We start from the raw sequence: 144,179 nt of genomic DNA, 5'->3' as shown, positions 1-144,179 counted from the left end.
CCTGCACGGTCATCCGGGGCCAATAATAGAACTGTCGCAGCCGTCCCAGTGTCCTCGCGATTCCTCCATGCATTGCCACATCGCTGTCTTGAGCCTGTTGGATCAGTGTGCTCGTCAGGGCTTCCGGGATCCATAGCTTCCACGAAAACTCCTCTAATTCCGGCCGGCCAAATTGTGTGCGCTTAAACAGCAGTCCTTCCTCCACCTTCAGGTCTGGGAATTCATCCTCATCGCTCTGGACCGACTCAATTTTTCTTCGGTATTCTTCATCCTCGAATGCTGTGGTGTCGAACTCCAGGAAGTCGATAGCGTCCACGTCAAAGGGACGTGACAGCATATCGGCGACGATATTTTCCTTTCCTTTGCGGTGCTCGATTTCGAAGTCATAAGCCTGGAGAGCCAACGACCACCTGGCTAGCCTCCCATCCAGTGCTTTGAATCGCATGAGCCACTGCAAACTCGCGTGATCTGTTATCACCGTGAATGGCATCAGTTCTACGTATGCACGGAACTTCTCTATGGCTCTTACCGCCGCCAGACACTCCTTCTCTGGCACGCTATAGTTGAGCTGTGCCCCTCTTAGCTTCGCCGAAAAGAATGCGATCGGGTGCTCTGCTCCTTCATCATCCCTCTGGAAGAGAACTGCTCCAATCCCCACGTGGCTCGCATCACACTGGATGAAGAAGTGCTTCTTAAAGTCTGGGTGATGTAGCACGGGGGCACTGGTAAGTGCTTTTTTGAGCTCCTCGAACGATTTTCCTGCCTCCTCCGTCAGCTTAAATTGCCCTTTTCCTTTCAGACAGTCTGTCAGAGGAGCCGAGAGTGCCGAGAAATTTCGGATAAACCGCCGATACCAGCCAGCTGTCCCCAAAAATCTCCGGATTTGTCTCACGTTCCTTGGCATTGGTATTTGGGTGATCGCCTGTACTTTCTCCGGATCTGTCCTAAGTGCGCCGTCGCCTACGATGTACCCTAAATACTTTAAATATTTATAGCCGAATTTCGATTTTTTTCTTCCAATTGTCAGGTTTGCCTCCTTGAGACACTTGGCCACTTCCTCTAACAGGTGTATATGCTCCTCAAACGTCCGGGAAATAACTAGTAGATCGTCTAAGTATACAAAGACATGGCTTCGGAGTCGTTGTGGAATTACTCGATCCATCAACCGACACAGCCGTTGGGCTGCATTGCACAACCCGAAGGGCATCGATTTAAATTGATAGAGTGGTCTGCCCGGCACCGTGAATGCTGTGTACGTCCGACTTTCAGGCTCCAGCTCTATCTGCCAAAATGCGTGCTTTAAATCGATGCTGCTGATGTACACCGTATCCTCTACGCGGCTCAGAATTGACTCGATGCTCTGCAGCGGGTAAGCATCCTTCACGGTTAATTTGTTTAGTTTCCGCGCATCCAGACACAATCGGTTTTTTCCCGGCTTACGTACCAGCGTCACGCGGTTGCTCCACGGGCTCTCGCTGGTTTCGATGACTCCGAGGCGCAACATTTCGTCCACCTCGGCAAACAACAGCTCTTGCACCGCGGGAGACACCGGGTAGAATCGCTCCTTTACGGGTACGGCTCCCTCGATTAATTGAATTTCGTGCCTTTCGAGCGTCGTTCTTCCCAAACCATGTGTGTCGAATGCCCTGAAGTTGTTCTTCACCTGGTCCAGACGTGTCTGCTGCGTGTGCGTCAATTCGTGCGGTTCCGTTGGTCTACTCCTAGTCAGCACCTCAGCATCAATTTCGGCTAATTCCTTGTGTCGTTCTAGGCCTACTATATGCGGAGCCAGACCAAACTTCCGCCAGAAATCGACCCCTAGGTACAGCGGTTGTTTCAGCGAGGGACACAGGAACAACTCCATAGTCTGCTTCTGGCCTCCATACGTCATTACTGTCGACACATGTCCCAGTATTTTATGAGGAGTGCCGCCCGCTGTTTGTACTGAGAATTTCTTTATGTCTTGAAGTTTCAGCTCCAATTCTCCTATCAGTTCCAGGCCACCTTTCCCCAGAAGGCTCACCGATGCCCCTGTATCCAGTAGTCCCATCAGCGTCCTCGGGCCCAACTTCACTCGTGCGAATGGCCTGTCCTCCTGACGAATTGCCGAGTGGACTGCAGCACACACCTGGAGCCGCCTTCTCTTTCGCCCCTGAAACCTGTCCCGAGCCCGCTGTGCTCTGACTGCTCCCGTTCGGATACTCTCATCGAGTTCGTCCCCCATTATCCGATTCCTGGCCTGTTCGTACTGCCGCTGTCTTTCCTTTATCGGCTTGCGCTCGGACCATCTAGCTTCGGGTAATACCGCTTGGTTAACCTTATATATGGTAGTGTAAATATTCTTATTGCTACTTCTTTCCTTAGGGGTATCTAATTTAACGTTGGAGGGCCTATCTATTGGCTGCTTCGCGGCGACGTGGAACTCGACTCCTCCAATTGCGTCGTGCTCCTTTTCGCGTTTCCCGGCCGACATTTAGGACATTTAGGGAGGATGACCCCGGCCAGCCCGCACTTGTAGCAGAACAGGTTACTTACGGCCGACTCACACTCAAAATAGGTGTGACCCGGCTGAGCGCAATTCCAGCACTTCAGCTGGGCGCGGTCGCCTCCGGATTCCCTCGTCCTATGGACAGCATCCAATGCCTCGGTCTGTTCCTCCGGGTCGTGAGTGTTCGCATCCAATTCATGTACTTTGTGATCTTCCCTGCCCCTACTACCCCCATGGTCTGGACCGCTCCTTGTCCATCGCGTCGCCCGCAGTTTCTCGGCGTCCGCACACTCTTCTCGCAGCTTCTGGAGATTTGGTATCTGCATTGGATAAATCACCCTCGAAATTGCATCCCTAATATTGATCTTTATGAGCTTTATTAGATCATAATCCGAGAACGGATTCAGCAATCTCGACCTCAACACCAACATCTCCTGGATGTACTGGTCCGCCGACTCCCCGTGGCGTTGTCGGCGTTCCCTGAGCTCTTGCTCTCGCTCGAACTCTGTCCGACGAACTTGAAACTGCTGCTGGAGACCATATCTCAGATTCGGCCAGTCCGGCATTCCTACCGTCCGCAAATGCATCCAGTACCAATCCCTTGCGTGGCCACTGACCAATGTGTGAAAGGCTTTCAACACCTCCGCCCACGGTACCTGATACGACGTCTGTAGATGCTCCACCCGGAATATGAATTCCGCCACGGGCATCCCCTTTGGATCGCCATCGACGCTAAGTCCCCATCTTCGTATCTGCACTTGCTCCTGCCTAGCCTCTCCGAAACTCGGTCGATTCCTGTTAGGGTTTGCTCCTGCGCCCATCCCGTTGAACAGCCACTCCTCCACGGGTCTCTGATCGGCTTGGGTCCTCTGATCGGCCTCCAATGTTCGGTTGTCCACGAACAAGTGCGTTGGATGTGCTTGCTGGTTCCCGGGTGCTTCCTGTTGACCTCCTCCCAGACTGGTTGCATTTGATCCCCGATTCCTTCCATTCGCATCACTCGCCGTTCGCTCCGCTTTTAACGAACCCACCACAGCGTTGATCTCTCGCATGAACTCTAGCATGTCTGCTTGCATTGACGATCTCAGCGCTTCCATTTGCTGCCCGAGCGACGCTCGGTAGGTCTCCTGTGCTTGGGATAAGGCTGCGTTCACGGCTGAGCTTAACTCGGACGGTAACACCAGGTCCTTACGGGTTCGCTGTTGGCCTCCTACCGCTCCGGCTTCTGGGTCCTCCTGGTACAACCCCGCATGTAAGTTTTCCGCCACTTGCGACGGCCCTTCCAGCCTACTGCCGGCTTTACCGTCCTGGGACCGAGTCGTCGGCATGTTGTACGGCTGGTACCTGCGCTGTGCCTCTGGGCTACGCCTTGTCTTCCCCGACCCTTTAAAAATCTCCGGGTCACTCATCAACCAATTTTCCTAACGTACTCCTTTCCTTCGTCTATTCCCTATTTACTTAACTATCTTGGTGATAAATAAATTGGATTGTTTATTATCTGACTACCCTACTCCACTAAACACCTAGTTCCTGGCTAATTAATCCTCAATACCTTCAATCGTAAGGAGAAAACAAATAAATAAATAGTGCAATAAATAAATAAGCGAATAATTAATTCCATGTTTAGATAACCAAATAAATAAATTTAAATACATAAATCGGTTAATTTAAATCAATAAATTGATAAATCTAAATATCTAAATTGATTCAATCAAATAAATAAACACCTACATCTACAATTAATCGCCTAATTAAATGCAATACTAAATACCTAAATACTTCCTCTCCCAAACAAAAACTCTTTTTCCGATGACTTGCCTAATGGCTACTTCTAAAATTGCTTTTAAACAATGCTAGCGAGAATCGTCAGTCCTCAAAAAAAAATGATTTCCCTCTGGGTTTTCTTGCTTCGGCTTTCCAATAGTCTGCTAAATCACTAACAAAAAAAACATATAATTCTCAAACTGCTTCAGACAAAAATTCACCTTTAATTTGTTTGGTGGGACGAGAGACAACTGCATTAATTGTTTTGCAGGTGAGCGGACTCCCTTCTTTTCCCCTTGCTATTTACCTTCGCTTACTTTTTCTAAGTGCCAACTCCCTTCGCTGTTTCCTCCCTCAGATCACCGTGGATCCCCCAGAATCGGACAACGACGTTAATGCCTCTGGACATAACCCGGACCACGACTCGACAGATCCTCCGGCACCTCTTCCTCTTTTCAGATCCAGACAGCGAGCTCCACGAGTCGGACAACGAGGCTACTACCACCTGGTAATACCTGGACCACAACTCGGGACACACACTTCCTTCCCTTCTACCTCCGATACATAACTACCATGTCCATTTTCCTCTCTTCTACTCATCTCAGCGGCTACGACGGCTAGGATTTATTCCCGGCTCGCGGACCGGCTGAGTTTCGTTCTACCAGGGTTCCATTTTACACCGGGTCTTTAAGACTCGCGTTTAAAATCGATCCCTTCTATTACCATTGGGCGCCATTTGTTATGATCCGCCTCTTTGCCACCCTGGCCTATCGTTCCCAGCTAGCTCACGGGGAAGTCAGGGGTGTTTCCGACCCGATAAGCCAGGGGACGGATTGAACAAAACAAAAAAACATACAAAAAAAAACAAATCTAATTTATAGGACAGACTTGTCCTCGTTGGCACTTTCGTCAGCGGGGATAGTTGGTTTCGTTATCCCTAGCAGGGTCCCACCCTTCCATGAGCGCCACCTTTTGAATTCGCTCCCTTTTCATATTCACGGTCCCGCTCTTCTTCTCGCTCTCGTCCCACCCAACTACCGTTTTCTATTCACTCATGACTCTTTTCAAATTTTCATTTTTATATCCATTATATTTTCTTATTTAACTTGAACATTATTAATTAATAATCTAGGTTTATATAAAGGAAACAAATACTAACACAAAAATACTAACAACAAAATAAACCCTATTTCGGCCGAATGGGCAGCCCCCTTTGATAGAAGTTGTTGCTTTCTGATGCTTGCTGATGTTTACGTTTGATCGTGGTGTTTTTTTATATGATCGTGATATATTGTTTAATTGTGGGTCGGACGGGTGTAGATGTGCGAAATGTGGTGATGTTATGCGATGTGTTATGAATGAGGGTATACATGCGTGGGTTGGGTGTGATGTGGGTGGATGAAGGTGGGTGTGTGTGAATCGTGTGTGTGTATTTCTGCTTTGAAGTCCGGATTCTTTCCCCGGGGGGGCTGGTGTGTGGGGACAGAAACGTGTCTCCAGTCGGTGCTCCGCTGACGGTCCCTTGGTGCCGGTGCTCCGCTGACGGTTCTCGCATCAGTTTTCCGGCCTGGCCAGTACCGGGATGCTGCTGCCGATGTCCGCCGCTTCTGCTGATGTTGATGCCTGCCGCTGATGTCTTGGTGGGATCGTCGTCTCAAGGATCACCTATTTTGTTTCCTTTTTTTCTTTCAGGGCACGTGCGGCCTCCACTATTCTCCACCGGAAACTCTCTCTTTTTTTTTCTTCCTCGCCCCGTTTCCTTTTCTCCCACGCAACTCTGCCACTGCTTCCCAGGATCCACTATAGATGCCCTGTCTCTTTCTTCTCCAGCCCTGATACCTATCGGCTCTCTCCAAAACCGCCCATAACAAGTTTCCTGATTTCAACATGTATAAAAATAAAAATAAAATAATTGTAAGGCAACATATATTAACCCTAACCGATCGAGATATTATACTGCAATTAGTTTTATGCGGTATTATACTGCGATATGATACTGCGATAGGTTTTATGCGATATTATACTGCGATAAGTCTGAGGCGAGTTATTCGACGATTTAAAAAAAATAGAGAAAACAGTGAAATAAGTTAATAAGAGTAACCCAAGAACCGCGCCAAGATGGATAAAAAGATAGATTCAGAAATGCATAAATTGTCGTGTTTCGATGAGGACATAAAGGAACTCAATCTGTTCGAGCCTTATCAGGACATAGAGGAAGATATGTTCGAGCCGTCGCAATTGTCGTGTTTCGATGAGGACATAAATGAACTCAATCTGTTCGAGCCGTCGCAATTGTCGTGTTTCGATGAGGACATAAATGAACTCAATCTGTTCGAGCCGTATCAGGACAAAGAGGCAGAGGAACATCTGCCGTGTGGACCGCTGGACCGGCTGGTTAGTACATTGCCTATTGATGTTGACGACGACACTGAAGGTGAGTAGATTGTGGCAATTACATTGGAGCAGGTGAATCAGACTTTTCTTCCTCCAGGTATCGTCGGTAACGATGATCTGGTCAACGATATTGGTCGCCTTCAAGCGAGCAATGAATTGCACAAAGGTACAGGCCCCCGAAAATCTGGTAACGGACGCATTGGAAGAACTGAAAATGCAAGGAACCATAATGAATGGACGCATTAACATGACTGTAAATTTACAGAAATTAAGCGACTCAGAATTTTTCATTTACATGGATGAGTATCACATGCCGTGGTACCAATATGCAAAAAAAGTACCGGTACATAAATGGAAAATTCTTGCAGTCGCTGCAATCCCAATTAACGGGAATGAAATTCATTATTTGTATTTCCACATTTGTCCCGTTTCCAAAACATCTGCAGGAATGCGGTCAAGGAAGGACTCGATTTAGTATTGAGGGAGGTTGAGAGTGGGGGCATGTCAAGTCAACTGTAAGGGGAAAATTCCCCATATTGGGGATCTGCCCCACCTCAAAAAGGTTATCCTAAAAAATGATATACATGAGGATGTGTTGTTGTCAAATATGTATGTCAAGGAATACAGGAAAGAAAATTACAAGAGTACCTTTGATGCTACGAAGTCGGTAGACAACTTGCCCGACTACCTAATGTCTGATAAAGTTAAAGAAATCATTAAAAATGAAATAATGATCTTATTACGCGCTGTTGAAAAACATTTCGAATTTAGAAACGAACCACTATGTTTTAACAAGATGAACAGCAATACCTTCGAGGAACGTGGCAAGCATTTATCAACAATTTTTATAAACATAATGAAAGTATCGTTTAAAGAAGATTTCAACAGAAACCCAGTATATTATGCTACAACTGTAGTGTTCATGGCTCTCCAAATAATGGACCAAAAAATTAAATTATTAAATAAGACGTTAGAAAATATTTTGTAGTATGTAGTATAATTATATTAATTTTAATAATAATAAAAATAATAATGATAATAATTTGTTTTTTATTTTATTTATTTTATGTAGTATATATTATACATGTACTATACATAATTAATGTATTTTCAGCTGTAGAATGTAGAATATTTTCAGCCTGTACAAGATTTTCAGCTGTAGAATGTAGAATATTTCAGCCTGTACAAGATTTTCAGCTGTAGAAGCCTGTACAAGATTTTCAGCTGTAGAATGTAGAATATTTTCAGCCTGTACAAGATTTTCAGCTGTAGAATGTAGAATATTTCAGCCTGTACAAGATTTTCAGCTGTAGAAGCCTGTACAAGATTTTCAGCTGTTGAATGTAGAATATTTTCAGCCTGTACAAGATATGCAGCTGTAGAATGTAGAATATTTCAGCCTGTACAAGATTTTCAGCTGTAGAAGCCTGTACAAGATTTTTAGCTGTAGTGTTCAATTTTTGTTTGTTGTTTGATTGATTTTTGAATTGATTGTTATTGTTTGATTGATTTTGTTGTTCTGAAGGCTTGATCCACCGGTGACCAGGGACGCAGGATGGCTCTAAGCTATAGTATTTATTGTACGAGTAATAATCAACTAGCACAGCACTAGCATTTAACCCGTATTCAGAGCAGACTGTAAGTTTAAGTTAGTCTGAAATTGTTTTTATTAACATACGAATAATGAAATTGAACAAAACCCTTAATAATTTGTTGTCAGTAAGTAAGTAGTATATAATTGTTATATAGACAGTAAATATTGTATAAACGAATATCTTTACTGTATGTACCATTTTGTACCAGAGTAAATATTTTGTAATTGCAAATGTTAGATTTATGCATTCTTGAATTTTCATTTCTTTTTCTTTCCGTTATAATAGTTTTATTATTATACCCGATACTCAAAATGAGTATTGGGGTATATTAGATTTGTGGTAAAAGTGGATGTGTGTAACGTCCAGAAGGAATCGTTTCCGACCCCATAAAGTATATATATTCTTGATCAGCATCAATAGCCGAGTCGATTGAGCCCTGTCTGTCTGTCCGTCTGTCCGTCCGTCCGTCCGTCCGTCCGTCCGTCCGTCCCCTTCAGCGCCTAGTGCTCAAAGACTATAAGAGCTAGAGCAACGATGTTTTGGATCCAGACTTCTGTGATATGTCACTGATACAAAAATATTTCAAAACTTCGCCCCGCCCACTTCCGCCCCCACAAAGGACGAAAATCTGTGGCATCCACATTTTTAAAGATACGATAAAACCAAAAACGCAGAATCGGTGAGGATGACCATATCTTCTACAGTGCAAAATCTGAACCAGATCGTATAATGATTATAGCCAGAATCAAGAAAACAATTTCATTCTTTCTCGCTCTGTCTCTCTCTAACACACAGGTTTCATGGTCGGTTTTGTCAATTGCAAAATATGAGTTCAAGGATCTCAGTACCTATAAGAGCCAGAGCAACCAAATTTGGTATCCACACTCCTGTGATATCGGACCTTGACCGTTTCGTGTCCAAATTTCGCCACACCCCCTTCCGCCCCCGCAAAGGACGAAAATCTGGAGCATCCACAAATCTCAGAGAGACAAATCTCTGATAGATATGGTCGTTATCTATGATTCTGCGTTTTTAGTTTTCTCGAATGTGCAATATTGTGGATGCAACAGATTTTCGTTCTTTGTGGGGGCGGAAGGGGGTGGGGCGAAATTCTGAGATATACGTTTTATAGTGAGATCTAACAGAAGTGCGGATACCAAATTTGTTTACTCTAGCCTTAATAGTCTCTGAGATTTGTGGATGCCACAGATTTTCGTCCTTTGTGGGGGCGGAAGGCGGTGTGGCGAAATTTTGACACAAAACGGTCAAGGTCCGATATCACAGGAGTGTGGATACTAAATTTGGTTGCTCTAGCTCTAATTTATTTATTTATTTATTAAATTAACAAATTATCTGTTAATACTGGTACTTAGTTACTAAAGGCGGAAAAAGATAAGTTAAAAGTTAGCTAAATTTAAATGATTATAAATGTTGCATGCAATTAGTTTAAGAGACAGTTCAGGGGATAGGGTTTGACAGAGGGAGTTATAATTATGGCATAAAACCCTAAAAGGTTCATGATCAGCGTAATTAGACCTACATATGGGTAGACGGATAGGCCTAAAAGTACGGGTAGGTCTGGATGGAACGGCCAAGTCAATCTGACCCAAGAGAGTTTGGGAGTCAACAGTCCCAAGAAGGAGCTTGTGCACGAACATTACGCCATTGCATATTCTGCGATGGTGCAACGACGGCAGGTCAATAAGATTTTGCCTAGACCGGTAGGGTGGCAAGATTCTACCCGAGTCCCAGTTAAAGTTCCGAAGGGCAAAAATTAAAAATTGCTTTTGCACGGATTCAATAACAGCCTGCTGCTCTTTATACTGCGGGCTCCACACACAAGAACAATACTCCAATATAGGACGTACTAACGAGATGTACAGTTGTTTCGTAACGTACGGGTCGTCAAACTCCTTGGACCAACGCTTGATGAACGCTAAAACACCCTTAGCTTTATTTACAGTTGCAGCTATATGGGTGTTGAAACACATCTTATGATCAAAAAGGACTCCGAGGTCATTTGAACTCGAAATTCTCTCAAGGACATGATTTCCTAGAACATATGAGACAAAATGAGGAGCGCGACGATAAAATGTCATAAGTTTGCATTTGGAAAGGTTCAGAAAAAGAAGATTAGTTGAACACCACAATAGTAGTTCACTAAGATCAAGTTGAAGGCGTGTGTGCAAACACCAATCAGAGTAAGAAAGACAGATTTTGACATCATCAGCATACATTAGTGTAGTAGAGTATGTTATAACTTGAGGAAGGTCGTTCACAAATAAAATAAACAGAAGCGGGCCCAGATGACTTCCCTGTGGCACACCTGAAGTAACATTAACAGTATTTGACAACACGTTAGAAAACAAAACACGTTGAGTACGGTTAGAGAGATAGGACAAAATCCAATCTAGAAGATTCGTTGGGAACCCTAATAAAGAGAGCTTTTGAATAAGCAGAGCATGGTTCATAGAATCGAATGCCTTGCTGAAGTCCGTAAAAACTACATCCGTCTGCAAACCAATTTGAAAACCCCGGTGGATTAGGTTAGAAAACTCAAGAAGGTTAGTCGATGTTGAACGATGCAACAAAGATGTTGCAGTTGCCGGGTGACCAGGAACTCAAGAAACTTCGGGATGGCGGAAAGCTTTGCCATACCACGATAGTTTTCAATGTTTGATCTTGAACCTTTTTTGTGAAGCGGAATGATGTAGGATTCATTCCAAATTACTGGGAGACAAGACTGTTCCAAGGAGAGGTTGAAGAGAAAGGTCAAGGGTTTCAAAGGGACTGGGCACAGTGTTTTAAGATGCAACTTGGTACCTTATCTGGACCCGCAGAAAACGATATGTCCATAGATGACAAACCTTCCAGAACAACGCTTTCCTCCCTTTTTTGTCAATAAGTTTATTTTCAGTCGTTACATTTACGAATAACAGGCGACTTTTTCTACTCAAATCAAATATTAAAATTAAAAACGAAACAGTTATTGGTTGATGTCCTTCAGCTTCTCTGGATCAGTCTTCTCAAGCCAAATCAAATATTAAAATTAAAAAACGAAACAGTTATTTGTTGATGTCCTTCAGCTTCTCTGCATCCGTCTTGGCGGCCCACAAGCGGCACCCAATTTTTTTATAGTCATCGCTGCACATGACTATCGCCCTCAAATACTCGGCCGGCACCCCAGTTTCCTCTGATAGTCTTAACATGGTCACTTTTTATACCCGATACTCAAAATGAGTATATTAGATTTGTGGTAAAAGTGGATGTGTGTAACGTCCAGAAGGAATCGTTTCCGACCCCATAAAGTATATATATTCTTGATCAGCATCAACAGCCGAGTCGATTGAGCCATGTCTGTCTGTCCGTCTGTCCGTCCGTCCGTCTGTCCGTCTGTCCGTCTGTCCGTCCGTCCGTCTGTCCGTCCCCTTCAGCGCCTAGTGCTCAAAGACTAAGAGCTAGAGCAACGATGTTTTGGATCTAGACTTCTGTGATATGTCACTGATACAAAAATATTTCAAAACTTCGCCCCGCCCACTTCCGCCCCCACAAAAGACGAAAATCTGTGGCATCCACAATTTTAAAGATATGAGAAAAGCAAAAACGTAGAATTGTAGAGAATGACCATATCTTTAAGACTGCGGAATCTGAATTCGATCGTATTATTATTATAGCCAGCATCAAGAAAACAATTTCATTTTTTCTCGCTCTGTCTCTCTCTAACACACAGGTTTCATGGTCGGCTTTGCCAATTGCAAAATATGAGTTCAAGGATCTCAGAACCTATAGGAGCCAGAGCAACCAAATTTGGTATCCACACTCCTGTGATATCGGACCTTGACCGTTTAGTGTCCAAATTACGCCACACCCCCTGGGGCATCCACAAATCTCAGAGACTATTAAGGCTAGAGTAACCAAATTTGGTATCCGCACTTCTGTTAGATCTCACTATAAAACGTGTATCTCAGAATGTCGCCCCACCCCCCTTCCGCCCCACAAAGGACGAAAATCTGTTGCATCCACAATATTGCAGATTCGAGAAAACTAAACACGCAGAATCATAGATAATGACCATATCTATCAGACTGCTGAATCTGGATCAGATCGGATCATTTTTATACCCAAAAGGAACAAATCAATTTGCACTGGCTACGCAGCGCCCGACGTCACGCTCAGACTGATTTTCTGTAGAGGCGTCTGCCGGAGGAGAGCCATACTGACTTAGTATCGGGTATAACTGTAGAGTTGCGGTGTCCGCAGCAACTCACAACGTTCCCCCTCGTCTATGATTCTGCGTTTTAAGTTTATTATACCCGTTACTCAAAATGAGTATTGGGGTATATTAGATTTGTGGTAAAAGTGGATGTGTGTAACGTCCAGAAGGAATCGTTTCCGACCCCATAAAGTATATATATTCTTGATCAGCATCAACAGCCGAGTCGATTGAGCCATGTCCGTCTGTCCGTCCGTCCGTCTGTCCGTCCCCTTCAGCGCCTAGTGCTCAAAGACTAAGAGCTAGAGCAACTATGTTTTGGATCTAGACTTCTGTGATATGTCACTGCTACAAAAATATTTCAAAACTTCGCCCCGCCCACTTCCGCCCCCACAAAAGACGAAAATCTGTGGCATCCACAATTTTAAAGATACGATAAAACCAAAAACAAAAATCGTAGAGGATGACTATATGTTTTAGAGTGTAAAATCTCAACCAGATCGTATAATTATTATAGCCAGAATCAAGAAAACAATTTCATTCTTTCTCGCTCTGTCTCTCTCTAACACACAGGTTTCATGGTCGGCTTTGCCAATTGCAAAATATGAGTTCAAGGATCTCAAAACCTATAAGAGCCAGAGCAACCAAATTTGGTATCCACACTCCTGTTATATCGGACCTTGACCGTTTAGTGTCCAAATTACGCCACACCCCTTCCGCCCCCGCAAAGGACGAAAATCTGGGGCATCCACAAATCTCAGAGACTATTAAGGCTAGAGTAACCAAATTTGGTATCCGCACTTCTGTTAGATCTCACTATAAAACGTGTATCTCAGAATTTCGCCCCACCCCCCTTCCGCCCCACAAAGGACGAAAATCTGTTGCATCCACAATATTGCAGATTCGAGAAAACTAAAAACGCAGAATCATAGATAATGACCATATCTATCAGACTGCTGAATCTGGATCAGATCGGATCATTTTTATACCCAAAAGGAACAAATCAATTTGCACTGGCTACGCAGCGCCCGACGTCACGCTCAGACTGATTTTCTGTCTCTCTCGCACGCCCTCTTTGTCGTGTCGTTTAATATTAGCGGCGTCTGCCGGAGGAGAGCCATACTGACTAAGTATCGGGTATAACTAGAGTTGCGGTGTCCGCAGCAACTCACAACGTTCCCCCTCGTTTTTTCCTTAAAAACGGCAGCAATTTTTTGCATTGTCTTCGAATTCCTTGAAACCATACCTCTTATTGCTGTGTAATGTTGGTTCATTACGTGGTTTCCCAAGGTGCTCAACCTTCCAATCATTTTGCCGCATAGTTTGCACTTGCAATATCCTCAATATCCTGCACGGGGGGCGAAGCCTTAGGGGAAATCGGTGTTTTCAAATTGTCCTTTCCACTTTCAGTACTAAGAATGTCTTCAGTAAACATGTCTGGAGAATTAAGAAGTTATTATATGTATTTTTTTTAAATTTTACTTATTTACTTACTTAAGTCCGGATCCTCCCGAACCTCCTGCTCCTGCTTCTTTTCCACGTGGTGCACTGGCTCAGACGAATCATATATTTCATCAGAAATAGTACACTCCATATCATTGACTGTATGATCAGAAATCCTCCGTATCACCGTGCATATTGTCAATATCCTCAATATCGTGAGTTGTGGCCGACTCCTCCGTATGACCGATCATATTGTTGTCAATAGCCTCAATATCCTGAGTTGTGGCCGACTCCTCCGTATCACCGTGCATATTTTCAATATCCTCAATATCCTGAGTTGTGGCCGACTCCTCCGTATCACCGTTCATATTGTTGTTAATATCCTCAATATCCTGAGATTTCATCAGAACAGAAATATTCTGCACCGGAGTAACAGGCTCAGCATACTTCGCGTGCGTCGTCCCCGCTGAATGGAATACATTATTAGAAGAATATAATATAAATGTAACTAATTTACTTACCCTTACGTTGATGGTCCAGAAAAAAATTAATCACTACTGCTGCACTTATGTCGCAAACTTGGGCTCCACCGAACGACAACGTCATGTTGGCAATTTCCTGTGCTTTCGGGCTTTGCACTTTCCGGCCTTGCAGATGGTCCCAGTATATCCCGCATAATACATTAACGAGGGCACTGTCCACCCCGTCAATTCTTACACCTCCCAAATTAATGTACATCTTTGTCTTATTTTGTGTTCTTTATTTATGTTTTAAATAACGGGGCATGTAAATTAAATAACTGCGGTAGCGGATTGTGTTTTTAAAAAGTTTTTATTTTACTTCTAACTTCACTGATATAGATTTAAGTAGAGGGTCCCAAGGGATTCCGGCCAAGGGTTTGCGCGATCTTAATTTTTAGCTCGACTTTGCGGTGTCGCTTCTGGATCAAGACTCACTTGAACTTTCTGATCTTTGCATCGTTGATCCCTTTCGGGAATAGTTTTCTATAAACATTTCAATTGATTTCGCCATCCCGAGTATTGGATTTCGTCATCCAAAAAGAGAACTGTAAAATGCCTAAAGTGCAGGATCTGCAGAAAGCCGGGAGTGAGATTGTTTATGAGAAGCCGGGTGTGGGCAAACATTGGTTTTCCATTTAGGCGAGTGTCAAAGATTGCGATTGCGGCGGGAGCCCATGAGATTGTACATCTTAGAAATCAATTAGGCGGAGGCCCAAGATTGAAATTGTTTTCGTTTTGGAAAGCCAAAGATTGTTTACAACTCGTATAAGAGCTCAATAGAATTGGGTACGTTAACTCCCCCCATTCTTATATGTTTCGTCCCGATACATTTTGAAGTTCTGATAGAGCTCTAATTTCTTCTGACAGTATTTGAATGTTGCTTTCCACTATTTCTTCTTACGGTATTCTTATTGATTTAATAAGTACAAATTTGGTTAATTTATAGCCGAAGTAAAATAACATTATCAATATCAAAATGATTAAGAATAATGTTGTTAATGGTAAGGCCGTATTACCTAATGTTATAAGGGGATTTAAAATATTAACATTATCAAAAGAAAATTGCTTATCATTCGATTGTATATAATCAACTAATTCAAAATCGCTATATCTATGATGCGATATATATCTTAGAATTTTGCCCTTATCATTTATGTGGGTTATATTATTTATTACAATTGTGTTGTTGAATATAAGGAGATACGATCCTAACAAAGTAGTATTGTCTACGATATTTTTGCCTGAAACTAATATGGCACCATCCTGAATGATGTCTATTTCTTTGTTTTTTTCCTTTTTTTTAGTGCAGTTGGCTTTAAAGCCATTAAGTAAATTGGTGAAACAGGTCTTCTTTAAATTTATTTGTGCGTAATTGTTAAAAGTTTCACTTTTAAAATTATTCATTAAATAGTATTTCTCCTTACATTCACAAACTTTTTCACTTATAACTAACATTCCATCATTTTGTGAGATGGCTCTTGCATGGTAAAACTTGCAAATATCTTTAATTTGATGATATTTTATGTAAATGATTATTAAATCAGCATTTCGAATTATTTTAACCGTTGCAATGTCCAGCAGATCAGACAGTTATTTAAAATTTTTGTATTGAAAATGTTTACTTTTAAGAGGGTTATGGTATCAACTAAATTTAGTAGGTCAAAAGTTATTAATTTTAAACGATGCTTTCTCAGTATCGTTTCTTCATTGAAGATGACATTTTTTAATGAATTTGATAGCAATTCAATTTCTTTGAAAAATTTGGAATTTATTACAAATTGTTTATTATTATTTTCAGTTAATTCATTTACTTTATTTTGTATTTTCAAAAAGTCGTCATGATCAGGGCTGCCTGCTATCCATTTCCAAATGGTACCTAATTCATTTATTCCCCTTTCATTCCGATTTGGAACTAATTCTTAAATCATTAATTTTAATAGACTTAAGTCCATTGATATTTCCCACTCATCGTCTGAATTAATTGCTTTGTTGACATATTTGGATTCTTTATCAATTATCTCTCTATAAAAACTCAAATTAGTAATATGGAAAAGTTCAGCGTATGTTTCATAAGTGTAAACGTCTCTGTCGTCTTTGAGCAATAGATAGTCACTATGCGTATAGTCAATTACTTCCGAAGTCGTCAATATAACAAAAGTCAGTATTAGTATATTCGCATACATTTTCTGGAAAAAAAAATTTAATATTTGATGTTATCTTAATGTATAATTCTGTTTCTATTGTTGATTATAATTTTATTCGGTCGATTTTCCTTGACTACCTGCTTTTTGTATCGGGATTGAAGTTTATTTCTTTCCCCGAATTTCTTTTCATAAACTACTTCTCCTATTTTATAGTCTTTTTCTCTTCTATCTTTGTTATGTAGCTTAAGCATTTTGGTCAGAGCTTCCTTAAGTAATATTGGATTATGCTTGTGTTCTATTTTGTTATACAATATGTCATATGGCATTTGATTGGTCGTTGAATGTATCGTCAGGTTATATTTCAGTGCCGCCCTTATTATTATTTCTGAATAATCTGTTAGATTTAGTTCATCCTTGATGCACCGAGCTATTTCTGTTAGTGTGGAATGTACCCTTTCTACCTGACCATTTGAGGTGCTGTATATGGGATCAGCATAATAAATAGTTAAGTTACTTCTTTGTATGAATGATCTAAATTGTGCTGAAGTAAAGCTTGGTTCGTTGTCAGTCATTAAAGATGTTACTAACGGAAAGTGTTGCAAAATTTCCATTACCTTATTTTCAATGTTTAATTTACTTTGAATTTCCTTGACCACCAAGTATTTGGAATAAGAACCTATACAAGTTATGAATGTTAGGTTTTGGGCATAGTATATGTCTAAGTGTAATTGATCTCCTTCTTTTGCTGGAATGGGAGCTTCCCCAATTGGAATTTTTACAGGGTGTCTGTGATATTTGTTTTTGTTACAGATCTCACAATTTTTTATATATTCTTTTAATTTTTTGTGCAGGTTTGGCCAATAATACAGCTTAGTTATTTGCTTGTAATTTTCGTCTAGTCCTCTATGGGCTCTGCAATGTGTTTCTTCTATAATTATAGCTTTATCTTCTGAATTTACTACATCTTGGAGGAACTTTCTCGTGAAGAGAAATTTATTTATGAAGTTTTCCTTTAGCTTATTTTGGATAAGGTATAAATCTTCTAAAGTGCAGTGTATTCCTGTGGTTAAGTGAGGCTGAATAAATTCTTTTAAAATGATTAGCAGATTGTCTACCGTATCAAATTCAATAATATGTCGGGTATTTTCATAAACTCTTACTAACTCATGAACTGTGAATCTCCCTTGCGCTAATAGTAGCTGCTGTTTAAATTGGTTTAGAGGATTGCTAGTCTCTTGAATGACGTTTTCAAAACTACTCTCTGCTGAATGCTGAGTATTTATGTCTGATTTTGATTCTGTCTGGTCGACATCACTATCTGTCATATGATTTATTTTAATCCGAGATAAAGCGTCCGCTACTACGTTAGTTGAGCCTGGCTTATAAATGATTTTTAGTGTGAAACTTTCTATGAAGTAATACCAACGTTTCATTTCAACATTTGGATTTTTTTGCGACATTGCAAAGGACAAAGGTTGGTGATCTGTATGTATTTCAATTCCACTCACTCCGTATAAATAATTTCGCAAATTTTTTAATGCCCATACAATAGCTAATAATTCCTTTTTATTAGTAGCATATAACTGCTCGGTTTTACTTAAAGTTTTAGAAATAAATGTTATGGGATTCCCATCTTGCGACAAAACTGCACCTATTGCTATGTCCGATGCATCTGTGGTTAATGTGAATTTTTTATTGTAATCTGGTTGTACTAATTCAATATGTGCTATTAAACTGTCCTTTAAATTATTAAATGCTCCCATTGCCGGTTCATCCAGCTGTATTAATGTTTTCTTGGATGCCCTTCATGAAACTTTCCCATTTACTCCACTGAGATATTTTGTTAATGGTTTGGCAATTGTAGCATAATTTCGGACAAATTTTCTGTAATACCCTGTTAGTCCTAAGAAGCTACGTAGCTCTCTGATATTTTTAGGAATTGGATAGTTTTGTATTGTGGAGATTTTGTCTGGATCTGTTTTAATGATATTTTGGGAAACAATGTATCCCAGAAATTTGGTTTCCAATTGAAAGAATTTAGACTTTTCTAGGGAAATTTTCATGTTAGCGTTTTGCAATATCTGTATTATATGAATTAGATCTTTATAATGTTGTTCTATAGTTTTTGAAAATATTATTATATCGTCCATATAGACGTGACAAGTTTTCCCAACTTGTTCTCTAAGTATATCGTCCATTGCCCTTTGGAAAATTCTGGGAGCGTTCGTCAATCCCATAGGCATTCTTAGAAATTCATATTTGCCGTTATTTATGGAAAAAGATGTTTTTTCAATATCTGATTCCCTCATTAAAATCTGATAGAAACCTGACTCTAAGTCAATGGCCGAGAAATACTTTGCCTTACCTAAATTGGCAAGGATTACTGAAGGATCTTGCATAGGGTATCTATCCGGTATGGTGTTTTCATTAAGTTTCTTAAAGTCTATTACTAATCTATGTTTAGGAGTTCCGTCCTCATTTACTCCCTTCTTTGGTACTACTATTACCGGTGAATTATATGGGCTTTTACTAGGTCTGATTATACCTTCATCTAACATTTTACTTATTTCGTTATTAACGAAATCGTTAACCGAATAAGCGTATGGATACTGCTTGCCATATACCGGTCTATCATGTTCAGTGTTAATCTCTCCTTTTATATCCGTTCTGAACGGTAACTGTAAATTTATATTGGCATGGTCTTCTTCCATTTTACCATTTCTCTCTGAGATTTTCTAAATTGTCCTCTTTGTAGGTTATTGTGTTATACAATTTCATTTTTTTCAATTCAGAATTTGCATAATTTTGAATGTCGGATATTTCTACGACGGCGCGTTCAGGATTTTTGCATCCCAAACTTTTAAATTGTTCATTGTCGGATAATTCAACGACGGCGTGTTCAGGATTCTTTAATCCCAAACTATTCGAACTTTTAGTGTCGGATAATTCTACGACGGCGTGCTCAGGATATTTTAATCTCAAACTATTAAAACTTTGGATGTCGGATAATTCAACGACGGCGGGTTCAGGATATTTGAATCCCAAACTATTGACGGATAATTCTTCGTCGGCGTGCTCAGGATTTTTTGATCCCAAGCTATATAAACTTCCTTCTACCTTTACTGAATCACTTTTCATTTCTTTTTCTTCTTCAAAATATTTTTTTATTATATATTCCTTCAACGGAAGGATGGTTTTCCTTCTATAAAGGTTAATTTGTTTAAAGAAAGGACCTCGTCATATATTAGTTTCTCCTCATTGTCTTTATAACTTAAAGTCCCCTTTCCTGTATCAATAACAGCTCCGATTTTCTTTAATAGGTTAAATCCTATTAGTAAATCTGCCTCCATTCTATCTATTTCATAAAACACTTGTTTTGTGTTGAAAATAGTTATATTATGGAAATATTTAATTATTGAAAACCCATTCACTGTAGCAACTTTCTTATAAATTGATAATTCTTTTTTATTTTCGTAAATTCCCTTTTTTATATAACAGGAAGTTGCTCCCGTATCTATCAAAACTTTTAATTCTCTGTTTATTTTTTTATCTACTCTTTTTAAGTAGGGCAGACCTACTTCGGGGGCTGATCTAAAAAATGGTCCTCCTCAATGTTATTTATCCGCATTGCTTTATTAGCCGGTTGTTCCGACATTTCGTTTGGCTTTCGTTTCTGCGCCTGATTTTCGTTAGACTGATTATTCGGTACTACGTTTGCCCTAAAATGCTGAGCTTGGTTATAATTGTTATTATTTCTCCTATAATAACCGTTAGTATTCTCCCGATAATTTCTATTGTTATTATTTCCCCTGAATTGATTGCTGTTCTGTCGGTTCTTGATTTGTATCGATTCGTCTACATCCATTGGTTCTGGGGCCTGATTTTGTTGTCTATTACCCAAGAAATAGGGTTGTCCCCATGACATGTTATTCCTCTGAAGATCCTTTTTTTGGTCGAATGGTGAACTATTAGTGCTTGGTTGTCGTTGGTTGAATCTTAATGTATTGTAGTTATTATTCCCTGAATTTCTGGGGCCACTGAATTGGTAGGCAAATTGGGCCCGAATGTTATTTGATTGCAATTCCTGTACCTTGCCAAGGCATTCGGTAAATCTGGGGGATTCAATGAAAATAGGATTTCTGCAATGCCGCCGCTTAGGCCAGTGACAAAAATGCGTAAGGCATTGTCTCTAATTTTCTTATTTGATTCTTTCGTGATTTCACTGTCCTTTCCGTGAGTCATTATTGTCTTATTTATTAACAAGGTCATTTTCTTGTTAACCTCGTTATAGAAATCTATTATTGAAAGGTTCCCTTGTCGGAGAACGCTTAAATCCTGTTCTATTATGTAAATTGGTCTCTTGTCACTGTAAACAAAGTCAAGTCGTGAAAGTATGGCATCAAAATTTAAAACTGTCCCGTGGTTGGTCAGTGCGTCATGTGCTGGTCCTGTTATTTTGTTTCTCAAAATTGTTAAGGCAATATAATATTGCTTACTTCCTTTCTTATATAACTTCACTGCAGTTTCTGCAGCTTCCCTCCATCCTACGTATTGGTTTAAACCACCATTGAAAATTGGTAGGGATTCTATTACCTTTAATGTGGTGTCATCTTTTATTGTCTCGTCTATTGTTTCTGCCTGATAATCTGATACCTGATCGGATTTAGTTTCTATTTGTTGTTTTAAATTTACAATTTGCTCCTGTACTTGTGAAATTTGAAATGCTATCAATTGTTTGACCAGATCTGCAGTGAGATCGGTCCTTGTTTGTGAGTTAATCATTTTTACGTTTTCAAAATCTAAAGTTAGTTGATCCCCCTTAAATTTTTCTTATATGTTTGTTTTTATAATCTAATATAACCTAATTGAACTTATATATTTATTAATACAACTTTTGCTCACGAACTATCCGGTAGGGGTCGTCCTTCTTAGTTTGGCTGACAGATCTTCGAACGGGTCTTCCTTCTTGATTTGGCTGACAGGTCTTCGAACGGGTCTTCCTTCTTAAATTTCTTTGTTTAACTGGGTCTTCTGGGGGTCTTCCTTCTTTGGTTTAGCTGATAGTTTCACTTTCTTTGTGTTTTGGTTTGGTTGGTTTTGTTTAAAAACTTTGGTTGTTTTGGTTTTTTTTGTATTTTTGAATTGTCTTGATTAGCTTTTGTATTTATTTGTATTTTGTATTGTATTTGTATTTGTTATTGTATTGTATGTTGAATTTATTTTTGCACACCCTAAGCTCCGGTTTGTTTCCTTTTTATCTCACTTTTTCTTATCTTATATCTCACAGTCACTCCGCGTTTTTATATCTGAAGGATTTATTCCATTAATTAATTGTCCTTCGGGTTTCAACACGACGCAACACTTTTATTATTCGGTGCTTTTTATACAACGTCGCCCCACGTTGGGCGCCAATTAAATAACTGCGGTAGCGGATTGTGTTTTTAAAAAGTTTTTATTTTACTTCTAACTTCACTGATATAGATTTAAGTAGAGGGTCACAAAGGATTCCGGGCAAAGGGTTTGCGCGATCTTAATTTTTAGCTCGACTTTGCGGTGTCGCTTCTGGATCAAGACTCACTTGAACTTTCTGATCTTTGCATCGTTGATCCCTTTCGGGAATAGTTTTTCTATAAACATTTCAATTGATTTCGCCATCCCGAGTATTGGATTTCGTCATCCAAAGAGAGAACTGTAAAATGCCTAAAGTGCAGGATCTGCAGGAAGCCGGGAGTGAGATTGTTTATGAGAAGCCGGGTGTGGGCAAACATCGGTTTTCCATTTAGGCGAGTGTCAAAGATTGGGATTGCGGCGGGAGGCCATGAGATTGTACATCTTAGAAATCAATTAGGCGGAGGCCCATGATTGAAATTGTTTTCGTTTTGGAAAGCCAAAGATTGTTTACAACTCTTATAAGAGCTCAATAGAATTGGGTACGTTAACTTGTATGGTTTTGGTATTTACTCACCGATAGTATTATAAGAAATACCAATGTACTCGATATGCCAACACACATTTATTCGAATACGACGATCAAGAAGGAAGAACGTTTACAGATATTTTGTTGCTATACGATACGGACCGATAAATATCACATAATTCCGCGTCTAGTTTCCTGATTTCAACATGTATAAAAATAAAAATAAAATAATTGTAAGGCAACATATATTAACCCTAACCGATCGAGATATTATACTGCAATTAGTTTTATGCGATATTATACTGCGATAGGTTTTATGCGATATTATACTGCGATAAGTCTGAGGCGAGTTATTCGACGATCGACAAAAATAGAGAAAAGAGAGAAATAAGTTAATAAGAGTAACCCAAGAATCGCGCCAAGATGGATAAAAAGATAGATTCAGAAATGCATAAATTGTCGTGTTTCGATGAGGACATAAAGGAACTCAATCTGTTCGAGCCTTATCAGGACATAGAGGAAGATATGTTCGAGCCGTCACAATTGTCGTGTTTCGATGAGGACATAAATGAACTTAATCTGTTGGAGCCGTCGCAATTGTCGTGTTTCGATGAGGACATAAATGAACTCAATCTGTTCGAGCCGTATCAGGACAAAGAGGCAGAGGAACATCTGCCGTGTGGACCGCTGGACCGGCTGGTTAGTACATTGCCTATGGATGTTGACGACGACACTGAAGGTGAGTAGATTGTGGCAATTACATTGGAGCAGGTGAATCAGACTTTTCTTCCTCCAGGTATCGTCGGTAACGATGATCTGGTCAACGATATTGGTCGCCTTCAAGCGAGCAATGAATTGTACAAAGGTACAGGCCCCCGAAAATCTGGTAACGGACGCATTGGAAGAACTGAAAATGCAAGGAAACATAATGAATGGACGCATTAACATGACTGTAAATTTACAGAAACTAAGCGACTCAGAATTTTCCATTTACATGGATGAGTATCACATGCCGTGGTACCAATATGCAAAAAAAGTACCGGTACATAAATGGAAAATTCTTGCAGTCGCTGCAATCCCAATTAACGGGAATGAAATTCATTATTTGTATTTCCACATTTGTCCCGTTTCCAAAACATCTGCACTAGGCAGGAATGCGGTCAAGGAAGGACTCGATTTAGTATTGAGGGAGGTTGAGAGTGGGGGCTTGTCAAGTCAACTGTTGGCAGTTGGATCCGACCACTGCTTGGCAAATTTCATGCCGTGCAAAAGTGTAAGGGAAAAATTCCCCATATTGGGGATCTGCCCCACCTCAAAAAGGTTATCCTAAAAAATGATATACATGAGGATGTGTTGTTGTCAAATATGTATGTCTAGGAATACAGGAAAGAAAATTACAAGAGTACCTTTGAGGCTACGAAGTCGGTAGACAACTTGCCCGACTACCTAATGTCTGATAAAGTTAAAGCAATCATTAAAAATGAAATAATGAACTTATTACGCGCTGTTGAAAAACATTTCGAATTTAGAAACGAACCAATATGTTTTAACAACATGAACAGCAATACCTTCGAGGAACGTGGCAAGCATTTATCAACAATTTTTATAAACATAATGAAAGTATCGTTTAAAGAAGATTTCAACAGAAACCCAGTATATTATGCTACAACTGTAGTGTTCATGGCTCTCCTAATAATGGACCAAAAAATTAAATTATTAAATAAGACGTTAGAAAATATTTTGTAGTATGTAGTATAATTATATTAATTTTAATAATAATAAAAATAATAATGATAATAATTTGTTTTTTATTTTATTTATTTTATGTAGTATGTATTATACATGTACTATACATAATTAATGTATTTTCAGCTGTAGAATGTAGAATATTTTCAGCCTGTACAAGATTTTCAGCTGTAGAATGTTGAATATTTCAGCCTGTACAAGATTTTCAGCTGTAGAAGCCTGTAAAAGATTTTCAGCTGTAGAATGTAGAATATTTTCAGCCTGTACAAGATTTTCAGCTGTAGAATGTAGAATATTTCAGCCTGTACAAGATTTTCAGCTGTAGAAGCCTGTACAAGATTTTTAGCTGTAGTGTTCAATTTTTGTTTGTTGTTTGATTGATTTTTGAATTGATTGTTGTTGTTTGATTGATTTTGTTGTTCTGAAGGCTTGATCCACCGGTGACCAGGGACGCAGGATGGCTCTAAGCTATAGTATTTATTGTACGAGTAATAATCAACTAGCACAGCACTAGCATTTAACCCGTATTCAGAGCAGACTGTAAGTTTAAGTTAGTCTGAAATTGTTTTTATTAACATACGAATAATGAAATTGAACAAAACCCTTAATAATTTGTTGTCAGTAAGTAAGTAGTATATAATGGTTATATAGACAGTAAATATTGTATAAACGAATATCTTTACTGTATGTACCATTTTGTACCAGAGTAAATATTTTGTAATTGCAAATGTTAGATTTATGCATTCTTGAATTTTCATTTCTTTTTCTTTTAATTTTAATAGTTTTATTATCTTTAATTGGTTTTCTGTTTTCTGTTTTCGTTTTGCTTTTTTTTGCATTTGATATGATTTGGCTCAAAATGTGTGTGTTGTTTACGCACATATTATGGTTAATGGTTCTTAATCTTGTTCGTTACTCTTTTATTACCCTTTTTGTATATCTTTTGTTTTATAAATTAATCTTTAGCTAAGCTGAGGAGCGTAGCGTATCGGATCAAATCAATCAAAAGTTGATGGGTCTAAGGGGCTAGCTAACGAGGCAGTGAATGGCAATGGCAATGGAAATCCAAATGGAAATTTATGCAAATCATGCGGCAAAACTAAAAAAAAAACTAAACTAAAAACGCAGAATCATAGACGAGGGGGAACGTTGTGAGTTGCTGCGGACACCGCAACTCTACAGTTATACCCGATACTAAGTCAGTATGGCTCCCCTCCGGCAGACGCCTCTACAGAAAATCAGTCTGAGTGTGACCTCGGGCGCTGCGTAGCCACTGCAAATTTATTTGTTCCTTTTGGCTATAAAAATTATCTGATCTAAACCAGATTCAGCAATCTGATAGATATGGTCGTTATCTATGATTCTGCGTTTTTAGTTTTCTCGAATGTGTAATATTGTGGATGCAACAGATTTTCGTCCTCTGTGGGGGCGGAAGGGGGTGGGGCGAAATTCTGAGATATACGTTTTATAGTGAGATCTAACAGAAGTGCGGATACCAAATTTGGTTACTCTAGCCTTAATAGTCTCTGAGATTTGTGGATGCCACAGATTTTCGTCCTTTGTGGGGGCGGAAGGCGGTGTGGCGAAATTTTGACACAAAACGGTCAAGGTCCGATATCACAGGAGTGTGGATACCAAATTTGGTTGCTCTAGCTCTAATTTATTTATTTATTTATTAAATTAACAAATTATCTGTTAATAATGGTACTTAGTTACTAAAGGCGGAAAAAGATAAGTTAAAAGTTAGCTAAATTTAAATGATTATAAATATTGCATGCAATTAGTTTAAGAGACAGTTCAGGGGATAGGGTTTGACAGAGGGAGTTATAATTATGGCATAAAACCCTAAAAGGTTCATGATCAGCGTAATTAGACCTACATATGGGTAGACGGATAGGCCTAAAAGTACGGGTAGGTCTGGATGGAACGGCCAAGTCAATCTGACCCAAGACAGCTTGGGAGTCAACAGTCCCAAGAAGGAGCTTGTGCATGAACATTACGCCATTGCATATTCTGCGATGGTGCAACGACGGCAGGTCAATAAGATTTAGCCTAGACCGGTAGGGTGGCAAGATTCTACCCGAGTCCCAGTTAAAGTTCCGAAGGGCAAAAATTAAAAATTGCTTTTGCACGGATTCAATAACAGCCTGCTGCTCTTTATACTGCGGGCTCCACACACAAGAACAATACTCCAATAAAGGACGTACTAACGTCGTTTTTTAAGATGTAACGTACGGGTCGTCAAACTCCTTGGACCAACGCTTGATGAACGCTAAAACACCCTTAGCTTTATTTACAGTTGCAGCTATATGGGTGTTGAAACACATCTTATGATCAAAAAATGGAATATTTTGTTGAATAAAATAAAGATAAAAAAGAAATAGCAAGAGAGAAATAAGAAGCAAAGGAGGCGGAGGAGAATTGATTCAATAAAAAAAAAGGTACAGAGGAAGTGCACCAGACCACCGACTGTTTCGTCTACAATCAGGCCTGTTGCCTCGACGCCTATCCGGCTTCTGAATGCTGCGATGCCGAAATTAATAAATGCAGTTGCTGATTTACTATGTATATAACAAGGTCGAAATAATTATAGTCATAAAATCAAAATCAAAATCAACAGAAATAAAATGTAAAAACATTTTGTTTAGCTTTATAACATTGTAATTTAAAAAAAAAGCGCCGATAAGTTGCGCTTATCGCACAAAAATACCGATATTTTTTCGCAAGCCTGGAGGGATTTTTCATCGCAACACTGTCCATTTCATTACGTTTTATTTCTGACCTTCTTTGCTCAAACCTTATTTTAGGCACAATAAAATTAAATTAAGCATTTAAAGCTAGCTAATCTTCTAGAAAATTGATTCATCTATCGGATAAAATTATGTTTTGAGGACTGAAGGTCTTAGCTAATCTTAAGTCGAATTAAGTCAGCATGATTCGTGATTAAATATTTTTATAGAACTTTAGGTGAAAAATATCGTGGTCTTTTTTTATATAAAGATGAAGGACCTGCAAGAGTAAATATTATTTTTTGTCTAGTTCAAGTTATTATCAGTTTAAATAAAGGGGGTTTAAGTGGGCTAAGTACGTTTTTTATCAGACGGTCAGACTTCTGCTCTCTTCTGAAACGAAAAAATGAGTCGTTATTTGTTAATGGGCCTTAAAAACGGGTATGGACAACAAACAAAAACAGCCAAGGCAAATTGCAAGGTTCGTACGAACCTTACCTCGGCGTTGTTGACAAACAATATACCTTGAAGTCAAAAGGGTGACTTTATCCTTTTATCCCCTTTTTTCTTATTTTTATAAGCAAAAATTCCATGTAGGTAACAAAAGGGGTTGATGAATTATTCGTAAAATAATTTTAATGTGTCATATTGATAAATCGTTCACTCTTTCTTGCGACGAAAAATTGAGTCGTAATTTAAAATTGGCTATAAAAAAGGGTAAGGACAAGGGGCAAAAACAGCCAAGACAAATGCGAGGTTCGCGTGTGATGAAAATATTAAGCAAAAGTAGATTTCAGCTTGCATGCGGTTGCATTTTCAGGGCCGTTTTGCCTGCTGTTCATACCCTTTTTTTCTTCCATTATGTGTATATATATACTGAAAATATACTGAATGCGAGTACGCGTTGACAATAAATCGAAAACTATAGAGGTGCTACCGTTAAAATCGTTAAAAGTCAAACCCAAACACACAGACAACGCGAAGACCACGAAGCAAGTGGATAGTGGAGTAGGCAAAAGTGAAAGAGAAAATAGAGAGAACGCGAAACGTAACGCAACAAGGCAATAAACAGTGAGTAAAGCAACCGCTGAAACGACGTGCGACGCGTCGAAATGTGAGTTCCTGCGTGTTTGTGTGTGTGTGTGTGCATGTGTGTGTTGGTGCGCTGAAAGTGCAGCTGTCGCTTGAAACAAATAAAACCGCACAATTTCCATATAAAAAGACATTGCAAGACGCAGCTTGCCAGCAATATATCAATAAATCGGTAGTGCGAGAAAACAGCGAAAACCGAAGGCGAGGAGCAAGCGCGACAAGAAAAAATAAAATGCATGTAGAATAATTTTAACGCCCAAAAGTCTCCGGTCTGTCGGCGACGCTGACGCTGATGTCGATGCCAACGCCGACGCCGCTTGTTGAAACAAATGCATCGAAATACGTGCATTTCGGTGAAAATTGAGTTGAATTTGCACAAATGCAGTGCTGACAAAGTGAAACGAGAGAATAAAAAACAATATTAATGTGCAAAATATGCGGAAAACTGCTTTGAAATGTGGAGAGCGCAGAACAGCGGTACACAAAAGAAGGAAAGAGAGAAGGGAGAAAAGGAATGGAATGATGGCCGCTTATACCTGCTCTGCTTCGAAAAAGAAACCGAAACCAGCCACCAAAAATGTTTGCTGCCGGCTCTGCCGCTGCTCCTGCTGCACTCTTCGGAATGCAAACTGGTTAATGGTTCATTTCTAGACACAGCCGGCTTGAGCAACTGTGGCCATATTTTTTCTTCTTTTGCGCTCTTCCCTTTTGAAACTGTTCTCGCCGCCTCCGTTTTGTGCCGCTCTTCTAAGATAAAGAGCGCGCGTCTCGAGATAAATGCGAAAAATATTGTATCTCAATGGCCGCGGTGTTTCCGATGTGAAAATTAAACGAAACCGTATTCATTATTTTGTGTTTGTTCTGCTCAACAGAAAAGTGTGTATTAAAAAACCTCAATAGCACCCACATTACGACGAGAAAACTCAAACGACAAAACCATAGTTGAATTGAGTGAGAATACTATATATATATATATAGAGAGAGAAAGAGAGTAAATACACCGCTACAATGTCGGAAGAAGTAGATCGCAACGATCCCGAGCTGAAATACCTTTCGGTGGAACGGAACCAATACAATGATCCGGCCACACAGGCGGAATGGACACAGAAGCGCCTGGTCTGGGTGCCCCACGAGCATCAAGTGAGTTCTACTGAAGAACCCTTGCCCACATATTCCTCCTGCATATTCGCACATTCATTTCTCTGCTGAAATCATCAGCGTTAAAAGATGCCACAGTTCTTCAAGTTGGTCAAAAACCAAATCAATTTGCCGCTAAAAGGGTTTTGCACAACATTTTCCAATTTGCATATCGCAGCCACACTCTGACTCACTCACACCAAACAAAAGAGAACGAAAGAGCGGGAGAGCAGGGTCAGGGATCCAGCGAGAGCGAGGCAAAACAAGTTTGTAATCTCTGTCCCTGTATTAGTGTTGAGATATGTTCTGCATGTGTGTGTTTGTGTGTGTGTGTGAGTACTGCCTCTAGCTACCCTGCAGTACGGGTCATTAATGACTCAGCTGCTGACACGTCGATGACCGCGTCACTACCCCGATGACATAGTCGATGACCGGCCATACGCTGAGCTGATGACATTAACATGGAGATGTCCTAGGGCATAATCGATGACATTGCCATCGAGCATTGCCGAAAAATCATGACTTAATAAGCGATGATTTTTCACGATTTTTTGGCTTAAATCATCGCTTATTAAATGCATGATTTTTGCCTAAAGATCATGCACATAATAAGCGATGATTTTTACCTAAAAATCATGCATTTTATAGGTGATGATTTTTACCTAAATATCATGCACTTAATAAGTGATGATTTGTCACGTAAAATCATGCATTTAATATAAAAAGTAATACATTGTAATTGTTTATTTTTCCAATTATTTTTATTTATTATTATTCATTATTGTCTGCTTTGTATTTTTTTTCTCTTGAGGTCTTCTGAAAATGACTATTCTTAATGTTGTGAATAGCCTTCCGAATCACTTTTTCTGCTGGCTCGTCGGGTATTTTCATCTTCACCGCCGCTGAAATAATTTTTTATTATTTTATAATTTTTTTACCCTCAGAAATATACCAAAATATACCGCATTTTCAAAATATACCGTAAATATACTGACGAACTCAAGCTCTATAATCCATATTCCTCGTTTTTGATATTCCGTGGAATATTAATAGCTATCTATATCTCTCAGCCCTACCCACATAATTTTATACGATTTATGAATCAATTTTTTACTAACTGGCTTACTCTAAATACTTGCTTTTGCAGCAGAGACTAAATTTTTGCCTGGGATGACAAACTTTTTCTCAATTCTATAATATCCTTTCCTAGGGTATGCATTGTTGCTTGCATTTTTCCGCAACATGGAACGCGATTATTGCTTTCCGCCAATGAAAATTATGGCAGGAAACGGCTGCGACAGAATGTCAGGATGCGTCGTGTTAATATTCCCCAATAATTGGTAATATTCACCCTAAGTCGATGTCCAAATATAGTAATTTAAGAACATAATTTAAAAGTATGGAATGGGACTCATTGTTGTCAACCGGTTATTACCGATTCAAATAAATACTGAAATATACGTTTGACACATAATTTTATCCGACTAATGAATAAATTTTCTACTCGACTGGTTTATTTTAAATACTTGCTTTTATTTGATTTTGCCCAAAGGTCAAACAAATAAAACGTAAGAGATTATCTATATAATGTGTTTGTACAAAAATTGTGTGTACACACTTGCAACCATGGTCGATCTATCGGCCTAGCCCGCCAGATTCGAATCTATCCTTCTTCGTTCTAATCTGTGCGCCCAAAAGTACGCTGACCGCAATTGCCAAAACTATGCATCGTGGTATAGCCGCTCTATATAACGAATGACCCTTTTATATCTTTATTATCATATTGCTGATTTTGCATTGCTTTATATGAATATAAAACTTGATCAAAATGGAAAGACATGATGCGTGATGTGGATACATCTCATACATACATACTCATTCACTCATACACAAATAACATTTTGATTCTCATACTTTTCTTCCTGGAAGCAGAATGGTTAAAGTTCAAGTGTGACTAATTGAATGGACATTTTTCTTGTCTCCTTTTTTGCAGGGCTTCGTGGCCGCTAGTATTAAGCGGGAACATGGCGACGAGGTTGAGGTTGAACTGGCCGAGACCGGCAAGAGGGTCATGATTCTGCGCGACGATATACAAAAGATGAATCCGCCAAAATTCGACAAAGTCGAGGATATGGCCGATCTGACGTGCCTCAACGAGGCTTCCGTGCTGCACAACATTAAAGACAGATACTACTCTGGCTTGATCTATGTAAGTATTAAACTATATATTTCCTTCGTTACTCATAAACATAAAATTAACGCCCTGGAATTCAACGGATTCCCAGTCCAGATCAATGAAAACTTCATTCTTAGTGCGAGCGAAAAACGAAGCTCTGGATCGGATCTACTCATGTCTAGGTTAACCCCAACTTATTCCTTTGGTCTGCACGTTCACTCGGTTCTTGAAAATTTATATCTATACATTTCTGTCTAAAATGGGGTTCCTTCACGCCACATACATATGTACATACAAATTTGTGTTATAAGACTTGAAAGTTGCCGCTGTGCCAGCTGTTGGCAAGATGACGACGACGACAGCCACCATGATGCTAATAGTGATGATGATGACGACTTTAGAGTAAACAACAACAGCATAAATACATGTGTACATATGTACATATATATTTTCCATCCCAATAAGTCCCTAAGTTTTCTGGAATTATTGAAAAGCGAAACTCTGTCCTCAACCCAGCCCGAGTTCGTCTCTTTCTAAGTATTCGCCTGAAATCGAATCACTCGATTCCTAACTCTAGCCTGTTTTCCCTCTCAAACCCCCCGAACATCCGCTCTTAATTGTTATGCCAAAAGTGTTTTCTGTTCGAAAATTACAAATTTACCAAAATCAGAAAGCCAATTACTAATAGATTTCATGCAGTGCATTTAAATGGGAAGGAGGATATAAATTCATGTCTGCTTTTGTTGCTCGCCTCTCCCCCTACTTTTTATACCCGATACTCAAAATGAGTATGGGGGTATATTAGATTTGTGGTAAAAGTGGATGTGTGTAACGTCCAGAAGGAATTGATCAGCATCTATAGCCGAGTCGATTGAGCCCTGTCTGTCTGTCCGTCTGTCCGTCCCCTTCAGCGCCTAGTGCTCAAAGACTATAAGAGCTAGAGCAACGATGTTTTGGATCCAGACTTCTGTGATATGTCACTGCTACAAAAATATTTCAAAACTTCGCCCCGCCCACTTCCGCCCCCACAAAGGACGAAAATCTGTGGCATCCACATTTTTAAAGATACGATAAAACCAAAAACGCAGAATCGTAGAGGATGACTATATGTTTTAGAATGTAAGATCTCAACCAGATCGTATAATTATTATAGCCAGAATCAAGAAAACAATTTCATTCTTTCTCGCTCTGTCTCTCTCTAACACACAGGTTTCATGGTCGGTTTTCCCAATTGCAAAATATGAGTTCAAGGATCTCAGAACCTATAAGAGCCAGAGCAACCAAATTTGGTATCCACACTCCTGTGATATCGGACCTTGACCGTTTCGTGTCCAAATTTCGCCACACCCCCTTCCGCCCCCGCAAAGGACGAAAATCTGGGGCATCCACAAATCTCAGAGACTATTAAGGCTAGAGTAACCAAATTTGGTATCCGCACTTCTGTTATATCTCACTATAAAACGTATATCTCAGAATTTCGCCCCACCCCCTTCCGCCCCCACAAAGGACGAAAATCTGTTGCATCCACAATATTGCACATTCGAGAAAACTAAAAACGCAGAATCATAGATAATGACCATATCTATCAGATTGCTGAATCTGGATCAGATCAGATAATTTTTATAGCCAAAAGGAACAAATCAATTTGCACTGGCTTCGCAGCGCCCGACGTCACGCTCTGACTGATTTTCTGTCTCTCTCGCACGCACTCTTTGTCGTGTCGTTTAATATTAGCGGCGTCTGCCGGAGGAGAGCCATACTGACTTAGTATCGGGTATAACTGTAGAGTTGCGGTGTCCGCAGCAACTCACAACGTTCCCCCTCGTTCGTTATATAAATCATTGAATTAGCTGCCTCAATTGCATCTTCAATTAATATCGATTTATCTGATCACATAAATTACCCCCGAAAAATGAAAAAAAAGAACAGAAGATTGTCAGGCTTGCAACATTGTTGGGAAATGCTTAGCACGACTTAATTTCTTCCTCTTTTCTTAAATTGTTCCAGAAAAATAAATTAAAAATGCAGTAGGTCTCACACCCTCTCTTAAACTTTCTATGGATCATTAAGAGACAAAAATAAGATTCTTCTGTGGCTCAAGGCTGAGCTCTGGCAACATGTAGCTGGCGCATGTTGATAAACTGCTTGATTTGAGCGGGACCTGAACCGTGGGTGTTTCTCCTCTCTTTCTATGTAACTCTATTTGCCTTCTATTTCGCTGTCCATGGGGCAGCATCGTTTTTTATACCCGATACTCAAAATGAGTATTGGGGAATATTAGATTTGTGGTAAAAGTGGATGTGTGTAACGTCCAGAAGGAATCGTTTCCGACCCCACAAAGTATATATATTCTTGATCAGCATCAATAGCCGAGTCGATTGAGACCTGTTTGTCTTTCCGTCTGTCCGTCCGTCCGTCTGTCCGTCCCCTTCAGCGCCTAGTGCTCAAAGACTATAAGAGCTAAAGCAACGATGTTTTGGATCCAGTCTTCTGTGATATGTCACTGCTACAAAAATATTTCAAAACTTCGCCCCTCCCACTTCCGCCCCTACAAAGGACGAAAATCTGTGGCATCCACATTTTTAAAGATACGATAAAACCAAAAACGCAGAATCGTAGAGGATGACTATATGTTCTACAGTGTAAAATCTCAACCAGATCGTATAATTATTATAGCCAGAATCAAGAAAACAATTTCATTCTTTCTCGCTCTGTCTCTCTCTAACACACAGGTTTCATGGTCGGTTTTGCCAATTGCAAGATATGAGTTCAAGGATCTCAGAACCCATAAGAGCCACAGCAACCAAATTTGGTATCCACACTCCTGTGATATCGCACCTTGACCGTTTCGTGTCCAAATTTGGTTACTCTAGCCTTAATAGTCTCTGAGATTTGTGGATGCCTCAGATTTTCGTCCTTTGCGGGGGCGGAAAGGGGTGTGCCGAAATTTTGACACAAAATGGTCAAGGTCCGATATCACAGGAGTGTGGATACCAAATTTGGTTGCTCTGGCTCTTATAGGTTCGAAGATCCTTGAACTCATATTTTGCAATTGGCAAAACCGACCATGAAACCTGTGTGTTAGAGAGAGACAGAGCGAGAAAGAATGAAATTGTTTTCTTGATTCTGGCTATAATAATTATACGATCTGGTTCAGATTTTGCACACTAGAAGATATAGTCATCTTCTACGATTCTGCGTTTTTAGTTTTCTCGTATCGTCGAAATTGTGGATGCCACAGATTTTCGCCCTTTGTGGGGGCGGAAGTGGGCGGGGCAAAGTTTTGAAATATTCTTGTAGCAGTGACATATCACAGAAGTCTGGATCAAAAACATCGTTGCTCTCGCTCTTATAGTCTTTGAGCACTATGCGCTGAAGGGTACGGACAGACGGACGGACGGACAGACGGACAGACAGACATGGCTCAATCGACTCGGCTATTGATGCTGATCAAGAAGATATATACTTTATGGGGTCGGAAACGATTCCTTCTGGACGTTACACACATCCACTTTTACCACAAATCTAATATACCCCAATACTCATTTTGAGTATCGGGTATAATAATGACCATATCTATCAGGTTGCTGAATCTGGATCAGATCGGATCATTTTTATACCCAAAAGGAACAAATCAATTTGCACTGGCTACGCAGCGCCCGACGTCACGCTCAGACTGATTTTCTGTCTCTCTCGCACGCACTCTTTGTCGTGTCGTTTAATATTAGCGGCGTCTGCCGGAGGAGAGCCATACTGACTAAATATCGGGTATAACTGTAGAGTTGCGGTGTCCGCAGCAACTCACAACGTTCCCCCTCGTTTTTATTTGTTTTATTGTTTTCTAACAAATTATGTGACGCTTTTTTTTTTACATATTTTACGAGCTTGTCGCTGCTACTACTTATCTTACTCTGCCATCTTTCCAATTTTCGCTCTCTGTCTCTGTCCGTCTTTCTGCCTTGGGAGTTTTAATTTAATGCCCAAACGGTTGTTTCTACTTTTTGATGTGGGCGCGAACTGCTTTAAATTTGTTTAGATTGTTGTTGCTGTTTTTGCTGTTGTCGGGCCACGCTTCAGCGCACTTTCAGGCATTGTTGCTGCTAGAGGGTATTTCGACTTTGGCCAGACGTTTTCTGTCTATTCTGGAATAATGGAAACGTTGCCGTTGATTCGCTTTAAAAATTTACCCATAAGCGAATCGACGGGAGATGTAGTCCCAAATGGAAACACTCTAAGCTGTAGCTAATGGTGCTTTAATATTGAAGGGTATCAGAAACTTCAAACGTCAAAACTAGACTTAATTTCTTGTTTTTTTTTTTTGTTGCTGTCAGCGAGTTATTGTGTGCCCGCTTACAACTTACACAATCATTCCACGCACTTTGTTTCGCCTCTCTCTCTTCTCTCTTGCTGTCTTTTCCTCTTCGTTTTACACTGCCCCTATCTCTTTCGGGCGGACTGTCCCATTTAATTTGCTTGCCAATTGTTGCTGACGGGTTTTAGGCCGCTAACTTGTTGCATGGCCCCGAGTGCGCCAAAGAAAGAAAGAAGTAAAGAGAGCGGATAACACAGGGTGACACAGAAGAAGAGAGAGAGAGAGAAAGGGAAATACGGGGGAGGGTCGCTGTGTTGAACGGCATAATTATTATAGTTTGTTGACATATAATTTGATTTTTAAATTTAATTTAAATTAATTCGACTGGCAGCTGCTTCTGACTTTGTGACTGCCGGTAGCTTGTAGCTTAATTAATATGCGTCGGCCGGCAGGCAGGCAGAACAAAAATAATATTACACTTACACACACTTTTACATGGATACAGTATGCAAATCAAAGTGTCAACACCTCTGGTGCAACAACAGCAACAAATATGGCCAATTTGTTGGACATGAAAATTTTTGCAGCGAATTGATTTGGGCGGAGAAAATGTTGTGTCAGCAGCCCACCAGAGGGAGCAGTGGCAGTAGTGGCAGTGGCAGTGGCAGGGGCTAGGGCGGGAAAAATGGTGCACGAATGAAACTGACCAAAGACCTCCTATAGTCCAGCCCACCTCCTTCCTTCCCCCTCTTCGCCAATTAGTTGCAGCCGATTGAAAATCAAATTGGGTTTGAAATATTCCACAAAACATTAAAATTTTAATTTTCTTCATTTACAATGTTGTATACTCTTTCGTAGGGTATTGCAACCTCCATCAGCAGAGTGCATTGTATAGGAATCAAGCATAGAAAAATTTCCAACTGTAAGGTTATACATTCTTCATACCTTAGACACAGACAGCTGGTCCCAAGCTACCCAAAACCCTGGTTTAGGCCATAGAAAAGATCCCATTGCTAGGGTATTGAAAGCATCGGCCTGCTTTGATAACCCCCCTTTTACTGCATTTTCTTGCAATTAATTGATTTATGTCCATCGGGTGACTGGGTGCAATTGCTCGACGGCAACAGCATCGCGGGAAAAGCGAAGAAAATTACAATTTACATTTCGGGCCCATGCGTTGGCAGCTAAATATAATTGCACTTGACAGGGAGGATGACGTTGGTGCCTTGGCCACTTTTACAGGCTCCCCATATGAACATATTCACATATGTGTGTATTTATCTTTGCCCATTCCATATCCCTATTCGGAATCCATTCAGTTCTAACTATCTTTGAGATACGCTAATTGAAATGGCAAACTCAGGCGACGCCGAACCGAATCTTTTTTGGCATTTTAATATGGGAATTCTGTCACTTAATTTGCTTTGCAAGATTTTAATTTTTAGCCACGAGCGAGTGCAAATGTGCCACATGCTGAGGCAGAGACAGAGACAGACACCAGAGGTAGAGGTAGTGCAGAGGCGGCGGCTGTTGCGGAGTCTATGGCTACATGAGGCATGCATTTTGTGGCAAATTAATTATATTTCCCGCATATCAGCAGAACAATTTGTTCAAAAACTATTGGCACTAATAGTTTGCCCCTGCAACATGTGGGGGATGAATGGATGGGTGCCGGTAGGGGAAATGGGTGATGTGATGTGGATAGAGGTATAGGTAGAGGTGTCTTCGAGCACGTAATTAACATGAAAGACGCCGCCTTCTGCTTTTTGTTTGTTTGTTTATTTTTGCTGTTGCTGCTGCCCTTGTTTGCCTGAATGTGCCCCTCGATTTGCTGTGCTTGCAACACGTTCGATACACAAATAAAATGCTTGTGCCCACATAAGGCCTGAATGCGGAGACCAAAATGGTCCACACGCTAAATGCCTGACAAATCTGGTAAGAGACTAAATGTTTGGTTTTTTTATGTCTTCTGTCCCTCCTCTCTCTCACTCTGCATAGAGCTAGTACTAACCAACAACTAGTTGTAGTACTAATGGAACTGCTTGAAATTTCAAATGAATATCAAACTGCTTGAATATGCTCCTTCCAATCGATAGAGTGAGAGGCAACTAGCTTGAACACCATTCAACTGCTTGCTGTTCGAAGTGAATAGCTGCTTTTAATTTGAGCATCATACTAAGCCCGCTCTGCTTCTACCTCCTACCCTAGCTGGAGTGAGAGGGAGCTACTGTAAGGCAGTTCGAACTGTTGTCTTCTTTAAATGCTGAACTGCTTGTTGCAGAGAAAGCCCCCCAACTCACGTAAAAATAATAGTCCACCCAAAGCTGATTCTTGTATCTCTCTCTGCGGTGACTCGCCTTTGTCCCCTCTCACCTCATATAAATACCTCCCTCCATAATATAAGTAAATCTCGCTGTAATTTAATTGCCTCTGTGGCGCTGTTGCTACTTCCTTGAGATTTACATAAATTTCATGATTTTAACTTATCCGCTGACCATATAAGGCCCAACCCAAGATCGGGGCAGGCCACGCAGGCAGCTAGGCTCCATTGATTGATGATGGTCAATTCCTGCCTGCCTGAACCATTCATCAGGATAATGACTCAGTGCAGCAGCATACAAAGAGCTTGAAGTGCCGCAAAAGTGTGTGGAGACGCGATCCGAGCCCAGATCCGAAAGTAAACATTGCCGTCACGAGTGACGGCCACTTCTAAACGATTGCCAAAAAAAGCAAAGAAAAAAAAAACAGTTTTTTCTGCCATTTTTGGATGCCTGACAAGCACACATATGTACATCTATGGCTACTAAAGCAAGGTTACTGATTGTCGAGACGTGATTTTGTTATTTCTTCCAAGAGGCTCTTTAAACTATGGGTAGATACATATACATATATGTATGTATGAGTCAGTCGGGGCCCACTCTTCCCTGGCCTGTGCTCCTCCGCTCAAAGAGAGAGATTTTCGGCAGATTTACATTGAGACCCGTACTTTCCATTTCAATCTGTATCTGTCACACACGAATGGGTGTGTGTGGGTTGTCTACTCCCCCTTCCCTCGTAAAGTTTGTTGTTTTTTTTCTCCTTTCGCATTTAATGTTTGCTGGATATTTAAATGATACTCGTACAACAAATAGCAAAAAGCCGCAGCCGCAGTCACAGTTTTGTAGGCTGGTAGATACCAGCGGATACAGATACAACTATAGATACAGATATAGCAGCGGATACAGCTTGTGGGAAATACAGATACATGCGTTTGCTGTTTATGGTGCTGGCCAACTTTAAAGCACATGTCTTGCTTCAAGCCCATGTTGTATCTGTGTGTGTGTGCGTTAGAGTTTGGGCAACACTAAGCACTAACTAGGCCACTGAACATCAGTCGCCGCCACCTCGCCGGCTGCCTGCCGATTGCAGGGGCTGCCAGGGGCTGTTCGTCGTTAGTCCCCATGTTTACAGCTACAAAAACATACATATGCCATACTACACATGCCATACGATGCCATCGAAAATGAAGCCAAAACTTTGCTTTGTTTTCCACGTTCCTGAAGCCACTTTCAGCCTGCCAGATGATCCCGATCCCGATCGGTAAAGCTATCCATTCTTGTTATATTTCTCTCCTCTCTATATAATTTCTCTATGCAATAAGAAAAGAAGATGATTCTTAAATCAGACCCCAATACAAAGTGGGCTACAGTGCCAATCTTTTTTTGAGAGCATCAATCTTCTTATGAATATGAAAGTAGTAGAATTTCCCCTACAACCAAATGCCAAACACACTTGCGCCTAGATCATTAATTTTCAGACACGGGGGTTGCAGGTGTCTTGCCCCCTTGTTACTTATATTAATAATTCATTTTTTTTTTGTACTTTTCCAGACATATTCCGGTCTATTTTGCGTTGTGGTCAATCCGTACAAGAAACTCCCCATCTACACCGCAAAGATTATGGAACGGTATAAGGGTATAAAGCGACACGAAGTGCCACCGCATGTGTTTGCAATAACGGACAGTGCCTATAGAAACATGTTGGGTGGTAAGTACAGTACTCTCCTTATACACACATAAATATAGTACATACATATATGTATAACCAAAGACTATACAATACCAAGATGTTGCATGAGGAACAAATGCTTTTTATACCCGATACTCAAAATAAGTATTGGGGTATATTAGATTTGTGGTAAAAGTGGATGTGTGTAACGTCCAGAAGGAATCGTTTCCGACCCCATAAAGTATATATATTCTTGATCAGCATCAATAGCCGAGTCGATTGAGCCATGTCTGTCTGTCCGTCTGTCCGTCCCCTTCAGCGCCTAGTGCTCAAAGACTATAAGAGCGAGAGCAACGATGTTTTGGATCCAGACTTCTGTGATATGTCATTGCTACAAGAATATTTCAAAACTTTGCCCCGCCCACTTCCGCCCCCACAAAGGGCGAAAATCTGTGGCATCCACAATTTCGACGATGCGAGAAAACTAAAAACGCAGAATCGTAGAAGATGACTATATCTTCTAGAGTGTAAAATCTGAACCAGATCGTATAATTATTATAGCCAGAATCAAGAAAACAATTTCATTTTTTCTCGCTCTGTCTCTCTCTAACACACAGGTTTCATGGTCGGTTTTGCCAATTGCAAAATATGAGTTCAAGCATCTCAGAACCTATAAAAGCCAGATCAACCAAATTTGGTATCCACACTCCTGTGATATCGGACCTTGACCATTTTGTGTCAAAATTTCGCCACACCCCCTTCCACCCCCGCAAAGGACGAAAATCTGAGGCATCCACAAATCTCAGAGACTATTAAGGCTAGAGTAACCAAATTTGGTACACACACTCCTTTAAGATGTCACTATAAAACGTATATCTCAAAATTTCGCCCCACCCCCTTCCGCCCACACAAAGGACGAAAATCTGTTGCATCCACAATATTGCAGATTCGAGAAAACTAAAAACGCAGAATCATAGATAACGACCATATCTATCCGGTTGCTGAATCTGGATCAGATCAGATAATTTTTATAGCCAAAAGGAACAAATCAATTTGCACTGGCTACGCAGCGCCCGACGTCACGCTCAGACTGATTTTCTGTCTCTCTCGCACGCACTCTTTGTCGTGTCGTTCAATATTAGCAGCGTCTGCCGGAGGAGAGCCATACTGACTTAGTATCGGGTATAACTGTAGAGTTGCGGTGTCCGCAGCAACTCACAACGTTCCCCCTCGTTTTTTCTTGAAACATTTTTTCGAACATTTTAATTTCCATTTTCCATTTTTGTTTTGTCAGCAGCCAAATTTGTTGTTGTTGCGGTAATGAAGTGTGTCACTCGCTCCTCGTCCCACTCTGCCACTCTCTCCTCGTCCCACTCTGCCGCTCTCTCGCTCTTAAATCGTACTTACGTCTACCCTTCTCTCTCCCTCTCTCTGCAGATCGCGAAGACCAATCGATTTTGTGTACTGGCGAATCGGGTGCTGGCAAGACGGAGAACACCAAGAAGGTCATCCAATTTCTGGCCTATGTGGCAGCCTCCAAGCCCAAGGGCTCTGGTGCGGTAAGTACAAGAAGGAACACAACTCTCGTCGGCTCCAAAATAAGATAAATGACTCCAAGAACAGAAAAGAATGCAAAGTTGTATCTACACTGGGGGAAAATTCCAATCACATTCCATATTCGTAGATGATTCGTGGACTGATTCCAATGGGATGTTGCATCAGTTGAGAAAGGGTCGTACAAGGGTCCTCTCAAAATTGGAATTGGAATAATCCTAATCCTAAATCCCAAATCCTCATGAGGAATGTGTTCTAGCAGAAGTTTTTTCCCTCAGTGCATCATCAGTGGGAGAGATCCATACACATATGTATGTTCTGCCTCTACTCGTAGATACAGTTCCATTTTGGATTGGATATGTGTGCTTATAAAATGGTTATTAAACTCACATTAATGACACGCAAGCTGCTCCCAGCAATTGTTATTGTTTGCCATATTAATTAATAAGAGAGAACGTTCAAGGGAGATGCACGACTCGTATAGATATCTACGATACGTTCACTTACACTCACACGACTATATATGTATCTATTATGGTATGTATATAATTGCTGGAGTCGGCAAACTGTCTTTAATACACCCTCGCTCCTATGACTTCTTATGTGGGTGTTGTACTGCCTCAAATCAACTTACAATTTAAGAGTATTTCGTGTTGTGAGTGATTTTCATAGAGCCGGAAAACCAACGAAAAATATTTGAATAGAATATTTAAATGTTGGTTTAAGGAACTGGAAAGTGGAATTGGGAACAGAAGAGAACTTTTAAGCTCAGGAAAAGCCCAAATTGTATGACACTTAAGTGTTTCTTATAATATATACTTTGCTGGCACTTTTGTTGTTCAGGTTGGTTTAGATTAGATTAAAATTGCTTAGGATAGGTTGGATAGGTTAAGATTTCAGATAGAGTGCGTTGAATAACGATAGACCTGATGGTATTTATAGATACATATATGTACAGCTGCGCCGAAAAAAATAGCACCAGTGCACAGTGGGCCAGCGATCCCATTTTTTGACGTAAATTAAAATAATAAAGCTAGAGACTTCAAATTTTGTACACAAAATATTATCGACGTGTTTATATATATATCTTAATTTTAGACCGATCAGACCACGCCCACACCAAACGCCGATAAAAGAAAAGATTCGCTAATACTGATTTTTAACACGTAGTCCATTATGATAGAATATGTTATTAAAATTCTTAAAAATTTATATTTTTACACTTAAACTTAATACTTAGAGGGGGATGAATGTTGAAGTTTTTCAAAGTACAACGAATTTATTATTAATCTTCTTCTACATCTATTTCTATTGAAAATGAATTTTCATTATCGGAATCCGATTCGTCACTTTCACACATACCAGAATAAGTATCAGTTTCTAGGGAAGCATTATTGTTATAAAAAATATTTTCAAAACATGGTGTTTCTAAAAGTTCAATAACAGCTTTCGGCAATGGATCCTTTTTATTTCCACCCAATCTTTTTGTCAGATAGATGCTCGATACAAGAGGATCAGAGGAATCCATTGCTCTTTGGAAAACATCTGTCATATTGTTGCGTCGTGAATCCTTTCGAGCATGTAATCGTCTGTCACTCTTATAGTATTTATTGCGTGCTTCCGAAGCGTTTTCTCCAAGAACACCTACTGGCAGTACTGATGCTTCTATTATTTGGAAACCGTGAATTAAAACTTTATGAACTGTTGCCGACATCGGAAACCATGAGTACAAGGACATATATAGTGTAACTATTTCTTGACAATATTTTTTAAATAGTTTTGCATCAGTTGACAGCTGGCAGGAAATCGCAATTAAAATATTTTGAAAATATGTGATGAGAGACTCATCAAGACCTAAGATTTGAGCGAATAGCTTAGGTTTTGAAAAGGCTTTTCTTGCTGTGTTGCCGTCGTTGGTGTTTCCACTTCCATTTTCTTTAGGCTTGTCGACATGTAGAGCCATATTCCTCCACATCTTCTCCAGTATGAGATTTTTCTATAAGCAATTTTAAGAACAAACTCAAATAATCGAATCCATGCGTGAAGTTTACTCATGCCATATTGTAATGTTCCACGTCTAGGCTTAAATTTCGGTGGATCCATTAAATCTTTTGGACTTGCTCCACAGATGGGACATAATTGGCAAGATTTAGTTTCAGCCAAAAAGTTCAAAACTTTCCCGTCTAAAAGTGTCATATGCAGATTATATTTTACTGTTATGTTTCTTCCATTTATAAATGTGCAGACATATGAAGATAAATCTTTAATTTGATCGTCCAAATTTTTTTTTTCTTCGATAATATGGTCTTTAGTCTCTTTAACAAATTCAAGTTTGATTGGCCTACAAAATCGAATAGACTGAGGAGTACGATTTAGCCACAATATATTTCCAATATCATCCATTAATTTGAGAGGAACCATTGTTGTCGCGAAAAGGGATTGGTCAAGAACCATTGGATCGCTGACAAAAAAGTTTTTTCTCCGTGCTTATTTTGTATGCCTCAGTTCTTCGAAAATCCAACTCGAAAGTGCTGCGGCGTTTCGATTATTCTCAATGTAAATACTGAGCTGCTTTTCATAAGTGAACTCCACCTCACCTACAAATAAATTAAAAAGCGCACACCGGCGCAAAATGGCGCAAAAACAAGTTTTAGGATTATTTTATACACAGCTTGCACTACAATATTACATAATTACTTTCTCGCACAATTGCGCACAAAATTAGTTATTGACCATAAGAGACGGGCACATTGGTTAAGTATTCTCTACCTTTGGACGACACAAATTAATACACACAAAAACATATTCAAAAACATAAGCACAAATTTGTTTAATATAATAACTCTACATACCCTGGCCTTTCTTTTCCATTACTTTGATTTCAGTTTTTGAACTTAGTTTCAATTTGGTAAGCTCTCAAAGTAAACAAACAGTTTCCCGCGTTTTTTACTATCGATTGCAGCTTATCAAACAGCTGACTTTAAAACGTTGCAAAAAGGCCAAGGATGCATTAAAACAAAAAAGATTTTTGATTTTTTTTTAAATTTATGTATATACTAATTAAATGTTAAATTAAAATTAAGTTTCATTGACATGCATTTTTTTGAATTAACGTCGAAAAATGGGGTCGCTGGCCCACAGTGCAGTGGACTAATGTGTCTATATTGACGGATTTTGCTTAAGCAATGGTTCTAATGAACGTTATTAAGACTAATATATAAACTTTAAGGTATAATTTACGTATCCCAGAGCACTGGTGTGATTTGCAAACTCCAATTAAGCATATTTAAAAAAAAAAGAATTTTATCAGAAATTTGGGCACCAACAAAAATAGCACCAATTTACAAAGAAATCAAAAAACTATAAAATACAAAGAAACTTTTAACATTTTTTTGTAAAATATGTTACTTTAGTTGTATTTAAAGGTTGGCATTTTATTTTAAAACCTTTGGTAGCAACAACAGCAGCTCAACATATTGGCATTAAAACTCACCTAATTTTCGCATCTTTTCCTTGGGATATTGATCCACGAACCATGCAGGATTCTCCAAAGATCATTATTGTTCTTTGGTTCCGCATTAGCAATATATTTTTTAACTTGACCCAAAATATTAGCAATGGGGTTTAGGTCTGGAGACTGAACAGGCCAATCTATTGTACTAAGTGAATTGTGCTCGAACCACTTTCGAGCTTTCTTTCTAGTTCGTTTTGGGTAATTTTCCTGCTGGAAGACACAAAACAACTCTATTTCGTATTCTGCATAAAGCAGAATCCCTGTTTCTTTGATATTGACATAGACATGTTGATCCATAATGGGGTTGTGCCATGTATTGGATCACCTACTTAGTACGAAAATCATGCCCATACGATCTTGCTTGATCTTCTATGTCTAATGAATTTACATGTGAGTCAGGGGGTTGTATTCTGCATTCGGTAGTCGTTTCACACAAGAACAAGACCCTTTTACACCAAAAAATAAATTTTGGCCTTAGTCGGACCACAGGATGTTTCTCCATTTTCTTTGGCCCAACTTTAGTGCTATTTTGCATACCAAAGTTTTTTTGCCCTATGCCTTTCCGTGAGAAGTGGAATTTTCCTTGGACTACGAGTACCCATTTTACGTTCTTGTAAACAAGATCTAACTTTCCTGGTACTTGACGATTTTTTAGGATCCTTGCTTTAGCTCTGTGGCCGACTGAAATGGTTCCTCCTTGCTCTCACGAACCAGTAGTTTTAGCAGAAATGGGGATATCGCGGCCTTTCTTCCACGTGTTTCTTGTTGGAAACATATTTCAAAGAATTGCTAATCATTTCTTTTGAACAACCGACAATTTGCCACACCTTAGCATAGGTCCTGCCTTCTGAAATGAAAGTTTTGATCCTTTGGCTTTTTTCTTCACTTTAGTGTTTTCCAAGACCCATAACTACTAAAATTTTGTAACATTTTTGTCACAATCACCTAAAGCCACCGATTTTTAATTCAGTCTAGAACTTAAAATATCAAGAAGCTCAGAAAAGTAGAAGCTTTTACATAAAACAGTTACTGGTGCTATTTTTGTTGGTGCTCCATTTGGCTCCTCTTTCGCAAAATTGCCTAAAGTTATAAGAACCGTTAGAATTGAGAGAGTAAGCACACTTCTCTCAGAGAGGAGACATATAAAGCTACATTATATTGCAGTAAAGTCCAGCAAATGTTGGTCAGTGGTCTAGTTTTGAAGGAATAAAGACGGTCGTCCCTACTGGTGCTATTTTTTTCGGCGCCACTGTATATATAAACCTTAGAGCGGAACGATTATTTATTTATTTATTTATTAAATTAACAAATTATCTGTTAATAATGGTACTTAGATTAAAGGCGGAAAAAGATAAGTTAAAAGTTAGCTAAATTTAAATGATTATAAATATTGCATGCAATTAGTTTAAGAGATAGTTCAGGGGATAGGGTTTGACAGAGGGAGTTATAATTATGGCATAAAACCCTAAAAGGTTCATGATCAGCATAATTAGACCTACATATGGGTAGACGGATAGGCCTAAAAGTACGGGTAGGTCTGGATGGAACGGCCAAGTCAATCTGACCCAAGAGAGTTTGGGAGTCAACAGTCCCAAGAAGGAGCTTGTGCACGAACATTACGCCATTGCATATTCTGCGATGGTGCAACGACGGCAGGTCGATAAGATTTAGCCTAGACCGGTAGGGTGGCAAGATTCTACCCGAGTCCCAGTTAAAGTTCCGAAGGGCAAAAATTAAAAATTGCTTTTGCACGGATTCAATAACAGCCTGCTGCTCTTTATACTGCGGGCTCCACACACAAGAACAATACTCCAATATAGGACGTACTAACGAGATGTACAGTTGTTTCGTAACGGGTCGTCAAACTCCTTGGACCAACGCTTGATGAACGCTAAAACACCCTTAGCTTTATTTACAGTTGCAGCTATATGGGTGTTGAAACACATCTTATGATCAAAAAGGACTCCGAGGTCATTTGAACTCGAAATTCGCTCAAGGACATGATTTCCTAGAACATATGAGACAAAATGAGGAGCGCGACGGTAAAATGTCATAAGTTTGCATTTGGAAAGGTTCAGAAAAAGAAGATTAGTTGAACACCACAATAGTAGTTCACTTAGATCAAGTTGAAGGCGTGTGTGCAAATACCAATCAGAGTAAGAAAGACAGATTTTGACATCATCAGCATACATTAGTGTAGTAGAGTATGTTATAACTTGAGGAAGGTCGTTCACAAATAAAATAAACAGAAGCGGGCCCAGATGACTTCCCTGTGGCACACCTGAAGTAACATTAACAGTATTTGACAACACGTTAGAAAACAAAACACGTTGAGTACGGTTAGAGAGATAGGACAAAATCCAATCTAGAAGATTCGTTGGGAACCCTAATAAAGAGAGCTTTTGAATAAGCAGAGCATGGTTCACAGAATCGAATGCCTTGCTGGATTCCGTAAAAACTACATCCGTCTGCAAACCAATTTGAAAACCCCGGTGGATTAGGTTAGAAAACTCAAGAAGGTTGGTTAGTCGATGTTGAACGATGTCTGAAAAAACCGTGTTGCGACGGAGATATCAAGCTGCAACAAAGATGTTGCAGTTGCCGGGTGACCAGGAACTCAAGAAGCTTCGGGATGGCGGAAAGCTTTGCGATACCACGATAGTTTTCAATGTTTGATCTTGAACCTTTTTTGTGAAGCGGAATGATGTAGGACTCATTCCAAATTACTGGGAGACAAGACTGTTCCAAGGAGAGGTTGAAGAGAAAGGTCAAGGGCTTGCAAAGGGACTGGGCACAGTGTTTTAAGATGCAACTTGGTACCTTATCTGGACCCGCAGAAAACGATATGTCCATAGATGACAAACCTTACAGAACAACGCTTTCCTCGAAAAAGGGCAGAAAAATGCTGTTAGCTTGAGGTAGCTGGTACGGATACGGAGTGGATGCGTTGTAAATATGAGACGAGTACGTTGTTTGGAAAAAGTTAGCGAATAAATTTGCAATACCAACAGCAGAAGGTTCTGTTTTGTTCTGGTAATGAAGGGACGGAGGAAAAACGTTTGACTTGCGCTTAGAATTAACGAACGAATAGAATTTTTTAGGATCACTACGAAAGTTACTACTACATTGTGAAAGGTAATGATTATAACACTGACTATTGACGGCAAGGAACAGAGAGCGAGCGGAGGAGTATAGAGCTAAGGCCAACGTGGAGCCCGAGTTCTGGTACTTTTTATAGAGCCGGGATTTATTATTTTTTAAGTATGACAAATACTTGGAGAACCAGGGAGGCTTGGACGATACAGGTACAGTGATATCTGGCACAAACGTATTAAGGGCGGAGTAAATATAACTATAAAACGAGTTAACAGTTGCATCTATGTTCGGTAATGAATAAAGAAACGACCAATCAACACGCGAGAGATGTAGATCTAAATCAATAAAGTTTGTTTTGCGAAAACACTTTATGTGACAAGGAGCCATGGAACTGTCAGCACCTCCAGATTGTGTACACTCCAGTGATATCAACAAAGTTGGATGGTAAGGATCTTCAGGGAGAGATATTGGGCTTGCTCTAGATACAGTAGCAAGAGAACCATCGTTAACAAAAACGAGGTCAAGAAGTCTGTCCCTAATGTTTTTAACGGCATTAATTTGGACAAGGGAAATATCCGTTAGCCCATTGATAAAGTCATTATGGCAATTGGAAAACAACAAGTTAGCGTCATCACAAGGCAGCCAAGAAAGAAATGGGAGGTTAAAGTCCCCCATGACAATAATTCGATCATTGCACCCTAATGTAGAAACAACATTATTAGTTGCTGAAAGGTGGTGTAAGTAAAGCTCATCCTCAGACCCGGGAGGAATGTAAGAGCAGGTTAAATAGAAAAATGCGGAGCTAACACGAACTTTGACTGCAACAAATTCAATTCCATGAATGTTATTGAATGGGAATAACTCAGATGAGAAAACAGATTTAACTGCAATCAGAACCCCACCTGCAAAAGATGGGCGGTCCATTCTATAAATAGTGTAACTATCAATGAAAATTTCGTGATCATTGACAGAGGAGTTAAGCCAGGTTTCGGTAAACGCGATGGCATCGAAATCAAAGGACGCGCTATTAGTATGAATTTGACGCAATTTTCCCAGCAAACTGCGAACGTTCTGATAGTGCATGGAAAAATAGTACATCAGTTTTTTGGAGCATGTTCGGTAATTCTTGGATTCGAGTTCGAATCTTTGAGAAGGAACTCATGCACAATTGTATGCTCAGGCCATATTGACGGTTCTAGAGAACAGGATAGTAAAGAATCAGGGAGAAGAATTTTAAAGGATGATATGTTGCGCTTATGTTTAAATTTAGTCACAACTATATCAACAGGCGAAGTGTTAAGTTTAGCGGCAAGATGTTTTTAACATCCTCCGTTGTAGCCTCAGGAATAAGACGAGAAACAAATATTGCTTTCCGAGGGACCACTGCTTTAAGTTGAAGTCCCGAGCGAGATCGAGATGGTGGAGCCACTCCTAAAAGAGATCTCGGTACAAGGGCAGAGGAATTGGCAGCAATGGCTGTAGCAGGAATTGGAGTAGGAATTGGAGCAGGAATTGGAGCAGGAATTGGCAAGACGTCGTCAGCAACCAGCACACCCGCACTAGGAGCACTCACCGCGTCAGAAGTGACGGCCACAGAAACTGCAGGGATGGGATTGATGCTGTTGGGGAGTTGGGTGCTCGAAGGAAGCACATTGCTCGGTGTAAAGAACTCCGGAGCCACCGTTGGCGGATTTACAGACAACGGCTTGGCATGACTACACGGAAATGCTTCCGATGGATGAAGGTGGGAGGCAGGCGTACCAATCGGATTAGGTTGCAAGAGATTGGTATCATTATGCGGAATTTTCCGTCTAGGCGATTCGCTCAATAGTTTGAGCCCAAGAAACTGTGATTCAAGGGCAAGAAATTTCTCTTTGAGAGCCACAAATTGTTTCCGGACATCCAGAAACCCAGTTCGAGTCTGTCTCATAAACGTGCGCATTTCGGCCTCAATCTCCCGACAAGCCAGACATGACCAAGACAGGCCCATGCGTTTCGAGATCAGATCATTCAGCCGGCCAAAATTTCCACCACCAGCGCATTTTATGTGGGCAAAATTGTCGCACAGCCAGCAGCTAAGAAATGAATCACCAATGATAACACCACCGAATTCACATTTCTTTGCACTGCAAACAATTGCCATTATGGACAGTAGAAGAATCACTGTGCACGAATAAAAGAAGAACGGAGTGAGATAGCAGGTAAAGTAGGAGAGCAGACAGCAGAGCGAGCCAGACAATCAGCTGCAGCGGCAATAATTCAAAGCAGATGATCCAACGAAGTGCAGAAAACGAGCAGTAAACTCACCAAAGCAGAGACACAAAAGAAAAGTCCACAGAGAGGGAGAGTATAGGCAATCCAGAGAGAGTGATAGCAACAATGCGAGCAGCCCGCTTATGCTCACGAGAGAGTGTGGGCGATGCAAACGCTGATGCGCGAGAACAGTGCACACCGAAGAAGCGATAACGAAAAGCAGACTGGGCAAAAAAACAATAACAAATTGCCTGCACGAGTCCGATGTGTTACGTTGCAATATTGAATTTATATTAAACACTTGTTTACAAACAAAACACTGGTGGTTAACACAAGGTAGAATCAAATTAAAGAGATGCGATAATAAATCAAAACAAAGACACAACAATGTTGTATGATATTTAGGCAAAGGGCGGAGAATGCGGGAGCAAGAAAAAAACACAACCGGCTTAAGCAAGAGCTAGAAGCGAACTTTGATTAGTAGATATTTTTCCTTTCTTTCCGTTTCATTCTACGGAATCCAACGAAGCTCGCCTCCCCGGGCAGAAATGCATTCCTACCGACCGAGGGGCGCTGCCACATTACGCGGCATCAAAACCCACAGCAACAGCAGCATCATAGAGCCAAAGCCCATTCTCCTTGGGTTTACTCCTTGGTTTGGTTGCTCTCTTGCTGGTTTGCCGGGGGGAGGTTGGGAAGAAGGGAAAAAGGGGGGCGGCACACTTCATTAATCAACCGATGCCCTGCCACATATGGTATATCTGTATACTGTACAATAAGTTTCTGACAAATTTTTATCATTTACAGCAATAAAATAAACCCCATAAAAAAAAAACAGAAACAAAAGCGAAACGAAATTGAATTGCAGCAGCAGCAGAGGAGGGGCAATTGATAAAAATTGAAAATTAAATCACTCGAATTGCGACATTTAAAGGGGGGGTTTTTTGGTGCTGGTATCATCTCCTTTTGTAGCATGGCAACTGTTGCTGGTGGCTCCCCAGCTCTTGGACTGGCTTCTGTTTCGATTCGGTTCTGGTTCATAACCATAATTGGGGCCAAAACCAAACAAATTATATTTGTATATATTTTTCGTGTATTTCTTTTGGGCATACACTCAGTCAATCCTTTTCAGCCACAAAAAACAAGCTGCTCTTGAGCTCCAAACACACTTTTCATTATGTTTTATGCGTTTACTGGCCTGCCTTATATGAGCATGCTGGCGACTGGAGGCTGCTGCTGCTGCTGGAACGTGATAAGCTGCAAACAGACTTAAGGCATTTATACGGATACCTCCTATGTATATTTCTCGGTACTAAACATAATCAGGGGGAGCACTTCACATACGATATGCTGATTCTGATGAATGTTCCTCCAGAAGAACCTTAAGAGAGGGAGGGTGCGATCTTGGCTAGAACTGCTGCTTCTTACCAAATTGAAGAGGCAACCAATGTTTGTGTAGCTGGTAATAATAATTATGATTACAATTGCCATAAATAGACGCTGATGAAGGTACCTACAACTGAATCATCAGTGGAATCGAAGGGAATTCATTCGTGCCGTTCGTTTGATTAGAAACTAGTTCAGACATTGGGCTTTGCTCCTCTCCTCTCCTATCCTCTGGTGGTGGCGTGTCTGTGTCAACAGCACGAGGTGGTATTTACGAGGTGGGGAGAGGGTTTTCTTATCAGCTGCCCCCGATAACAGATACCAAGAAAAGTACAAACTGGAAACACACACAATTAATAATACTTTGGGCACAACTTTGCATTCGTTCTAGGAAATATATCCATAGTTTTTTTTATTATTTTTTTTTTCTTCTTTTTTGGCACTACCTTTTCTAGGGCAAAATATTTACTATATATATTTTTGAATTATTTATTTATGAACCTTCTTTATTTTCATGTCCTATTACACACACACACACACACACACACACGCAATATATTTACACGAACAAATACAAACACTCGTTGTACATTTTTCGACTTTGATGAATAACCGATGAATACCCGAAAAAAAAAACACACCAAAAAAACCCCCGAAACAAAACAGGTGCCGAATCCTGCCATTCTGATTGTAAGTATTTCCAAATCCAAAACCAAATCCAAGACTAAACGAAAGGTGGATGGAACATGGATGCCATATTAACCCCTATATGTTTTGTTGACCCTCTCCTCTCTTTCGTTATCTATTACGTTTAACCCAATTTTAATGTTTCTATTCCCAAAAATGCGCGCTTTTTATTTGTTCTCCCAATGAGGGGACTGGTTTCTCCCACTTCTCCATATTTTATTTCTAATTCATTTATGTATGTTTTGATGATGCATTTCCTCTCACAAAAGAGTTCCAAGGGGCTCTGTGCTCTGTTTTCCCATTTCCTTATCGTATTATTTCTCCTGCTCAAGACCACACATACACTCATCTGTTTAAAATTATCTCTCTGCTCACTGCTCTCTCCTCTTGCCCTCCATTCCATGCCACGCATTTTTAGAGTAGTCAAGAGGCATTTTCGGTAAAGTATGCTCTACTGTTTGTCCCGTGCTCAGTACAATTTTTAGTGTAGTCTTTTGCTTGCTTTCCGTAGATTAATCCTTAGAGAACTGCATGTGGTTGTCCTTGTCCATTGTTTGTTGCATGTTTTCTGTGTTCATATGTACATTGTGCTTTTTATACCCGATACTCAAAATGAGTATTGGGGTATATTAGATTTGTGGTAAAAGTGGATGTGTGTAACGTCCAGAAGGAATCGTTTCCGACCCCATAAAGTATATATATTCTTGATCAGCATCAATAGCAGAGTCGATTGAGCCCTGTCTGTCTGTCCGTCCGTCCGTCTGTCCGTCCCCTTCAGCGCCTAGTGCTCAAAGACTATAAGCGCTAGAGCAACGATGTTTTGGATCCAGACTTCTGTGATATGTCACTGCAACAAAAATATTTCAAAACTTCGCCCCGCCCACTTCCGCCCCCACAAAGGACGAAAATCTGTGGCATCCACAATTTTAAAGATATGAGAAAACCAAAAACGTAGAATTGTAGAGAATGACCATATCTTTAAGACTGCGGAATCTGAATTGGATCGTATCATTATTATAGCCAGCATCAAGAAAACAATTTCATTTTTTCTCGCCCTGTCTCTCTCTAACACACACGTAGCATAGGCGGCTTTGCTTAGAGTAAAACATTAGCGCCTAGATCTCAGAGACTACAAAAGCTAGAGCAACCAAATTTGGTATCCACACTCCTAATATATCGGACCGAGACGAGTTTTTTTCAAAATTTCGCCACACCCCCTTTCGCCCCCGCAAAGGACGAAAATCTGGGGATATTCAAAAATCTCAGAGACTATTAAGGCTAGAGTAACCAAATTTGGTATCCGCACTCCTGTTAGATCTTACTATAAAACGTGTATCTCAAAATTTCGCCCCACCCCCTTCCGCCCACACAAAGAGCGAAAATCTGTGGCATCCACAATATTGAAGATACGAAAAAACTAAAAACGCAGAATCATAGATAAGGACCATATCTATCAGATTGCTGAATCTGGATCAGATCAGATCATTTTTATAGCCAATAGGAACAAATCAATTTGCAGTGGCTACGCATCGCCCGACGTCACGCTCAGACTGATTTTCTGTCTCTCTCGCACGCACTCTTTGTCGGGTCGTTTAATATTAGCGGCGTCTGCCGGAGGAGAGCCATACTGACTTAGTATCGGGTATAACCGTAGAGTTGCGGTGTCCGCAGCAACTCACAACGTTCCCCCTCGTTTTGTGTTGCTAACCCTAGACACCGTTAGATCTCTGTAGAACAGGCAATAATCCCATTCTCTTGTGTCCTCCCGCTACTCAGGGTGAACTGGAGCAACAACTGCTGCAAGCGAATCCCATACTGGAGGCCTTTGGCAATGCCAAAACCGTCAAGAACGATAATTCATCGCGTTTCGTAAGTCACAACCACACACGTTTCGATAGAGACTCTTCCAGTAATCCTTGTATTTGTGATCCTTTTTATGCAGGGCAAATTCATACGGATCAATTTCGATGCCTCTGGTTTCATTTCGGGCGCCAACATCGAGACGTATCTGCTGGAGAAGTCGCGGGCCATACGCCAAGCCAAGGACGAACGTACATTCCACATCTTCTATCAGTTGCTGGCGGGCGCCTCGCCGGAGCAGCGCGAGAAGTTCATAGTCGATGATGTCAAGTCGTATGCATTCCTGTCGAACGGCAGCCTGCCAGTGCCCGGTGTGGATGACTATGCCGAGTTCCAGGCCACCGTCAAGTCGATGAACATCATGGGCATGACCTCGGAGGACTTCAACTCGATATTCCGTATCGTGAGCGCCGTCCTGCTGTTCGGAAGCATGAAGTTCCGGCAGGAGCGCAACAACGACCAGGCCACGCTACCCGATAACACAGTGGCCCAGAAGATTGCCCATTTGCTCGGCCTGAGTGTGACGGACATGTCGCGGGCCTTCCTCACGCCGCGCATCAAGGTGGGCCGCGACTTTGTCACCAAGGCCCAGACCAAGGAGCAGGTGGAGTTCGCTGTGGAGGCCATTGCCAAGGCCTGCTACGAGCGGATGTTCAAGTGGCTGGTGAATCGCATCAATCGGTCGCTGGACCGCACCAAGCGGCAGGGGGCCTCCTTCATCGGCATCCTCGACATGGCTGGCTTCGAGATTTTCGAGCTCAACTCGTTCGAGCAGCTGTGCATCAACTACACGAACGAGAAGCTGCAGCAGCTCTTTAACCACACCATGTTCATTCTGGAGCAGGAGGAGTACCAGCGCGAGGGCATCGAGTGGAAGTTCATTGATTTTGGGCTCGATCTGCAGCCCACCATTGACCTGATCGACAAACCGGGCGGCATCATGGCCCTGCTCGACGAGGAGTGCTGGTTCCCCAAGGCCACCGACAAGACATTTGTCGACAAGCTCGTCTCGGCCCACTCGATGCATCCGAAGTTCATGAAGACCGACTTCCGGGGCGTGGCCGATTTTGCCATCGTACACTATGCCGGACGGGTGAACTACTCGGCGACCAAGTGGCTGATGAAGAACATGGATCCGCTGAACGAGAACATTGTGTCGCTGCTGCAGGGCTCGCAGGATCCGTTTGTGGTGAACATCTGGAAGGATGCGGAGATCGTTGGCATGGCACAGCAGGCCCTGACCGACACCCAGTTCGGGGCACGCACCCGCAAGGGCATGTTCCGCACCGTGTCCCACTTATACAAGGAGCAGCTGACGAAGCTGATGGACACGCTGCGCAACACGAATCCCAATTTTGTGCGCTGTATCATACCGAACCACGAGAAGCGGGCCGGCAAGATCGATGCCCCCCTGGTGCTCGACCAGTTGCGTTGCAACGGCGTCCTCGAGGGCATACGCATCTGCCGCCAAGGCTTCCCCAATCGCATACCCTTCCAGGAGTTCCGCCAGCGGTACGATCTGCTCACTCGGAACGTCATCGCCAAGGGCTTCATGGACGCCAAGAAGGCCTGCGAGAGGATGATCCAGGCGCTGGAACTCGACTCGAATCTGTATCGAGTCGGTCAGTCGAAGATCTTCTTCCGCGCGGGCGTCCTCGCCTATCTCGAGGAGGAGCGTGACTTCAAGATCTCCGACCTAATCGTGAACTTCCAGGCGTCCTGTCGCGGCTTCCTCGCCCGCCGCAAGTACCAGAAGCGGCTCCAGCAGCTGAATGCCATCCGGATCATTCAGCGCAACTGCGCCGCCTACCTCAAGCTCCGCAACTGGCAGTGGTGGCGCCTCTACACGAAGATCAAGCCCCTGCTGGAGGTCACCAAGCAGGAGGAGAAGCTCGTCCAGAAGGAGGATGAGCTGAAGCAGGTGCGCGAGAAGCTCGACACGCTGGCCAAGAACACCCAGGAGTACGAGCGCAAGTACCAGCAGGCGCTTGTGGAGAAAACCACGCTCGCCGAACATCTGCAGGCCGAGATTGAGCTGTGCGCCGAGGCGGAGGAGTCGCGCTCGCGTCTGATGGCTCGCAAACAGGAGCTGGAGGACATGATGCAGGAGCTGGAGACGCGCGTCGAGGAGGAGGAGGAGCGTGTGTTGGCCCTGGGCGGTGAGAAGAAAAAGCTGGAGCTGCACATCCAGGACCTCGAGGAGCAGCTGGAGGAGGAAGAGGCCGCGCGCCAGAAGCTGCAGCTGGAGAAGGTCCAGTTGGACGGGAAGATCAAGAAGCACGAGGAGGATCTCGCCCTCACCGACGACCAGAACCAAAAGCTGCTCAAGGAGAAGAAGCTGCTCGAAGAGCGAGCCAACGATCTCTCCCAGACGCTCGCCGAGGAGGAGGAGAAGGCCAAGCACCTGGCCAAACTGAAGGCCAAGCACGAGGCCACCATCGCCGAGCTCGAGGAGCGCATGCACAAGGATCAGCAGCAGCGCCAGGAGACGGACCGCACCAAGCGAAAGGTCGAAACCGAGGTGGCGGACCTTAGGGAGCAGCTGAACGAGCGACGCACCCAAGTGGAGGAGCTGCAGGCGCAGCTGTTGAAGCGCGAGGAGGAGCTCACCCAGACCATGATGCGCATTGACGAGGAGTCCGCCACCAAGGCCACCGCCCAGAAGGTCCAACGTGAACTCGAATCGCAGCTCGCCGAGATCCAGGAGGATCTCGAGGCCGAGAATGCGGCCCGCGCCAAGGCCGAGAAGGTGCGACGCGACCTCAGCGAGGAGCTCGAAGCACTCAAGAACGAGCTTCTCGACTCCCTGGACACCACGGCCGCCCAACAAGAGCTGCGCTCCAAGCGCGAACAGGAGCTGGCCACGCTGAAGAAGTCGCTGGAGGAAGAGGGTGTGAACCACGAGGGCGTCCTTGCCGACATGCGGCACAAGCACTCGCAGGAGCTGAACGGCATCAACGATCAGTTGGAGAACCTGCGCAAGGCCAAGTCCGTGCTGGAGAAGGCCAAGGGTACGCTGGAGGCGGAGAACGCCGATCTGGCCACCGAATTGCGCAGCGTCAACAGCTCCCGGCAGGAGAACGATCGACGACGCAAGCAGGCCGAATCCCAAATCGCAGAGCTTCAGGTGAGTGACGAAAGCAGAAGGCGGCCGAACGATCTCTATTCTAATTCTGTTTGCAGGTGAAATTGGCCGAGATCGAACGCGCACGATCGGAATTGCAGGAGAAGTGCACAAAGCTGCAGCAGGAGGCGGAGACTATCACCAATCAGCTGGAGGAGGCCGAGCTGAAGGCATCGGCAGCCGTCAAGTCGGCCAGCAATATGGAGTCGCAGCTGACGGAAGCGCAGCAGCAGCTGGAGGAGGAGACACGCCAGAAATTGGCCCTCAGCTCCAAGCTGCGCCAGATCGAGTCCGAGAAGGAGGCGCTGCAAGAGCAGCTCGAGGAGGATGAGGAGGCCAAGCGTAACTTTGAGCGCAAGCTGGCCGAGGTCACCGGCCAGATGCAGGAGATCAAGAAGAAGGCTGAGGAGGATGACGATCTGGCCAAGGAGCTGGAGGAGGGCAAGAAGCGGCTCAACAAGGAGATCGAGGTGTTGGAGCGACAGGTGAAGGAGCTGATTGCCCAGAACGATCGCCTGGACAAGAGCAAAAAGAAGGTCCAATCGGAGCTGGAGGATGCCACCATCGAGCTGGAGACGCAACGCACGAAGGTAGGTCCCTGGCCCTCGTCATAGTTCCTTGAAGGACTGCCTTTGCTAATCCCCAATCCCTCATAGGTGCTCGAGTTGGAGAAGAAGCAGAAGAACTTCGACAAGACCCTTGCCGAGGAGAAAGCCATATCACAGCAGATCGCCCAGGAGCGCGACACTGCGGAGCGGGAGGCGCGCGAAAAGGAGACCAAGGTGCTGTCGGTGTCTCGCGGGCTGGACGAGGCCTTCGACAAGATCGAAGATCTCGAGAACAAGCGCAAGACACTCCAGAACGAGCTAGACGACCTGGCCAACTCCCAAGGCACCGCCGACAAGAACGTCCACGAGCTTGAGAAGGCAAAGCGCGCCCTGGAGTCGAAGCTGGCCGAGCTGAAAGCACAAAACGAGGAGCTCGAGGACGACCTCCAGCTGACGGAGGATGCCAAGCTGCGTCTCGAGGTCAATATGCAGGCCCTGCGCTCCCAGTTTGAGCGCGACCTGCTGGCCAAGGAGGAGGGGGCGGAGGAGAAGCGACGAGGACTGGTCAAGCAATTGCGCGATCTGGAAGCGGAGCTCGATGAGGAGCGCAAGCAGCGAACGGCCGCCGTGGCGTCGAAGAAGAAGCTGGAGGGCGACCTCAAAGAGATCGAGACCACGATGGAGATGCATAACAAGGTGAAGGAGGATGCCCTGAAGCACGCCAAGAAGCTGCAAGCACAAGTCAAGGATGCGCTTCGCGACGCCGAGGAGGCCAAGGCGGCCAAGGAGGAGCTGCAGGCGCAGAGCAAGGAGGCCGAGCGCAAGGTCAAGGCCTTGGAGGCAGAAGTATTTCAGCTGACCGAGGATTTGGCCAGCTCGGAGCGGGCCCGACGGGCGGCCGAAACGGAGCGCGGCGAGCTTGCCGAGGAGATTGCCAACAGTTCCAGCAAGGGATCGCTGATGGTCGACGAAAAGCGGCGACTGGAGGCCCGCATTGCCACACTCGAGGAGGAGCTGGAGGAGGAGCAGTCGAATTCGGAGGTTCTGCTCGACCGCAGCCGCAAGGCGCAGCTGCAGATCGAGCAGCTGACCACCGAGCTAGCCAACGAGAAGTCCAACTCGCAGAAGAAGAAGAATGGACGTGCCCTGCTCGAGCGCCAGAACAAGGAGCTGAAGGCCAAGCTGGCCGAGATTAAGACGGCACAACGTACCAAGGTAAAGGCCACCATCGCCACGCTCGAGGCCAAAATCGCCAATCTGGAGGAGCAGCTGGAGAACGAGGGCAAGGAGCGACTGCTACAGCAGAAGGCCAACCGCAAGATGGACAAGAAGATCAAGGAGCTGACGATGAACATCGAAGACGAGCGGAGACATGTCGACCAGAACAAGGAGAAAATGGTAAGCAACCCGACCGTTCCTGACTGTGCGATGGTAATACTAAAGGATTCGTTTTGCTCCCACAGCTGAATAGCCGCATTAAATTGCTCAAGCGCATTCTGGACGAGACGGAGGAGGAACTGCAGAAGGAGAAGACACAGAAGCGCAAGTACCAGCGCGAGTGCGAGGATATGATTGAATCGCAGGAGGCCATGAACCGTGAGATCAACTCACTCAAAACTGAACTACGGTAGGTGCAGATCCCTGTTCGATCAAGGGTTTTGTGACGGAAGGGGGAAGTCTCTAGCGCTATGTCTCTCTTTCCCTCTCTTCCGGGATTCAGATTCTTCCTATATTGTTTTGACATTTTATTGTTTTGGTTTAAGCTCCATCCAAGTGGCCGAGACCGAAAAGGCCAAGGCCTATTCGCCCAAAAAGGATGCCGCACTCATTATAAATTGTGAGGGTCTGCATTAGGTTTCGAATCGTTTCGCTTCTTTCTCGTAGGCGCTGTAAGTGCTGCTGGCCAAGATCCATAGTCAGATCCTCAGACCCAGTGAATGTGAACCAGAATCCACTCCAAACCAAAGAAAACCTAGCAACCACACCTCTGTGTACTTCTCTCTGCATGTTAGGAACACACCATCCAGCAAAATCATCCAACAGTGCGAACTAATGCCGTTCAAACTCCTATTTTAAATAGAACTTAGTTCGTGCAACTCCAACCTCTGTTCTGTTATTTTTGTATTCCCCCATGCACTGCACGTCTACCCAGAACCATCCTCTACTATATATTGTAAACCCTGCAACTTGTATGTCTCCCTTTCCTTTAGACGCACCGGCGGCATGGGCCTCAGCTCCAGCCGGCTCACGGGCACACCTTCATCGAAGCGCGGAGGAGGCGGTGGTGGGGTCGGCGGCGGCGGTGACGACAGCTCATCGGTGCAGGATGAATCATTAGATGGCGAGGATTTGGGCAGTTGACGCGTTAATTATTAGGTCAAGATCGAGAATAGGACGGAGAAGAGATGAGCAAAATAAACGATTATATTTAATGTTTCTTTTATATAATTTCTCTGTTATTTTTTATATAAGCTATTATACATACTTAAATTAAAAACGTAAACCAACAAAACCAACATTTTATAACGACAAAAAACATAAACAATGAAACAAAAAAAGCAAAAACAAAAACAATGTTGTCAAACACTCCAATTTCCCCCCAATTTAAATTTATATAAAACAACCATTAAAACATAAGAAACTTTCCCTGCATCCCTCGATTGGCTGCCGATCGGAGCAAGCATCGAAAATTAACGAGAGGGAACGTTGTGAGTTGCTGCGGACACCGCAACTCTACATTTATACCCGATACTAAGTCAGTATGGCTCTCCTCCGGCAGACGCCGCTAATATTAAACGACACGACAAAGAGTGCGTGCGAGAGAGACAGAAAATCAGTCTGAGCGTGACGTCGGGCGCTGCGTAGCCACTGCAAATTGATTTGTTCCTATTGGCTATAAAAATGATCCGATCTGATCCAGATTCAGGAACCTGATAGATATGGTCCTTATCTATGATTCTGCGTTTTTAGTTTTTTCGTATCTTCAATATTGTGGATGCCACAGATTTTCGCTCTTTGTGGGGGCGGAAGTGGGCGGGGCAAAGTTTTGAAATATTCTTGTAGCAGTGACATATCACAGAAGTCTGGATCCAAAACATCGTTGCTCTACCTCTTATAGTCTTTGAGCACTAGGCGCTGAAGGGGACGGACAGACGGACTTACGGACGGACGGACAGACGGACGGACGGACAGACGGACAGACAGACATGGCTCAATCGACTCGGCTATTGATGCTGATCAAGAATATATATACTTTATGGGGTCGGAAACGATTCCTTCTGGACGTTACACACATCCACTTTTACCACAAATCTAATATACCTCAATACTCATTTTGAGTATCGGGTATAAAAAGTTCATATCTGATTTCCCCTCTTCTTGCAGACTGTTCGAAGTATGCCAGTTTCTGGAGCGCGACGGACAACTAATGATTCTTCTGGTCTTTGAGCACCTGGAGCAGGATTTGTCTGACCTCATCGAACGCCTGCCCAAATCAGGCATGTCCCCCACCACAATCCAGGTGATTACGCATAATACCTCCATTAGTCAAACTGTGTAACCAAACGATCCCATCTGGCAGCGTCTGTCGCGGGAGCTCCTGACCGGCGTGGACTTTCTGCACTCGCATCGCATCATCCACCGCGATCTGAAACCGCAGAATCTGCTAGTTTCCGCTCAGGGCCATCTGAAGATTGCCGATTTTGGTCTGGCCAAAACATACAACTCCGAAATGAAGCTGACATCAGTGGTTGTTACGCTGTGGTATCGCGCTCCCGAGGTACTTCTTATCCAGCCCTACAACAGTTCCGTGGATCTCTGGAGTGCCGCCTGCATAATCTTTGAGATGTTCAACCGGAAGGCTCTGTTCCCGTGCACATCAGAGAAGAACCAGCTGGATCGTATATTCGAGTATGTATCGAATTAAATGTGTATCAAGTTTATATCTAAATCTCTGTTGTTTCCATCTCTCCCCTGTAGGCTGACGGGCCGACCCACAGATCAGCAATGGCCCAAAACCATCTCTGTGGCACGGGAGCATTTCCCTCACCGCCTTCCCAAGCGGCCACGTGACTTTTGCCCCAACCTGTGCGAGTTCTCCGATGACCTGTTGAATGTACCTTTGTGTGTTGCTCTCTCCGTCTGGATAGACATACTAATCTATGCCCTCCTCCATGTCCTTCATCCAGCAAATGCTGTCGTACGACATAAACATGCGCCCCTCGGCCCTGGATTACCTAGAGCACGATTACTTCACGCAGGAGCCGCTTTAAGACAGGGCCACCGATGGGTACAATGGACAGAGCTCCCAGACGTAGTCGGGTGGAGTTCGTACGCATTGGATGGCCGCAACCAGTGTTTTGTTCTTGTCATAATGTTCCTTTAAATGCAGTCCAGCATGTCATTCATTTTCCAGTCTAGGTGTCTTGCCCTGCACCCGGGTCCAGGTCCTAAGGCAGAAGCAGGAGCTGAATGAATACCATACCTTAATATGTTTTTAGTCGTAAGTTAAGTGTGGAACGTGCGCAAAACGTGTAGCCGCAAAATCCAAAAAGTGGAACGATTCTCGGGGAAGATCAGTCCCATTCGAAATGTGATACAACAAGTTCAGGAATACATTATACAATTTCAAAATTTTGTACAGCAGCAGAAATAATTCAATATTTATGCCTATGTGCAGAAACTATGTTTGTAAATACACATATGTACATATGTATGTAAGTATACATATATGCATTGATACCTACATAATTTGTTATAGATCCTATGGACCGTAAATAAAAGTACAGTCCCATAATTAGTGTTGGTCAATATGCATGTATATGTATATGCACTCACAAGGAGATCAGAATCAGGCCAGGCCAACGAGTATATAAAAGACTAGGGGCAGCACCAGATTGTCCACTTGGTCGGTAAAGGCCTCCACCATGGCTGAGTTGATGGCTGCGAAAATGGTTGCAAACCACTTGGCCTGTGTCATGGCCAGCAGACCGGTCGCCTCCAGCAACCAGACGGACAGAAGGATGGACATCACGAAGGCGATAGTGCCTTCCAGGGAACGTGAGGAATCTGCAAGAGTTGAAAACGTTGTATTAGTCAGCAGTTCAATGGGAGTGTTCTCCTGTCACTACTCACTTCCCCACATGTTGCGTCCCATCTTGGAGCCCACCACACTGGCCGCGGTGTCGCCCACGCCCACTGCCAGGATGCCCGAGAGCAGGATCAAAGTATCTTTTCCGGAGCAGGGGCAAGGAGTCAGCCATAGGGGCATGGAGCATCCAATAAGCAGGCAGAACGGGGTCAGCGCCAGAACCCCAGCGTCCTTTTCATCCCGGAACGAGTGGAAAGCGTCGGTCAGCCTGTCCGAAAATGGAGGAATCTCTAGCAGTCGCATCAGCTCCAGGACCACAAATGCCGCCAGCGCTATGCCCGTGGCTAAGTACAGTAGAGTGCACTGAAAGAGCACTCCTGGAACGAAGACAAGCACTATCAACAGGTGGAATATCTTACGGATTCGGGTGTTGGCTTGAACGGTGTGCCGCAGTTGCCAGGTGATGGTGGCGCCGGTCAATAGAACGAGCACCAGGTAGAAGCCTATAATTTGCAGTCGCTTAGGGTTCCTGAAGATGAACTGGAGCAGAGCCACAATAGGCAGAGGACTGGTGACGGTCCAGCAACAGGTAGAAAGGAATAGGCCCACGCAGTCGTGGAACTGCGGTCACCAGCACGCAGAGAATGAGCAGCCACATCAAAGCATTCTGTGAAAGAGTGGGCTCTGATTCTGATTAGACAGGATTAGATGTGGATGAATGATCACCTAAACCCACCAGCATTATAAGATTAAGTCGGTCAAAATCACTAAAGGTCTTGGCATCCGCGTCCGCGGAGCACAGTTCGTAGAGCCGGTAAGTGGCGCTTATCACGAACAGCATAAGACCTTGGAATAGAATGGAGGCCTCGCCGTAGGTGAAGCACCGTGAGAAGCCACGCATTATGCAGATGTAAAAGTGCTGGTAGCCAGCTATCATCAGGAACCCCGCGAACACAGCAAACAACCGGAAGTGCCCAGGCAGAGGCCGAAACCAAGTGCGGTGAATGTTCCCGGCAGTAGGCTGATGATGCATTTGGCCAGTATGCTCGTGTCCGCAAAGAAGTACACGAAGAAGCAGAGTGTCTCCACGCACATGCCAGCGGCTGTCACCGTCAACATCAGATGGAGATGGACCTGCTCCTTGCAGGTCGGAGCGTTTAGAAAGCGCGAGGCCAAGGCCAGCGGCATCAGAAAGCACATCCAACCGCCACTCGACGCCCAGGGCCTGTTCGTCCAGTGGATTGGTGATAAGATAAGATTAAGTAGAGCGTCATTAACACTCAACTGGGAACTTTGCACTTTGACTCACCTGGGCAGCATGACATTGTCTCGCTTGGCGGTGGTGGAGTCGTGGACCCTGCTGCTGCTGTGGTGTCTATCCAAATGCTCGTAATCGCTGGAATTGCTCTCCGTTGTGGCGCCGGAGGACAGGTCCGATTCGGAATGTTCTGTTTCGCTGATTGAGCGTCGCATTGTCGCTTGTTTTATTTGTTTCTCAGCTTAAAGCATACTTCTAAGTGCCAAATGTTTGTTTTTTCTTGGACGCCCATCCGCCCGCGGATATATGGCCTGACCCTCAGAAATATACCAAAATATACCGCATTTTCAAAATATACCGTAAATATACTGACGAACTCAAGCTCTATAATCCATATTCCTCGTTTTTGATATTCCGTGGAATATTAATAGCTATCTATATCTCTCAGCCCTACCCACATAATTTTATACGATTTATGAATCAATTTTTTACTAACTGGCTTACTCTAAATACTTGCTTTTGCAGCAGAGACTAAATTTTTGCCTGGGATGACAAACATTTTCTCAATTCTATAATATCCTTTCCTAGGGTATGCAATAATATTCCCCAATAATTGGTAATATTCACCCTAAGTCGATGTCCAAATATAGTAATTTAAGAACATAATTTAAAAGTATGGAATGGGACTCATTGTTGTCAACCGGTTATTACCGATTCAAATAAATACTGAAATATACGGTATTATTTTCAAAATATACCGACGTATTTTTGATATTCTGGCGAATATTACTAGCTAAATAGAACCCTCAGGCCTGCCCACATAATTTTATCCGACTAATGAATCAATTTTCTACTCGACTGGTTTATTTTAAATACTTGCTTTTATTTGATTTTGCCCAAAGGTCAAACAAATAAAACGTAAGAGATTATCTATATAATGTGTTTGTACAAAAATTGTGTGTACACACTTGCAACCATGGTCGATCTATCGGCCTAGCCCGCCAGATTCGAATCTATCCTTCTTCTTTCTAATCTGTGCGCCCAAAAGTACGCTGACCGCAATTGCCAAAACTATGCATCGTGGTATAGCCGCTCTATATAACGAATGACCCTTTTATATCTTTATTATCATATTGCTGATTTTGCATTGCTTTATATGAATATAAAACTTGATCAAAATGGAAAGACATGATGCGAGATGTGGATGCGATGCGAAGTAAAGCAACTAAAATTTTGTTGTAATGATTAGCTCAGTACGATGAGAAGGTGGGTCGGCGGAACGTGTATATACGTTTCACAAGAAAAGTCACACGTGCAAAAAGATTGACACACAACTCTATTTAACTTTTGACAGATGTCAGAAACAATCCCAAATAAGACACTTGCGTTCGTGGAAAAAGCTATCACCACTAGGTGAAAGAAGGAAGAGGAAGTGCACCAGACCACCGACTGTTTCGTCTACAATCCGGCCTGTTGCCTCGACGCCTATCCGGCTTCGGAATGCTGCGATGCCGAAATTAATAAATGCAGTTGCTGATTTACTATGTATATAACAAGGTCGAAATAATTATAGTCATAAAATCAAAATCAAAATCAACAGAAATAAAATGTAAAAACATTTTGTTTAGCTTTATAACATTGTTATTTAAAAAAAAGCGCCGATAAGTTGCGCTTATCGCACAAAAGGAGGGATTTTTCATCGCAACACTGTCCATTTCATTACGTTTTATTTCTGACCTTCTTTGCTCAAACCTTATTTTAGGCACAATAAAATTAAATTAAGCATTTAAAGCTAGCTAATCTTCTAGAAAATTTATTCATCTATCGGATAAAATTATGTTTTGAGGACTGAAGGTCTTAGCTAATCTTAAGTCGAATTAAGTCAGCATGATTCGTGATTAAATATATTTATAGCACTTTAGGTGAAAAATATCGTGGTCTTTTTTTATATAAAGATGAAGAACCTGCAAGAGTAAATATTATTTTTTGTCTAGTTCAAGTTATTATCAGTTTAAATAAAGGGGGTTTAAGTGGGCTAAGTACGTTTTTTTATCAGACGGTCAGACTTCTGCTCTCTTCTGAAACGAAAAAATGAGTCGTTATTTTTTAATGGGCCTTAAAAACGGGTATGGACAACAAACAAAAACAGCCAAGGCAAATTGCAAGGTTCGTACGAACCTTACCTCGGCGTTGTTGACAAACAATATACCTTGAAGTCAAAAGGGTGACTTTATCCTTTTATCCTCTTTTTTCTCGTTTTTATAAGCAAAAATTCCATGTAGGTAACAAAAGGGGTTGATGAATTATTCGTCTAATAATTTTAATGTGTCATATTGATAAATCGTTCACTCTTTCTTGCGACGAAAAATTGAGTCGTAATTTAAAATGGGCTATAAAAAAGGGTAAGGACAAGGGGCAAAAACAGCCAAGACAAATGTCGAGGTTCGCGTGTGATGAAAATATTAAGCAAAAGTGGATTTCAGCTTGCATGCGGTTGCATTTTCAGGGCCGTTTTGCCTGCTGTTCATACCCTTTTTTTTCTTCCATTATGTGTATATATATACTGAATATATACTGAAAATATACTGAATGCGAGTACGCGTTGACAATAAATCGAAAACTATAGAGGTGCTACCGTTAAAATCGTTACAAGTCAAACCCAAACACACAGACAACGCGAAGACCACGAAGCAAGTGGATAGTGGAGTAGGCAAAAGTGAAAGAGAAAATAGAGAGAACGCGAAACGTAACGCAACAAGGCAATAAACAGTGAGTAAAGCAACCGCTGAAACGACGTGCGACGCGTCGAAATGTGAGTTCCTGCGTGTTTGTGTGGGTGTGTGTGTGTGGGCATGTGTGTGTTGGTGCGCTGAAAGTGCAGCTGTCGCTTGAAACAAATAAAACCGCTCAATTTCCATATAAAAAGACATTGCAAGACGCAGCTTGCCAGCAATATGTCAATAAATCGGTAGTGCGAGAAAACAGCGAAAACCGAAGGCGAGGAGCAAGCGCGACAAGAAAAAATAAAATGCATGTAGAATAATTTTAACGCCCAAAAGTCTCCGGTCTGTCGGCGACGCTGACGCTGATGTCGATGCCAACGCCGACGCCGCTTGTTGAAACAAATGCATCGAAATACGTGCATTTCGGTGAAAATTGAGTTGAATTTGCACAAATGCAGTGCTGAAAAAGTGAAACGAGAGAATAAAAAACAATATTAATGTGCAAAATATGCGGAAAACTGCTTTGAAATGTGGAGAGCGCAGAACAGCGGTACACAAAAGAAGGAAAGAGAGAAGGGAGAAAAGGAATGGAATGATGGCCGCTTATACCTGCTCTGCTTCGAAAAAGAAACCGAAACCAGCCACCAAAAATGTTTGAAACTGTTCTCGCCGCCTCCGTTTGTGCCGCTCTTCTAAGATAAAGAGCGCGCGACTCGAGATAAATGCGAAAAATATTGTATCTCAATGGCCGCGGTGTTTCCGATGTGAAAATTAAACGAAACCGTATTCATTATTTTGTGTTTGTTCTGCTCAACAGAAAAGTGTGTATTAAAAAACCTCAATAGCCCCCACATTACGACGAGAAAACTCAAACGCCAAAACCATAGTTGAATTGAGTGAGAATAATATATATATATATATAGAGAGAGAGAGTAAATACACCGCTACAATGTCGGAAGAAGTAGATCGCAACGATCCCGAGCTGAAATACCTTTCGGTGGAACGGAACCAATACAATGATCCGGCCACACAGGCGGAATGGACACAGAAGCGCCTGGTCTGGGTGCCCCACGAGAATCAGGTGAGTTCTACTGAAGAACCCTTGCCCACATATTCCTCCCGCCCTATCATCTTGCAGTTCCTCCTCTCTCCTGCTTTCACCTGAAGCGACCTGAAAAACCTGTAGAGCTCCGCCAGCGTTGGCGTTGGCTATGGCTTTGGCTTTGCTTCGTCTTGACCAGTTTCGAGTCGCTGTCCCAGTTCACAGCTCCAGTCTTTTGGGGGTTACTTTTGAGCTGAGAATTTTTGAAAAATTCTTCTTTTAAGCCGATTAGGTCAGGCCAGGCAGCTGCAACAGTCAAAAACGGGGCCCATATATAATGTTTTTTCCTGCCATAACGATACAGTTTTGGGAACCACGCCCGAAACACGAAATTACCTGACATAAAACCAACTGATAGAAGCCCCGGAGCCCGGAGTAAACTAATCAATTTGCGCAGTGTTTCGTTTGTCCCTTCTCTGGGGCTGGGTCTTATCGCACTCTCAATAGTTCCGAGTCATCGCCGTGGAAATGAATGAATCACACCTCATTCATTCCATTTTGATTTCTTTTAGCCGGACCAACTTCTTTGAATTTAGCATTACTTTCTCACTGCGGTGACAAAATTGAGTAAACATCCGTCGAAATCAGCCACACCAAATGCTCCTCCCACAGCTGATTCATTAATTTCTCTGCTGAAATCATCAGCGTTAAAAGATGCCACAGTTCTTCAAGTTGGTCAAAAACCAAATCAATTTGCCGCTAAAAGGGTTTTGCACAACATTTTCCAATTTGCATATCGCAGCCACACTCTGACTCACTCACACCAAACAAAAGAGAACGAAAGAGCGGGAGAGCAGGGTCAGGGATCCAGCGAGAGCGAGGCAAAACAAGTTTGTAATCTCTGTCCCTGTATTAGTGTTGAGATATGTTCTGCATGTGTGTGTTTGTGTGTGTGTGTGAGTACTGCCTCTAGCTACCCTGCAGTACGGGTCATTAATGACTCAGCTGCTGACACGTCGATGACCGCGTCACTACCCCCGATGACATAGTCGATGACCGGCCATACGCTGAGCTGATGACATTAACATGGAGATGTCCTAGGGCATAATCGATGACATTGTCATCGAGCATTGCCGAAAAATCATGACTTAATAAGCGATGATTTTTCACGATTTTTTGGCTTAAATCATCGCTTATTAAATGCATGATTTTTGACTAAAGATCATGCACATAATAAGCGATGATTTTTACCTAAAAATCATGCATTTTATAGGTGATGATTTTTACCTAAATATCATGCACTTAATAAGTGATGATTTTTCACGTAAAATCATGCATTTAATATAAAAAGTAATACATTGTAATTGTTTATTTTTCCAATTATTTTTATTTATTATTATTCATTATTGTCTGCTTTGTATTTTTTTTCTCTTGAGGTCTTCTGAAAATGACTATTCTTAATGTTGTGAATAGCCTTCCGAATCACTTTTTCTGCTGGCTCGTCGGGTATTTTCATCTTCACCGCCGCTGAAATAATTTTTTATTATTTTATAATTTTTTTACCCTCAGAAATATACCAAAATATACCGCATTTTCAAAATATACCGTAAATATACTGACGAACTCAAGCTCTATAATCCATATTCCTCGTTTTTGATATTCCGTGGAATATTAATAGCTATCTATATCTCTCAGCCCTACCCACATAATTTTATACGATTTATGAATCAATTTTTTACTAACTGGCTTACTCTAAATACTTGCTTTTGCAGCAGAGACTAAATTTTTGGCTGGGATGACAAACATTTTCTCAATTCTATAATATCCTTTCCTAGGGTATGCATTGTTGCTTGCATTTTTCCGCAACATGGAACGCGATTATTGCTTTCCGCCAATGAAAATTATGGCAGGAAACGGCTGCGACAGAATGTCAGGATGCGTCGTGCTAATATTCCCCAATAATTGGTAATATTCACCCTAAGTCGATGTCCAAATATAGTAATTTAAGAACATAATTTAAAAGTATGGAATGGGACTCATTGTTGTCAACCGGTTATTACCGATTCAAATAAATACTGAAATATACGGTATTATTTTCAAAATATACCGACGTATTTTTGATATTCTGGCGAATATTACTAGCTAAATAGAACCCTCAGGCCTGCCCACATAATTTTATCCGACTAATGAATCAATTTTCTACTCGACTGGTTTATTTTAAATACTTGCTTTTATTTGATTTTGCCCAAAGGTCAAACAAATAAAACGTAAGAGATTATCTATATAATGTGTTTGTACAAAAATTGTGTGTACACACTTGCAACCATGGTCGATCTATCGGCCTAGCCCGCCAGATTCGAATCTATCCTTCTTCTTTCTAATCTGTGCGCCCAAAAGTACGCTGACCGCAATTGCCAAAACTATGCATCGTGGTATAGCCGCTCTATATAACGAATGACCCTTTTATATCTTTATTATCATATTGCTGATTTTGCATTGCTTTATATGAATATAAAACTTGATCAAAATGGAAAGACATGATGCGAGATGTGGATGCGATGCGAAGTAAAGCAACTAAAATTTTGTTGTAATGATTAGCTCAGTACGATGAGAAGGTAGGTCGGCGGAACGTGTATATACGTTTCACAAGAAAAGTCACACGTGCAAAAAGATTGACACACAACTCTATTTAACTTTTGACAGATGTCAGAAACAATCCCAAATAAGACACCTGCGTTCGTGGAAAAAGCTATCACCACTAGGTGAAAAAAGGTTATTGTGCTAAAACAGCTCCAAAATGAAAACTACGAAGTGCACGATATCTACAACCTGGGAATGGGTAGAAAGTAGGGTCAATATTCCATTCTATTTTTTCCAGACCGTTTTCCACCGTCTACTTCGTCAGTTCGCCCTCGTCTGAACCGTCAGCTAGTGTTGGCTCGGTGCAGATTATAAATGTTTATAGAATTTTAATAAAAAAATTGAATATTTTGTTGAATAAAATAAAGATAAAAAAGAAATAGCAAGAGAGAAATAAGAAGCAAAGGAGGCGAAGGAGAATTGATTCAATAAAAAAAAGGTACAGAGGAAGTGCACCAGACCACCGACTGTTTCGTCTACAATCCGGCCTGTTGCCTCGACGCCTATCCGGCTTCTGAATGCTGCGATGCCGAAATTAATAAATGCAGTTGCTGATTTACTATGTATATAACAAGGTCGAAATAATTATAGTCATAAAATCAAAATCAAAATCAACAGAAATAAAATGTAAAAACATTTTGTTTAGCTTTATAACATTGTTATTTAAAAAAAAGCGCCGATAAGTTGCGCTTATCGCACAAAAGGAGGGATTTTTCATCGCAACACTGTCCATTTCATTACGTTTTATTTCTGACCTTCTTTGCTCAAACCTTATTTTAGGCACAATAAAATTAAATTAAGCATTTAAAGCTAGCTAATCTTCTAGAAAATTTATTCATCTATCGGATAAAATTATGTTTTGAGGACTGAAGGTCTTAGCTAATCTTAAGTCGAATTAAGTCAGCATGATTCGTGATTAAATATATTTATAGCACTTTAGGTGAAAAATATCGTGGTCTTTTTTTATATAAAGATGAAGAACCTGCAAGAGTAAATATTATTTTTTGTCTAGTTCAAGTTATTATCAGTTTAAATAAAGGGGGTTTAAGTGGGCTAAGTACGTTTTTTTATCAGACGGTCAGACTTCTGCTCTCTTCTGAAACGAAAAAATGAGTCGTTATTTTTTAATGGGCCTTAAAAACGGGTATGGACAACAAACAAAAACAGCCAAGGCAAATTGCAAGGTTCGTACGAACCTTACCTCGGCGTTGTTGACAAACAATATACCTTGAAGTCAAAAGGGTGACTTTATCCTTTTATCCTCTTTTTTCTCGTTTTTATAAGCAAAAATTCCATGTAGGTAACAAAAGGGGTTGATGAATTATTCGTCTAATAATTTTAATGTGTCATATTGATAAATCGTTCACTCTTTCTTGCGACGAAAAATTGAGTCGTAATTTAAAATGGGCTATAAAAAAGGGTAAGGACAAGGGGCAAAAACAGCCAAGACAAATGTCGAGGTTCGCGTGTGATGAAAATATTAAGCAAAAGTGGATTTCAGCTTGCATGCGGTTGCATTTTCAGGGCCGTTTTGCCTGCTGCTCATACCCTTTTTTTTCTTCCATTATGTGTATATATATACTGAATATATACTGAAAATATACTGAATGCGAGTACGCGTTGACAATAAATCGAAAACTATAGAGGTGCTACCGTTAAAATCGTTAAAAGTCAAACCCAAACACACAGACAACGCGAAGACCACGAAGCAAGTGGATAGTGGAGTAGGCAAAAGTGAAAGAGAAAATAGAGAGAACGCGAAACGTAACGCAACAAGGCAATAAACAGTGAGTAAAGCAACCGCTGAAACGACGTGCGACGCGTCGAAATGTGAGTTCCTGCGTGTTTGTGGGTGTGTGTGTGCATGTGTGTGTTGGTGCGCTGAAAGTGCAGCTGTCGCTTGAAACAAATAAAACCGCACAATTTCCATATAAAAAGACATTGCAAGACGCAGCTTGCCAGCAATATATCAATAAATCGGTAGTGCGAGAAAACAGCGAAAACCGAAGGCGAGGAGCAAGCGCGACAAGAAAAAATAAAATGCATGTAGAATAATTTTAACGCCCAAAAGTCTCCGGTCTGTCGGCGACGCTGACGCTGATGTCGATGCCAACGCCGACGCCGCTTGTTGAAACAAATGCATCGAAATACGTGCATTTCGGTGAAAATTGAGTTGAATTTGCACAAATGCAGTGCTGAAAAAGTGAAACGAGAGAATAAAAAACAATATTAATGTGCAAAATATGCGGAAAACTGCTTTGAAATGTGGAGAGCGCAGAACAGCGGTACACAAAAGAAGGAAAGAGAGAAGGGAGAAAAGGAATGGAATGATGGCCGCTTATACCTTATACCAAAAATGTTTGCTGCCGGCTCTGCCGCTGCTCCTGCTGCACTCTTCGGAATGCAAACTGGTTAATGGTTCATTTCTAGAGCAACTGTGGCCATATTTTTTCTTCTTTTGCGCTCTTCCCTTTTGAAACTGTTCTCGCCGCCTCCGTTTGTGCCGCTCTTCTAAGATAAAGAGCGCGCGTCTCGAGATAAATGCGAAACATATTGTATCTCAATGGCCGCGGTGTTTCCGATGTGAAAATTAAACGAAACCGTATTCATTATTTTGTGTTTGTTCTGCTGAACAGAAAAGTGTGTATTAAAAAACCTCAATAGCACCCACATTACGACGAGAAAACTCAAAAGACAAAACCATAGTTGAATTGAGTGAGAATAATATATATATATATATATAGAGAGAGAGAGAGTAAATACACCGCTACAATGTCGGAAGAAGTAGATCGCAACGATCCCGAGCTGAAATACCTTTCGGTGGAACGGAACCAATACAATGATCCGGCCACACAGGCGGAATGGACACAGAAGCGCCTGGTCTGGGTGCCCCACGAGAATCAAGTGAGTTCTACTGAAGAACCCTTGCCCACATATTCCTCCTGCATATTCGCACATTCATTTCTCTGCTGAAATCATCAGCGTTAAAAGATGCCACAGTTCTTCAAGTTGGTCAAAAACCAAATCAATTTGCCGCTAAAAGGGTTTTGCACAACATTTTCCAATTTGCATATCGCAGCCACACTCTGACTCACTCACACCAAACAAAAGAGAACGAAAGAGCGGGAGAGCAGGGTCAGGGATCCAGCGAGAGCGAGGCAAAACAAGTTTGTAATCTCTGTCCCTGTATTAGTGTTGAGATATGTTCTGCATGTGTGTGTTTGTGTGTGTGTGTGAGTACTGCCTCTAGCTACCCTGCAGTACGGGTCATTAATGACTCAGCTGCTGACACGTCGATGACCGCGTCACTACTCCCGATGACATAGTCGATGACCGGCCATACGCTGAGCTGATGACATTAACATGGAGATGTCCTAGGGCATAATCGATGACATTGTCATCGAGCATTGCCGAAAAATCATGACTTAATAAGCGATGATTTTTCACGATTTTTTGGCTTAAATCATCGCTTATTAAATGCATGATTTTTGCCTAAAGATCATGCACATAATAAGCGATGATTTTTACCTAAAAATCATGCATTTTATAGGTGATGATTTTTACCTAAATATCATGCACTTAATAAGAGATGATTTGTCACGTAAAATCATGCATTTAATATAAAAAGTAATACATTGTAATTGTTTATTTTTCCAATTATTTTTATTTATTATTATTCATTATTGTCTGCTTTGTATTTTTTTCTCTTGAGGTCTTCTGAAAATGACTATTCTTAATGTTGTGAATAGCCTTCCGAATCACTTTTTCTGCTGGCTCGTCGGGTATTTTCATCTTCACCGCCGCTGAAATAATTTTTTATTATTTTATAATTTTTTTACCCTCAGAAATATACCAAAATATACCGCATTTTCAAAATATACCGTAAATATACTGACGAACTCAAGCTCTATAATCCATATTCCTCGTTTTTGATATTCCGTGGAATATTAATAGCTATCTATATCTCTCAGCCCTACCCACATAATTTTATACGATTTATGCATCAATTTTTTACTAACTGGCTTACTCTAAATACTTGCTTTTGCAGCAGAGACTAAATTTTTGCCTGGGATGACAAACATTTTCTCAATTCTATAATATCCTTTCCTAGGGTATGCATTGTTGCTTGCATTTTTCCGCAACATGGAACGCGATTATTGCTTTCCGCCAATGAAAATTATGGCAGGAAACGGCTGCGACAGAATGTCAGGATGCGGCGTGTTAATATTCCCCAATTATTGGTAATATTCACCCTAAGTCGATGTCCAAATATAGTAATTTAAGAACATAATTTAAAAGTATGGAATGGGACTCATTGTTGTCAACCGGTTATTACCGATTCAAATAAATACTGAAATATACGGTATTATTTTCAAAATATACCGACGTATTTTTGATATTCTGGCGAATATTACTAGCTAAATAGAACCCTCAGGCCTGCCCACATAATTTTATCCGACTAATGAATCAATTTTCTACTCGACTGGTTTATTTTACATACTTGCTTTTATTTGATTTTGCCCAAAGGTCAAACAAATAAAACGTAAGAGATTATCTATATAATGTGTTTGTACAAAAATTGTGTGTATACACTTGCAACCATGGTCGATCTATCTGCCTAGCCCGCCAGATTCGAATCTATCCTTCTTCGTTCTAATCTGTGCGCCCAAAAGTACGCTGACCGCAATTGCCAAAACTATGCATCGTGGTATAGCCGCTCTATATAACGAATGACCCTTTTATATCTTTATTATCATATTGCTGATTTTGCATTGCTTTATATGAATATAAAACTTGATCAAAATGGAAAGACATGATGCGAGATGTGGATGCGATGCGAAGTAAAGCAACTAAAATTTTGTTGTAATGATTAGCTCAGTACGATGAGAAGGTGGGTCGGCGGAACGTGTATATACGTTTCACAAGAAAAGTCACACGTGCAAAAAGATTGACACACAACTCTATTTAACTTTTGACAGATGTCAGAAACAATCCCAAATAAGACACTTGCGTTCGAGGAAAAAGCTATCACCACTAGGTGAAAGAAGGAAGAGGAAGTGCACCAGACCATCGACTGTTTCGTCTATAATCCGGCCTGTTGCCTCGACGCCTATCCGGCTTCTGAATGCTGCGATGCCGAAATTAATAAATGCAGTTGCTGATTTACTATGTATATAACAAGGTCGAAATAATTATAGTCATAAAATCAAAATCAAAATCAACAGAAATAAAATGTAAAAACATTTTGTTTAGCTTTATAACATTGTTATTAAAAAAAAAAGCGCCGATAAGTTGCGCTTATCGCACAAAAGGAGGGATTTTTCATCGCAACACTGTCCATTTCATTACGTTTTATTTCTGACCTTCTTTGCTCAAACCTTATTTTAGGCACAATAAAATTAAATTAAGCATTTAAAGCTAGCTAATCTTCTAGAAAATTTATTCATCTATCGGATAAAATTATGTTTTGAGGACTGAAGGTCTTAGCTAATCTTAAGTCGAATTAAGTCAGCATGATTCGTGATTAAATATATTTATAGCACTTTAGGTGAAAAATATCGTGGTCTTTTTTTATATAAAGATGAAGAACCTGCAAGAGTAAATATTATTTTTTGTCTAGTTCAAGTTATTATCAGTTTAAATAAAGGGGGTTTAAGTGGGCTAAGTACGTTTTTTTATCAGACGGTCAGACTTCTGCTCTCTTCTGAAACGAAAAAATGAGTCGTTATTTTTTAATGGGCCTTAAAAACGGGTATGGACAACAAACAAAAACAGCCAAGGCAAATTGCAAGGTTCGTACGAACCTTACCTCGGCGTTGTTGACAAACAATATACCTTGAAGTCAAAAGGGTGACTTTATCCTTTTATCCTCTTTTTTCTCGTTTTTATAAGCAAAAATTCCATGTAGGTAACAAAAGGGGTTGATGAATTATTCGTCTAATAATTTTAATGTGTCATATTGATAAATCGTTCACTCTTTCTTGCGACGAAAAATTGAGTCGTAATTTAAAATGGGCTATAAAAAAGGGTAAGGACAAGGGGCAAAAACAGCCAAGACAAATGTCGAGGTTCGCGTGTGATGAAAGTATTAAGCAAAAGTGGATTTCAGCTTGCATGCGGTTGCATTTTCAGGGCCGTTTTGCCTGCTGTTCATACCCTTTTTTTTCTTCCATTATGTGTATATATATACTGAATATATACTGAAAATATACTGAATGCGAGTACGCGTTGACAATAAATCGAAAACTATAGAGGTGCTACCGTTAAAATCGTTAAAAGTCAAACCCAAACACACAGACAACGCGAAGACCACGAAGCAAGTGGATAGTGGAGTAGGCAAAAGTGAAAGAGAAAATAGAGAGAACGCGAAACGTAACGCAACAAGGCAATAAACAGTGAGTAAAGCAACCGCTGAAACGACGTGCGACGCGTCGAAATGTGAGTTCCTGCGTGTTTGTGTGTGTGTGTGTGCATGTGTGTGTTGGTGCGCTGAAAGTGCAGCTGTCGCTTGAAACAAATAAAACCGCTCAATTTCCATATAAAAAGACATTGCAAGACGCAGCTTGCCAGCAATATATCAATAAATCGGTAGTGCGAGAAAACAGCGAAAACCGAAGGCGAGGAGCAAGCGCGACAAGAAAAAATAAAATGCATGTAGAATAATTTTAACGCCCAAAAGTCTCCGGTCTGTCGGCGACGCTGACGCTGATGTCGATGCCAACGCCGACGCCGCTTGTTGAAACAAATGCATCGAAATACGTGCATTTCGGTGAAAATTGAGTTGAATTTGCACAAATGCAGTGCTGAAAAAGTGAAACGAGAGAATAAAAAACAATATTAATGTGCAAAATATGCGGAAAACTGCTTTGAAATGTGGAGAGCGCAGAACAGCGGTACACAAAAGAAGGAAAGAGAGAAGGGAGAAAAGGAATGGAATGATGGCCGCTTATACCTGCTCTGCTTCGAAAAAGAAACCGAAACCAGCCACCAAAAATGTTTGAAACTGTTCTCGCCGCCTCCGTTTTGTGCCGCTCTTCTAAGATAAAGAGCGCGCGACTCGAGATAAATGCGAAAAATATTGTATCTCAATGGCCGCGGTGTTTCCGATGTGAAAATTAAACGAAACCGTATTCATTATTTTGTGTTTGTTCTGCTCAACAGAAAAGTGTGTATTAAAAAACCTCAATAGCCCCCACATTACGACGAGAAAACTCAAACGACAAAACCATAGTTGAATTGAGTGAGAATAATATATATATATATATAGAGAGAGAGAGTAAATACACCGCTACAATGTCGGAAGAAGTAGATCGCAACGATCCCGAGCTGAAATACCTTTCGGTGGAACGGAACCAATACAATGATCCGGCCACACAGGCGGAATGGACACAGAAGCGCCTGGTCTGGGTGCCCCACGAGAATCAGGTGAGTTCTACTGAAGAACCCTTGCCCACATATTCCTCCCGCCCTATCATCTTGCAGTTCCTCCTCTCTCCTGCTTTCACCTGAAGCGACCTGAAAAACCTGTAGAGCTCCGCCAGCGTTGGCGTTGGCTATGGCTTTGGCTTTGCTTCGTCTTGACCAGTTTCGAGTCGCTGTCCCAGTTCACAGCTCCAGTCTTTTGGGGGGTTACTTTTGAGCTGAGAATTTTTGAAAAATTCTTCTTTTAAGCCGATTAGGTCAGGCCAGGCAGCTGCAACAGTCAAAAACGAGGCGCATATATAATGTTTTTTCCTGCCATAACGATACAGTTTTGGGAACCACGCCCGAAACACGAAATTACCTGACATAAAACCAACTGATAGAAGCCCCGGAGCCCGGAGTAAACTAATCAATTTGCGCAGTTTTCGTTTGTCCCTTCTCTGGGGCTGGGTCTTATCGCACTCTCAATAGTTCCGAGTCATCGCCGTGGAAATGAATCACACCTCATTCATTCCATTTTGATTTCTTTTAGCCGGACCAACTTCTTTGAATTTAGCATTACTTTCTCACTGCGGTGACAAAATTGAGTAAACATCCGTCGAAATCAGCCACACCAAATGCTCCTCCCACAGCTGATTCATTAATTTCTCTGCTGAAATCATCAGCGTTAAAAGATGCCACAATTCTTCAAGTTGGTCAAAAACCAAATCAATTTGCCGCTAAAAGGGTTTTGCACAACATTTTCCAATTTGCATATCGCAGCCACACTCTGACTCACTCACACCAAACAAAAGAGAACGAAAGAGCGGGAGAGCAGGGTCAGGGATCCAGCGAGAGCGAGGCAAAACAAGTTTGTAATCTCTGTCCCTGTATTAGTGTTGAGATATGTTCTGCATGTGTGTGTTTGTGTGTGTGTGTAAGTACTGCCTCTAGCTACCCTGCAGTACGGGTCATTAATGACTCAGCTGCTGACACGTCGATGACCTCGTCACTACCCCCATGACATAGTCGATGACCGGCCATACGCTGAGCTGATGACATTAACATGGAGATGTCCTAGGGCATAATCGATGACATTGTCATCGAGCATTGCCGAAAAATCATGACTTAATAAGCGATGATTTTTCACGATTTTTTGGCTTAAATCATCGCTTATTAAATGCATGATTTTTGACTAAAGATCATGCACATAATAAGCGATGATTTTTACCTAAAAATCATGCATTTTATAGGTGATGATTTTTAACTAAATATCATGCACTTAATAAGTGATGATTTTTCACGTAAAATCATGCATTTAATATAAAAAGTAATACATTGTAATTGTTTATTTTTCCAATTATTTTTATTTATTATTATTCATTATTGTCTGCTTTGTATTTTTTTTCTCTTGAGGTCTTCTGAAAATGACTATTCTTAATGTTGTGAATAGCCTTCCGAATCACTTTTTCTGCTGGCTCGTCGGGTATTTTCATCTTCACCGCCGCTGAAATAATTTTTTATTATTTTATAATTTTTTTACCCTCAGAAATATACCAAAATATACCGCATTTTCAAAATATACCGTAAATATACTGACGAACTCAAGCTCTATAATCCATATTCCTCGTTTTTGATATTCCGTGGAATATTAATAGCTATCTATATCTCTCAGCCCTACCCACATAATTTTATACGATTTATGAATCAATTTTTTACTAACTGGCTTACTCTAAATACTTGCTTTTGCAGCAGAGACTAAATTTTTGGCTGGGATGACAAACATTTTCTCAATTCTATAATATCCTTTCCTAGGGTATGCATTGTTGCTTGCATTTTTCCGCAACATGGAACGCGATTATTGCTTTCCGCCAATGAAAATTATGGCAGGAAACGGCTGTGACAGAATGTCAGGATGCGTCGTGCTAATATTCCCCAATAATTGGTAATATTCACCCTAAGTCGATGTCCAAATATAGTAATTTAAGAACATAATTTAAAAGTATGGAATGGGACTCATTGTTGTCAACCGGTTATTACCGATTCAAATAAATACTGAAATATACGGTATTATTTTCAAAATATACCGACGTATTTTTGATATTCTGGCGAATATTACTAGCTAAATAGAACCCTCAGGCCTGCCCACATAATTTTATCCGACTAATGAATCAATTTTCTACTCGACTGGTTTATTTTAAATACTTGCTTTTATTTGATTTTGCCCAAAGGTCAAACAAATAAAACGTAAGAGATTATCTATATAATGTGTTTGTACAAAAATTGTGTGTACACACTTGCAACCATGGTCGATCTATCGGCCTAGCCCGCCAGATTCGAATCTATCCTTCTTCTTTCTAATCTGTGCGCCCAAAAGTACGCTGACCGCAATTGCCAAAACTATGCATCGTGGTATAGCCGCTCTATATAACGAATGACCCTTTTATATCTTTATTATCATATTGCTGATTTTGCATTGCTTTATATGAATATAAAACTTGATCAAAATGGAAAGACATGATGCGAGATGTGGATGCGATGCGAAGTAAAGCAACTAAAATTTTGTTGTAATGATTAGCTCAGTACGATGAGAAGGTAGGTCGGCGGAACGTGTATATACGTTTCACAAGAAAAGTCACACGTGCAAAAAGATTGACACACAACTCTATTTAACTTTTGACAGATGTCAGAAACAATCCCAAATAAGACACCTGCGTTCGTGGAAAAAGCTATCACCACTAGGTGAAAAAAGGTTATTGTGCTAAAACAGCTCCAAAATGAAAACTACGAAGTGCACGATATCTACAACCTGGGAATGGGTAGAAAGTAGGGTCAATATTCCATTCTATTTTTTCCAGACCGTTTTCCACCGTCTACTTCGTCAGTTCGCCCTCGTCTGAACCGTCAGCTAGTGTTGGCTCGGTGCAGATTATAAATGTTTATAGAATTTTAATAAAAAAATGGAATACTTTGTTGAATAAAATAAAGATAAAAAAGAAATAGCAAGAGAGAAATAAGAAGCAAAGGAGGCGAGGGAGAATTGATTCAATAAAAAAAAAGGTACAGAGGAAGTGCACCAGACCACCGACTGTTTCGTCTACAATCCGGCCTGTTGCCTCGACGCCTATCCGGCTTCTGAATGCTGCGATGCCGAAATTAATAAATGCAGTTGCTGATTTACTATGTATATAACAAGGTCGAAATAATTATAGTCATAAAATCAAAATCAAAATCAACAGAAATAAAATGTAAAAACATTTTGTTTAGCTTTATAACATTGTTATTTAAAAAAAAAGCGCCGATAAGTTGCGCTTATCGCACAAAAGGAGGGATTTTTCATCGCAACACTGTCCATTTCATTACGTTTTATTTCTGACCTTCTTTGCTCAAACCTTATTTTAGGCACAATAAAATTAAATTATGCATTTAAAGCTAGCTAATCTTCTAGAAAATTTATTCATCTATCGGATAAAATTATGTTTTGAGGACTGAAGGTCTTAGCTAATCTTAAGTCGAATTAAGTCAGCATGATTCGTGATTAAATATATTTATAGCACTTTAGGTGAAAAATATCGTGGTCTTTTTTTATATAAAGATGAAGAACCTGCAAGAGTAAATATTATTTTTTGTCTAGTTCAAGTTATTATCAGTTTAAATAAAGGGGGTTTAAGTGGGCTAAGTACGTTTTTTTATCAGACGGTCAGACTTCTGCTCTCTTCTGAAACGAAAAAATGAGTCGTTATTTTTTAATGGGCCTTAAAAACGGGTATGGACAACAAACAAAAACAGCCAAGGCAAATTGCAAGGTTCGTACGAACCTTACCTCGGCGTTGTTGACAAACAATATACCTTGAAGTCAAAAGGGTGACTTTATCCTTTTATCCTCTTTTTTCTCGTTTTTATAAGCAAAAATTCCATGTAGGTAACAAAAGGGGTTGATGAATTATTCGTCTAATAATTTTAATGTGTCATATTGATAAATCGTTCACTCTTTCTTGCGACGAAAAATTGAGTCGTAATTTAAAATGGGCTATAAAAAAGGGTAAGGACAAGGGGCAAAAACAGCCAAGACAAATGTCGAGGTTCGCGTGTGATGAAAGTATTAAGCAAAAGTGGATTTCAGCTTGCATGCGGTTGCATTTTCAGGGCCGTTTTGCCTGCTGTTCATACCCTTTTTTTTCTTCCATTATGTGTATATATATACTGAATATATACTGAAAATATACTGAATGCGAGTACGCGTTGACAATAAATCGAAAACTATAGAGGTGCTACCGTTAAAATCGTTAAAAGTCAAACCCAAACACACAGACAACGCGAAGACCACGAAGCAAGTGGATAGTGGAGTAGGCAAAAGTGAAAGAGAAAATAGAGAGAACGCGAAACGTAACGCAACAAGGCAATAAACAGTGAGTAAAGCAACCGCTGAAACGACGTGCGACGCGTCGAAATGTGAGTTCCTGCGTGTTTGTGTGTGTGTGTGTGCATGTGTGTGTTGGTGCGCTGAAAGTGCAGCTGTCGCTTGAAACAAATAAAACCGCTCAATTTCCATATAAAAAGACATTGCAAGACGCAGCTTGCCAGCAATATATCAATAAATCGGTAGTGCGAGAAAACAGCGAAAACCGAAGGCGAGGAGCAAGCGCGACAAGAAAAAATAAAATGCATGTAGAATAATTTTAACGCCCAAAAGTCTCCGGTCTGTCGGCGACGCTGACGCTGATGTCGATGCCAACGCCGACGCCGCTTGTTGAAACAAATGCATCGAAATACGTGCATTTCGGTGAAAATTGAGTTGAATTTGCACAAATGCAGTGCTGAAAAAGTGAAACGAGAGAATAAAAAACAATATTAATGTGCAAAATATGCGGAAAACTGCTTTGAAATGTGGAGAGCGCAGAACAGCGGTACACAAAAGAAGGAAAGAGAGAAGGGAGAAAAGGAATGGAATGATGGCCGCTTATACCTGCTCTGCTTCGAAAAAGAAACCGAAACCAGCCACCAAAAATGTTTGAAACTGTTCTCGCCGCCTCCGTTTTGTGCCGCTCTTCTAAGATAAAGAGCGCGCGACTCGAGATAAATGCGAAAAATATTGTATCTCAATGGCCGCGGTGTTTCCGATGTGAAAATTAAACGAAACCGTATTCATTATTTTGTGTTTGTTCTGCTCAACAGAAAAGTGTGTATTAAAAAACCTCAATAGCCCCACATTACGACGAGAAAACTCAAACGACAAAACCATAGTTGAATTGAGTGAGAATAATATATATATATATATAGAGAGAGAGAGTAAATACACCGCTACAATGTCGGAAGAAGTAGATCGCAACGATCCCGAGCTGAAATACCTTTCGGTGGAACGGAACCAATACAATGATCCGGCCACACAGGCGGAATGGACACAGAAGCGCCTGGTCTGGGTGCCCCACGAGAATCAGGTGAGTTCTACTGAAGAACCCTTGCCCACATATTCCTCCCGCCCTATCATCTTGCAGTTCCTCCTCTCTCCTGCTTTCACCTGAAGCGACCTGAAAAACCTGTAGAGCTCCGCCAGCGTTGGCGTTGGCTATGGCTTTGGCTTTGCTTCGTCTTGACCAGTTTCGAGTCGCTGTCCCAGTTCACAGCTCCAGTCTTTTGGGGGGTTACTTTTGAGCTGAGAATTTTTGAAAAATTCTTCTTTTAAGCCGATTAGGTCAGGCCAGGCAGCTGCAACAGTCAAAAACGAGGCGCATATATAATGTTTTTTCCTGCCATAACGATACAGTTTTGGGAACCACGCCCGAAACACGAAATTACCTGACATAAAACCAACTGATAGAAGCCCCGGAGCCCGGAGTAAACTAATCAATTTGCGCAGTTTTCGTTTGTCCCTTCTCTGGGGCTGGGTCTTATCGCACTCTCAATAGTTCCGAGTCATCGCCGTGGAAATGAATCACACCTCATTCATTCCATTTTGATTTCTTTTAGCCGGACCAACTTCTTTGAATTTAGCATTACTTTCTCACTGCGGTGACAAAATTGAGTAAACATCCGTCGAAATCAGCCACACCAAATGCTCCTCCCACAGCTGATTCATTAATTTCTCTGCTGAAATCATCAGCGTTAAAAGATGCCACAATTCTTCAAGTTGGTCAAAAACCAAATCAATTTGCCGCTAAAAGGGTTTTGCACAACATTTTCCAATTTGCATATCGCAGCCACACTCTGACTCACTCACACCAAACAAAAGAGAACGAAAGAGCGGGAGAGCAGGGTCAGGGATCCAGCGAGAGCGAGGCAAAACAAGTTTGTAATCTCTGTCCCTGTATTAGTGTTGAGATATGTTCTGCATGTGTGTGTTTGTGTGTGTGTGTAAGTACTGCCTCTAGCTACCCTGCAGTACGGGTCATTAATGACTCAGCTGCTGACACGTCGATGACCTCGTCACTACCCCCCATGACATAGTCGATGACCGGCCATACGCTGAGCTGATGACATTAACATGGAGATGTCCTAGGGCATAATCGATGACATTGTCATCGAGCATTGCCGAAAAATCATGACTTAATAAGCGATGATTTTTCACGATTTTTTGGCTTAAATCATCGCTTATTAAATGCATGATTTTTGACTAAAGATCATGCACATAATAAGCGATGATTTTTACCTAAAAATCATGCATTTTATAGGTGATGATTTTTAACTAAATATCATGCACTTAATAAGTGATGATTTTTCACGTAAAATCATGCATTTAATATAAAAAGTAATACATTGTAATTGTTTATTTTTCCAATTATTTTTATTTATTATTATTCATTATTGTCTGCTTTGTATTTTTTTTCTCTTGAGGTCTTCTGAAAATGACTATTCTTAATGTTGTGAATAGCCTTCCGAATCACTTTTTCTGCTGGCTCGTCGGGTATTTTCATCTTCACCGCCGCTGAAATAATTTTTTATTATTTTATAATTTTTTTACCCTCAGAAATATACCAAAATATACCGCATTTTCAAAATATACCGTAAATATACTGACGAACTCAAGCTCTATAATCCATATTCCTCGTTTTTGATATTCCGTGGAATATTAATAGCTATCTATATCTCTCAGCCCTACCCACATAATTTTATACGATTTATGAATCAATTTTTTACTAACTGGCTTACTCTAAATACTTGCTTTTGCAGCAGAGACTAAATTTTTGGCTGGGATGACAAACATTTTCTCAATTCTATAATATCCTTTCCTAGGGTATGCATTGTTGCTTGCATTTTTCCGCAACATGGAACGCGATTATTGCTTTCCGCCAATGAAAATTATGGCAGGAAACGGCTGCGACAGAATGTCAGGATGCGTCGTGCTAATATTCCCCAATAATTGGTAATATTCACCCTAAGTCGATGTCCAAATATAGTAATTTAAGAACATAATTTAAAAGTATGGAATGGGACTCATTGTTGTCAACCGGTTATTACCGATTCAAATAAATACTGAAATATACGGTATTATTTTCAAAATATACCGACGTATTTTTGATATTCTGGCGAATATTACTAGCTAAATAGAACCCTCAGGCCTGCCCACATAATTTTATCCGACTAATGAATCAATTTTCTACTCGACTGGTTTATTTTAAATACTTGCTTTTATTTGATTTTGCCCAAAGGTCAAACAAATAAAACGTAAGAGATTATCTATATAATGTGTTTGTACAAAAATTGTGTGTACACACTTGCAACCATGGTCGATCTATCGGCCTAGCCCGCCAGATTCGAATCTATCCTTCTTCTTTCTAATCTGTGCGCCCAAAAGTACGCTGACCGCAATTGCCAAAACTATGCATCGTGGTATAGCCGCTCTATATAACGAATGACCCTTTTATATCTTTATTATCATATTGCTGATTTTGCATTGCTTTATATGAATATAAAACTTGATCAAAATGGAAAGACATGATGCGAGATGTGGATGCGATGCGAAGTAAAGCAACTAAAATTTTGTTGTAATGATTAGCTCAGTACGATGAGAAGGTAGGTCGGCGGAACGTGTATATACGTTTCACAAGAAAAGTCACACGTGCAAAAAGATTGACACACAACTCTATTTAACTTTTGACAGATGTCAGAAACAATCCCAAATAAGACACCTGCGTTCGTGGAAAAAGCTATCACCACTAGGTGAAAAAAGGTTATTGTGCTAAAACAGCTCCAAAATGAAAACTACGAAGTGCACGATATCTACAACCTGGGAATGGGTAGAAAGTAGGGTCAATATTCCATTCTATTTTTTCCAGACCGTTTTCCACCGTCTACTTCGTCAGTTCGCCCTCGTCTGAACCGTCAGCTAGTGTTGGCTCGGTGCAGATTATAAATGTTTATAGAATTTTAATAAAAAAATTGAATATTTTGTTGAATAAAATAAAGATAAAAAAGAAATAGCAAGAGAGAAATAAGAAGCAAAGGAGGCGAAGGAAAATTGATTCAATAAAAAAAAGGTACAGAGGAAGTGCACCAGACCACCGACTGTTTCGTCTACAATCCGGCCTGTTGCCTCGACGCCTATCCGGCTTCTGAATGCTGCGATGCCGAAATTAATAAATGCAGTTGCTGATTTACTATGTATATAACAAGGTCGAAATAATTATAGTCATAAAATCAAAATCAAAATCAACAGAAATAAAATGTAAAAACATTTTGTTTAGCTTTATAACATTGTTATTTAAAAAAAAAGCGCCGATAAGTTGCGCTTATCGCACAAAAATACCGATATTTTTTCGCAAGCCTGGAGGGATTTTTCATCGCAACACTGTCCATTTCATTACGTTTTATTTCTGACCTTCTTTGCTCAAACCTTATTTTAGGCACAATAAAATTAAATTATGCATTTAAAGCTAGCTAATCTTCTAGAAAATTTATTCATCTATCGGATAAAATTATGTTTTGAGTACTGAAGGTCTTAGCTAATCTTAAGTCGAATTAAGTCAGCATGATTCGTGATTAAATATATTTATAGCACTTTAGGTGAAAAATATCGTGGTCTTTTTTTATATAAAGATGAAGAACCTGCAAGAGTAAATATTATTTTTTGTCTAGTTCAAGTTATCAGTTTAAATAAAGGGGGTTTAAGTAGGCTAAGTACGTTTTTTTATCAGACGGTCAGACTTCTGCTCTCTTCTGAAACGAAAAAATGAGTCGTTATTTTTTAATGGGCCTTAAAAACGGGTATGGACAACAAACAAAAACAGCCAAGGCAAATTGCAAGGTTCGTACGAACCTTACCTCGGCGTTGTTGACAAACAATATACCTTGAAGTCAAAAGGGTGACTTTATCCTTTTATCCTCTTTTTTCTCGTTTTTATAAGCAAAAATTCCATGTAGGTAACAAAAGGGGTTGATGAATTATTCGTCTAATAATTTTAATGTGTCATATTGATAAATCGTTCACTCTTTCTTGCGACGAAAAATTGAGTCGTAATTTAAAATGGGCTATAAAAAAGGGTAAGGACAAGGGGCAAAAACAGCCAAGACAAATGTCGAGGTTCGCGTGTGATGAAAATATTAAGCAAAAGTGGATTTCAGCTTGCATGCGGTTGCATTTTCAGGGCCGTTTTGCCTGCTGTTCATACCCTTTTTTTTCTTCCATTATGTGTATATATATACTGAATATATACTGAAAATATACTGAATGCGAGTACGCGTTGACAATAAATCGAAAACTATAGAGGTGCTACCGTTAAAATCGTTAAAAGTCAAACCCAAACACACAGACAACGCGAAGACCACGAAGCAAGTGGATAGTGGAGTAGGCAAAAGTGAAAGAGAAAATAGAGAGAACGCGAAACGTAACGCAACAAGGCAGTGAGTAAAGCAACCGCTGAAACGACGTGCGACGCGTCGAAATGTGAGTTCCTGCGTGTTTGTGTGTGTGTGTGTGCATGTGTGTGTTGGTGCGCTGAAAGTGCAGCTGTCGCTTGAAACAAATAAAACCGCTCAATTTCCATATAAAAAGACATTGCAAGACGCAGCTTGCCAGCAATATATCAATAAATCGGTAGTGCGAGAAAACAGCGAAAACCGAAGGCGAGGAGCAAGCGCGACAAGAAAAAATAAAATGCATTTAGAATAATTTTAACGCCCAAAAGTCTCCGGTCTGTCGGCGACGCTGACGCTGATGTCGATGCCAACGCCGACGCCGCTTGTTGAAACAAATGCATCGAAATACGTGCATTTCGGTGAAAATTGAGTTGAATTTGCACAAATGCAGTGCTGAAAAAGTGAAACGAGAGAATAAAAAACAATATTAATGTGCAAAATATGCGGAAAACTGCTTTGAAATGTGGAGAGCGCAGAACAGCGGTACACAAAAGAAGGAAAGAGAGAAGGGAGAAAAGGAATGGAATGATGGCCGCTTATACCTGCTCTGCTTCGAAAAAGAAACCGAAACCAGCCACCAAAAATGTTTGAAACTGTTCTCGCCGCCTCCGTTTTGTGCCGCTCTTCTAAGATAAAGAGCGCGCGACTCGAGATAAATGCGAAAAATATTGTATCTCAATGGCCGCGGTGTTTCCGATGTGAAAATTAAACGAAACCGTATTCATTATTTTGTGTTTGTTCTGCTCAACAGAAAAGTGTGTATTAAAAAACCTCAATAGCCCCACATTACGACGAGAAAACTCAAACGACAAAACCATAGTTGAATTGAGTGAGAATAATATATATATATATATAGAGAGAGAGAGTAAATACACCGCTACAATGTCGGAAGAAGTAGATCGCAACGATCCCGAGCTGAAATACCTTTCGGTGGAACGGAACCAATACAATGATCCGGCCACACAGGCGGAATGGACACAGATGCGCCTGGTCTGGGTGCCCCACGAGAATCAGGTGAGTTCTACTGAAGAACCCTTGCCCACATATTCCTCCCGCCCTATCATCTTGCAGTTCCTCCTCTCTCCTGCTTTCACCTGAAGCGACCTGAAAAACCTGTAGAGCTCCGCCAGCGTTGGCGTTGGCTATGGCTTTGGCTTTGCTTCGTCTTGACCAGTTTCGAGTCGCTGTCCCAGTTCACAGGGGTTACTTTTGAGCTGAGAATTTTTGAAAAATTCTTCTTTTAAGCCGATTAGGTCAGGCCAGGCAGCTGCAACAGTCAAAAACGAGGCGCATATATAATGTTTTTTCCTGCCATAACGATACAGTTTTGGGAACCACGCCCGAAACACGAAATTACCTGACATAAAACCAACTGATAGAAGCCCCGGAGCCCGGAGTAAACTAATCAATTTGCGCAGTTTTCGTTTGTCCCTTCTCTGGGGCTGGGTCTTATCGCACTCTCAATAGTTCCGAGTCATCGCCGTGGAAATGAATCACACCTCATTCATTCCATTTTGATTTCTTTTAGCCGGACCAACTTCTTTGAATTTAGCATTACTTTCTCACTGCGGTGACAAAATTGAGTAAACATCCGTCGAAATCAGCCACACCAAATGCTCCTCCCACAGCTGATTCATTAATTTCTCTGCTGAAATCATCAGCGTTAAAAGATGCCACAGTTCTTCAAGTTGGTCAAAAACCAAATCAATTTGCCGCTAAAAGGGTTTTGCACAACATTTTCCAATTTGCATATCGCAGCCACACTCTGACTCACTCACACCAAACAAAAGAGAACGAAAGAGCGGGGGAGCAGGGTCAGGGATCCAGCGAGAGCGAGGCAAAACATGTTTGTAATCTCTGTCCCTGTATTAGTGTTGAGATATGTTCTGCATGTGTGTGTTTGTGTGTGTGTGTGAGTACTGCCTCTAGTTACCCTGCAGTACGGGTCATTAATGACTCAGCTGCTGACACGTCGATGACCTCGTCACTACCCCCATGACATAGTCGATGACCGGCCATACGCTGAGCTGATGACATTAACATGGAGATGTCCTAGGGCATAATCGATGACATTGTCATCGAGCATTGCCGAAAAATCATGACTTAATAAGCGATGATTTTTCACGATTTTTTGGCTTAAATCATCGCTTATTAAATGCATGATTTTTGACTAAAGATCATGCACATAATAAGCGATGATTTTTACCTAAAAATCATGCATTTTATAGGTGATGATTTTTAACTAAATATCATGCACTTAATAAGTGATGATTTTTCACGTAAAATCATGCATTTAATATAAAAAGTAATACATTGTAATTGTTTATTTTTCCAATTATTTTTATTTATTATTATTCATTATTGTCTGCTTTGTATTTTTTTTCTCTTGAGGTCTTCTGAAAATGACTATTCTTAATGTTGTGAATAGCCTTCCGAATCACTTTTTCTGCTGGCTCGTCGGGTATTTTCATCTTCACCGCCGCTGAAATAATTTTTTATTATTTTATAATTTTTTTACCCTCAGAAATATACCAAAATATACCGCATTTTCAAAATATACCGCAAATATACTGACGAACTCAAGCTCTATAATCCATATTCCTCGTTTTTGATATTCCGTGGAATATTAATAGCTATCTATATCTCTCAGCCCTACCCACATAATTTTATACGATTTATGAATCAATTTTTTACTAACTGGCTTACTCTAAATACTTGCTTTTGCAGCAGAGACTAAATTTTTGGCTGGGATGACAAACATTTTCTCAATTCTATAATATCCTTTCCTAGGGTATGCATTGTTGCTTGCATTTTTCCGCAACATGGAACGCGATTATTGCTTTCCGCCAATGAAAATTATGGCAGGAAACGGCTGCGACAGAATGTCAGGATGCGTCGTGCTAATATTCCCCAATAATTGGTAATATTCACCCTAAGTCGATGTCCAAATATAGTAATTTAAGAACATAATTTAAAAGTATGGAATGGGACTCATTGTTGTCAACCGGTTATTACCGATTCAAATAAATACTGAAATATACGGTATTATTTTCAAAATATACCGACGTATTTTTGATATTCTGGCGAATATTACTAGCTAAATAGAACCCTCAGGCCTGCCCACATAATTTTATCCGACTAATGAATCAATTTTCTACTCGACTGGTTTATTTTAAATACTTGCTTTTATTTGATTTTGCCCAAAGGTCAAACAAATAAAACGTAAGAGATTATCTATATAATGTGTTTGTACAAAAATTGTGTGTACACACTTGCAACCATGGTCGATCTATCGGCCTAGCCCGCCAGATTCGAATCTATCCTTCTTCTTTCTAATCTGTGCGCCCAAAAGTACGCTGACCGCAATTGCCAAAACTATGCATCGTGGTATAGCCGCTCTATATAACGAATGACCCTTTTATATCTTTATTATCATATTGCTGATTTTGCATTGCTTTATATGAATATAAAACTTGATCAAAATGGAAAGACATGATGCGAGATGTGGATGCGATGCGAAGTAAAGCAACTAAAATTTTGTTGTAATGATTAGCTCAGTACGATGAGAAGGTAGGTCGGCGGAACGTGTATATACGTTTCACAAGAAAAGTCACACGTGCAAAAAGATTGACACACAACTCTATTTAACTTTTGACAGATGTCAGAAACAATCCCAAATAAGACACCTGCGTTCGTGGAAAAAGCTATCACCACTAGGTGAAAAAAGGTTATTGTGCTAAAACAGCTCCAAAATGAAAACTACGAAGTGCACGATATCTACAACCTGGGAATGGGTAGAAAGTAGGGTCAATATTCCATTCTATTTTTTCCAGACCGTTTTCCACCGTCTACTTCGTCAGTTCGCCCTCGTCTGAACCGTCAGCTAGTGTTGGCTCGGTGCAGATTATAAATGTTTATAGAATTTTAATAAAAAAATTGAATATTTTGTTGAATAAAATAAAGATAAAAAAGAAATAGCAAGAGAGAAATAAGAAGCAAAGGAGGCGAAGGAAAGTTGATTCAATAAAAAAAAGGTACAGAGGAAGTGCACCAGACCACCGACTGTTTCGTCTACAATCCGGCCTGTTGCCTCGACGCCTATCCGGCTTCTGAATGCTGCGATGCCGAAATTAATAAATGCAGTTGCTGATTTACTATGTATATAACAAGGTCGAAATAATTATAGTCATAAAATCAAAATCAAAATCAACAGAAATAAAATGTAAAAACATTTTGTCTAGCTTTATAACATTGTTATTTAAAAAAAAAGCGCCGATAAGTTGCGCTTATCGCACAAAAATACCGATATTTTTTCGCAAGCCTGGAGGGATTTTTCATCGCAACACTGTCCATTTCATTACGTTTTATTTCTGACCTTCTTTGCTCAAACCTTATTTTAGGCACAATAAAATTAAATTATGCATTTAAAGCTAGCTAATCTTCTAGAAAATTTATTCATCTATCGGATAAAATTATGTTTTGAGGACTGAAGGTCTTAGCTAATCTTAAGTCGAATTAAGTCAGCATGATTCGTGATTAAATATATTTATAGCACTTTAGGTGAAAAATATCGTGGTCTTTTTTTATATAAAGATGAAGAACCTGCAAGAGTAAATATTATTTTTTGTCTAGTTCAAGTTATTATCAGTTTAAATAAAGGGGGTTTAAGTAGGCTAAGTACGTTTTTTTATCAGACGGTCAGACTTCTGCTCTCTTCTGAAACGAAAAAATGAGTCGTTATTTTTTAATGGGCCTTAAAAACGGGTATGGACAACAAACAAAAACAGCCAAGGCAAATTGCAAGGTTCGTACGAACCTTACCTCGGCGTTGTTGACAAACAATATACCTTGAAGTCAAAAGGGTGACTTTATCCTTTTATCCTCTTTTTTCTCGTTTTTATAAGCAAAAATTCCATGTAGGTAACAAAAGGGGTTGATGAATTATTCGTCTAATAATTTTAATGTGTCATATTGATAAATCGTTCACTCTTTCTTGCGACGAAAAATTGAGTCGTAATTTAAAATGGGCTATAAAAAAGGGTAAGGACAAGGGGCAAAAACAGCCAAGACAAATGTCGAGGTTCGCGTGTGATGAAAATATTAAGCAAAAGTGGATTTCAGCTTGCATGCGGTTGCATTTTCAGGGCCGTTTTGCCTGCTGTTCATACCCTTTTTTTTCTTCCATTATGTGTATATATATACTGAATATATACTGAAAATATACTGAATTCGAGTACGCGTTGACAATAAATCGAAAACTATAGAGGTGCTACCGTTAAAATCGTTAAAAGTCAAACCCAAACACACAGACAACGCGAAGACCACGAAGCAAGTGGATAGTGGAGTAGGCAAAAGTGAAAGAGAAAATAGAGAGAACGCGAAACGTAACGCAACAAGGCAGTGAGTAAAGCAACCGCTGAAACGACGTGCGACGCGTCGAAATGTGAGTTCCTGCGTGTTTGTGTGTGTGTGTGTGCATCTGTGTGTTGGTGCGCTGAAAGTGCAGCTGTCGCTTGAAACAAATAAAACCGCACAATTTCCATATAAAAAGACATTGCAAGACGCAGCTTGCCAGCAATATATCAATAAATCGGTAGTGCGAGAAAACAGCGAAAACCGAAGGCGAGGAGCAAGCGCGACAAGAAAAAATAAAATGCATGTAGAATAATTTTAACGCCCAAAAGTCTCCGGTCTGTCGGCGACGCTGACGCTGATGTCGATGCCAACGCCGACGCCGCTTGTTGAAACAAATGCATCGAAATACGTGCATTTCGGTGAAAATTGAGTTGAAATTGCACAAATGCAGTGCTGACAAAGTGAAACGAGAGAATAAAAAACAATATTAATGTGCAAAATATGCGGAAAACTGCTTTGAAATGTGGAGAGCGCAGAACAGCGGTACACAAAAGAAGGAAAGAGAGAAGGGAGAAAAGGAATGGAATGATGGCCGCTTATACCTTATACCAAAAATGTTTGCTGCCGGCTCTGCCGCTGCTCCTGCTGCACTCTTCGGAATGCAAACTGGTTAATGGTTCATTTCTAGAGCAACTGTGGCCATATTTTTTCTTCTTTTGCGCTCTTCCCTTTTGAAACTGTTCTCGCCGCCTCCGTTTTGTGCCGCTCTTCTAAGATAAAGAGCGCGCGTCTCGAGATAAATGCGAAAAATATTGTATCTCAATGGCCGCGGTGTTTCCGATGTGAAAATTAAACGAAACCGTATTCATTATTTTGTGTTTGTTCTGCTGAACAGAAAAGTGTGTATTAAAAAACCTCAATAGCACCCACATTACGACGAGAAAACTCAAACGACAAAACCATAGTTGAATTGAGTGAGAATAATATATATATATATATAGAGAGAGAGAGAGTAAATACACCGCTACAATGTCGGAAGAAGTAGATCGCAACGATCCCGAGCTGAAATACCTTTCGGTGGAACGGAACCAATACAATGATCCGGCCACACAGGCGGAATGGACACAGAAGCGCCTGGTCTGGGTGCCCCACGAGAATCAACTGAGTTCTACTGAAGAACCCTTGCCCACATATTCCTCCTGCATATTCGCACATTCATTTCTCTGCTGAAATCATCAGCGTTAAAAGATGCCACAGTTCTTCAAGTTGGTCAAAAACCAAATCAATTTGCCGCTAAAAGGGTTTTGCACAACATTTTCCAATTTGCATATCGCAGCCACACTCTGACTCACTCACACCAAACAAAAGAGAACGAAAGAGCGGGAGAGCAGGGTCAGGGATCCAGCGAGAGCGAGGCAAAACAAGTTTGTAATCTCTGTCCCTGTATTAGTGTTGAGATATGTTCTGCATGTGTGTGTTTGTGTGTGTGTGTGAGTACTGCCTCTAGCTACCCTGCAGTACGGGTCATTAATGACTCAGCTGCTGACACGTCGATGACCGCGTCACTACCCCCGATGACATAGTCGATGACCGGCCATACGCTGAGCTGATGACATTAACATGGAGATGTCCTAGGGCATAATCGATGACATTGTCATCGAGCATTGCCGAAAAATCATGACTTAATAAGCGATGATTTTTCACGATTTTTTGGCTTAAATCATCGCTTATTAAATGCATGATTTTTGCCTAAAGATCATGCACATAATAAGCGATGATTTTTACCTAAAAATCATGCATTTTATAGGTGATGATTTTTACCTAAATATCATGCACTTAATAAGTGATGATTTGTCACGTAAAATCATGCATTTAATATAAAAAGTAATACATTGTAATTGTTTATTTTTCCAATTATTTTTATTTATTATTATTCATTATTGTCTGCTTTGTATTTTTTTCTCTTGAGGTCTTCTGAAAATGACTATTCTTAATGTTGTGAATAGCCTTCCGAATCACTTTTTCTGCTGGCTCGTCGGGTATTTTCATCTTCACCGCCGCTGAAATAATTTTTTATTATTTTATAATTTTTTTACCCTCAGAAATATACCAAAATATACCGCATTTTCAAAATATACCGTAAATATACTGACGAACTCAAGCTCTATAATCCATATTCCTCGTTTTTGATATTCCGTGGAATATTAATAGCTATCTATATCTCTCAGCCCTACCCACATAATTTTATACGATTTATGAATCAATTTTTTACTAACTGGCTTACTCTAAATACTTGCTTTTGCAGCAGAGACTAAATTTTTGCCTGGGATGACAAACATTTTCTCAATTCTATAATATCCTTTCCTAGGGTATGCATTGTTGCTTGCATTTTTCCGCAACATGGAACGCGATTATTGCTTTCCGCCATTGAAAATTATGGCAGGAAACGGCTGCGACAGAATGTCAGGATGCGTCGTGTTAATATTCCCCAATAATTGGTAATATTCACCCTAAGTCGATGTCCAAATATAGTAATTTAAGAACATAATTTAAAAGTATGGAATGGGACTCATTGTTGTCAACCGGTTATTACCGATTCAAATAAATACTGAAATATACGGTATTATTTTCAAAATATACCGACGTATTTTTGATATTCTGGCGAATATTACTAGCTAAATAGAACCCTCAGGCCTGCCCACATAATTTTATCCGACTAATGAATCAATTTTCTACTCGACTGGTTTATTTTAAATACTTGCTTTTATTTGATTTTGCCCAAAGGTCAAACAAATAAAACGTAAGAGATTATCTATATAATGTGTTTGTACAAAAATTGTGTGTACACACTTGCAACCATGGTCGATCTATCGGCCTAGCCCGCCAGATTCGAATCTATCCTTCTTCTTTCTAATCTGTGCGCCCAAAAGTACGCTGACCGCAATTGCCAAAACTATGCATCGTGGTATAGCCGCTCTATATAACGAATGACCCTTTTATATCTTTATTATCATATTGCTGATTTTGCATTGCTTTATATGAATATAAAACTTGATCAAAATGGAAAGACATGATGCGAGATGTGGATGCGATGCGAAGTAAAGCAACTAAAATTTTGTTGTAATGATTAGCTCAGTACGATGGGAAGGTGGGTCGGCGGAACGTGTATATACGTTCCACAAGAAAAGTCACACGTGCAAAAAGATTGACACACAACTCTATTTAACTTTTGACAGATGTCAGAAACAATCCCAAATAAGACACCTGCGTTCGTGGAAAAAGCTATCACCACTAGGTGAAAAAAGGTTATTGTGCTGAAACAGCTCCAAAATGAAAACTACGAAGTGCACGATATCTACAACCTGGGAATGGGTAGAAAGTACGGTCAATATTCCATTCTATTTTTTCCAGACCGTTTTCCACCGTCTACTTCGTCAGTTCGCCCTCGTCTGTACCGTCAGCTAGTGTTGGCTCGGTGCAGATTATAAATGTTTATAGAATTTTAATAAAAAAATGGAATATTTTGTTGAATAAAATAAAGATAAAAAAGAAATAGCAAGAGAGAAATAAGAAGCAAAGGAGGCGAGGAGAATTGATTCAATAAAAAAAAAGGTACAGAGGAAGTGCACCAGACCACCGACTGTTTCGTCTACAATCCGGCCTGTTGCCTCGACGCCTATCCGGCTTCTGAATGCTGCGATGCCGAAATTAATAAATGCAGTTGCTGATTTACTATGTATATAACAAGGTCGAAATAATTATAGTCATAAAATCAAAATCAAAATCAACAGAAATAAAATGTAAAAACATTTTGTTTAGCTTTATAACATTGTTATTTAAAAAAAAAGCGCCGATAAGTTGCGCTTATCGCACAAAAGGAGGGATTTTTCATCGCAACACTGTCCATTTCATTACGTTTTATTTCTGACCTTCTTTGCTCAAACCTTATTTTAGGCACAATAAAATTAAATTAAGCATTTAAAGCTAGCTAATCTTCTAGAAAATTTATTCATCTATCGGATAAAATTATGTTTTGAGGACTGAAGGTCTTAGCTAATCTTAAGTCGAATTAAGTCAGCATGATTCGTGATTAAATATATTTATAGCACTTTAGGTGAAAAATATCGTGGTCTTTTTTTATATAAAGATGAAGAACCTGCAAGAGTAAATATTATTTTTTGTCTAGTTCAAGTTATTATCAGTTTAAATAAAGGGGGTTTAAGTGGGCTAAGTACGTTTTTTTATCAGACGGTCAGACTTCTGCTCTCTTCTGAAACGAAAAAATGAGTCGTTATTTTTTAATGGGCCTTAAAAACGGGTATGGACAACAAACAAAAACAGCCAAGGCAAATTGCAAGGTTCGTACGAACCTTACCTCGGCGTTGTTGACAAACAATATACCTTGAAGTCAAAAGGGTGACTTTATCCTTTTATCCTCTTTTTTCTCGTTTTTATAAGCAAAAATTCCATGTAGGTAACAAAAGGGGTTGATGAATTATTCGTCTAATAATTTTAATGTGTCATATTGATAAATCGTTCACTCTTTCTTGCGACGAAAAATTGAGTCGTAATTTAAAATGGGCTATAAAAAAGGGTAAGGACAAGGGGCAAAAACAGCCAAGACAAATGTCGAGGTTCGCGTGTGATGAAAATATTAAGCAAAAGTGGATTTCAGCTTGCATGCGGTTGCATTTTCAGGGCCGTTTTGCCTGCTGCTCATACCCTTTTTTTTCTTCCATTATGTGTATATATATACTGAATATATACTGAAAATATACTGAATGCGAGTACGCGTTGACAATAAATCGAAAACTATAGAGGTGCTACCGTTAAAATCGTTAAAAGTCAAACCCAAACACACAGACAACGCGAAGACCACGAAGCAAGTGGATAGTGGAGTAGGCAAAAGTGAAAGAGAAAATAGAGAGAACGCGAAACGTAACGCAACAAGGCAATAAACAGTGAGTAAAGCAACCGCTGAAACGACGTGCGACGCGTCGAAATGTGAGTTCCTGCGTGTTTGTGTGTGTGTGTGTGCATGTGTGTGTTGGTGCGCTGAAAGTGCAGCTGTCGCTTGAAACAAATAAAACCGCACAATTTCCATATAAAAAGACATTGCAAGACGCAGCTTGCCAGCAATATATCAATAAATCGGTAGTGCGAGAAAACAGCGAAAACCGAAGGCGAGGAGCAAGCGCGACAAGAAAAAATAAAATGCATGTAGAATAATTTTAACGCCCAAAAGTCTCCGGTCTGTCGGCGACGCTGACGCTGATATCGATGCCAACGCCGACGCCGCTTGTTGAAACAAATGCATCGAAATACGTGCATTTCGGTGAAAATTGAGTTGAATTTGCACAAATGCAGTGCTGACAAAGTGAAACGAGAGAATAAAAAACAATATTAATGTGCAAAATATGCGGAAAACTGCTTTGAAATGTGGAGAGCGCAGAACAGCGGTACACAAAAGAAGGAAAGAGAGAAGGGAGAAAAGGAATGGAATGATGGCCGCTTATACCTTATACCAAAAATGTTTGCTGCCGGCTCTGCCGCTGCTCCTGCTGCACTCTTCGGAATGCAAACTGGTTAATGGTTCATTTCTAGACACAGCCGGCTTGAGCAACTGTGGCCATATTTTTTCTTCTTCTGCGCTCTTCCCTTTTGAAACTGTTCTCGCCGCCTCCGTTTTGTGCCGCTCTTCTAAGATAAAAAGCGCGCGTCTCGAGATAAATGCGAAAAATATTGTATCTCAATGGCCGCGGTGTTTCCGATGTGAAAATTAAACGAAACCGTATTCATTATTTTGTGTTTGTTCTGCTCAACAGAAAAGTGTGTATTAAAAAACCTCAATAGCACCCACATTACGACGAGAAAACTCAAACGACAAAACCATAGTTGAATTGAGTGAGAATAATATATATATATATATAGAGAGAGAGAGAGTAAATACACCGCTACAATGTCGGAAGAAGTAGATCGCAACGATCCCGAGCTGAAATACCTTTCGGTGGAACAGAACCAATACAATGATCCGGCCACACAGGCGGAATGGACACAGAAGCGCCTGGTCTGGGTGCCCCACGAGAATCAAGTGAGTTCTACTGAAGAACCCTTGCCCACATATTCCTCCTGCATATTCGCACATTCATTTCTCTGCTGAAATCATCAGCGTTAAAAGATGCCACAGTTCTTCAAGTTGGTCAAAAACCAAATCAATTTGCCGCTAAAAGGGTTTTGCACAACATTTTCCAATTTGCATATCGCAGCCACACTCTGACTCACTCACACCAAACAAAAGAGAACGAAAGAGCGGGAGAGCAGGGTCAGGGATCCAGCGAGAGCGAGGCAAAACAAGTTTGTAATCTCTGTCCCTGTATTAGTGTTGAGATATGTTCTGCATGTGTGTGTTTGTGTGTGTATGTGAGTACTGCCTCTAGCTACCCTGCAGTACGGGTCATTAATGACTCAGCTGCTGACACGTCGATGACCGCGTCACTACCCCCGATGACATAGTCGATGACCGGCCATACGCTGAGCTGATGACATTAACATGGAGATGTCCTAGGGCATAATCGATGACATTGTCATCGAGCATTGCCGAAAAATCATGACTTAATAAGCGATGATTTTTCACGATTTTTTGGCTTAAATCATCGCTTATTAAATGCATGATTTTTGCCTAAAGATTATGCACATAATAAGCGATGATTTTTACCTAAAAATCATGAATTTTATAGGTGATGATTTTTACCTAAATATCATGCACTTAATAAGTGATGATTTTTCACGTAAAATCATGCATTTAATATAAAAAGTAATACATTGTAATTGTTTATTTTTCCAATTATTTTTATTTATTATTATTCATTATTGTCAGCTTTGTATTTTTTTTCTCTTGAGGTCTTCTGAAAATGACTATTCTTAATGTTGTGAATAGCCTTCCGAATCACTTTTTCTGCTGGCTCGTCGGGTATTTTCATCTTCACCGCCGCTGAAATAATTTTTTATTATTTTATAATTTTTTTACCCTCAGAAATATACCAAAATATACCGCATTTTCAAAATATACCGTAAATATACTGACGAACTCAAGCTCTATAATCCATATTCCTCGTTTTTGATATTCCGTGGAATATTAATAGCTATCTATATCTCTCAGCCCTACCCACATAATTTTATACGATTTATGCATCAATTTTTTACTAACTGGCTTACTCTAAATACTTGCTTTTGCAGCAGAGACTAAATTTTTGCCTGGGATGACAAACATTTTCTCAATTCTATAATATCCTTTCCTAGGGTATGCATTGTTGCTTTCATTTTTCCGCAACATGGAACGCGATTATTGCTTTCCGCCAATGAAAATTATGGCAGGAAACGGCTGCGACAGAATGTCAGGATGCGGCGTGTTAATATTCCCCAATTATTGGTAATATTCACCCTAAGTCGATGTCCAAATATAGTAATTTAAGAACATAATTTAAAAGTATGGAATGGGACTCATTGTTGTCAACCGGTTATTACCGATTCAAATAAATACTGAAATATACGGTATTATTTTCAAAATATACCGACGTATTTTTGATATTCTGGCGAATATTACTAGCTAAATAGAACCCTCAGGCCTGCCCACATAATTTTATCCGACTAATGAATCAATTTTCTACTCGACTGGTTTATTTTAAATACTTGCTTTTATTTGATTTTGCCCAAAGGTCAAACAAATAAAACGTAAGAGATTATCTATATAATGTGTTTGTACAAAAATTGTGTGTATACACTTGCAACCATGGTCGATCTATCGGCCTAGCCCGCCAGATTCGAATCTATCCTTCTTCGTTCTAATCTGTGCGCCCAAAAGTACGCTGACCGCAATTGCCAAAACTATGCATCGTGGTATAGCCGCTCTATATAACGAATGACCCTTTTATATCTTTATTATCATATTGCTGATTTTGCATTGCTTTATATGAATATAAAACTTGATCAAAATGGAAAGACATGATGCGAGATGTGGATGCGATGCGAAGTAAAGCAACTAAAATTTTGTTGTATTGATTAGCTCAGTACGATGGGAAGGTGGGTCGGCGGAACGTGTATATACGTTTCACAAAAAAAGTCACACGTGCAAAAAGATTGACACACAACTCTATTTAACTTTTGACAGATGTCAGAAACAATCCCAAATAAGACACCTGCGTTCGTGGAAAAAGCTATCACCACTAGGTGAAAAAAGGTTATTGTGCTGAAACAGCTCCAAAATGAAAACTACGAAGTGCACGATATCTACAACCTGGGAATGGGTAGAAAGTACGGTCAATATTCCATTCTATTTTTTCCAGACCGTTTTCCACCGTCTACTTCGTCAGTTCGCCCTCGTCTGTACCGTCAGCTAGTGTTGGCTCGGTGCAGATTATAAATGTTTATAGAATTTTAATAAAAAAATGGAATACTTTGTTGAATAAAATAAAGATAAAAAAGAAATAGCAAGAGAGAAATAAGAAGCAAAGGAGGCGAGGGAGAATTGATTCAATAAAAAAAAAGGTACAGAGGAAGTGCACCAGACCACCGACTGTTTCGTCTACAATCCGGCCTGTTGCCTCGACGCCTATCCGGCTTCTGAATGCTGCGATGCCGAAATTAATAAATGCAGTTGCTGATTTACTATGTATATAACAAGGTCGAAATAATTATAGTCATAAAATCAAAATCAAAATCAACAGAAATAAAATGTAAAAACATTTTGTTTAGCTTTATAACATTGTTATTTAAAAAAAAAGCGCCGATAAGTTGCGCTTATCGCACAAAAGGAGGGATTTTTCATCGCAACACTGTCCATTTCATTACGTTTTATTTCTGACCTTCTTTGCTCAAACCTTATTTTAGGCACAATAAAATTAAATTAAGCATTTAAAGCTAGCTAATCTTCTAGAAAATTTATTCATCTATCGGATAAAATTATGTTTTGAGGACTGAAGGTCTTAGCTAATCTTAAGTCGAATTAAGTCAGCATGATTCGTGATTAAATATATTTATAGCACTTTAGGTGAAAAATATCGTGGTCTTTTTTTATATAAAGATGAAGAACCTGCAAGAGTAAATATTATTTTTTGTCTAGTTCAAGTTATTATCAGTTTAAATAAAGGGGGTTTAAGTGGGCTAAGTACGTTTTTTTATCAGACGGTCAGACTTCTGCTCTCTTCTGAAACGAAAAAATGAGTCGTTATTTTTTAATGGGCCTTAAAAACGGGTATGGACAACAAACAAAAACAGCCAAGGCAAATTGCAAGGTTCGTACGAACCTTACCTCGGCGTTGTTGACAAACAATATACCTTGAAGTCAAAAGGGTGACTTTATCCTTTTATCCTCTTTTTTCTCGTTTTTATAAGCAAAAATTCCATGTAGGTAACAAAAGGGGTTGATGAATTATTCGTCTAATAATTTTAATGTGTCATATTGATAAATCGTTCACTCTTTCTTGCGACGAAAAATTGAGTCGTAATTTAAAATGGGCTATAAAAAAGGGTAAGGACAAGGGGCAAAAACAGCCAAGACAAATGTCGAGGTTCGCGTGTGATGAAAATATTAAGCAAAAGTGGATTTCAGCTTGCATGCGGTTGCATTTTCAGGGCCGTTTTGCCTGCTGTTCATACCCTTTTTTTTCTTCCATTATGTGTATATATATACTGAATATATACTGAAAATATACTGAATGCGAGTACGCGTTGACAATAAATCGAAAACTATAGAGGTGCTACCGTTAAAATCGTTAAAAGTCAAACCCAAACACACAGACAACGCGAAGACCACGAAGCAAGTGGATAGTGGAGTAGGCAAAAGTGAAAGAGAAAATAGAGAGAACGCGAAACGTAACGCAACAAGGCAATAAACAGTGAGTAAAGCAACCGCTGAAACGACGTGCGACGCGTCGAAATGTGAGTTCCTGCGTGTTTGTGTGTGTGTGTGTGTGCATGTGTGTGTTGGTGCGCTGAAAGTGCAGCTGTCGCTTGAAACAAATAAAACCGCACAATTTCCATATAAAAAAGACATTGCAAGACGCAGCTTGCCAGCAATATATCAATAAATCGGTAGTGCGAGAAAACAGCGAAAACCGAAGGCGAGGAGCAAGCGCGACAAGAAAAAATAAAATGCATGTAGAATAATTTTAACGCCCAAAAGTCTCCGGTCTGTCGGCGACGCTGACGCTGATGTCGATGCCAACGCCGACGCCGCTTGTTGAAACAAATGCATCGAAATACGTGCATTTCGGTGAAAATTGAGTTGAATTTGCACAAATGCAGTGCTGACAAAGTGAAACGAGAGAATAAAAAACAATATTAATGTGCAAAATATGCGGAAAACTGCTTTGAAATGTGGAGAGCGCAGAACAGCGGTACACAAAAGAAGGAAAGAGAGAAGGGAGAAAAGGAATGGAATGATGGCCGCTTATACCTGCTCTGCTTCGAAAAAGAAACCGAAACCAGCCACCAAAAATGTTTGCTGCCGGCTCTGCCGCTGCTCCTGCTGCACTCTTCGGAATGCAAACTGGTTAATGGTTCATTTCTAGACACAGCCGGCTTGAGCAACTGTGGCCATATTTTTTCTTCTTTTGCTCTCTTCCCTTTTGAAACTGTTCTCGCCGCCTCCGTTTTGTGCCGCTCTTCTAAGATAAAGAGCGCGCGACTCGAGATAAATGCGAAAAATATTGTATCTCAATGGCCGCGGTGTTTCCGATGTGAAAATTAAACGAAACCGTATTCATTATTTTGTGTTTGTTCTGCTGAACAGAAAAGTGTGTATTAAAAAACCTCAATAGCACCCACATTACGACGAGAAAACTCAAACGACAAAACCATAGTTGAATTGAGTGAGAATAATATATATATATATATATAGAGAGAGAGAGTAAATACACCGCTACAATGTCGGAAGAAGTAGATCGCAACGATCCCGAGCTGAAATACCTTTCGGTGGAACGGAACCAATACAATGATCCGGCCACACAGGCGGAATGGCAAAGAAGCGCCTGGTCTGAGTGCCCCACGAGAATCAAGTGAGTTCTACTGAAGAACCCTTGCCCACATATTCCTCCTGCATATTCGCACATTCATTTCTCTGCTGAAATCATCAGCGTTAAAAGATGCCACAGTTCTTCAAGTTGGTCAAAAACCAAATCAATTTGCCGCTAAAAGGGTTTTGCACAACATTTTCCAATTTGCATATCGCAGCCACACTCTGACTCACTCACACCAAACAAAAGAGAACGAAAGAGCGGGAGAGCAGGGTCAGGGATCCAGCGAGAGCGAGGCAAAACAAGTTTGTAATCTCTGTCCCTGTATTAGTGTTGAGATATGTTCTGCATGTGTGTGTGAGTACTGCCTCTAACTACCCTGCAGTACGGGTCATTAATGACTCAGCTGCTGACACGTCGATGACCGCGTCACTACCCCCGATGACATAGTCGATGACCGGCCATACGCTGAGCTGATGACATTAACATGGAGATGTCCTAGGGCATAATCGATGACATTGTCATCGAGCATTGCCGAAAAATCATGCACATAATAAGCGATGATTTTTACCTAAAAATCATGCATTTTATAGGTGATGATTTTTACCTAAATATCATGCACTTAATAAGTGATGATTTTTCACGTAAAATCATGCATTTAATATAAAAAGTAATACATTGTAATTGTTTATTTTTCCAATTATTTTTATTTATTATTATTCATTATTGTCTGATTTGTATTTTTTTTCTCTTGAGGTCTTCTGAAAATGACTATTCTTAATGTTGTGAATAGCCTTCCGAATCACTTTTTCTGCTGGCTCGTCGGGTATTTTCATCTTCACCGCCGCTGAAATAATTTTTTATTATTTTATAATTTTTTTACCCTCAGAAATATACCAAAATATACCGCATTTTCAAAATATACCGTAAATATACTGACGAACTCAAGCTCTATAATCCATATTCCTCGTTTTTGATATTCCGTGGAATATTAATAGCTATCTATATCTCTCAGCCCTACCCACATAATTTTATACGATTTATGAATCAATTTTTTACTAACTGGCTTACTCTAAATACTTGCTTTTGCAGCAGAGACTAAATTTTTGGCTGGGATGACAAACATTTTCTCAATTATATAATATCCTTTCCTAGGGTATGCATTGTTGCTTGCATTTTTCCGCAACATGGAACGCGATTATTGCTTTCCGCCAATGAAAATTATGGCAGGAAACGGCTGCGACAGAATGTCAGGATGCGTCGTGTTAATATTCCCCAATAATTGGTAATATTCACCCTAAGTCGATGTCCAAATATAGTAATTTAAGAACATAATTTAAAAGTATGGAATGGGACTCATTGTTGTCAACCGGTTATTACCGATTCAAATAAATACTGAAATATACGGTATTATTTTCAAAATATACCGACGTATTTTCGATATTCTGGCGAATATTACTAGCTAAATAGAACCCTCAGGCCTGCCCACATAATTTTATCCGACTAATGAATCAATTTTCTACTCGACTGGTTTATTTTAAATACTTGCTTTTATTTGATTTTGCCCAAAGGTCAAACAAATAAAACGTAAGAGATTATCTATATAATGTGTTTGTACAAAAATTGTGTGTACACACTTGCAACCATGGTCGATCTATCGGCCTAGCCCGCCAGATTCGAATCTATCCTTCTTCGTTCTAATCTGTGCGCCCAAAAGTACGCTGACCGCAATTGCCAAAACTATGCATCGTGGTATAGCCGCTCTATATAACGAATGACCCTTTTATATCTTTATTATCATATTGCTGATTTTGCATTGCTTTATATGAATATAAAACTTGATCAAAATGGAAAGACATGATGCGTGATGTGGATACATCTCATACATACATACTCATTCACTCATACACAAATAACATTTTGATTCTCATACTTTTCTTCCTGGAAGCAGAATGGTTAAAGTTCAAGTGTGACTAATTGAATGGACATTTTTCTTGTCTCCTTTTTTGCAGGGCTTCGTGGCCGCTAGTATTAAGCGGGAACATGGCGACGAGGTTGAGGTTGAACTGGCCGAGACCGGCAAGAGGGTCATGATTCTGCGCGACGATATACAAAAGATGAATCCGCCAAAATTCGACAAAGTCGAGGATATGGCCGATCTGACGTGCCTCAACGAGGCTTCCGTGCTGCACAACATTAAAGACAGATACTACTTTGGCTTGATCTATGTAAGTATTAAACTATATATTTCCTTCGTTACTCATAAACATAAAATTAACGCCCTGGAATTCAACGGATTCCCAGTCCAGATCAATGAAAACTTCATTCTTAGTGCGAGCGAAAAACGAAGCTCTGGATCGGATCTACTCATGTCTAGGTTAACCCCAACTTATTCCTTTGGTCTGCACGTTCACTCGGTTCTTGAAAATTTATATCTATACATTTCTGTCTAAAATGGGGTTCCTTCACGCCACATACATATGTACATACAAATTTGTGTTGGAAGACTTGAAAGTTGCCGCTGTGCCAGCTGTTGGCAAGATGACGACGACGACAGCCACCATGATGCTAATAGTGATGATGATGATGACTTTAGAGTAAACAACAACAGCATAAATACATGTGTACATATGTACATATATATTTTCCATCCCAATAAGTCCCTAAGTTTTCTGGAATTATTGAAAAGCGAAACTCTGTCCCCAACCCAGCCCGAGTTCGTCTCTTTCTAAGTATTCGCCTGAAAGCTTCGCAAATATTTGACACAAAAATATCATTCAATCACTCGATTCCTAACTCTAGCCTGTTTTCCCTCTCAAACCCCCGAACATCCGCTCTTAATTGTTATGCCAAAAGTGTTTTCTGTTCGAAAATTACAAATTTACCAAAATCAGAAAGCCAATTACTAATAGATTTCATGCAGTGCATTTAAATGGGAAGGAGGATATAAATTCATGTCTGCTTTTGTTGCTCGCCTCTCCCCCTACTTTTTATACCCGATACTCAAAATGAGTATGGGGGTATATTAGATTTGTGGTAAAAGTGGATGTGTGTAACGTCCAGAAGGAATCGTTTCCGACCCCATAAAGTATATATATTCTTGATCAGCATCAATAGCCGAGTCGATTGAGCCCTGTCTGTCTGTCCGTCTGTCCGTCCCCTTCAGCGCCTAGTGCTCAAAGACTATAAGAGCTAGAGCAACGATGTTTTGGATCCAGACTTCTGTGATATGTCACTGCTACAAAAATATTTCAAAACTTCGCCCCGCCCACTTCCGCCCCCACAAAGGACGAAAATCTGTGGCATCCACATTTTTAAAGATACGATAAAACCAAAAACGCAGAATCGTAGAGGATGACTATATGTTTTAGAATGTAAGATCTCAACCAGATCGTATAATTATTATAGCCAGAATCAAGAAAACAATTTCATTCTTTCTCGCTCTGTCTCTCTCTAACACACAGGTTTCACGGTCGGTTTTCCCAATTGCAAAATATGAGTTCAAGGATCTCAGAACCTATAAGAGCCAGAGCAACCAAATTTGGTATCCACACTCCTGTGATATCGGACCTTGACCGTTTCGTGTCCAAATTTCGCCACACCCCCTTCCGCCCCCGCAAAGGACGAAAAACTGGGGCATCCACAAATCTCAGAGACTATTAAGGCTAGAGTAACCAAATTTGGTATCCGCACTTCTGTTATATCTCACTATAAAACGTATATCTCAGAATTTCGCCCCACCCCCTTCCGCCCCCACAAAGGACGAAAATCTGTTGCATCCACAATATTGCACATTCGAGAAAACTAAAAACGCAGAATCATAGATAATGACCATATCTATCAGATTGCTGAATCTGGACCAGATCAGATAATTTTTATAGCCAAAAGGAACAAATCAATTTGCACTGGCTTCGCAGCGCCCGACGTCACGCTCAGACTGATTTTCTGTCTCTCTCGCACGCACTCTTTGTCGTGTCGTTTAATATTAGCGGCGTCTGCCGGAGGAGAGCCATACTGACTTAGTATCGGGTATAACTGTAGAGTTGCGGTGTCCGCAGCAACTCACAACGTTCCCCCTCGTTCGTTATATAAATCATTGAATTAGCTGCCTCAATTGCATCTTCAATTAATATCGATTTATCTGATCACATAAATTACCCCCGAAAAATGAAAAAAAGAACAGAAGATTGTCAGGCTTGCAACATTGTTGGGAACTGCTTAGCACGACTTAATTTCTTCCTCTTTTCTTAAATTGTTCCAGAAAAATAAATTAAAAATGCAGTAGGTCTCACACCCTCTCTTAAACTTTCTATGGATCATTAAGAGACAAAAATAAGACTCTTCTGTGGCTCAAGGCTGAGCTCTGGCAACATGTAGCTGGCGCATGTTGATAAACTGCTTGATTTGAGCGGGACCTGAACCGTGGGTGTTTCTTCTCTCTTTCTATGTAACTCTATTTGGCTTCTATTTCGCTGTCCATGTGGCAGCATCGTTTTTTATACCCGATACTCAAAATGAGTATTGGGGAATATTAGATTTGTGGTAAAAGTGGATGTGTGTAACGTCCAGAAGGAATCGTTTCCGACCCCATAAAGTATATATATTCTTGATCAGCATCAATAGCCGAGTCGATTGAGCCCTGTTTGTCTTTCCGTCTGTCCGTCCGTCCGTCTGTCCGTCCCCTTCAGCGCCTAGTGCTCAAAGACTATAAGAGCTAAAGCAACGATGTTTTGGATCCAGACTTCTGTGATTTGTCACTGCTACAAAAATATTTCAAAACTTCGCCCCTCCCACTTCCGCCCCTACAAAGGACGAAAATCTGTGGCATCCACATTTTTAAAGATACGATAAAACCAAAAACGCAGAATCGTAGAGGATGACTATATGTTCTACAGTGTAAAATCTCAACCAGATCGTATAATTATTATAGCCAGAATCAAGAAAACAATTTCATTCTTTCTCGCTCTGTCTCTCTCTAACACACAGGTTTCATGGTCGGTTTTGCCAATTGCAAGATATGAGTTCAAGGATCTCAGAACCTATAAGAGCCACAGCAACCAAATTTGGTATCCACACTCCTGTGATATCGGACCTTGACCGTTTCGTGTCCAAATTTGGTTACTCTAGCCTTAATAGTCTCTGAGATTTGTGGATGCCTCAGATTTTCGTCCTTTGCGGGGGTGGAAAGGGGTGTGCCGAAATTTTGACACAAAATGGTCAAGGTCCGATATCACAGGAGTGTGGATACCAAATTTGGTTGCTCTGGCTCTTATAGGTTCTGAGATCCTTGAAAGTTTTGAAGTATTCTTGTAGCAGTGACATATCACAGAAGTCTGGATCCAAAACATCGTTGCTCTCGCTCTTATAGTCTTTGAGCACTAGGCGCTGAAGGGTACGGACAGACGGACGGACGGACAGACGGACAGACGGACAGACAGACATGGCTCAATCGACTCGGCTATTGATGCTGATCAAGAATATATATACTTTATGGGGTCGGAAACGATTACTTCTGGACGTTACACACATCCACTTTTACCACAGATCTAATATACCCCAATACTCATTTTGAGTATCGGGTATAATAATGACCATATCTATCAGATTGCTGAATCTGGATCAGATCGGATCATTTTTATACCCAAAAGGAACAAATCAATTTGCACTGGCTACGCAGCGCCCGACGTCACGCTCAGACTGATTTTCTGTCTCTCTCGTGTCGTTTAATATTAGCGGCGTCTGCCGGAGGAGAGCCATACTGACTAAATATCGGGTATAACTGTAGAGTTGCGGTGTCCGCAGCAACTCACAACGTTCCCCCTCGTTTTTATTTGTTTTATTGTTTTCTAACAAATTATGTGACGCTTTTTTTTTTACATATTTTACGAGCTTGTCGCTGCTACTACTTATCTTACTCTGCCATCTTTCCAATTTTCGCTCTCTGTCTCTGTCCGTCTTTCTGCCTTGGGAGTTTTAATTTAATGCCCAAACGGTTGTTTCTACTTTTTGATGTGGGCGCGAACTGCTTTAAATTTGTTTAGATTGTTGTTGCTGTTTTTGCTGTTGTCGGGCCACGCTTCAGCGCACTTTCAGGCATTGTTGCTGCTAGAGGGTATTTCGACTTTGGCCAGACGTTTTCTGTCTATTCTGGAATAATGGAAACGTTGCCGTTGATTCGCTTTAAAAATTTACCCATAAGCGAATCGACGTGAGATGTAGTCCCAAATGGAAACACTCTAAGCTGTAGCTAATGGTGCTTTAATATTGAAGGGTATCAGAAACTTCAAACGTCAAAACTAGACTTAATTTCTTGTTTTTTTTTTTTTGTTGCTGTCAGCGAGTTATTGTGTGCCCGCTTACAACTTACACAATCATTCCACGCACTTTGTTTCGCCTCTCTCTCTGCTCTCTTGCTGTCTTTTCCTCTTCGTTTTACACTGCCCCTATCTCTTTCGGGCGGACTGTCCCATTTAATTTGCTTGCCAATTGTTGCTGACGTGTTTTAGGCCGCTAACTTGTTGCATGGCCCCGAGTGCGCCAAAGAAAGAAAGAAGTAAAGAGAGCGGATAACACAGGGTGACACAGAAGAAGAGAGAGAGAGAAAAAGGGAAATACGGGGGAGGGTCGCTGTGTTGAACGGCATAATTATTATAGTTTTTTGACATATAATTTGATTTTTACATTTAATTTAAATTAATTCGACTGGCAGCTGCTTCTGACTTTGTGACTGCCGGTAGCTTGTAGCTTAATTAATATGCGTCGGCCGGCAGGCAGGCAGAACAAAAATAATATTACACTTACACACACTTTTACATGGATACAGTATGCAAATCAAAGTGTCAACACCTCTGGTGCAACAACAGCAACAAATATGGCCAATTTGTTGGACATGAAAATTTTTGCAGCGAATTGATTTGGGCGGAGAAAATGTTGTGTCAGCAGCCCACCAGAGGGAGCAGTGGCAGTAGTGGCAGTGGCAGTGGCAGGGGCTAGGGCGGGAAAAATGGTGCACGAATGAAACTGACCAAAGACCTCCCATAGTCCAGCCCACCTCCTTCCTTCCCCCTCTTCGCCAATTAGTTGCAGCCGATTGAAAATCAAATTGGGTTTGAAATATTCCACAAAACATTAAAATTTTAATTTTCTTCATTTACAATGTTGTATACTCTTTCGTAGGGTATTGCAATCTCCATCAGCAGCGTGCATTGTATAGGAATCAAGCATAGAAAAATTTCCAACTGTAAGGTTATACATTCTTCATACCTTAGACACAGACAGCTGGTCCCAAGCTACCCAAAACCCTGGTTTAGGCCATAGAAAAGATCCCATTGCTAGGGTATTGAAAGCATCGGCCTGCTTTGATAACCCCCCTTTGACTGCATTTTCTTGCAATTAATTGATTTATGTCCATCGGGTGACTGGGTGCAATTGCTCGACGGCAACAGCATCGCGGGAAAAGCGCTGAAAATTGTAATTTACATTTCGGGCCCATGCGTTGGCAGCTAAATATAATTGCACTTGACAGGGAGGATGACGTTGGTGCCTTGGCCACTTTTACAGGCTCCCCATATGAACATATTCACATATGTATGTATTTATCTTTGCCCATTCCATATCCCTATTCGGAATCCATTCAGTTCTAACTATCTTTGAGATACGCTAATTGAAATGTCAAACTCAGGCGACGCCGAACCGAATCTTTTTTGGCATTTTAATATGGGAATTCTGTCACTTAATTTGCTTTGCAAGATTTTAATTTTTAGCCACGAGCGAGTGCAAATGTGCCACATGCTGAGGCAGAGACAGAGACAGACACCAGAGGTAGAGGTAGTGCAGAGGCGGCGGCTGTTGCGGAGTCTATGGCCACATGAGGCATGCATTTTGTGGCAAATTAATTATATTTCCCGCATATCAGCAGAACAATTTGTTCAAAAACTATTGGCACTAATAGTTTGCCCCTGCAACATGTGGGGGATGAATGGATGGGTGCCGGTAGGGGAAATGGGTGATGTGATGTGGATAGAGGTATAGGTAGAGGTGTCTTCGAGCACGTAATTAACATGAAAGACGCCGCCTTCTGCTTTTTTGTTTGTTTGTTTATTTTTGCTGTTGCTGCTGCCCTTGTTTGCCTGAATGTGCCCCTCGATTTGCTGTGCTTGCAACACGTTCGATACACAAATAAAATGCTTGTGCCCACTTAAGGCCTGAATGCGGACACCAAAATGGTCCACACGCTAAATGCCTGACAAATCTGGTAAGAGACTAAATGTTTGGTTTTTTTATGTCTTCTGTCCCTCCTCTCTCTCACTCTGCATAGAGCTAGTACTAACCAACAACTAGTTGTAGTACTAATGGAACTGCTTGAAATTTCAAATGAATATCAAACTGCTTGAATATGCTCCTTCCAATCGATAGAGTGAGAGGCAACTAGCTTGAACACCATTCAACTGCTTGCTGTTCGAAGTGAATAGCTGCTTTTAATTTGAGCATCATACTAAGCCCGCTCTGCTTCTACCTCCTACCCTAGCTGGAGTGAGAGGGAGCTACTGTAAGGCAGTTCGAACTGTTGTCTTCTTTAAATGCTGAACTGCTTGTTGCAGAGAAAGCCCCCAACTCACGTAAAAATAATAGTCCACCCAAAGCTGATTCTTGTATCTCTCTCTGCGGTGACTCGCCTTTGTCCCCTCTCACCTCATATAAATACCTCCCTCCATAATATAAGTAAATCTCGCTGTAATTTAATTGCCTCTGTGGCGCTGTTGCTACTTGCTTGAGATTTACATAAATTTCATGATTTTAACTTATCCGCTGACCATATAAGGCCCAACCCAAGATCGGGGCAGGCCACCCAGGCAGGTCAATTCCTGCCTGCCTGAACCATTCATCAGGATAATGACTCAGTGCAGCAGCATACAAAGAGCTTGAAGTGCCGCAAAAGTGTGTGGAGAGACGCGATCCGAGCCCAGATCCGAAAGTAAACATTGCCGTCACGAGTGACGGCCACTTCTAAACGATTGCCAAAAAAAGCAAAGAAACAAAAAACAGTTTTTTCTGCCATTTTTGGATGCCTGACAAGCACACATATGTACATCTATGGCTACTAAAGCAAGGTTACTGATTGTCGAGACGTGATTTTGTTATTTCTTCCAAGAGGATCTTTAAACTATGGGTAGATACATATACACATATGTATGTATGAGTCAGTCGGGGCCCACTCTTCCCTGGTCTGTGCTCCTCCGCTCAAAGAGAGAGATTTTCGGCAGATTTACATTGAGATCCGTACTTTCCATTTCAATATGTATCTGTCACACACGAATGGGTGTGTGTGGGTTGTCTACTCCCCCTTCCCTCGTAAAGTTTGTTGTTTTTTTTTCTCCTTTCGCATTTAATGTTTGCTGGATATTTAAATGATACTCGTACAACAAATAGCAAAAAGCCGCAGCCGCAGTCACAGTTTTGTAGGCTGGTAGATACCAGCGGATACAGATACAACTATAGATACAGATATAGCAGCGGATACAGCTTGTGGGAAATACAGATATATGCGTTTGCTGTTTATGGTGCTGGCCAACTTTAAAGCACATGTCTTGCTTCAAGCCCATGTTGTATCTGTGTGTGTGTGCGTTAGAGTTTGGGCAACACTAAGCACTAACTAGGCCACTGAACATCAGTCGCCGCCACCTCGCCGGCTGCCTGCCGATTGCAGGGGCTGCCAGGGGCTGTTCGTCGTTAGTCCCCATGTTTGCAGCTCCAATAACATACATATGCCATACTACACATGCCATACGATGCCATCGAAAATGAAGCCAAAACTTTGCTTTGTTTTCCACGTTCCTGAAGCCACTTTCAGCCTGCCAGATGATCCCGATCCCGATCGGTAAAGCTATCCATTCTTGTTATATTTCTCTCCTCTCTATATAATTTCTCTATGCAATAAGAAAAGAAGATGATTCTTAAATCAGACCCCAATACAAAGTGGGCTACAGTGCCAATCTTTTTTTGAGAGCATCAATCTTCTTATGAATATGAAAGTAGTAGAATTTCCCCTACAACCAAATGCCAAACACACTTGCGCCTAGATCATTATTTTTCAGACACGGGGGTTGCAGGTGTCTTGCCCCCTTGTTACTTATATTAATAATTTACTTTTCCAGACATATTCCGGTCTATTTTGCGTTGTGGTCAATCCGTACAAGAAACTCCCCATCTACACCGCAAAGATTATGGAACGGTATAAGGGTAATAATAACGGACAGTGCCTATAGAAACATGTTGGGTGGTAAGTACAGTACTCTCCTTATACACACATAAATATAGTACATACATATATGTATAACCAAAGACTATACAATACCAAGATGTTGCATGAGGAACAAATGCTTTTTATACCCGATACTCAAAATGAGTATTGGGGTATATTAGATTTGTGGTAAAAGTGGATGTGTGTAACGTCCAGAAGGAATCGTTTCCGACCCCATAAAGTATATATATTCTTGATCAGCATCAATAGCCGAGTCGATTGAGCCATGTCCGTCTGTCCGTCCCCTTCAGCGCCTAGTGCTCAAAGACTATAAGAGCGAGAGCAACGATGTTTTGGATCCAGACTTCTGTGATATGTCATTGCTACAAGAATATTTCAAAACTTTGCCCCGCCCACTTCCGCCCCCACAAAGGGCGAAAATCTGTGGCATCCACAATTTCGACGATGCGAGAAAACTAAAAACGCAGAATCGTAGAAGATGACTATATCTTCTAGAGTGTAAAATCTGAACCAGATCGTATAATTATTATAGCCAGAATCAAGAAAACAATTTCATTTTTTCTCGCTCTGTCTCTCTCTAACACACAGGTTTCATGGTCGGTTTTGCCAATTGCAAAATATTAGTTCAAGCATCTCAGAACCTATAAAAGCCAGATCAACCAAATTTGGTATCCACACTCCTGTGATATCGGACCTTGACCATTTTGTGTCAAAATTTCGACACACCCCCTTCCACCCCCGCAAAGGACGAAAATCTGAGGCATCCACAAATCTCAGAGACTATTAAGGCTAGAGTAACCAAATTTGGTACACACACTCCTTTAAGATGTCACTATAAAACGTATATCTCAAAATTTCGCCCCACCCCCTTCCGCCCACACAAAGGACGAAAATCTGTTGCATCCAAAATATTGCAGATTCGAGAAAACTAAAAACGCAGAATCATAGATAACGACCATATCTATCAGATTGCTGAATCTGGATCAGATCAGATAATTTTTATAGCCAAAAGGAACAAATCAATTTGCACTGGCTACGCAGCGCCCGACGTCACGCTCAGACTGATTTTCTGTCTCTCTCGCACGCACTCTTTGTCGTGTCGTTCAATATTAGCAGCGTCTGCCGGAGGAGAGCCATACTGACTTAGTATCGGGTATAACTGTAGAGTTGCGGTGTCCGCAGCAACTCACAACGTTCCCCCTCGTTTTTTCTTGAAACATTTTTTCGAACATTTTAATTTCCATTTTCCATTTTTGTTTTGTCAGCAGCCAAATTTGTTGTTGTTGCGGTAATGAAGTGTGTCACTCGCTCCTCGTCCCACTCTGCCACTCTCTCCTCGTCCCACTCTGCCGCTCTCTCGCTCTTAAATCGTACTTACGTCTACCCTTCTCTCTCCCTCTCTCTGCAGATCGCGAAGACCAATCGATTTTGTGTACTGGCGAATCGGGTGCTGGCAAGACGGAGAACACCAAGAAGGTCATCCAATTTCTGGCCTATGTGGCAGCCTCCAAGCCCAAGGGCTCTGGTGCGGTAAGTACAAGAAGGAACACAACTCTCGTCGGCTCCAAAATAAGATAAATGACTCCAAGAACAGAAACGAATGCAAAGTTGTATCTACACTGGGGGAAAATTCCAATCACATTCCATATTCGTAGATGATTCGTGGACTGGTTCCAATGGGATGTTGCATCAGTTGAGAAAGGGTCGTACAAGGGTCCTCTCAAAATTGGAATTGGAATAATCCTAATCCTAAATCCCAAATCCTCATGAGGAATGTGTTCTAGCAGAAGTTTTTTCCCTCAGTGCATCATCAGTGGGAGAGATCCATACACATATGTATGTTCTGCCTCTACTCGTAGATACAGTTCCATTTTGGATTGGATATGTGTGCTTATAAAATGGTTATTAAACTCACATTAATGACACGCAAGCTGCTCCCAGCAATTGTTATTGTTTGCCATATTAATTAATTAGAGAGAACGTTCAAGGGAGATACACGACTCGTATAGATATCTACGATACGTTCACTTACACTCACACGACTATATATGTATCTATTATGGTATGTATATAATTGCTGGAGTCGGCAAACTGTCTTTAATACACCCTCGCACCTATGACTTCTTATGTGGGTGTTGTACTGCCTCAAATCAACTTACAATTTAAGAGTATTTCGTGTTGTGAGTGATTTTCATAGAGCCGGAAAACCAACGAAAAATATTTGAATAGAATATTTGAATAGAATATTGCTGGCACTTTTGTTGTTCAGGTTGGTTTAGATTAGATTAAAATTGCTTAGGATAGGTTGGATAGGTTAAGATTTCAGATAGAGTGCGTTGAATAACGATAGACCTGATGGTATTTATAGATACATATATGTACAGCTGCGCCGAAAAAAATAGCACCAGTGCACAGTGGGCCAGCGATTCCATTTTTTGACGTAAATTAAAATAATAAAGCTAGAGACTTCAAATTTTGTACACAAAATATTATCGACGTGTTTAGACCGATCAGACCACGCCCACACCAAACGCCGATAAAAGAAAAGATTCGCTAATACTGATTTTTAACACGTAGTCCATTATGATAGAATATGTTATTAAAATTCTTAAAAATTTATATTTTTACACTTAAACTTAATACTTAGAGGGGGATGAATGTTGAAGTTTTTCAAAGTACAACGAATTTATTATTAATCTTCTTCTACATCTATTTCTATTGAAAATGAATTTTCATTATCGGAATCCGATTCGTCACTTTCACACATACCAGAATAAGTATCAGTTTCTAGGGAAGCATTATTGTTATAAAAAATATTTTCAAAACATGGTGTTTCTAAAAGTTGAATAACAGCTTTCGGCAATGGATCCTTTTTATTTCCACCCAATCTTTTTGTCAGATAGATGCTCGATACAAGAGGATCAGAGGAATCCATTGCTCTTTGGAAAACATCTGTCATATTGTTGCGTCGTGAATCCTTTCGAGCATGTAATCGTCTGTCACTCTTATAGTATTTATTGCGTGCTTCCGAAGCGTTTTCTCCAAGAACACCTACTGGCAGTACTGATGCTTCTATTATTTGGAAACCGTGAATTAAAACTTTATGAACTGTTGCCGACATCGGAAACCATGAGTACAAGGAAATATATAGTGTAACTATTTCTTGACAATATTTTTTAAATAGTTTTGCATCAGTTGACAGCTGGCAGGAAATCGCAATTAAAATATTTTGAAAATATGTGATGAGAGACTCATCAAGACCTAAGATTTGAGCGAATAGCTTAGGTTTTGAAAAGGCTTTTCTTGCTGTGTTGCCGTCGTTGGTGTTTCCACTTCCATTTTGTTTAGGCTTGTCGACATGTAGAGCCATATTCCTCCACATCTTCTCCAGTATGAGATTTTTCTATAAGCAATTTTAAGAACAAACTCAAATAATCGAATCCATGCGTGAAGTTTACTCATGCCATATTGTAATGTTCCACGTCTAGGCTTAAATTTCGGTGGATCCATATTTCCACTTTCCATTAAATCTTTTGGACTTGCTCCACAGATGGGACATAATTGGCAAGATTTAGTTTCAGCCAAAAAGTTCAAAACTTTCCCGTCTAAAAGTGTCATATGCAGATTATATTTTACTGTTATGTTTCTTCCATTTATAAATGTGCAGACATATGAAGATAAATCTTTAATTTGATCGTCCAAATTTTTTTTTTCTTCGATAATATGGTCTTTAGTCTCTTTAACAAATTCAAGTTTGATTGGCCTACAAAATCGAATAGACTGAGGAGTACGATTTAGCCACAATATATTTCCAATATCATCCATTAATTTGAGAGGAACCATTGTTGTCGCGAAAAGGGATTGGTCAAGAACCATTGGATCGCTGACAAAAAAGTTTTTTCTCCGTGCTTATTTTGTATGCCTCAGTTCTTCGAAAATCCAACTCGAAAGTGCTGCGGAGTTTCGATTATTCTCAATGTAAATACTGAGCTGCTTTTCATAAGTGAACTCCACCTCACCTACAAATAAATTAAAATGCGCACACCGGCGCAAAATGGCGCAAAAACAAGTTTTAGGATTATTTTATACACAGCTTGCACTACAATATTACATAATTACTTTCTCGCACAATTGCGCACAAAATTAGTTATTGACCATAAGAGACGGGCACATTGGTTAAGTATTCTCTACCTTTGGACGACACAAATTAATACACACAAAAACATATTCAAAAACATGAGCACAAATTTGTTTAATATAATAACTCTACATACCCTGGCCTTTCTTTTCCATTACTTTGATTTCAGTTTTTGAACTTAGTTTCAATTTGGTAAGCTCTCAAAGTAAACAAACAGTTTCCCGCGTTTTTTACTATCGATTGCAGCTTATCAAACAGCTGACTTTAAAACGTTGCAAAAAGGCCAAGGATGCATTAAAACAAAAAAGATTTTTGATTTTTTTTTAAATTTATGTATATACTAATTAAATGTTAAATTAAAATTAAGTTTCATTGACATGCATTTTTTTGAATTAACGTCGAAAAATGGGGTCGCTGGCCCACAGTGCAGTGGACTAATGTGTCTATATTGACGGATTTTGCTTAAGCAATGGTTCTAATGAACGTTATTAAGACTAATATATAAACTTTAAGGTATAATTTACGTATCCCAGAGCACTGGTGTGATTTGCAAACTCCAATTAAGAATATTTAAAAAAAAAAGAATTTTATCAGAAATTTGGGCACCAACAAAAATAGCACCAATTTACAAAGAAATCAAAAAACTATAAAATACAAAGAAACTTTTAACATTTTTTTGTAAAATATGTTACTTTAGTTGTATTTAAAGGTTGGCATTTTATTTTAAAACCTTTGGTAGCAACAACAGCAGCTCAACATATTGGCATTAAAACTCACCTAATTTTCGCATCTTTTCCTTGGGATATTGATCCACGAACCATGCAGGATTCTCCAAAGATCATTATTGTTCTTTGGTTCCGCATTAGCAATATATTTTTTAACTTGACCCAAAATATTAGCAATGGGGTTTAGGTCTGGAGACTGAACAGGCCAATCTATTGTACTAAGTGAATTGTGCTCGAACCACTTTCGAGCTTTCTTTCTAGTTCGTTTTGGGTAATTTTCCTGCTGGAAGACACAAAACAACTCTATTTCGTATTCTGCATAAAGCAGAATCCCTGTTTCTTTGATATTGACATAGACATGTTGATCCATAATGGGGTTGTGCCATGTATTGGATCACCTACTTAGTACGAAAATCATGCCCATACGATCTTGCTTGATCTTCTATGTCTAATGAATTTACATGTGAGTCAGGGGGTTGTATTCTGCATTCGGTAGTCGTTTCACACAAGAACAAGACCCTTTTACACCAAAAAATAAATTTTGGCTTTAGTCGGACCACAGGATGTTTCTCCATTTTCTTTGGCCCAACTTTAGTGCTATTTTGCATACCAAAGTTTTTTTGCCCTATGCCTTTCCGTGAGAAGTGGAATTTTCCTCGGACTACGAGAACCCATTCTACGTTCTTGTAAACAAGATCTAACTTTCCTGGTACTTGACGATTTTTTAGGATCCTTGCTTTAGCTCTGTGGCCGACTGAAATGGTTCCTCCTTGCTCTCACGAACCAGTAGTTTTAGCAGAAATGGGGATATCGCGGCCTTTCTTCCACGTGTTTCTTGTTGGAAACATATTTCAAAGAATTGCTAATCATTTCTTTTGAACAACCGACAATTTGCCACACCTTAGCATAGGTCCTGCCTTCTGAAATGAAAGTTTTGATCCTTTGGCTTTTTTCTTCACTTTAGTGTTTTCCAAGACCCATAACTACTAAAATTTTGTAACTTTTTTGTCACAATCACCTAAAGCCACCGATTTTTAATTCAGTCTAGAACTTAAAATATCAAGAAGCTCAGAAAAGTAGAAGCTTTTACATAAAACAGTTACTGGTGCTATTTTTGTTGGTGCTCCATTTGGCTCCTCTTTCGCAAAATTGCCTAAAGTTATAAGAACCGATAGAATTGAGAGAGTAAGCACACTTCTCTCAGAGAGGAGACATATAAAGCTACATTATATTGCAGTAAAGTCCAGCAAATGTTGGTCAGTGGTCTAGTTTTGAAGGAATAAAGACGGTCGTCCCTACTGGTGCTATTTTTTTCGGCGCCACTGTATATATAAACCTTAGAGCGGAACGATTATTTATTTATTTATTTATTAAATTAACAAATTATCTGTTAATAATGGTACTTAGATTAAAGGCGGAAAAAGATAAGTTAAAAGTTAGCTAAATTTAAATGATTATAAATATTGCATGCAATTAGTTTAAGAGATAGTTCAGGGGATAGGGTTTGACAGAGGGAGTTATAATTATGGCATAAAACCCTAAAAGGTTCATGATCAGCATAATTAGACCTACATATGGGTAGACGGATAGGCCTAAAAGTACGGGTAGGTCTGGATGGAACGGCCAAGTCAATCTGACCCAAGAGAGTTTGGGAGTCAACAGTCCCAAGAAGGAGCTTGTGCACGAACATTACGCCATTGCATATTCTGCGATGGTGCAACGACGGCAGGTCGATAAGATTTAGCCTAGACCGGTAGGGTGGCAAGATTCTACCCGAGTCCCAGTTAAAGTTCCGAAGGGCAAAAATTAAAAATTGCTTTTGCACGGATTCAATAACAGCCTGCTGCTCTTTATACTGCGGGCTCCACACACAAGAACAATACTCCAATATAGGACGTACTAACGAGATGTACAGTTGTTTCGTAACGGGTCGTCAAACTCCTTGGACCAACGCTTGATGAACGCTAAAACACCCTTAGCTTTATTTACAGTTGCAGCTATATGGGTGTTGAAACACATCTTATGATCAAAAAGGACTCCGAGGTCATTTGAACTCGAAATTCGCTCAAGGACATGATTTCCTAGAACATATGAGACAAAATGAGGAGCGCGACGGTAAAATGTCATAAGTTTGCATTTGGAAAGGTTCAGAAAAAGAAGATTAGTTGAACACCACAATAGTAGTTCACTTAGATCAAGTTGAAGGCGTGTGTGCAAATACCAATAAGAGTAAGAAAGACAGATTTTGACATCATCAGCATACATTAGTGTAGTAGAGTATGTTATAACTTGAGGAAGGTCGTTCACAAATAAAATAAACAGAAGCGGGCCCAGATGACTTCCCTGTGGCACACCTGAAGTAACATTAACAGTATTTGACAACACGTTAGAAAACAAAACACGTTGAGTACGGTTAGAGAGATAGGACAAAATCCAATCTAGAAGATTCGTTGGGAACCCTAATAAAGAGAGCTTTTGAATAAGCAGAGCATGGTTCACAGAATCGAATGCCTTGCTGAATTCCGTAAAAAGTACATCCGTTGGTTGGTTGGTTAGTCGTTGTTGAACGATGTCTGAAAAAACCGTGTTGCGACGGAGATATCAAGCTGCAACAAAGATGTTGCAGTTGCCGGGTGACCAGGAACTCAAGAAGCTTCGGGATGGCGGAAAGCTTTGCGATACCACGATAGTTTTCAATGTTTGATCTTGAACCTTTTTTGTGAAGCGGAATGATGTAGGACTCATTCCAAATTACTGGGAGACAAGACTGTTCCAAGGAGAGGTTGAAGAGAAAGGTCAAGGGCTTGCAAAGGGACTGGGCACAGTGTTTTAAGATGCAACTTGGTACCTTATCTGGACCCGCAGAAAACGATATGTCCATAGATGACAAACCTTACAGAACAACGCTTTCCTCGAAAAAGGGCAGAAAAATGCTGTTAGCTTGAGGTAGCTGGTACGGATACGGAGTGGATGCGTTGTAAATATGAGACGAGTACGTTGTTTGGAAAAAGTTAGCGAATAAATTTGCAATACCAACAGCAGAAGCTTCTGTTTTGTTCTGGTAATGAAGGGACGGAGGAAAAACGTTTGACTTGCGCTTAGAATTAACGAACGAATAGAATTTTTTAGGATCACTACGAAAGTTACTACTACATTGTGAAAGGTAATGATTATAACACTGACTATTGACGGCAAGGAACAGAGAGCGAGCGGAGGAGTATAGAGCTAAGGCCAACGTGGAGCCCGAGTTCTGGTACTTTTTATAGAGCCGGGATTTATTATTTTTTAAGTATGACAAATACTTGGAGAACCAGGGAGGCTTGGACGATACAGGTACAGTGATATCTGGCACAAACGTATTAAGGGCGGAGTAAATATAACTATAAAACGAGTTAACAGTTGCATCTATGTTCGGTAATGAATAAAGAAACGACCAATCAACACGCGAGAGATGTAGATCTAAATCAATAAAGTTTGTTTTGCGAAAACACTTTATGTGACAAGGAGCCATGGAACTGTCAGCACCTCCAGATTGTGTACACTCCAGTGATATCAACAAAGTTGGATGGTAAGGATCTTCAGGGAGAGATATTGGGCTTGCTCTAGATACAGTAGCAAGAGAACCATCGTTAACAAAAACGAGGTCAAGAAGTCTGTCCCTAATGTTTTGAACGGCATTAATTTGGACAAGGGAAATATCCGTTAGCCCATTGATAAAGTCATTATGGCAATTGGGAAACAACAGGTTAGCGTCATCACAAGGCAGCCAAGAAAGAAATGGGAGGTTAAAGTCCCCCATGACAATAATTCGATCATTGCACCCTAATGTAGAAACAACAATATTAGTTGCTGAAAGGTGGTGTAAGTAAAGCTCATCCTCAGACCTGGGAGGAATGTAAGAGCAGGTTAAATAGAAAAATGCGGAGCCAACACGAACTTTGACTGCAACAAATTCAATTCCATGAATGTTATTGAATGGGAATAACTCAGATGAGAAAACAGATTTAACTGCAATCAGAACCCCACCTGCAAAAGATGGGCGGTCCATTCTATAAATAGTGTAACTATCAATGAAAATTTCGTGATCATTGACAGAGGAGTTAAGCCAGGTTTCGGTAAACGCGATGGCATCGAAATCAAAGGACGCGCTATTAGTATGAATTTGACGCAATTTTCCCAGCAAACTGCGAACGTTCTGATAGTGCATGGAAAAATAGTACATCAGTTTTTTGGAGCATGTTCGGTAATTCTTGGATTCGGTTCGAATCTTTGAGAAGGAACTCATGCACAATTGTATGCTCAGGCCATATTGACGGTTCTAGAGAACAGGATAGTAAAGAATCAGGGAGAAGAATTTTAAAGGATGATATGTTGCGCTTATGTTTAAATTTAGTCACAACTATATCAACAGGCGAAGTGTTAAGTTTAGCGGCAAGATGTTTTTAACATCCTCCGTTGTAGCCTCAGGAATAAGATGAGAAACAAATATTGCTTTCCGAGGGACCACTGCTTTAAGTTGAAGTCCCGAGCGAGATCGAGATGGTGGAGCCACTCCTAAAAGAGATCTCGGTACAAGGGCAGAGGAATTGGCAGCAATGGCTGTAGCAGGAATTGGAGTAGGAATTGGAGCAGGAATTGGAGCAGGAATTGGCAAGACGTCGTCAGCAACCAGCACACCCGCACTAGGAGCACTCACCGCGTCAGAAGTGACGGCCACAGAAACTGCAGGGATGGGATTGATGCTGTTGTGGAGTTGGGTGCTCGAAGGAAGCACATTGCTCGGTGTTAAGAACTCCGGAGCCACCGTTGGCGGATTTACAGACAACGGCGTGGCATGACTACACGGAAATGCTTCCGATGGATGAAGGTGGGAGGCAGGCGTACCAATCGGATTAGGTTGCAAGAGATTGGTATCATTATGCGGAATTTTCCGTCTAGGCGATTCGCTCAATAGTTTGAGCCCAAGAAACTGTGATTCAAGGGCAAGAAATTTCTCGTTGAGAGCCACAAATTGTTTCCGGACATCCAGAAACCCAGTTCGAGTCTGTCTCATAAATGTGCGCATTTCGGCCTCAATCTCCCGACAAGCCAGACATGACCAAGACAGGCCCATGCGTTTCGAGATCAGATCATTCAGCCGGCCAAAATTTCCACCACCAGCACATTTTATGTGGGCAAAATTGTCGCACAGCCAGCAGCTAAGAAATGAATCACCAATGATAACACCACCGAATTCACATTTCTTTGCACTGCAAACAATTGCCATTATGGACAGTAGAAGAATCACTGTGCACGAATAAAAGAAGAACGGAGTGAGATAGCAGGTAAAGTAGGAGAGCAGACAGCAGAGCGAGCCAGACAATCAGCTGAGTCCGAGTCCCAGTTAAAGTTCCGAAGGGCAAAAATTAAAAATTGCTTTTGCCCGGATTCAATAACAGCCTGCTGCTCTTTATACTGCGGGCTCCACACACAAGAACAATACTCCAATATAGGACGTACTAACGAGATGTACAGTTGTTTCGTAACGGGTCGTCAAACTCCTTGGACCAACGCTTGATGAACGCTAAAACACCCTTAGCTTTATTTACAGTTGCAGCTATATGGGTGTTGAAACACATCTTATGATCAAAAAGGACTCCGAGGTCATTTGAACTCGAAATTCGCTCAAGGACATGATTTCCTAGAACATATGAGACAAAATGAGGAGCGCGACGGTAAAATGTCATAAGTTTGCATTTGGAAAGGTTCAGAAAAAGAAGATTAGTTGAACACCACAATAGTAGTTCACTTAGATCAAGTTGAAGGCGTGTGTGCAAATACCAATCAGAGTAAGAAAGACAGATTTTGACATCATCAGCATACATTAGTGTAGTAGAGTATGTTATAACTTGAGGAAGGTCGTTCACAAATAAAATAAACAGAAGCGGGCCCAGATGACTTCCCTGTGGCACACCTGAAGTAACATTAACAGTATTTGACAACACGTTAGAAAACAAAACACGTTGAGTACGGTTAGAGAGATAGGACAAAATCCAATCTAGAAGATTCGTTGGGAACCCTAATAAAGAGAGCTTTTGAATAAGCAGAGCATGGTTCACAGAATCGAATGCCTTGCTGAATTCCGTAAAAAGTACATCCGTCTGCAAACCAATTTGAAAACCCCGGTGGATTAGGTTAGAAAACTCAAGAAGGTTGGTTAGTCGATGTTGAACGATGTCTGAAAAAACCGTGTTGCGACGGAGATATCAAGCTGCAACAAAGATGTTGCAGTTGCCGGGTGACCAGGAACTCAAGAAGCTTCGGGATGGCGGAAAGCTTTGCGATACCACGATAGTTTTCAATGTTTGATCTTGAACCTTTTTTGTGAAGCGGAATGATGTAGGACTCATTCCAAATTACTGGGAGACAAGACTGTTCCAAGGAGAGGTTGAAGAGAAAGGTCAAGGGCTTGCAAAGGGACTGGGCACAGTGTTTTAAGATGCAACTTGGTACCTTATCTGGACCCGCAGAAAACGATATGTCCATAGATGACAAACCTTACAGAACAACGCTTTCCTCGAAAAAGGGCAGAAAAATGCTGTTAGCTTGAGGTAGCTGGTACGGATACGGAGTGGATGCGTTGTAAATATGAGACGAGTACGTTGTTTGGAAAAAGTTAGCGAATAAATTTGCAATACCAACAGCAGAAGCTTCTGTTTTGTTCTGGTAATGAAGGGACGGAGGAAAAACGTTTGACTTGCGCTTAGAATTAACGAACGAATAGAATTTTTTAGGATCACTACGAAAGTTACTACTACATTGTGAAAGGTAATGATTATAACACTGACTATTGACGGCAAGGAACAGAGAGCGAGCGGAGGAGTATAGAGCTAAGGCCAACGTGGAGCCCGAGTTCTGGTACTTTTTATAGAGCCGGGATTTATTATTTTTTAAGTATGACAAATACTTGGAGAACCAGGGAGGCTTGGACGATACAGGTACAGTGATATCTGGCACAAACGTATTAAGGGCGGAGTAAATATAACTATAAAACGAGTTAACAGTTGCATCTATGTTCGGTAATGAATAAAGAAACGACCAATCAACACGCGAGAGATGTAGATCTAAATCAATAAAGTTTGTTTTGCGAAAACACTTTATGTGACAAGGAGCCATGGAACTGTCAGCACCTCCAGATTGTGTACACTCCAGTTGTACGATTTCAACGAAAGTACAAAATTGTACGATTAGACCTAGACAAATAGCTAACCATAAATAGGTTAAGATTTCCCAGCCACCTAAAGAAATAAACGATAATATGCTCTAAATATAAATATGTGACATGCACTACTGACCTAAATAAATATACAACGGACAGCTGCATGCATTTGTGTACATACACTGTTAAGATATTTACGGCACTATCATAAAACACATTCTGGATGACCTGCATGTGGTCAAATCACACACCATCTGCATGATAACCATTGTGACCGTCATAAATATGACCCTTGGAATATTCCACTGTTGGATTTGTAGTAATTGCTTAGTCCTAAATAGAGATAACACATTTCCCTAGCAATATGATACTCAGAGCTAATTAAACATACCTAAGATCCTAAGTAAACAATCATACTCATAGAAATTGTATATAAACCTTGCATTTTACCAAATAAAATCAGTACGAAAGAAAACTCTGACGTATTCACATCTCCGAAGCCCAATTTGTTCAAGTACCGATTGCGGCGACCATTTGTTACTGGTACATGAACCGGTGGCATACATACATAACATTTTCAGCATACGATTGTCATATTGACAATCACCAGAATCAAGTGAATCTACATCAACAGATTCATTTGATTTACTCATTTGGTGACCCCCGACTTTTGGACACTTAACCGTTCATCTGGATTTTGTTCCCGATTTGGAACTTGGATTTAGTTGAAAAATCCTACATAATTGGTCAACTTGGCGGCCAATTTACATACATACAACAACACTCACAGTTGTGATTTAAAACCTTCGGTGAAGGAAAACTTAATTGGAGTTATTTGGATCTAACTCAACCATCACAGTCAACTTGGCGACTAAGGTTGAATTGGAAATAAGAATTCCAGTGTCATAAATATTTATTGAGATACTTTGACCATCTTCGTGGTTGTGAGTAGAGGCACAACCAGTCATAGTGACAAACAAATTACCTCCATCGGGTCAAAGTATTAAAATAAATAAAATAAAATGGCATCATCAAGCATTAATGTTATGCTAGACAGGCAGCTTGCCACAGGCGAAGAGATTCAGAGCCTGGTACGAAATTATAAAAAGGATTCTGCTGAAAGGAAGCAGAAACCAGAATATTTTAAATCCCGCATTGAGAACATATCAAAGCTCTGGGACGCATTTTCAATGGAGGAATGTAATATCAAAAAAATAACTCAAAACTCAAAAATTGAGCACAGTTATTTCTCTAACGAATATTTCAAACACACAAAAGAGTTGGTCGTCAGATATAAAGACGAATTTACAAAGCAGTTAGCTGCACTAGAAATGGATATAGATACAGGATCCATTACATCTATGGAGAGTGAGCCTGAAATAGAGCCCATGATCCGAGAACAAAAGGTGCTGCTTGAAAGTCTAGAGCGCATCATGAACAGAATGACGAATGAGACGCGAAAGGACTTCAAACCAATAATAATCAAATATTGGGATGAGATTAGAGCGATCCATATTCAAATTTATAAAAAATGCATTGATCCTGTGAAAATGGGATATAACATTAACAATTACATTGCAGCTGAAGATGCAGTATTAACAGTCCAAACAATGACTGAAGCAGACGCTGTTCAACAAATTATCGCTGCTCCACATATGCATAATACATTACCCCTGCCTAAGGTTGCTATCCCTAAATTTGATGGTGACTACTTAAAATGGCAACAATTTCATGACATTTTTAAGCAAATGATTCATGAAGCATCGGTACCCGTCATTCAGAAGATGTGGTATTTAAAAACCAATGTTACGGGAGAAGCGGAAAATTTAATACGCCATCTTTCGCTAACAGAAAATAATTACACAACGGCATGGAACATGCTTCAAGAGCGTTTCAGCAACAAAAGAGTGCTTAGTAACGCATTAATTCAAAAATTATTGGATCAACCAAGCACTTCCAATGATGCAAAGTCCATTAAGGCTTTGCACGATAATGTAAAGGAAACATTATTAGCACTCAATAACATAAATATAGAGACAGCTGGATGGGATCCGATTCTTCTATGTATTTTGACAAAAAAGTTAGATCGTCAGACTCACACTTTGTATGAACAATCCATACAAAGTACAAAGAAATTACAGCCTTTGAGCGAATTAATGAAATTTCTCGAACAAAGGTTCCTTACCTTGGAAGCCATTGGATGGGAAAAAACAAAGAAACCCATCACATGTGCCTCAGCAGGAACTGAAAGTCAGTATGTCTGCTATTTTTGTGAAAAGCCAAATCACGCTATTTACAAATGCACGCAGTTTTTAAAAAAACCTGTCGCAGAGAGGTTAAATTGGGTTCAAAAGAACCAACTTTGCGTCAAATGTTTCAAACGCGATCACACTGCAAAGAATTGCCAAAGAAGAGATTGTGTTAAGTGCAATAAAGGACACAACACTCTACTACATTTGGAAATCAAGTCTGAAGCCAAAACTGCAGCATCAGCAAATAGTAGTCAAAACACTTATGTATTACTAGCTACTGCTCTTGTTACAATAAAAGGCAACAATGGACAAATGGGTGAATTTAGAGCCCTACTTGATTCAGGCTCTCAAGTCAATGTGATTTCTGAAAGAGCATTGAAAATATTAGATCTGAAAGTCACAAAATCAGAACTACAAATAAATGGAATTGGCGGACGAACACAAACGTCAAAAGCAAGAGTCAATGTTATGCTTACTTCACAAGATAACAAGTTTAATACAAGACTAGAAGCAATAGTATTGACACACATAGTGGCAGATCAACCAGCACAGTCAATTGATACGTCTCGTTGGAAGCTTCCGAAAAATATCACTTTGGCGGATCCCAACTTTGACAAGACTGGAAGAATAGACATACTATTGGGAGCAGAACATTACTTCGAAATCATGCAAGACAAGCATGTATCAATTGGAAAAGGATTACCCAGGCTATTTACGGCAGACATCGAAAAAATGTATCGTCAGATCTGGGTCAATCCTGAGGACCAGTACTATCAAACAATTGTATGGCGAAATGATCCATCAGAAGATCTGAGATATTACAGACTCAAAACTGTAACATACGGAACTAAGGCAGCTCCATATTTAGCCACAAAATGCCTACAATATCTTGCTCAAAAGGGCAAGAGAGAATACCCGGCTGGAGCTGATGCACTAGAAAAGGATTTCTATGTGGATGATTGCTTAACAGGAGCAGATTCCATACCAGAGGCCCTCCAGAAACAGAAGGAACTTAACCAACTCCTACAAAATTCTGGATTTAAGCTGAGAAAATGGTGCACAAACAACGTGCACATACTACAGAACATTCCGAAGGAAGACATGATTCCAAATGTACAACTGGAGGATACCACTTATGAAGACTGCAGCGTGAAGACCCTGGGAATAACGTGGATGCCTAAATCCGACCATTTCTGTGGAAAAACGGAGATTGCCACTAAGGAAACAATATCCAGAAGAGATGTCGTATCCGAAATTTTTAGGATCTTCGATCCGCTTGGATTGTTTTCACCTGTTGTGATGAAAGCAAAAATCTTTATGCAGCATCTCACAAAGGAAGGTTTTGACTACAAAGAAGCGCTTCCACTTCATCTCCAGGAGGAATGGAAAAGGTACAGGGAGGCGTTAAAATTATTAAACTCCATACAAGTACCACGTCATATATTCCAAGGACAAAGTCCGATATCATCAGAGATACATACCTTTGTTGACGCATCGGAGAAAGCATTTGGAGCTGCAGTATATATCCGAGCAATACATAAGGATAAGCGGGCAACGATTCAATTGCTATGTGCCAAATCACATTTAGCGCCCATCAATGCATTAACATTACCCCGTTTGGAACTAAAAGCGGCGGTGTTAGGTGCTCAATTGACAGCAAAAGTAAAGGAAGAGTTATCAATGGAAGATGCATCAACCTTCTTTTGGTCTGACTCAAGGATCGTATTATCATGGATTAACTGCTCGTCATCCATCCGAGACAAATTCGTAGCTACAAGAATAGCTACGATTCAAGAATTGACGATACAAAGACAGTGGAGGCATGTCTCATCCGAAAATAATGCAGCAGATGTACTCTCCAGAGGAATGACGGCGACGAAGTTCATAAAACATAGCATGTGGTTTTATGGACCACTATTTTTACACGGCCCAACATCTACATGGCCACCACCATTTGTGGCTACAAAAGAGGAGTTGATCAGTGCAAATCCCCAAAAGATTGGTCAGTCATCAATTATGACTATCACTCAGGAGGATGACCTAATCTACAAAATAAAGCACAACAACTCATACAACAAGCTATTGAGAATAGTAGCTTACATGATGCGTTTTCGAGGAAAGAAAACGCACACAAGCAAGACTGTCCAAGTCAATGAGATGAAAGAAGCTCAGAAAATTGTCATTCGTTACATACAACAGAATGACTTCAAAGAAGACATACGTCATTTAACAAAACATAAGGAAACACAAAAGGGAAGTTCGATTAACTCTCTAACACCATTCATGGATCAGGAGGGAATCTTACGAGTAGGTGGTCGACTGGAAGCGGCAAACATTTCATTTGACGCCAAACACCCAATGCTCCTGCCCTACAACGATCCAATTGTGAAGTTGATCCTTGGTAAGATACACAAGGAAAACATGCATTGCGGCCCCCAGGCATTGCTGACAGCATCACGACAACAGTACTGGATACTCAAAGGAAAAAACATGGCCAGAAGTATTGTGCAGAACTGCGTAAAATGCACTAGAGCCAAGCCTAAGCTACTAGAACAAATCATGGGAAATCTGCCACCTCTTCGAGTCACCCAAGCACGGCCATTCCTCAATTCTGGTGTTGACTACTGTGGACCATTCAAAATCCACTATAAAATTCGAGGAAAGAAGCCTAACACAGCGTACATAGCTATATTTTGTTGTTTCGCGACTAAAGCAGTACATCTGGAGCTTGTCAGTGATCTCACCACAGAAGCATTTTTAGCGGCACTTCGGCGGTTCATCTCTCGTCGAGGAAAATGTCAAGTGCTCCATTGCGACAATGCTACGAATTTCGTAGGAGCCAGGAACAAACTTCAAGAATTAGAAGAAGCCATATTCTCGGAAAAGGCAAAAGAACATATTGTACAAGAGTGCAACAACAAAGGGGTACAGTTTAAATTTATACCTCCTCGCGCACCACACTTCGGCGGCTTATGGGAAGCTGCAGTAAAATCTGCCAAACATCTCCTCTTAAAAAATGTGACGACGGCAAATCTAACTTATGAGGAGTTAGAAACGGTTATAGTCGAAATAGAGGCCATACTAAACTCTCGACCATTAACACCGATATCTGACAACCCAAACGACGTAACAGCACTAACGCCAGGGCATTTCCTGATAGGAGAGCCGTTAACCGCACAAGCTGACAGTGAGCCATCCCAGCAGCCAAAGACGCTAGGAAATCGATGGCAAGCAGTGTCAAAGTTGAAGCACTCATTCTGGACACAATGGTCCAATGAATATCTTCAGCAGTTGCAACAGCGTCAAAAGTGGAGGAAGTCTTCGGCTAACATTAAGGAAGGAACATTAGTAATACTAAAGGAAGACAATACACCAGTATTACAATGGCCACTAGGAAGAATCATTCGATTGTTTCATGGCAAGGACAATTTTGTACGAGTGGTGGAAGTAAAAACGGCAAAGGGGATTTTCAAACGAGAGATCCAACATGTAGCTCCACTATTCAACGAAGAGGAACCCACACATAAACATCCGATAGATGATCCATCAGAAAACGAAGAATCATCCGAGGACAGACAGCCTAGGAAAAGGACACAGCCGAATAAATTGTCGTTAACCATGACAATGCTTGTAATGTTGTTGCTGGTACCGTTAGCGATGGCACAGTCAATCAACATAACCCAGTTTGGATCAAAACCGGGTATATACTTTGAAAGAGTAGGAACCAGCCAACTTGCGACAACTGATTGGACCATCATTGTCTATTACAATTTAAAGCCCTATTGGAAAGACATGAACACATTCACCATGGGGACTACAAAAATTGGACATCTATGCACACAACTTCAACTAGTAGACGCATGCACCAGTATGTATCAGCACTTCAAACATATAGAAGAGGACCTGCAAGCTGAAAATACACTAATAGCAAGAACACGGAGGCAAAGGGCACCGCTGGACATCATTGGAAACATCGCAAGCAGTCTATTTGGCGTATTAGATTCAACATATGCCCGAGAAATGTCGGAAACTATAGCAAAGGTTAAGGATAACGAAGATCACCTATTAACCTTGCTTAAAAATCAAACATCATTGATTGACTCTACAATCAATGTGATAAAACGGGATGAAATCTCAAATTCCAAACGATTAAGTCGAATTGAGGATTTCATCACCGAGTCAAAGGGAAGGGCTGATCATTTTAGCGCCTTTCAATGGTACACTACGTTGTCTACTCAGTTAACTCTATTATCTGCAAATCTTCAACGAATGCAAGCAGAGATCATCAATGTCCTGACAGATATCCGACACAATACAATTAGCCCTATGCTAATATCCCCCCGACAACTTAAGGAACAACTGGAGCAGATACGGGATCATTTAAGGCCAGGACAAGCACTTCCAGTAACTCCCGACAATATGCTCATGGTGTACCAGATGATGAAAGCAGAAGGCACTATAATAGAGGATCATGCAATTATCAAGGTTACATTTCCATTAGTCTCAATAAACGAACTGGAAATATACAAATTGACAGCGATTCCGGTGCCAAATAAAAATGGGATAAGCATGTTTGAAATAAAAACACCATATATGGCAATCAATAGTCACCGAGACGAATTCGTTGAACTATCAGAGACTGAATTCAAAAACTGTCATCAAAGAGCAAACAATGACTTTGTTTGCTATAATAAACAAACAATGTTCTCAGCCGAAACAAGTTGTGAATTACAAATGTTTCACAACAAAACGGACTCTTCATGTCACCTAGTCAACACAAAAAAATCATTTTTATGGTTGAGCATGCATAAAAGAAATCGATGGATTTTTGCAACAAAGTCATCATTAAAGCTATCAGCGGTATGTGCAGATGGCATTTCGGATATTAAGCTACAACACTCAGGAATATTGATCGCCGAACCTGGATGCATCATTCGGAATTCGCTAATGACTGTCACAAGTCAGAGCACATTGGAAACTACTCTGCAGTTATCATACGCTCGGTTTGGAGATAGTGATCTCAACGAAACATCAACTGAACGTTCTACAAAGAAGGTTTCAAGGAACAATGAAAAAAACTGAACTACGAGGAGCTGTATCAAATGGAAACGAATCTGCTACCACCTAAAGGTTTCAAGTTACCCCACAATCTTGAAACCATTGATCATCATCATATTGCCATCTACATTGCACTGCTCTTCATCATGATCATTGTAATGATTCATCTGGTTAAAAGGTGGTACACAACAAGACTCCCTTCTCAGCAGAGACATACACTTAGCTCATCAGCTAGTGAAGAAAACGCACCAAGGCATCCGTTCACAATCAATATTGATGATGGTTGAGCATACTATGTTCAACGGCCGGGAGGATGTACGATTTCAACGAAAGTACAAAATTGTACGATTAGACCTAGACAAATAGCTAACCATAAATAGGTTAAGATTTCCCAGCCACCTAAAGAAATAAACGATAATATGCTCTAAATATAAATATGTGACATGCACTACTGACCTAAATAAATATACAACGGACAGCTGCATGCATTTGTGTACATACACTGTTAAGATATTTACGGCACTATCATAAAACACATTCTGGATGACCTGCATGTGGTCAAATCACACACCATCTGCATGATAACCATTGTGACCGTCATAAATATGACCCTTGGAATATTCCACTGTTGGATTTGTAGTAATTGCTTAGTCCTAAATAGAGATAACACATTTCCCTAGCAATATGATACTCAGAGCTAATTAAACATACCTAAGATCCTAAGTAAACAATCATACTCATAGAAATTGTATATAAACCTTGCATTTTACCAAATAAAATCAGTACGAAAGAAAACTCTGACGTATTCACATCTCCGAAGCCCAATTTGTTCAAGTACCGATTGCGGCGACCATTTGTTACTGGTACATGAACCGGTGGCATACATACATAACATTTTCAGCATACGATTGTCATATTGACAATCACCAGAATCAAGTGAATCTACATCAACAGATTCATTTGATTTACTCACCAGTGATATCAACAAAGTTGGATGGTAAGGATCTTCAGGGAGAGATATTGGGCTTGCTCTAGATACAGTAGCAAGAGAACCATCGTTAACAAAAACGAGGTCAAGAAGTCTGTCCCTAATGTTTTTAACGGCATTAATTTGGACAAGGGAAATATCCGTTAGCCCATTGATAAAGTCATTATGGCAATTGGGAAACAACAGGTTAGCGTCATCACAAGGCAGCCAAGAAAGAAATGGGAGGTTAAAGTCCCCCATGACAATAATTCGATCATTGCACCCTAATGTAGAAACAACATTATTAGTTGCTGAAAGGTGGTGTAAGTAAAGCTCATCCTCAGACCTGGGAGGAATGTAAGAGCAGGTTAAATAGAAAAATGCGGAGCCAACACGAACTTTGACTGCAACAAATTCAATTCCATGAATGTTATTGAATGGGAATAACTCAGATGAGAAAACAGATTTAACTGCAATCAGAACCCCACCTGCAAAAGATGGGCGGTCCATTCTATAAATAGTGTAACTATCAATGAAAATTTCGTGATCATTGACAGAGGAGTTAAGCCAGGATACGGTAAACGCGATGGCATCGAAATCAAAGGACGCGCTATTAGTATGAATTTGACGCAATTTTCCCAGCAAACTGCGAACGTTCTGATAGTGCATGGAAAAATAGTACATCAGTTTTTTGGAGCATGTTCGGTAATTCTTGGATTCGGTTCGAATCTTTGAGAAGGAACTCATGCACAATTGTATGTTCAGGCCATATTGACGGTTCTAGAGAACAGGATAGTAAAGAATCACCGAGAAGAATTTTAAAGGATGATATGTTGCGCTTATGTTTAAATTTAGTCACAACTATATCAACAGGCGAAGTGTTAAGTTTAGCGGCAAGATGTTTTTAACATCCTCCGTTGTAGCCTCAGGAATAAGATGAGAAACAAATATTGCTTTCCGAGGGACCACTGCTTTAAGTTGAAGTCCCGAGCGAGATCGAGATGGTGGAGCCACTCCTAAAAGAGATCTCGGTACAAGGGCAGAGGAATTGGCAGCAATGGCTGTAGCAGGAATTGGAGTAGGAATTGGAGCAGGAATTGGAGCAGGAATTGGCAAGACGTCGTCAGCAACCAGCACACCCGCACTAGGAGCACTCACCGCGTCAGAAGTGACGGCCACAGAAACTGCAGGGATGGGATTGATGCTGTTGTGGAGTTGGGTGCTCGAAGGAAGCACATTGCTCGGTGTTAAGAACTCCGGAGCCACCGTTGGCGGATTTACAGACAACGGCGTGGCATGACTACACGGAAATGCTTCCGATGGATGAAGGTGGGAGGCAGGCGTACCAATCGGATTAGGTTGCAAGAGATTGGTATCATTATGCGGAATTTTCCGTCTAGGCGATTCGCTCAATAGTTTGAGCCCAAGAAACTGTGATTCAAGGGCAAGAAATTTCTCGTTGAGAGCCACAAATTGTTTCCGGACATCCAGAAACCCAGTTCGAGTCTGTCTCATAAATGTGCGCATTTCGGCCTCAATCTCCCGACAAGCCAGACATGACCAAGACAGGCCCATGCGTTTCGAGATCAGATCATTCAGCCGGCCAAAATTTCCACCACCAGCACATTTTATGTGGGCAAAATTGTCGCACAGCCAGCAGCTAAGAAATGAATCACCAATGATAACACCACCGAATTCACATTTCTTTGCACTGCAAACAATTGCCATTATGGACAGTAGAAGAATCACTGTGCACGAATAAAAGAAGAACGGAGTGAGATAGCAGGTAAAGTAGGAGAGCAGACAGCAGAGCGAGCCAGACAATCAGCTGCAGCGGCAATAATTCAAAGCAGATGATCCAACGAAGTGCAGAAAACGAGCAGTAAACTCACCAAAGCAGAGACACAAAAGAAAAGTCCACAGAGAGGGAGAGTATAGGCAATCCAGAGAGAGTGAGAGCAACAATGCGAGCAGCCCGCTTATGCTCACGAGAGAGTGTGGGCGATGCAAACGCTGATGCGCGAGAACAGTGCACACCGAAGAAGCGATAACGAAAAGCAGACTGGGCAAAAAAACAATAACAAATTGCCTGCACGAGTCCGATGTGTTACGTTGCAATATTGAATTTATATTAAACACTTGTTTACAAACAAAACACTGGTGGTTAACACAAGGTAGAATCAAATTAAAGAGATGCGATAATAAATCAAAACAAAGACACAACAATGTTGTATGATATTTAGGCAAAGGGCGGAGAATGCGGGAGCAAGAAAAAAACACAACCGGCTTAAGCAAGAGCTAGAAGCGAACTTTGATTAGTAGATATTTTTCCTTTCTTTCCGTTTCATTCTACGGAATCCAACGAAGCTCGCCTCCCCGGGCAGAAATGCATTCCTACCGACCGAGGGGCGCTGCCACATTACGCGGCATCAAAACCCACAGCAACAGCAGCATCATAGAGCCAAAGCCCATTCTCCTTGGGTTTACTCCTTGGTTTGGTTGCTCTCTTGCTGGTTTGCCGGGGGAGGATGGGAAGAAGGGAAAAAGGGGGGCGGCACACTTCATTAATCAACCGATGCCCTGCCACATATGGTATATCTGTATACTGTACAATAAGTTTCTGACAAATTTTTATCATTTACAGCAATAAAATAAACACCATAAAAAAAAAACAGAAACAAAAGCGAAACGAAATTGAATTGCAGCAGAAGCAGAGGAGGGGCAATTGATAAAAATTGAAAATTAAATCACTCGAATTGCGACATTTAAAGGGGGGGTGTTTTGGTGCTGGTATCATCTCCTTTTGTAGCATGGCAACTGTTGCTGGTGGCTCCCCAGCTCTTGGACTGGCTTCTGTTTCGATTCGGTTCTGGTTCATAACCATAATTGGGGCCAAAACCAAACAAATTATATTTGTATATATTTTTCGTGTATTTCTTTTGGGCATACACTCAGTCAATCCTTTTCAGCCACAAAAAACAAGCTGCTCTTGAGCTCCAAACACACTTTTCATTATGTTTTATGCGTTTACTGGCCTGCCTTATATGAGCATGCTGGCGACTGGAGGCTGCTGCTGCTGCTGGAACGTGATAAGCTGCAAACAGACTTAAGGCATTTATACGGATACCTCCTATGTATATTTCTCGGTACTAAACATAATCAGGGGGAGCAATCCACATACGATATGCTGATTCTGATGAATGTTCCTCCAGAAGAACCTTAAGAGAGGGAGGGTGCGATCTTGGCTAGAACTGCTGCTTCTTACCAAATTGAAGAGGCAACCAATGTTTGTGTAGCTGGTAATAATAATTATGATTACAATTGCCATAAATAGACGCTGATGAAAGTACCTACAACTGAATCATCAGTGGAATCGAAGGGAATTCATTCGTGCCGTTCGTTTGATTAGTAACTAGTTCAGACATTGGGCTTTGCTCCTCTCCTCTCCTATCCTCTGGTGATGGCGTGTCTGTGTCAACAGAACGAGGTGGTATTTACGAGGTGGAGAGAGGGTTTTCTTATCAGATGCCCCGATAACAGATACCAAGAAAAGTACAAACTGGAAACACACACAATTAATAATACTTTGGGCACAACTTTGCATTCGTTCTAGGAAATATATCCATAGTTTTTTTTATTATTTTTTTTTTCTTCTTTTTTGGCACTACCTTTTCTAGGGCAAAATATTTACTATATATATTTTTGAATTATTTATTTATGAACCTTCTTTATTTTCATGTCCTATTACACACACACACACACACACACACACACGCAATATATTTACACGCACAAATACAAACACTCGTTGTAAATTTTTCGACTTTGATGAATAACCGATGAATACCCGGAAAAAAAAACACACCAAAAAAACCCCCGAAACAAAACAGGTGCCGAATCCTGCCATTCTGATTGTAAGTATTTCCAAATCCAAAACCAAATCCAAGACTAAACGAAAGGTGGATGGAACATGGATGCCATATTAACCCCTATATGTTTTGTTGACCCTCTCCTCTCTTTCGTTATCTATTACGTTTAACCCAATTTTAATGTTTCTATTCCCAAAAATGCGCGCTTTTTATTTGTTCTCCCAATGAGGGGACTGGTTTCTCCCACTTCTCCATATTTTATTTCTAATTCATTTATGTATGTTTTGATGATGCATTTCCTCTCACAAAAGAGTTCCAAGGGGCTCTGTGCTCTGTTTTCCCATTTCCTTATCGTATTATTTCTCCTGCTCAAGACCACACATACACTCATCTGTTTAAAATTATCTCTCTGCTCACTGCTCTCTCCTCTTGCCCTCCATTCCATGCCACGCATTTTTAGAGTAGTCAAGAGGCATTTTCGGTAAAGTATGCTCTACTGTTTGTCCCGTGCTCAGTACAATTTTTAGTGTAGTCTTTTGCTTGCTTTCCGTAGATTAATCCTTAGAGAACTGCATGTGGTTGTCCTTGTCCATTGTTTGTTGCATGTTTTCTGTGTTCATATGTACATTGTGCTTTTTATACCCGATACTCAAAATGAGTATTGGGGTATATTAGATTTGTGGTAAAAGTGGATGTGTGTAACGTCCAGAAGGAATCGTTTCCGACCCCATAAAGTATATATATTCTTGATCAGCATCAATAGCAGAGTCGATTGAGCCCTGTCTGTCTGTCCGTCCGTCCGTCTGTCCGTCCCCTTCAGCGCCTAGTGCTCAAAGACTATAAGCGCTAGAGCAACGATGTTTTGGATCCAGACTTCTGTGATATGTCACTGCAACAAAAATATTTCAAAACTTCGCCCCGCCCACTTCCGCCCCCACAAAGGACGAAAATCTGTGGCATCCACAATTTTAAAGATATGAGAAAACCAAAAACGTAGAATTGTAGAGAATGACCATATCTTTAAGACTGCGGAATCTGAATTGGATCGTATCATTATTATAGCCAGCATCAAGAAAACAATTTCATTTTTTCTCGCCCTGTCCCTCTCTAACACACACGTAGCATAGGCGGCTTTGCTTAGAGTAAAACATTAGCGCCTAGATCTCAGAGACTACAAAAGCTAGAGCAACCAAATTTGGTATCCACACTCCTAATATATCGGACCGAGACGAGTTTGTTTCAAAATTTCGCCACACCCCCTTCCGCCCACGCAAAGGACGAAAATCTGGGGATATTCAAAAATCTCAGAGACTATTAAGGCTAGAGTAACCAAATTTGGTATCCGCACTCCTGTTAGATCTTACTATAAAACGTGTATCTCAAAATTTCGCCCCACCCCCTTCCGCCCACACAAAGGACGAAAATCTGTTGCATCCACAATATTGCACATTCGATAAAACTAAAAACGCAGAATCATAGATAATGACCATATCTATCAGATTGCTGAATCTGGATCAGATCAGATCATTTTTATAGCCAATAGGAACAAATCAATTTGCAGTGGCTACGCATCGCCCGACGTCACGCTCAGACTGATTTTCTGTCTCTCTCGCACGCACTCTTTGTCGTGTCGTTTAATATTAGCGGCGTCTGCCGGAGGAGAGCCATACTGACTTAGTATCGGGTATAACCGTAGAGTTGCGGTGTCCGCAGCAACTCACAACGTTCCCCCTCGTTTTGTGTTGCTAACCCTAGACACCGTTAGATCTCTGTAGAACAGGCAATAATCCCATTCTCTTGTGTCCTCCCGCTACTCAGGGTGAACTGGAGCAACAACTGCTGCAAGCGAATCCCATACTGGAGGCCTTTGGCAATGCCAAAACCGTCAAGAACGATAATTCATCGCGTTTCGTAAGTCACAACCACACACGTTTCGATAGAGACTCTTCCAGTAATCCTTGTATTTGTGATCCTTTTTATGCAGGGCAAATTCATACGGATCAATTTCGATGCCTCTGGTTTCATTTCGGGCGCCAACATCGAGACGTATCTGCTGGAGAAGTCGCGGGCCATCCGCCAAGCCAAGGACGAACGTACATTCCACATCTTCTATCAGTTGCTGGCGGGCGCCTCGCCGGAGCAGCGCGAGAAGTTCATAGTCGATGATGTCAAGTCGTATGCATTCCTGTCGAACGGCAGCCTGCCAGTGCCCGGTGTGGATGACTATGCCGAGTTCCAGGCCACCGTCAAGTCGATGAACATCATGGGCATGACCTCGGAGGACTTCAACTCGATATTCCGTATCGTGAGCGCCGTCCTGCTGTTCGGAAGCATGAAGTTCCGGCAGGAGCGCAACAACGACCAGGCCACGCTACCCGATAACACAGTGGCCCAGAAGATTGCCCATTTGCTCGGCCTGAGTGTGACGGACATGTCGCGGGCCTTCCTCACGCCGCGCATCAAGGTGGGCCGCGACTTTGTCACCAAGGCCCAGACCAAGGAGCAGGTGGAGTTCGCTGTGGAGGCCATTGCCAAGGCCTGCTACGAGCGGATGTTCAAGTGGCTGGTGAATCGCATCAATCGGTCGCTGGACCGCACCAAGCGGCAGGGGGCCTCCTTCATCGGCATCCTCGACATGGCTGGCTTCGAGATTTTCGAGCTCAACTCGTTCGAGCAGCTGTGCATCAACTACACGAACGAGAAGCTGCAGCAGCTCTTTAACCACACCATGTTCATTCTGGAGCAGGAGGAGTACCAGCGCGAGGGCATCGAGTGGAAGTTCATTGATTTTGGGCTCGATCTGCAGCCCACCATTGACCTGATCGACAAACCGGGCGGCATCATGGCCCTGCTCGACGAGGAGTGCTGGTTCCCCAAGGCCACCGACAAGACATTTGTCGACAAGCTCGTCTCGGCCCACTCGATGCATCCGAAGTTCATGAAGACCGACTTCCGGGGCGTGGCCGATTTTGCCATCGTACACTATGCCGGACGGGGGAACTACTCGGCGACCAAGTGGCTGATGAAGAACATGGATCCGCTGAACGAGAACATTGTGTCGCTGCTGCAGGGCTCGCAGGATCCGTTTGTGGTGAACATCTGGAAGGATGCGGAGATCGTTGGCATGGCACAGCAGGCCCTGACCGACACCCAGTTCGGGGCACGCACCCGCAAGGGCATGTTCCGCACCGTGTCCCACTTATACAAGGAGCAGCTGACGAAGCTGATGGACACGCTGCGCAACACGAATCCCAATTTTGTGCGCTGTATCATACCGAACCACGAGAAGCGGGCCGGCAAGATCGATGCCCCCCTGGTGCTCGACCAGTTGCGTTGCAACGGCGTCCTCGAGGGCATACGCATCTGCCGCCAAGGCTTCCCCAATCGCATACCCTTCCAGGAGTTCCGCCAGCGGTACGATCTGCTCACTCGGAACGTCATCGCCAAGGGCTTCATGGACGCCAAGAAGGCCTGCGAGAGGATGATCCAGGCGCTGGAACTCGACTCGAATCTGTATCGAGTCGGTCAGTCGAAGATCTTCTTCCGCGCGGGCGTCCTCGCCTATCTCGAGGAGGAGCGTGACTTCAAGATCTCCGACCTAATCGTGAACTTCCAGGCGTCCTGCGCCGACAGACCGGAGACTTTTGGGCGTTAAAATTATTCTACATGCATTTTATTTTTTCTTGTCGCGCTTGCTCCTCGCCTTCGGTTTTCGCTGTTTTCTCGCACTACCGATTTATTGATATATTGCTGGCAAGCTGCGTCTTGCAATGTCTTTTTATATGGAAATTGTGCGGTTTTATTTGTTTCAAGCGACAGCTGCACTTTCAGCGCACCAACACACACATGCACACACACACACACAAACAGCCAAGGCGAAACAGCCTGGCCGTCCCACTATGGTGGTTGCGTAGGCTTGGTTGATTCATATCCCAACTAGCACCGATCTGGCTCTGAACCCTGGTGCTCATAAGGCCCAGGGTCAACCCTCGCATGGACCTCACTCCACGGAAAGACACCCATGGGATCACCACGGTGACTACGTACTGCGGCCAGGAATAACGAACTCGAGTGGAGATTCTTTTTACATGGACAACACCCCTCACACACCAAACACACAGATAGAGAAGATGACTGAGGACGCAGTCTTTGGTAGGCGCAACGCCCTTACCAGATCCCCACCACCGTCAGCACCTGCGAAAGCTCAGGGATCGAGCATGTTCAAGCCCGGCCCGGATGGCAAAGAGAAGGAGCGACCGCACTCTGACCCATTAGAGCTGCTAAAAAACCTGGGCACTCGGGCCAATGAGCTGGTCAAGAGGATGAACGACCAGCGGCATGTGGACAACGTGATGAAAGATTTAGCCCTGAGAGTGGTAACCCTTCAGGCCCTGGTGGTCAAGAATTTCGAGAAGCTGCACACCAGGACAATTGAGACCGCCACCACTGGTACCCAAACAGCTGCGAAGCCGCCACACACCGGCTCAAAGAGGCTGCGCGAGTCGCCTCAAATGGCTGCGGAGCCCACAAAGAGGCAGAGAGGCACAAAGCTTCAACAAGCGTCGACCCAGCTGAAACCGCCGGCGTAGTCCCAGGATGAACTAACCCCCTCGGGTACAGTGGACCATGGTGCCACCCCAGCCGCTAAGAAACAGCTCAAGTGGCAGCAGGTGGGCCCTAGGGTAAGGAAAAAAAGGGAGCCCCGTGAGCGCGAGCCAAGGCCAGACGCAATAATCATTCAACCCCAGGGCGAGCTTAGCTATAGCGACATCCTCCGTATGGTCACCAGGCGCCAGGATGGCAAGCTTCAGGAGGTAGGGGATAATGTTAACAGAATCCGGAGGACGGCAAAGGGCGAGCTGCTGCTCGAGCTCAACGGCGCGAGCAAAAGCAACACAGCTAAGCTCAAGGAGGATATCAGCGCGGCACTGGGACTGCAGACGGGCATCAGGGCGGTGTCAGAAGAACTCTGCGTGGAGGTCAGGGATCTCGACAGCCTGGTCGAGAAGGAGGACATCGCAGCAGCGATAGCTGCATCGATAGACGCCCCCAGCGTGGACACCAGCGCCATTAAAAGTCTGAGGCCATCGTTCGCTGGTACGCAACTGGCAGTTGTGTGCCTGCCGCCCGTGCAGGCAAGAGCCCTGCTCATGGTGGGGAAACTTAAAGTCGGATGGACAAGCTGTAGGATCCGGGAGCGGACAGCTCAACGACGATGCTACAGGTGTCTGGAGTTTGGGCATCTAGCAATCAGGTGCAAGAGCGCGGTGGATCGCACCGGATGCTGCCTCAGATGCGGCGTGAACGGGCACAAGGGGGCAACCTGTCAAAGCGATCCGCGGTGTTTCAGCTGCACCGCTAACAACAGCAATGAGACGAACCATTATGCGGGTAGCAGGAGATGTCCAGCAGCCAGGAGCGTGCCCAGCTTGCCGGCCCAATAATGAAGGTTATGCAGCTCAACCTCAACCACTGCGCTGCGGCTCAAGACCTGCTGAGCCAATCCATAAGAGAATTGGCAATTGACCTCGCCATCCTCAGCGAGCCATATCAAACTAGGGAGTCCCCTGGGTTCATCTTGGATGCCACCAAAAAGGCCGCGATATGGCTATGCGGGGCCACGCCATTGCAGCTTTCCCTCTCAAGCGCTGCTGCTGGG

At 41.1% G+C, this 144,179-nt stretch overlaps 4 protein-coding genes, 8 long non-coding RNA genes and 2 pseudogenes across 24 annotated transcripts; 5 read left to right on the top strand and 9 right to left on the bottom strand.

The window, feature by feature from the left end:
• Positions 1 to 26,977: 26,977 nt before the first annotated feature.
• On the bottom strand, positions 26,978 to 27,723 carry LOC117192039. Its single transcript, XR_004474169.1, has 2 exons — positions 27,479 to 27,723; positions 26,978 to 27,347 (listed from the first exon to the last, which is right to left on the bottom strand). It is a non-coding gene; the product is annotated as an uncharacterized LOC117192039 (long non-coding RNA).
• A 983-nt stretch (positions 27,724 to 28,706) lies between these two features.
• LOC117185966 (myosin heavy chain, non-muscle-like) lies at positions 28,707 to 62,475 on the top strand. 2 transcript variants are annotated; one of them, XM_033396755.1, is made up of 13 exons: positions 28,707 to 29,186; positions 31,177 to 31,392; positions 39,541 to 39,697; positions 41,096 to 41,217; positions 52,128 to 52,151; positions 53,925 to 54,017; positions 54,091 to 57,135; positions 57,192 to 57,722; positions 57,789 to 59,078; positions 59,144 to 59,307; positions 61,065 to 61,200; positions 61,261 to 61,589; positions 61,659 to 62,475. In XM_033396755.1, exons 1-13 carry the CDS (start codon positions 29,055 to 29,057, stop codon positions 62,062 to 62,064), a joined length of 6,645 nt encoding a protein of 2,214 aa, XP_033252646.1. In that variant the 5' UTR covers positions 28,707 to 29,054; the 3' UTR covers positions 62,065 to 62,475. The 2 variants fall into 2 exon arrangements, with proteins under 2 accessions (XP_033252646.1, XP_033252647.1); XM_033396756.1 differs by lacking the exons at positions 61,065 to 61,200; positions 61,261 to 61,589; positions 61,659 to 62,475 and adding an exon at positions 59,891 to 60,317.
• LOC117192046 lies at positions 51,176 to 51,969 on the bottom strand. Its single transcript, XR_004474176.1, has 2 exons — positions 51,593 to 51,969; positions 51,176 to 51,534 (listed from the first exon to the last, which is right to left on the bottom strand). It is a non-coding gene; the product is annotated as an uncharacterized LOC117192046 (long non-coding RNA).
• Positions 62,476 to 64,345, bottom strand: LOC117192034 (annotated as a pseudogene).
• Positions 64,346 to 64,606: 261 nt separating this feature from the next.
• LOC117192036 (myosin heavy chain, non-muscle-like) lies at positions 64,607 to 74,915 on the top strand. 9 transcript variants are annotated; one of them, XR_004474164.1, is made up of 5 exons: positions 66,707 to 66,796; positions 67,568 to 67,831; positions 69,565 to 72,262; positions 73,069 to 73,336; positions 74,481 to 74,889. XR_004474164.1 is itself a non-coding variant. In XM_033396761.1 (2 exons), exons 1-2 carry the CDS (start codon positions 73,205 to 73,207, stop codon positions 74,604 to 74,606), a joined length of 195 nt encoding a protein of 64 aa, XP_033252652.1. In that variant the 5' UTR covers positions 73,161 to 73,204; the 3' UTR covers positions 74,607 to 74,644. The 9 variants fall into 9 exon arrangements, 1 of the variants encoding a protein (XP_033252652.1); XR_004474160.1 differs by having other exon boundaries at positions 66,750 to 66,839; XR_004474167.1 differs by lacking the exons at positions 66,707 to 66,796; positions 67,568 to 67,831 and adding an exon at positions 64,607 to 65,440 and having other exon boundaries at positions 70,555 to 72,262; positions 74,481 to 74,915.
• On the bottom strand, positions 65,735 to 66,328 carry LOC117192042. The gene is made up of 2 exons (XR_004474172.1): positions 66,237 to 66,328; positions 65,735 to 66,105 (listed from the first exon to the last, which is right to left on the bottom strand). It is a non-coding gene; the product is annotated as an uncharacterized LOC117192042 (long non-coding RNA).
• An 850-nt stretch (positions 74,916 to 75,765) lies between the features above and the next one.
• Positions 75,766 to 76,359, bottom strand: LOC117192043. Its single transcript, XR_004474173.1, has 2 exons — positions 76,268 to 76,359; positions 75,766 to 76,136 (listed from the first exon to the last, which is right to left on the bottom strand). It is a non-coding gene; the product is annotated as an uncharacterized LOC117192043 (long non-coding RNA).
• Positions 76,360 to 76,621: 262 nt separating this feature from the next.
• Positions 76,622 to 88,623, top strand: LOC117192035 (myosin heavy chain, non-muscle-like). 4 transcript variants are annotated; one of them, XM_033396757.1, is made up of 3 exons: positions 77,482 to 77,857; positions 83,009 to 83,271; positions 88,437 to 88,623. In XM_033396757.1, exons 1-3 carry the CDS (start codon positions 77,815 to 77,817, stop codon positions 88,449 to 88,451), a joined length of 321 nt encoding a protein of 106 aa, XP_033252648.1. In that variant the 5' UTR covers positions 77,482 to 77,814; the 3' UTR covers positions 88,452 to 88,623. The 4 variants fall into 4 exon arrangements, with proteins under 4 accessions (XP_033252650.1, XP_033252651.1, XP_033252648.1 ...); XM_033396758.1 differs by lacking the exon at positions 88,437 to 88,623 and adding an exon at positions 84,665 to 84,764 and having other exon boundaries at positions 77,485 to 77,857; XM_033396759.1 differs by lacking the exons at positions 83,009 to 83,271; positions 88,437 to 88,623 and adding an exon at positions 79,649 to 80,015 and having other exon boundaries at positions 76,622 to 77,857.
• Positions 81,184 to 82,366, bottom strand: LOC117192044. The gene is made up of 2 exons (XR_004474174.1): positions 81,683 to 82,366; positions 81,184 to 81,551 (listed from the first exon to the last, which is right to left on the bottom strand). It is a non-coding gene; the product is annotated as an uncharacterized LOC117192044 (long non-coding RNA).
• Positions 88,549 to 142,374, top strand: LOC117192033 (annotated as a pseudogene).
• LOC117192045 lies at positions 92,034 to 92,901 on the bottom strand. Its single transcript, XR_004474175.1, has 2 exons — positions 92,533 to 92,901; positions 92,034 to 92,401 (listed from the first exon to the last, which is right to left on the bottom strand). It is a non-coding gene; the product is annotated as an uncharacterized LOC117192045 (long non-coding RNA).
• Positions 96,940 to 97,533, bottom strand: LOC117192041. The gene is made up of 2 exons (XR_004474171.1): positions 97,442 to 97,533; positions 96,940 to 97,310 (listed from the first exon to the last, which is right to left on the bottom strand). It is a non-coding gene; the product is annotated as an uncharacterized LOC117192041 (long non-coding RNA).
• On the top strand, positions 98,747 to 105,448 carry LOC117192037 (myosin heavy chain, non-muscle-like). The gene is made up of 2 exons (XM_033396762.1): positions 98,747 to 99,131; positions 105,208 to 105,448. Exons 1-2 carry the CDS (start codon positions 99,000 to 99,002, stop codon positions 105,268 to 105,270), a joined length of 195 nt encoding a protein of 64 aa, XP_033252653.1. The 5' UTR covers positions 98,747 to 98,999; the 3' UTR covers positions 105,271 to 105,448.
• Positions 101,872 to 102,997, bottom strand: LOC117192040. The gene is made up of 2 exons (XR_004474170.1): positions 102,374 to 102,997; positions 101,872 to 102,242 (listed from the first exon to the last, which is right to left on the bottom strand). It is a non-coding gene; the product is annotated as an uncharacterized LOC117192040 (long non-coding RNA).
• Positions 142,375 to 144,179: the final 1,805 nt, after the last annotated feature.

This window comes from Drosophila miranda, assembly GCF_003369915.1.
Source record: "Drosophila miranda strain MSH22 chromosome Y unlocalized genomic scaffold, D.miranda_PacBio2.1 Contig_Y1_pilon, whole genome shotgun sequence".
NCBI lineage: Eukaryota > Metazoa > Arthropoda > Insecta > Diptera > Drosophilidae > Drosophila > Drosophila miranda.
This window is presented reverse-complemented; position numbering and strand designations above follow the sequence as displayed.

Coding starts and splice junctions, on each gene's coding strand:
- LOC117185966 (XM_033396755.1), top strand. CDS start 29,055: ATGTCGGAAGAAGTAGATCGCAACGATCCCGAGCTGAAATACCTTTCG. Junction 52,152..53,924: donor CGAATCCTGCCATTCTGATT/GTAAGTATTTCC, acceptor CCCGCTACTCAG/GGTGAACTGGAGCAACAACT. Junction 57,723..57,788: donor TGGAGACGCAACGCACGAAG/GTAGGTCCCTGG, acceptor AATCCCTCATAG/GTGCTCGAGTTGGAGAAGAA.
- LOC117192036 (XM_033396761.1), top strand. CDS start 73,205: ATGTCGGAAGAAGTAGATCGCAACGATCCCGAGCTGAAATACCTTTCG. Junction 73,337..74,543: donor GGGTGCCCCACGAGAATCAA/GTGAGTTCTACT, acceptor ATCCTTTCCTAG/GGTATGCATTGTTGCTTGCA.
- LOC117192035 (XM_033396757.1), top strand. CDS start 77,815: ATGGACACAGAAGCGCCTGGTCTGGGTGCCCCACGAGAATCAG. Junction 77,858..83,008: donor GGGTGCCCCACGAGAATCAG/GTGAGTTCTACT, acceptor TCTGCTCAACAG/AAAAGTGTGTATTAAAAAAC.
- LOC117192037 (XM_033396762.1), top strand. CDS start 99,000: ATGTCGGAAGAAGTAGATCGCAACGATCCCGAGCTGAAATACCTTTCG. Junction 99,132..105,207: donor GGGTGCCCCACGAGAATCAA/GTGAGTTCTACT, acceptor ATCCTTTCCTAG/GGTATGCATTGTTGCTTGCA.